At 41.2% G+C, this 144,179-nt stretch overlaps 1 protein-coding gene and 2 long non-coding RNA genes across 8 annotated transcripts; 2 read left to right on the top strand and 1 right to left on the bottom strand.

Moving 5' to 3' along the window:
- Nucleotides 1–26,967: 26,967 nt before the first annotated feature.
- TNIP3 (TNFAIP3 interacting protein 3) lies at nucleotides 26,968–86,812 on the bottom strand. Of its 5 annotated transcripts, XM_019741377.2 has the most exons (14): nucleotides 86,623–86,812; nucleotides 86,288–86,441; nucleotides 72,217–72,337; nucleotides 55,672–55,758; nucleotides 52,262–52,342; nucleotides 50,541–50,606; nucleotides 49,033–49,164; nucleotides 46,911–47,039; nucleotides 43,192–43,311; nucleotides 40,293–40,418; nucleotides 39,107–39,157; nucleotides 38,177–38,275; nucleotides 35,342–35,402; nucleotides 26,968–27,554 (listed from the first exon to the last, which is right to left on the bottom strand). In XM_019741377.2, exons 2-14 carry the CDS (start codon nucleotides 86,338–86,340, stop codon nucleotides 27,523–27,525), a joined length of 1,158 nt encoding a protein of 385 aa, XP_019596936.2. In that variant the 5' UTR covers nucleotides 86,341–86,441; nucleotides 86,623–86,812; the 3' UTR covers nucleotides 26,968–27,522. The 5 variants fall into 5 exon arrangements, with proteins under 5 accessions (XP_019596936.2, XP_019596937.2, XP_019596938.2 ...); XM_019741378.2 differs by lacking the exon at nucleotides 86,288–86,441 and having other exon boundaries at nucleotides 86,623–86,811; XM_019741379.2 differs by lacking the exons at nucleotides 86,288–86,441; nucleotides 86,623–86,812 and adding an exon at nucleotides 85,890–86,256.
- Nucleotides 72,287–81,368, top strand: LOC141572766 (uncharacterized). Its single transcript, XR_012498249.1, has 3 exons — nucleotides 72,287–72,375; nucleotides 76,331–76,580; nucleotides 80,919–81,368. It is a non-coding gene; the product is annotated as an uncharacterized LOC141572766 (long non-coding RNA).
- On the top strand, nucleotides 83,815–110,048 carry LOC141572765 (uncharacterized). Of its 2 annotated transcripts, none has more exons than XR_012498247.1 (4): nucleotides 83,815–85,046; nucleotides 85,924–86,031; nucleotides 94,696–94,878; nucleotides 107,463–110,048. It is a non-coding gene; the product is annotated as an uncharacterized LOC141572765 (long non-coding RNA). The 2 variants fall into 2 exon arrangements; XR_012498248.1 differs by lacking the exon at nucleotides 107,463–110,048 and adding an exon at nucleotides 99,744–101,032.
- The last annotated feature ends 34,131 nt before the right edge of the window (nucleotides 110,049–144,179 follow it).

The raw sequence follows: 144,179 nt of genomic DNA, 5'->3' as shown, positions 1-144,179 counted from the left end.
TAGTGCTCTAAGTGCCCATCGAAATCAATGATTACCTCTAATGTGATGATTCTTACGTACTGGACCTAGGTTAACAATAAGCCTTAGTCACCTTTCTTACTTCCTGATGGAAGTAAGCATTTATTCACTTAATAAATATGTGTTGAGCACCAGCATTACGCCAGGCACTACGGTAGCTGCTGGGAATAAAAGAATGAACGTGGCCCTTGCTCTCAGGAATCCATGTTCTAGTGGAGAATTAGGTAGTTACCAGGTGATTTAATAAGGGAATAACGCAGTGCTGCGCAAGTCCCTGATAAGGCTGGGAGCAGGGCCTCAAGGAAGATTCATGGAGAAAGTGTCATCTACATAGAGACTCAAAGGATGGGTCAGTTATCTGGGGTTCAAGGATGGGGGTATGGAGTCAATGCGCATTTGAAGGAAGAAGGAACAGCATAGACTGTGACATAGCCAGGGAATGCTACCAAGACCATTACTATAGAAATCTGCCTTACTTTGAGAGGTGTAGATAAAGCCAACATACTGTCCTTGAGTTTCTGTTTGTTTGAGAAGTAGAGTGGGATTTTTAAAAATCATTATACTGCATTTAAATATGCTTAAATCAGAATGACCATTATCTTACAAGAATATTATTGGATTGAAAAAAAATTTAAAATTTTATTAAAAACCTCAAACAATTTTGCATGGCTTCCCAAAAGTTAATTTAGTACACTGAAGTTAATTTAGTACACTGAAAAAAAAATGCATTCTTGCTTTGTTCAAGGCATGGAGCTCAGTGCTAAAGACATACAAAAAAGTCTAAAGCATAGTGTTTGCCCAGGAAAAGTCTGAAAGATGAGTTCAGACATATTTTCTTTCCTTCCTTTAGACATTCAGTACATATCTATTGAGTGCCTGTTACCTCCCAGAGACTGAGGCTGTATTATTAAAAAGACAGGTGTAGCCCCTGCCCTCAGAGAGCGGATGGCACAATAGTGACAAGTGAGCTGGCTTTCAAATATTGGTCACGCATCAGACATCAAGTGATAATGTCCAAGGGAGTAGTAAAAATTATAGAACTTTTTCACCATTGAGCAAGGTTTGAATTGATGGAGAAGAGAGTGATAATATCAAAGGCACAGAAATGTCACTGGGAAGGGTTGAGAGGAAGGAAATACCAGGTGCCAAGAGGCAGAGGCTAGAATAGTTCTGCTGGGATGGGTTTTGCTAATGGAATTGACGTAGAAAAAGAAATTGGGTACATAGGTTGGGCAGATTGGAGTGACCATGTTAGAAGAAGAGGTTTGGGCTTCATTCTTCTCCGCAATGAATAAAACCTAAATAAATAAAACATTAAAGCAAGCACTGTTTGCCACACTGAAGAAGAACATTCCTGGTTTGTAAAAGAGGCATTCTTTTGGTTATAATAAATGGGTTCCTCTCACATAAAATCCCCTATTTGTTTCACTTCAAAGTATATATCTGCTCATTCACTGCATTTCCTGTGAACGTTTTTACTAATTGATATGTTAAACTTTCTCAGTTAACTGTTGGAAAAACTAACATATTTTTCAATACGTCCAGAAAACATTTTCTGAGAGCCTCTTGTGTTCTAGAAGAAGGAATGCATCCACTTATGACTTTGAGTCTCAACCTGTGGTATTGACTGCAATTCCTTGGTCCAGGCCCGTTGACTACCCATGAGCCTCTCAGTCCCCTGTACCCCATCAGTTATGTGCAGTGGCAGGCAGCACAAAGCAAAGCTCGCAGCAGTGCTGTGAGGGCACTGACGCTCCGTGCACACAAAGAGAAAGAGAGGAGAAAAACAGGGCTGAAAGGAACGGCTGCGATGTATTCTTAGATATAGGAGTCTGGGATCGTGTGATTAATATGTTCCTATAATTTTGGATCATTTGAGAATGGCTTTATTTTCTACTCCCATGGCTTGTTTAGGTGCAGCTGAAAAAGAATTCTTTCATTCGGGCCATTTGGCCCAAGTGCCAGTGTTCCTTTAGGCCACACAGACACGGAGCCTGGCTATTGGTTGAATGTTGTGAAGCTGAATGGCATTAGATCGAGTAGAAAGAACACAGGCCTCTGAGTCAGAGGTCATGTACACTGTTTCCTACATTGCCACCTAATTTGAGGACTGTGTGAATTTGGAAAGTTATTCATTTCTTCTGAGGCTCTGTTTTCTCATCTGTAAAATGGGCATAAGAAAATTTTCCCCGTAGGGTTATTGTCAGAATTAAACTGTTTGAATATATAAAGTGCTTGACACATAAATAAGTACTTAACAATTGCAGGTTCTTATTCCCTAAATTCAGTTTGCCTTAAAATGCACAAAACATTTGCCCCTACCAACCGGAAAGCCATTTGTAAGTGAAAAAATAAAATGAAAGGAATCATTCACAACCTGCTTATGAGGATGACCAAAATGAGTAATTATATGTTTGACAAAATGTACTACATATCTATTACTCTTCTCTTTACAAATTTTATCTAGTTTATTCCTTACATCTAGTAGGAAAGAACGTAATTTCCCACACTTCACAGATGAGGAAACTGAGGTTTAGGGACACAAGTGGCCCCAGGCTGGGGTCTGAGCCCATTTTGTGTGCTCTTAAGCAGCTCCCAGGGCTGTCTTGATATATGACTTGGAACCTCTCTGTCAAGTATTTTCTTGGATTCATTTATCTCTTTTTGATGCTGTCATATTAATGGGCAAGTTTTAAAAGAGGATTTTACCACAGAACTTAATTTGAAGGCTTCTTGTGGGCACTCTGTAAGAACAAATGTAACCACACGTACTGCTTTCACAAAAGTGTACTAATTCATCCACTGTAGCCGCAAATCTCTCTGCTCCCAAGTCTGGAAGATTGAACCAGAGGGAGGTAGAGTAGTCCAGACTGACTTAGCTGCCTGCGTCCTTTACTTGAAAACCATTTAACGCCACCTTATTGACACAGTATGGGTCTTTCCTTAAAGATACGTAACAAATCAGCTTATCTATGGAAAATAGTGTGGCTAGGAGGGCTAACACAATTTTAAAAATCTCAACATGTGCCGCTCAGGAAAAGTAGACATGTGATTACATGATTATGTAGATCTTTGATTCAACCAGTTTCCATTACAAGGAATTTATTAACCCTGGAGCTCAATTACTTAAAAAAAAAAAAGAAAAAAAAGACATCGCTGCATATTAACCTTTCCACTGTTTAATCCCTGTTATTAATTGTTATTAATTGAGTGATTTCTATGTGCCTGCTACTGTTACTGCTCACTAGTCCCCACAAGAGCCATCGTCAGTAGGTATAGGTATGATTTCATTTTAGAGATGATGCTACAGAGGCTGTTGGAAGTTGTTGTGTTTCTTGCCAAGAAGAAATGTGAACCCAGACAGTGCTTTTCGCTATGACACTCTCTCCTCACCTCCTGGAGTGGCTCCGTGGTAGTTTCTCACAGATGTGGGGAATGAACTAAGGAATTCAAGAATAAGCCAAGTCCGGTCATGTAAACATCCATTTTTAACTATTTCCTACTAGTTTGGCATATAAAAAATTTCCCTTTGAGAAAATAAAACTTTTCTTGAATAGAATAGCATTATTTTAAAATCCTGTTAAGCTTCTCAGTTGTGTTATCAGACCTCAAATATATTAGATTCCTTATGGGATTGGACTAGTTAACACTGGATTTTGTCACATTTCTACTTTTAAATACCATATCTAAGAAATAAATGTATTAATATTTACTTCATTGTGCCAAATCAGATTCTATTTTAAAACTAGATCAAATATGAATCACTACCCTATAAATTCAAAATCTGAATGTATAAGGTAATGAGAAACAGAGGTTCTCATTTTCTGAGCATAACTTCTCAACTCCTATTCTGCTCTGTTGAAGAAAAAAATTCCATTATTTTGGATCATTTAAAAGGAGTAAATCCATTTTTTTAATGGATTATAAATTTTAATTGAATCACTGAAATTATTTTGGGACAAAAGCTACCATTCCAATAGAATCTAATGTGACTCTGAAAATCATGGTGTTATAAAGGAAAAATTGGATGTTTGCTAACCTGAGCTAAGATTATCTAGTTTAAATCCTCTCCATTCCTTCAGATTAATCCTTCTATGACATTTTCTCTCTGTAAAATGTAACCAATACAGAACATTCAAGTTTTCTCTTTTGTCTTCCCAGGTATTTCTATTAAGGTGATAATCATAGTGGTATTCTATTATTTCCAATTCCCAAACCTTAACCTACTCAGTCAAAATCAAAGACAATTCCTGTTGTGAACAAAGTGCAAATGTAGGAGTTGCACATTTTCCTGCAATTAGAAGAGAATAACATCATGAAAATTCAAATAGGTTGGAAACTCAGAGGTCATTTGAAACACTAAACTCCAAAGAACTAATTTGTGCATCTGTCAAAGCATAGAATAACCATTCTGATTTTGAAAGAACTTTTCAAAGACCTTATCTATGTAGGAACTTGCACACTGACCTATGAGGAATATGTAATTTGTGTTAAACACAGAGTCTCATTCAAGAACTAAAGATAATCTTTATCCAATCAAGTCTGGACCAGAATTTTTGTAACTTATCTTGAATGAGAATGTTCTTAAGGGAATAAGTGATACAAGTCAAGCAGGATCCAAGTGCAGAAAGAACTTCAAAAGTGCAAAAATGTTTGACTTCATCTTTACATGAGCAAACACACTTACAGGCCTCGTACCTGCTCTTCCTTTGTGTTTCTAGGCAAGTAAAGCAGGACACATGTAAGGGAAAAAACAATAAAACGAAGAATAAAGGCAGTGGGCGCTAGGAGAGAAGAGTGAAAAGAAGGAGGGACTCATGGTTAAGAACTTACAATAGAGTGATGAGAACATAAATACAGGCAGTAAAATGATCAGGATTAAGGGTGTAGCTAGCAAAGGGCACGGAGGCGGAGGATTTGAGAGGTGAAGAGGCAGGAAAATAGAAAGTTGAGAAGTTCCAGGGAAAAGTGTTGTCTTGGCACTGAATCTCGAGGTAACATCATAAAGCCAAAATTTGTGTAGTGAGAAAACAAAATGGAGTAGTGACAGTGACAGTGACGTGGGCAGAGTAGCAGTTGTCAAGAATTTCCATCTTGCTACCAGTGAGGAAAGCTTCAAAGAGTTGCTTGATTTTCACGGGCAATTTGAGTGAAAGGAAAGAAGATAGAAAGCTGAACCAGGAAGGATCTTGATGTTAGAGGGGACCTCTTGGCACAAGGAGGGAAAGTAAATTGGATTGTATATTGGCACCATGTAGGATTTGAGCCAAAATGCCTTAAAGCAGAATTTCCCCGAAATTTTCCAATTTAAACACAGCCTCTACGATTACTTACTTGATTTGTTTAAACTGTAGACCTTCTGTTTTAAAATAGCTTATTTAAAAAGGAAATTAACAACCTAAACAGTAATATCTGTTTCATGTGCTGGTTATGTTTTTGTTTTGTTTTTTTCTCACACACATTAAAATAAGTAAAATATTTGCTATGGAACCACCTGAGATAATGGTGGTTCCATGTCTCATGTCAATGCTACTTTGCATGCATGGGAAGTGAGATAGTCCCAGACTGTGAGGATAGAGGAGGGGCTTGTCTGATCCAAGGTGGTGGGAAGCTCCTGAAAGATCCTAAGGAGGCAGGAAATACAGGAGAGTAATGGGCAGTGAACCCCAAGGGAGGAGAGGACAGAGGGGAGGAAATGGCCCCTTGAGGCCTGGCATGGGGGTCGCACACTGTCTCTTCTGCCTCATTCTATTGATCAAAGCAACTCACAAAACCTGCCCAGATTCAAGAGGTGCGGAGTGGGCTCCACTTCTGAGTGAGATGAACTGGAAAGAATGTGTGGCCATTTTTAATCCACCTCAGCTCATATAATAATAGGCTGAAAATTCAACAGAGTCATCGACATAATTCGAAAGAGGTGATATTAATTTGAAATGTCATTTTCATGTTCTTTTCAAGGTACAATATGTTTGGGTCGAAGTTTTACAGAATGAGGTCAGGTAGAAGGGGAATAGACAACTTTATTCTAACTCTTGCTTTTATTTTGGGAAGCCACTTCTCATCGCTCCTACTTGACACAAGGACACACACGCCCATAAACACCTCCAGGCCTATTGTGGGTTTCTTGCACTGTCTTTGTTCAAGCGAACTAGAAAAATCATTTTTATAATATGAATGGGAAGAAGCCAATGAAAGGCCAGCTTAAATTATTTTAACCTAAAGTAAATACAAAATGTCTTGTTTTTATATAGTATATCTCAGTGGGTGAAACACCTAATTCAAGCATCTCAAGAGAAAATAATTCATTTAAGGTAGAAGAATAGTTCTACTTCAGAGTGAAGATGGAGAAAGGATTTATATTCCATTTAATTCGTAAGTAATATAGTGTTTTGTTGAACGCTTCTATATCATATTATCACAAAAGTATAGAAGAAAGTAACGTATAAATTCTGTCGACCAATGTTTAAAAAGCAGTGGAAAGTCCATAGGTCTTCCTAAAATGATGAGGGACATTTCGTTTTTTTTCACTTCATTGTTAAGATTTGGAAATGATTCTTTTCTCGAAGTCTAAACATGTACGAGGTTCCCCTTTGAATGTATTATATACATATGTTTTAGATATACATTATGTATATAACATTTTCTGCCTGGTGTTACGCTCTTTTCCCTCTGTTTTCTAGTTCTCGGCTTTGTGGTGTTGAGGGTGGGACCCCACAAAACACATTTCTGCTTCGCCAGCCGCCTGCCTGTGTCTGAGCCTCAGACATTGGAGCCTCGGCCGCGCCCAGCGCCTCCTGGCGGCTAAGGAGGCTCCTCTTAGTCAGGCCGCCTCTTCTCTGTGCCGGGAGCTCACTGCTCCCTCAGTGCGCCTCTCAGACCTACCTGGTGTTCCGCCTTTGCCCTCAGTCTGCCCTTTCAGTTCTTCCACACCTGGTTACAGCAAACTCTCTGTTTAAAGAGCAGATAGAGTTTCTTCCTTCTGATAGACTCTGACTGATACATGTTGTTTCCTGTTTGAAAAGACATTAAAAATGTTACATTGGCTCCATTAGACAGACTCTAATATTAAAAGCACATACTTCGTATAATATAGACTTTTCACCTAAAGATTTGGCAGAGCTTTGTAATATTGACACTTTATTTTAGTTAATCTGCACAGTAATCTGGGGAATAGGATAGGATGTAAATATCACACATATAAGGCAGCCAGAGATGAAGATCATTTCAAGTGTACTTGTTTCAAGCAAATATAAGGGAGAATCCAAATCATTTTAGATGCATCTAAACGGAGCAAGGACATGTAGAAAGGAAAGGCAAAACCACTGATTTTCAACGAGTGCAGCTTTGGTTGGAATGTGTGAGAACAGGGACCATTTATTTATTACACTTCTGAACAGAAGATGCCGCAACTTTGGCCTTCCCTGGGCCCTATGCTCCCGGGTGGCTTGTGTGCCGAGAATGATGGCTTTTTCAGACTCATGACAATCTGTGTCAGTAACTGAGGGTCTCTTAATAGTAAATACAGTTAACAGTGCAAGTAGGCCAACTGTAGGTGTCAGCCCTGGGTGTCATTGGCTTTCAAGGCGTTAAGTTGAACCTCGGGCTGCAGGAGGTGTGTGAGGGCTGTTGGAGAGTTTTATAGCAAGTTACGTAATAGGTTGCATCTAAATATCTAAATATCTATGGAAGGATAAACCCCAAAATGATGACACGTGTTGCCCCTAGTGGGGAATCTGAGTGGCTGGGGGACAGGAGTGGAAAAAGGACCCCACTGTACACTGTACACTCATTTGTATTTTTGGAATTTTGTACAAAGTTTTTATATTACCTATCCAAAATAACAATGACACAACTACCTGTTTAATTCATATTTGTATTGCCCTTTATGGCTTCCAAATGCCTCTCACAGCTCCCATAATTCTCTCTGAGAGGCCGAGGTGGCAGGAGTCTTCCGGTTTTATCGTGCAGTAGCTGAGGGTGCAAATGTCTGCCCTCCTCAGTAGCACCAGTCAATGAAAGCTCAGGGTGAAAGCAAGGTTTTCTTGTTCCACATTGTTCTTTCCATCTTATCATACTGCCTGATGTGTGCTCAGGACAACAGAACAGAGTGGGTAGAAAGAAAAATCTACTTTTATAAGACAATGTTTACAGACCAAGCTTTGGGCCATGGACCTACACCTGTAAGTGTCTACACCTGGTGGAAAGATGGCTCCTGCTGCCGCAGTAATGTGCAGACCAAAGCTCCATGCTACATGAATTAAACACACAAGGTGTTAAGTACTGATACCTCCCCTCCCCTAGTCCAGAGCTTGGGACCTTATATACGTCATTTGCCATCTTAACCAAAGTATTACAAGCAGGTATTTTCCCCATTTTGCAGATGTTGAAATTGATATGCAGAAAGGTTACATACCCAACATATTAGGTTAAAAAAAATTAAAAGGCTACGATTTGTCTTTCCCAAAGCCCATTCTTTTTTCAAGGCACTGGGCTATTCACGACAGTGGATACGTGGGTAAATAATAGAGCAACTGTGAAAAATAGAAGTATGCATTGTGGGGCGTGGAGAGGATTGAATGGTGGGACAGAGAGAAGACAAATACTGTGAAAACTGTAAAACGGGTGAACTTAAGTCTGAGCAAAATGCTGTGTTTAAAGAGGGAAGCAATCTCAGCTTTCTTTAGATGAGCTAGGCATGGCTTCATGAGAGCTAAGATGTGGACTAGGCATTGAAGAATTACTAGGAACTTGAAATATGCAGTAGACTGGGAATCATCAATGGGAGGAAAGCAAAGCACTACAGATGGAATGTGTGAAGGTTTTAATGACTGGCCAGTGTCTGGAGCATAAACTACATCAATAACAAAAATGTGTGTGTTGGCTTCCTGGGTCAGGTCTCTAAGTTGCAGGAACATGAGCCAGGGTGCTGGTTACCAAAGCCCCAAAGTGGAAAATAGTGCAAAAAAAAAAAAATTTAAAATTAAAAAAATTTTGAATGAACGCACGTAAGGTGACAGAGAAGGAAAGAAAGCAGGAGAGCCTCTCTCCCCCAATTTTCTGTCATGTTGTCCTGGCTGAGCTGTGAGTTACGTTATTATCTTACTGTAGTAATTTTTTAGTGCTTGGTTGTGGTAAAAAAAACCAACCAACCAACCAAACAAACAAAAACACCATTACGACATAAGAATGCCAAATTAATGCTTTGCCGTGTCAGCCAGTTCTCTCCAAATCCAAGGGGAATGGCAAGATCCAGAGCTCCCGCTGCAAACCATCCACCTTTCTCAGCCTGAAGCAGTTTTCTGACTCTGCTCCCTAGATTTTTTGGACCTTGAAAGGGCCACATGTTTCATGAACAATGTAGATTTAAATTGCCTGAAAAACGCATCCGTTGATTTGATTGTTTTTTAATATTGTGGTTCCAGACAAGATGTCATTAAAAAAAATGTTTTACAATCCTAGCTAGATAACGTACATCATTAAAATATGTTCTCGATGTTGCAAGACTTAGAAATTATGAGTCAGGGTGAGGGCGTTTGACAACACGAATAAAGGGACACGCGGGTGGCCAGCGACAGCACAGTGTGACATGACAGGAGAGCACTGCGCAGGTAGGTGTGACAAGTGGGTTCTACTGTGATCCTGCTAACAACGGGACAGATTCATCTCTACATGCTGGGGTGACCTGGGCCGTGAAGCTCCACCTCGCAGGACACCTTTATCCTCACCTATGTGATGAGAGAATTGAAAAAGATGACCCGCCTTGCCCAGCTAATTGCCAATTAGATACCAAACACTTTCTAGGATAAAAGCACACTGCTATTTATTTATTTATGCAGCTAGCCATTTGGACAGTTAAAAATGTTATATTTGATGTGCATCTATAAATTTAGCAGGATTTACTTTAGTTTTGAATGACTAGAATTGTCCAGCACAAAATAAAGTGATTTCCCCTGTAGTTCAGTATAATCTATGATAAAGTACTTCTTCGATAGAAATGTTACAGTGTGCAAGTACATACACAGGCTGAGTTTAAACCCCTGGACTGGAATATACAGACTTTCCCCTGGGCAACTCCTTTATCCTTATCCTCTTAAAGGTCCGTGTTGATTACCACAGGATGGCCCATGATGCGGCAGTCGGTGTAGACTTGCCCACCTACGGTATGTATATGTGAAAACACAATTTGATGGAATTGCCCTGCTATTCCTGATATAGCTTATGTGTATCTCCATGTAATTGACTTGCTTAGATGAAATCATTGTTATATAGTCACACTGCAAACAAAACAAAACTAACCAATCACAGATGGCTTTTGTCCCCAGTATGGTATATTTGATGACTTTTCAAAATTCATCACATACTATATACATTATTGAGCACCTGTGATCTCTAAACACATATAGATCACGGCCAGGGTGATCTGTAGTTATGGCTGTGCACAAAATAAACACAGCCCTGTACACCAATTCACGAGCACACAGGTGTACAAACGAGCCAGACCAACGAAGTACGGTCTATAAAGTGTAAGATGCCCCTGAAGGGACCTAGGACACGTACTTGACCGAGGTGCAAAGGTTAGTGCAGATTTTCTGCAGGAAGGGGTATATGTAAGCTGAGAGGCTTGGTAGATGAGAAGGAGTTAACCTTGCAGAGAGGTTGAGAGGTGAGGATAAAGGTGGTTAGACATAGGAAACAGCACGTGTAACGAGCTAAAGGTGAGAGCCTGGCACGTTGAGGGACCTGAAAGACATTAGAAGAACTGAAATGTCAAGTTTGAAGGTTAAGAACATAGATGAGGCCAGAGAATGAGCAGCAATCAGATTACGCCCACTACTGTAAACTAGCTGAAGGAAGTTGGACTGGGTCCTACAAGTCATTAGAGCAATCGATGTGTTTAACCAGGGGGATGATCAGATTTGTATTTGTCAAGTTCCCTCAGCCTGCAGTGTGAATTGCCAGAAACCAAGACTGTGGGCAGAGGGCCAAGTGAGGAGGCCATGGTGGAAACCCAGGTGAGAAACTGCAGTGGTCAGGAGAGAGGGCTTCGAGAAGAGGGGCCATATTCATTGTAGTTGGCAGAATTAGCAGGACTCAGTGCTGGGCGGAACACATGGAATCAGAAATTGGGGCAGTTTGGGGAAGAAACTCTGGTTTCTGACTTGGGAACTTGACGAATGGTACTATAAGTGTGATGAGGAACAAAACATAGGCAACAGGTTTGAGTGAAGGTAGACAAGGTGATGCGTTTGTCCTCTGAGGGCACGTGGACCCTCGACACAGGAAAGCCTAGCCGGCTGTGTTTTGTATAAAGCTCAGCAGAGAAGTCCAGGCTGGAGACAGACAGCTAGGAGTTACCAGCCTAATGGCGTCGGAAGCTGTGGATTCGATGGCCATTCAGGAAAAGTGTATAGACTTAAAAGAAGGCCAAGAACAGGAAGGACACTGAATGAAGCCCACATTTCGAGAGAGGGGTTGAGACACAGGAAAATCCAAGAACAGAAAGAGTCACAGAAGTTCAAGGGAAGAGGCCCTTGAAAGAGGAAAGAATGGTCATAGTGTTAGGTGATGGGCAGAGGCCAATAGTCCCCATTGGCTCTGCGACAAGAGGGTCATTTGTGTCCCAGTGTGAACAGTTTCCCTTGAGTGATGAGGATGGAAACCAGAGCACATAGGGTTCAGAAGTGAGTGGGAGCCGCGGACATGATGACAGTGGTACGTAGGAAACCCTTTCGCGAAGCTGGGCTATTTAGGGGAGAAGAGAGCTAGCATGTATCAGGTTGAAAATAAGCTTTAGGAGAGACTTAAGCATCTTTTTATGCTAATGGGAAGAGCCAATAAAAAAGGAGAGGAGAAAAGCCAGTGGCAGGAGATCTACAGGAGGGGGTGCGATACAGTGCGAAGCTGTGGCCTTGACCGGGAAGAGGCCATCAGTCCCTGTCACAGGAGGAAGGAGTGGTGATGGTCCAGGTGGTCACAGGTCAGTAATGGGAGACAGTGTGATGAGGATGAAAAGGTGAGTATGCAGGATCCCAGTCCTCTCAGTGCGGAAGAGAGAGATACAACATATGCAAATGGTTCTGTTGGTAAGTGGAAGGTGATCGTGGCAGGAGAGACTTAGAAATGCGAGGCAATGAAACATTGCTCCGAGAAAGGTTGTTTCTGATTTGGGATGGAGGAGAATTTTATGCAGGAGGTACAAGCTGAGATACGTTTTGAAGTATGTGAGGAACTGGGAGGTGTGGACCATTAGACAGCAAGAGAATAGTTTAAGCAAAGGGAAAACATCAATACAGTGAAGGGGGTATTTAGGGAATGGTGAATAGATGGGATTTGAATGAAATCTAAGATATGTAGAATAATAGGTGATAAGTCTCAAAATGTAAATTGGAGCTGTATTGAGGAATGCCACGCATTTCAGACCAGAGTTTGCAGCAGGGCTTGTTTTCAGTAGGTAGTGGAAAGTTATAGAAAAAAAAGTTTTTTTAATGTTTAAAAAGTAGAACATTTAGGAATCAAGTTAGAAAGGTGGGACAGCATACTAAAAATAAAGACATGGAAAACATTGAATGCTGAAAAAAACATATTAGGAATTGGATAAATATTGATGAAAAATAAAGGGGTAATTTGATGGACGGACAGAGGAACACACATTCATTCCCACACGAGTCGGGCTTATACGGCTCCACATTTACTACAGAAACAAGCTGAGGAAGCTGACTCAGTTCAGCTCCTCTTGATGCCAAACATCACCACTGTGCAGTCATTTCTGTAACAAACTAGCCCACAATCCCGTAGTAGACTAATCTAGTCTAGCTTTAGGACTGGAAAAGGAGCTTCTAGATGTTTCAAAGTACAAAGATTTTATAGGTAAAATTTGCAGGGTGTGAACTGCTTTTGTATTTGCACATATACTATAACATCAAATCAAAACCTAATGTTTGAGACTTCATTTTCACAAGTGATTTAAAGGAAGAATATAAAATTACTATCTGAGGTTTTAAGAAACTTAGATTTTTGCTCAATTTTACTGTTAAGTAAATTATGTAAAGAAGAACATTTACTCTCAAAGTTTTAAAAAATAGTGTTCAATTGTGAGGGCTTTGAAAAAAACTGCAAGAAAGTATTATAACTATTTTAATTTATTTTTTTAAAAATTCCCTTCAGCTTTTATAGAGGAAAAAAGACCGCAATATTTTCAATGACATCATGGTGACTCAGACTTGCTTTATGAAATATGTATTCTTTGTTATTTCCAATATATGTTACCTCAGAGAGTTTGCCGAGGGGCTAATTGATTCTCTTTATCAGTTGTTGAAAGGATACCCTTGTGGGATGACATATGGAGGAAGCTTGTCGTTAAGTTGGAGGTTCGAAGCCTCCAAGCTGTGGAACATCGTAACTTTGCTTCCTCAGAATTGTGCTTCCTAAAGATAATAAGTTAATAATTACTCCCAACGCCGGTTTAATTATAAAACATAACGTGTCATAAGACATTAAGTAAATAGTTTAAAAATATTAGTCATAAACATTATAGGAACAAAAATTGCTTTAGGAGCTGCCTTAAGTGTACTACACTAACAGCAAACCATGACGAATTTCAGTTAATAAAGATAATTTTCATATCATGTCAGTAGCATCAACAGGCATGGAATGGAATTTGCAACTTTACTATGCTCTTTGCATGAGCAAATAGTAAACTGCGCCTTGTAAATACAGTTGTGTATATTGGGCAACAATGTGTGAATACACAAAGATACTGTTTCTTTGAGAACTTGACAGACACGACTAACAGACGTTCACATTGAATCTTTGTGTTTCCACAATTGAAGTTTTATCTTTTTGTTTAGCACTCTAGCTTTAGGGTATCTATTTAACCTCTATGAATTGTGGATTTTAAGGCATGTTTTGTAACTCAGATGTTTTCATTGCTTGTCATTAAAACTATGAAGTATGTAGGAAAACGAAAGTTGTAAAAAGAGAACTCAGCATTGAGCCATCTTAACTAAAGTCTTAGAGATGCAAAGGTTTTCAGAATATAAGCTGTCAAATGGCATGCATTTTAAATGCTAATGTAATCTATATAAAAAGAAAAGAGTTAGTTTAAAAAAAAGGAAAGAAAAGACGTTATCTATCAGTTTTTAATGGTGTAACTTTCAGGGGAAAAGCTTTAGAAATGGGGCTTTTCTAAGGCGTCACCCTCGTTCTTTTGAGACAATAGTTCCATCTAGTGGACATTTTACTACGAAACAAATTCTTGATTACAAATGTTAAAGTTGTTTTTTTTTTTTTTTAAATGGAATAGCATTAGAATAAAATAACAAGAATAATAGCATGTTTCCATGTAGACCTAGAAATGGAAACAAACGCTGCCCTTGACCAATCACAAGTGACCTAAATATTTTAGTAAACATTTTATTATTAACCTATTATTAACCTATCGATTGTTGCAAGCAAACAATCGATCAAGAGGAAATGACACATTATTTCAGGCACAATAAGGAAAGATTTTCTAGAGCTTGGCTTTTTAAATGGATTGGAATTTTATACAAAGAACCATGTATCCCAAGGGCCGGGCCTGGCCAGATGAGGTGGAACCTGGCACGCTGTTCTCCAGAGGAGGGTGCTTGAGCTTAGTTTTCATGGAGAAATTCATTGATACATTCAACTAACAAACATTTATTGAGTACGTATCCTGTGTCAGGCATTCTAGTGTTTGGAAACTTTAGTGTGAATGAGAATTATCTGGGGGACTTGTTTAAACACAGCTTGCTGCTTGCTGAAGCAGGTCTACGGTAAGTTTCCAGAATTTGTTTCTAACGTGTTTCTAGGTGATGGTGCTACTGGTCCAAGAACTGTACTTTTCTTTAGACAGAGCAGTAAGAAATAGGGGGCAGACCGGGGTGCCATGGACTGGGCTAGACAGTTTTCATAGGAAGCAAAGGTACCAGCACCGGCTGTGGGTCTTGAAATTTAGCCCCTATCAGGGCTGGTCTGTGTATTGTCCACCCAGCAGGGCGGGGCCCCTTTGTAAAATGTCTGCCCTGTGGCTGTGTCTTTTTATTGTTGGTCTGTCCAGAGGGATGACTTTTTTGAAAGTTGCACAGACACATGGAGTATTCCAGAGGCTGCAGGAGACCCAAAGCAGGGCCTGTGAGATAGAGCTGGAGGTGGCTCCGAAAACCCAGAACACACGAGTGATGGTGCTGGGAAGGCTCCACACTGGCCAGCCTGGCGGTGTGCGGTCTACACCCAGCAGCCTCCCTCCTCCTGCACAGGGAGCTCCTGTATCACAATGTTCCTCCACTGGCGACTGTCTTCATCTCACCCTGTCCCTGTGGACAGCTCCTCAGCTTACCTCCCAGGTGGTGCTGTCAGGCAGTAAATAGATGCCAGACAAAGGCAAACATAAGGGACTCGAGGACCAAACGAAGAAAACAAATAAAATAGTGGATTTGGTGGAAGATAGTAAGTCAATAGAGAAGACGACACTGGCCCAAAAAGCCTGGTGGAGATGTCCAGGGGCAGAGCACTCGGGATATGAACTCGGGGACGAATGTGAAAAGGCGAAAGGAAATTACTGGCAAGTCAGATCACTAAACAGCAACAGAAAGGAAGATGAGAGAGGCTGTGTTTATATTGACCTGACAGAATTAAAAGAAACTTTGCTTGAGAAGGAAGCCTATGAGGAGAAGGCTAGAAGGTTCTCAGGCAAAATAAGAACATTCTGATCAAGCAGTTCAGCTCCAGTAATGAAGAAAGGGAAAATCCTGTGGCTGACGATTCTTATTTTTAAAACGTTTAAGAGAAGCGCACAGCCCGTGGGTTACTTTGTGTTACATGCTCGCTGTACACGTCCTGGTGTTGGAATTGTTCACGCCTTCTTTGCAACAGGCCTTTCAGTTTCAGAGAATGTGATTAATGTGTTAAAATGGATTTGGTCAGACAAGAAAACATTGAAATTTCAATATTTTAATAGTAAAGGCCAAAGACTCAAAAAAGGTGATGTAAGGCCTTCTCCACAGGGCTTCATGAAAACGCCCAGCAGCCCAAGAGTCTTTTCTATGTTACACCATTAGCGTGCAGGGAAATGTGCTGTGTGCTGAGCGTGCACCCAGGCTGTGGGAGGGCTTGCCAGAACAGACTGCAAGCCTTACCCTGGACCTTCTCATGCCACTTACAGGGTGGGACCTGAGAAGCTGCGTTTCTCACCCTTCCCAGGTGACACTCATGCAGCTGCTCTGGGACCACACTCTGAGAACCCCCACTAGTAAATATTAACTATGTCATTTCTTACAGTGAGGAAATCTGTGTTTAAACGGCAAAAGTCACAGCTTATGGACAGTTCCCAAAGCACTATGGTAAAACCACTGAGCTAAGATGACACCTGAGCGAATGTGTGTACTCTGACTCTGCTGCTAAGAGATTTTGCCAGTTTGCCACCTGCTTACCAAAGATTTCATACCCAAAACAGCAGATGCGACATAGAACCTTTTCACAAATCTTGCCTCAGTGGGACAGAGCTGCTTGTAATGTTAGGCCAGGCTGACTGGGTCATGTCAGTGAGGTGGAGGGTGTGAAAAACACAAATTTGTTTTGAATTTTCTCTTAAATGACAACAAGATTCCCTAGAGGTAAATTTTGAGGGCATATATTTGCTCCAGTCCCAAATCAGAGCAAAATTTATGTTCCATGTACCTTTGAAAGAGCCACTCTGCATGTAAGGGACGCTGTCAGTTGGAAAAAGCACAAACAATAGCATGGAATAACCTTCCCAGTGACGTCTGCTGGGGACCCAGTGCTCTTAAATCAGAAGAGCCACCACTGAGACTCAGCCAGCTCAGCTCACCCACGCGGGACTGAAGCACTCCTAGATCAAGTGGCTTATTTGGCTCCAAATAAATCACTGAAATAATTGGAAACAGAAGTGGCTTTTGCACACTGTCCTTCTTTCTTCGACTGCTGAACCCATCTCTTTAGTAAATCGGTTTCAGCCAATGAAGGGATATGTGGTTCAGAACTACTAGGAAATCAGCTCAAATTGGTGGAGGGGTTTCCAGTATTTGTCCACAAGTGATGAAGCTTTTCATTAGTGTATGAGCATATTGCTGATATAATTAATTGGTCTATTAATATGTAACCTTCACTCCACAGGCTAATTTGGGGAAACAGTAGGTGATGGAGTCCTCTTTCAAGTGTGATACGTTTAACATAATGCTGTGATTCTGAAAAATAGCTCTGTTGGTTCTGAAAGTGAGAACGTGTCTGCACTGAATAAGCATCCGAGGAAACATTACCCGTCTGATTAGGGACGCTGTGGTAAGCAGCCGTGGTGGGAGCTCAGCGCCTTGAAGAAGAAGGGACTATTGAGTCTCTCTCAGTTCCTCTCATTAAAAGGGACTTAAAGGAAGAGTCCTGACTGCGAAGGGGAGGCCAGCCTGGCCGGGCAAAGGAGAGGCTTCTGCTAACAAGCCTGGGATGGGGCTTACACAGGAGATCGGCACAATTGACTGACTAGCTTTGTTGTTTCTGCATGGCCTGATGTATGGCAGAGAAGGCCCTGTTGGGTTAGTTAGGGATGTCCCTTTTGAGGGGGCCCTAGGATGGGAGCCAGATGGTGAAATAAAGACTGGCTGAGATCAATGCCACAGCCTCTGCAGCGCCCTTTAGTGATGCTCTGTCATCCTGGAAGAAACGTGTGTGTCCGCCTTCTAGTTACATGCTATGCTTGAGGGTGTGAGTGCCTTGAATGTGCCCATAGCAATGCAAAAAGCTAAACCAGTGCCAAGTGTCATTTAACCGTACACACAAAGCCTCTTCCCATGATGCAAGTATTTTATGGCTGCCGTTCTGGGCTCTGCATATGGGGCGGGGCTAGGGAACCGTAAACCACAGATGGGCCGACTGGGGAAGGCTCAGTGGAGCCCACTTCAGCCAAGCAATTCATGCTGCTTTCAGCATTTACGCTGTGCTCAGCACCCTCATATTCCCAGCACTTGTGGGGATTTGAGCTTCCATAGCATGAAGGATGGCCTGGTCCTCCATGGAGCTTTGTTCCCTATGCTTGGCCTTCAGAAAGTGTGCTCCCAGTAACTGAGTCCTTTACTCTGGGACTATGTTTATTGGAAAAGTCTGATGAAATCAGGCATCATTTGCTTCTCCCCTTTAGTCCAAATACTGTTTTCAAAAGTGCTGTGCAACCTATGGGATAGGACCTGGAACAAAAGCTGCAGGACGAGGGTCCTCGAGGTTGGAAATGACACAGACAGGGATAGAGATTTGCGAGTACCCCTGTGTAGCTTCATGATTCTTGTTGCTTTGAAGGGATTCCCTAGAAATTTGCTTATTGCATCAAAGCAAGACAGCTGACTTTTCAAAATATCTGTTATCTGCACTACACTGGCTCTTCAGTTTGCCAAACAAGAATTCTCGCCATCTGTTTGGCATCTGTAAAGTAGCTTTCCTCCTTATCTTGAATCAGTGCCAGAGGTCAGTGATCTGATGCCAGTTCAGTATAAGGTCCTGGTGGTCTTGGTCTTGGTCTCATTGGGTAGTGTCATGCTGACTTGTCCAGCGTGTTTCCCCTCTGCTTTCATTTCAGATGTATTACATGAAAAACTTATTGTCGACAGTGTGGATTTAAATTGTTAAACAAACTCTCAGTTTTGGGGGAATCAGTCTTAGGGATTTTATGTATGATTCTGCTTTGTGAAAGGAACATACTGAGTTGTGGCCGTCACGACGGTGTTACTGCCCAGGTAGACTGCCCACAAGACCCACGATCATTATTAATCTTGCTCTAGACAGATCTAAGCATCTGCAAAGGAAAACCACCACCACCACCATCGACAACGATGACGACAGAACTAGCTAGGGGATGGGGAGGTAATAATGAGCTAAAAATAAGCAAGGTATTCCTTATTGGAAGATTCTGGAATGACTGAAAATAAAGGATTGAAGAAAACCTTGTTTTACTAAACATAGTGTAACCAAAAGTTCTGTATAGGCATGCATATGGCTTTTGTTTTCGTACTTCAAAATCTCAGTTAAAGCGTGGAGATTGTAAATGTACGTTGTTGAAGCCATTTCGAAGGACATCTAAAAAGACTTTTGGGATGGATTCTTTAGAAATGGAGCTCCCAAAATTCAAAATGTGAGGATCAAATTATCTTGGTAGGTGGTCCTCGATAAATTTTCTCAAGATGGTTTTGGTCAGCTGTCCAATATGGGCTGGACTGTGGGCCCCTGCGTCGTCACCTTCAGAGCACACTCTGCCCCTAACCTTCTCCAGACACTGTCTGTTGACCTCTCCCGCTGGCAGGACATCTGATGAAGGAGAAACGTCCCAGGTGGAGGCCCGCTCCCAAGCTCGTTCCTTGTGGTGTTTGTTCACTGGGTGTCTCAGTCCATTTGGATGGTTAGAATAAAATACCACCGAGTGGGTAGCTTATAAACAGCAGAGTTTTCATTCACGAAGGTCTGGAGGCCAGCATGGCGGGCGTCTGGCGAGAGCCTTCTGGGTGCTAGGACTTCGGCCTGCTTTTAGTGTCCTCGTGTGGTGTCAGGGCCAGCCAGCTCCCTGGGCCACTTTTATCAGGACTTCAGCCATTCACAGGGCACCCCCCTCATACCAATCCCCTTCCAAACGCCCCACCTCATAATACTGTCACCTTTTGCGTTAGGTTAACACAAAATCCTGGGGGTCAATACACTGTCAGGCCATAGCACCAGGGTATCTTTAAGTCAGAAAGGGACACTGTTAGAGATTGAATTGTGTATCCCCCAAAATTCACTTGTCGAAGTCCCAACCCCAATACCTACAATATGACTTAATTAGGAAATAGGATCATTGCAGATAAAATTAGTTAAGTTAGGATGAGCTCCTACTGGAGTGAGCTTATCCAGTGGGATTGGTATCCTTACAAAAAGGAGAAATTCGAACACAGACATGCACCCAGGCAGAACGCCACGGGAACACGAAGGCCGAGAGGGAGGGAGGTGTCCACCAGCCAGCGACCACCAGCATGGACCCCCGAGCCTCAGAAGCTAGGGGTGGGCACGTAGCAAATGCTCCCTCACAGCCCGGCAGAGAAAACCCTGCCCACACCTTGGTCCCAGCCTGCGCAGCCTCTGGAACCGGGAGACAGTCATTTCCGTGGTGGAAGCCCCCAGTCTGTGGGTCTTTGCTAGGCGGCCTGAGCAGACCAAGGTGCCTAGCGGTGTTCGTTCCTTCACGCTGGTGCCACACTCTGCATCATCAGCCACTTGTCAGGACTTGCCCTGCTGACGCGGCTGTGACTTGTAGCATGTTGGGTATGATACCCTCCGTAGCAGGGGGCAGGTTCCCCACCTTCCCCTTGGACAGGCCTAGGCCTGCTGAGTAGTTTCTGAGGGAGACTCACAGGAGGCCGTCACCTCTGCAGGTCTTTGTGTTTCCTAGTTTCTCCAGGCCTGGGAAAACTGTGAGGAACTCTAGGCTGAGCTGATCCCCACCAGGTCAGGGGTGGGGTTTGGGGGGGATGCTCTTTTTCTTCCTTCAGCCCCCAAACGTTCACCCCAATGCTGCTGGATGGCCTGGTGGGGGTGGGAGTGGGGTCCTGGGTGCAGGAGTGCATGCACGGAGCTGTGGAGGCCCCTTGCTTGAGACCCATAGCTCCAGGCATTCGCAATTAGCCATCTTTCCTGCCCTCAAGTTTTGCCCCCAGATTACCTCAACTAAGTACATTTTCCATTTCCAACTAGAGAATAGAAAAGTTACATGGAATTTGATATGGTATCGAAATATATTTACCTCTTAAATGTTAGATTCATAGTGCATTAGAATAATTAAAATTAACTTTAGTATCAACTATTAATAATAATGTACCATACTACCATATTTATGCCAGGGTGATAATGTAGTTTCCGAGCTTTTGCTAATAGCTACTGTTGTTTGAATACCTGCCATGTGCCAGGTGATTTACATACATCATTAATCTTCCAAAAACTCTGTCAGAAGTGTAAGCCTTGCAATTAAGATATACAGACTCACTGGTTCAACAAACAAATGAACAAACAGATGAAGGTCAAGTAAATTGCTTAAGATCATCCAAGTAGAGGAAGAGAGGAGTTCAAATTTAGGTCTGTCTCCAGACCCCATGTGTTTTGTACTATAATTGCCTTTTGTTTTTCTTTAAGAAGAGAGAATTATTTTAAAATATGTGGGAACAATGATATCTTTTCATTTTAAAGTTTTGCAAGGTTTATGTCATGCAGGGTCTCAGCTCCCGCTCCCCACACAAGAACGCAGGATATGGTGAGGCCAAAAAGGAACACCCACAGAACCATGGGTAGGGGAGTCATACCGCCATATTCTCGCTGGAGGCTGGTCCCAGACACAGGAAGCAGGAGCCGCAATCCGCCGTCTGTTTCTCTGCCAACCAACCACCCCCCCAGCACAGCCACGGCAGTTATATTGGCTAACGGCTCACAGGTTACAGCTGATGGCCAACTAGTCACAGCTGATGGCCGTCTACTACCCGAGCCAAGCACCTTTCCACGTGAGGGCGAGAGCCTGCAAACTGCTCTCTGGGACACTGTACCCACTGTTTAATAAGTCATAATTTATCATAATAGCAAGTGTGGTATCACAGACTCCAGGAAAATAATGAACATCTCTCCAAAGGATACGTGCATTACCCTCTAAAAGTTGCACTAAATTTTAAGACTTTTCTACAGCACTCATCTACAGAATTTAACTTTTTCAATTCCTAGTGCAAAATATCCCTATTTTAAATAATTCTACTTTTTAATGCATCTTCTACATTTATGACACTAACTTTAAAATGTACTGATTAGTTAATGAATGTTGAACTAAGGAATTTTCAGTGTAGTAAATTTTGTGAAGTGGTGGCACCTACTGACGATATATGATATTGCAGCCTAATATTAGAAACAAATTCTTAAGATTTTAGAATAGGAAGACCCTGTTCTGCCAAGTTTTCAATCTACAGAAGGCTCATTCCTGGAAAAATATAGTATGTCTGGGCTCTAAGTAGCCACATAACATGCATAACACATCTTTCTGACATCTCAATTTTATTCACTACTTGTATATGAAAACACATGTCTAAAAATTTGGCCAGCATTTTTTTATCATGGAAATCTTCAAAAGGTGTCCCTGTTCCAAACACATTCATTATTGTCTTGCCAATAGAGGTTCCTCGGTGGGAAACTTCCAGAAACACTGGGTGTACCTCATCTTCTTGTATGAAAGATGAGAAAATGCTGTCCTAGGTTGGGGTCTAGGCTCAGAGACAAGTCCAGGGAAGACCGAGTTCCAGACACTTATTCTACATCCTTTCCATCTGAATTCTTCACAGGATCCTTGTTTGTGTAATATACACACAGTCAGAAGTAGGAGAAATGCTAAATCTGGGTAATCACGCACGGGTGAGCAAAGAATTTTGGGATTGTGAGCAATCCCATACCCTTGGAGTCACTGAAAATTGGTAGCAATGCTGGAATAAAAATTTTCCATGTGGGAAATTTCTGCAGGGTCTCAGCTGACTGCAAACTACGTCCAGTGGTTCAACAGTGCACATTTTGTACCTGATGACCAGTGTCTTATTGCTGGGAGTTTTTAAACTCAATTCTACTGGCGGGAGTTTTTGTTAGTAACATTTTTTTTTTTTTTATCATGACTGACAACAAATAAATCACCAGCATTAGTTTTATAACACAGTCAACATTCTGAAATACATCTAATCTATATGATGAAGATACTCATTTTTAGGCCATGTTCTTAAGTTCAAAGAATAGCTTTGATATGAGACCATAGATGAGTCTATTTATCTCTTGACTTGTAGCTAGTTAGCTCTCCAGATTTTTTCCTGATATGTGCTTTTTTGTTCTACTTTGTTTTTTCAGAAAGCAGAGGGACTTAGACGTAGCTAACAATAGACAGACCCTTTCAGAATCCCAAATGATTGCTCAAAATGAAACCACAGACTGAGGTTGGGGAAAATAAGAACTGAAAACATGTCAGGATGCATTACTATAGCAGATAACCAAACCTGACTCAAAATGTGCAGATTACCCTCTGCCATATTGCTGAAGAGGCATGACTTTGGCTATCACTCAAAGTGGCTTGACCAACAGGGAAACCCACAATTAGTGTTTCAGGCTCCAGGGTTTGTTAATTCAGCAACTCAAGAATGCCATGAAAATACCCAGAGTCATTGCTTTTGTTCTCCCAGCCTGGCCGTCTTGGATAGGCCCTTTCCTGTTTGCAAAGTGACTCTGTCTGCAAATCATACATCCTCACATATCAGTGTTCAGAGGCAAAAAACAAACAAACAAACAAACAAACAAAAAAACACAAGAGCCAAACATTGGCAAAATTGAGCAAATGCAAATGTAATGGGAGAAAAATCCCGTTTAAATGAGACCTAATTTCCTATGAACCCACTACTTCCTTATAGTTAAAAAAAAAAAAAAAAAAATTTTAACTTTGTAAGTTTTCTTAATAATCTATGAGCTAATGTTCACCTTTAATGTTTTATGAGAAAGATGAATTTCTGTCGTATTGTTAAAACCTTATCAAACAAAAACCAATATAAAAAATAAAGCGTAGTTTTCCTTTTGGGAAAAATTGTTCTAGATTTTGCTGATCATTGGAAAAAAACTTACACAATTTTGCTAGAACAGTTGAGTATTGTAATATTAAATTTGCTCAGTGTAAATTGCCAAATGTTGACTGATTGCCTCATGTGATTTATACATTGTGTTTTCCCCCCAAATCAGACCTAACCGGAAAATAAGCCCTAGCATGATTTTTCAGGATGACATCCCCTGAACATAAGCTCTAATGTGTCTTTTAAAGCAAAATTTAATATAAGACCTGGTCTTATTTTCGGGGCAACATGGTAAGGAAGACAATACTTCTAGAGACATTGAAAGATGAAGGATGACGTTGGAAATTAAGAGGCGTTGCCATCTCCTCTGGCTTCAATGCACCCGCCCACAGCTGCTGGGATAATTGTCCTTAGACAATGGGAAGAAGAGGAAGTGCCTCTATTTCCTTTTTATTTCCCACGACTGCACACACGATACACTTTTATACAAACAAAAGGAATTTCTAATAAATGACACTGACAAACAATAACATCCAAAATAGATTGCTCGTCAAGATGAGAGGATATGTGAAGTCCTGACCAGTTATCCAAAAATGTTCTGATTCACAGAAAATTGTGACGCTGTTAGGAATGTTACCTTAACTTCTTATCCAGGAGCTACTCTGTATTTGAATTAACATTTTGCTACAGAATAACCTGAAGTTTAAAAAGTTACAGTTTAACTTTGCTGGAAAGAAGCACCATCATCCCACTGTTTTTAAAAGTAGAACCCATTTGATATAGTTCTTACACAAAGGACTTCTATTTCCTATGATTTATGTATTAACAGTCTGTTAAAATGGAAATGATCAGTTATGTGCAATTAAGCACTTCGGAAAAAGAAATAAGGAAATTAGACATGGGCTCTGGTGGTTTTATTTCACTGGAACTTTTCCCAACGTTGCTTCATTAAAGTATCTTCTTAAGGGGCTTCATCAGATTTAGGAGAAAATTCAAACGAAGAATTGTATTTTATTTCTTATTATGGTGTTTTCCACTTTAAAATATGTTACAATATATTTGCACAATGATCCAAGGTAAAATTTAGTAATACTGGCAAATATAACATTCAAATTGTTTAACTTATCTGATTACATCATATCTGAGTTTCTATTTTTAAAGATCATAAAGAAAAAATGTATATGCATGTGTATATATACACATATACATATATAAACACATATGTATATATGCACACATAATACACATACACATATATATACTCTTCACAATACCCTTCCCATAAACTCTCTGAGATTTAACCCCCACATTTGTGATTGATTAAGATTCTTCTGTTTCAAACTGGAGAAACTAACCCTGATTGAGGGAAGGGCTGAGAGAGACTTGAGTTTACCGACATGGACGCCAGGGACGGTGTGGAGCCTGGTCAGTCCTATGGGCCCAGGCAGCAGCCTCTGCCTCCCCAAGGCTCTCTGCTGGCTTGAAGCTCAAATGCCAGCAAAGGACTTTCCAGTTGGCCTGGTCTGGATCACCTGGCTGTTCCGTGCCTAGGAGACAGGGCACTTTAGATGAAACTGGGTCCAGTGGGGAAAGAGATAACTTTCTTAAAGGATATTGAGATAGTATTTGAAAAAGAAGATGGAATGGATGCTTGGAAACCAAGAAAGGAACAAATCTCTCCAGCGCCTTTTTCTTCCGCTGCCGCATAAGCAGCTCTCCTTCCTGCAGAGGCGTCGGGATGAGCTAGTTCTTGCCCGCTGTGTGTGTGTGTGTGTGGGGGGGGGTCCACTCACGGCGGGTCACCATCCTGCGGCTGCAGATGAGGGAGAAGGAAGCCATGAGGTTCCCCCACAGATGTGCAAATGGAATCGCCAACCATCTCTGCACCCACTCGCCTGCCAGTCAGTAGCAGACTCAGGAAAATCAGTAAGATGGGTTTTCCCAGCAAACTGATTCTCAGTGATACGTTAAGCACATCAGGCAGCTCTAAGGTTTGGGTTCAGTTACCAAAACAGTATGTCACGAGTGTCATCAATTGTGCTCTTCCTTCTGATGTTGGTTGGCATAAAGTGAAATTTCCATAAATAGTGTGTGATAATGAAGCAAGTGCCTCCACTGAGGGGTATGACCCTTGTAATGAGCTGGGACAGAGAAGTCCCCAACCCAATGGTGTGGGGAGAGAGACACAGAAGGGGCTCTCAGGCCAGGGTTGTGGAAATTTGTCTTCTCGGAAGGGCAGATGTGCTCTGAGCCAGGGGCCCTCTTCTCACATTTGCAGTCAGCCACTTGAAGTTCAAATAAACCAGGTCTCACTGAATTGGATGTTCTCCCACTCTATGAGCATTTGTACAATCTTGTCAATGTTTGACAACTTGCTAATTAGCAATAGGATGACTTCAGTGATAGTAATAGGATGGTTACTTCACGTTTTACTGCTGTGGAATTGAGCTACAGTGAGCTTATCAGGGTGCCTTCTCGTGGGCAAACTTAATCCACCACTAGAAGCTGATATTATAGTGACTTCTTCACTGCTCTGAGAAAATGGACAATTTTAAAAAGTGCCAAAATGTTTCAGTGCAACTGACTTGTTAATTCTGTTATTTCTGATTCACATATACTGAACTATTGCCCAAGAATGAGTTGTCTCTTTAATGAGTAGTAGCAATTAATCTAAGAGAAGGATAATTCCTCCTCAAGGATTGTGTCTGAGTAACTAAAGACTGATGCTGAAAGTATTTAACTTTCTAAGGCTCTTTTACCTTTCCTCTATACAAAGTTTCAAGTATTTCCAGAAACTGAAAAAAAAAAAAAAGGTTGAGCTGGAATTAAACAGTGTAACTTCTGGACGTTGTGGCTAGATAGTCTCAATGGTATGTCTGGATTGTTTTATGTGACAATCTTCAGCTGCTGCTCCTGGTTTTCTCTTGGTGCTTCTAGAAGTACCAATATCGGTGGGTCTCACTCTCCTCACACGTAGCGTCTCCAGGTGGTCCTAGCAGAATCCTCATTAAATGGATGAACTTAATATTTTTAAATCTACTTCATCATTAGACATCTGTCATGCCACCATGCAATTTAATTGCAATAAAATTGGATGCATTTGTTTTCCATTTTCATTGGTTTGAGAAGTCACAGTTATGTTTTTCATTAATTACTACTCACATCCATAGGGAGGAAAAACAGATTTCACTGAACTATTGCACTTCTGTAAGTACCTACAAACGCGGCTAAGTCGTCACCATCATCACGTTAGTTCATCTTTCACAATCTAGTCCACCTAAAAATGAAGTAGGCTCACAGTTTCTCATCATCTTAAAGGAATGATCTGTTTAAGGAATAGTGTCAAGTTTATCATTTTATTCGGATTGAACCACTCTTTTCGTTTAAGGAAGTGCACACACCTCTTCAATCCTATTTATAGGCTCACTGAAGCCAACACTGATGCATAGAGTATCTAGTTACACTGGCTAAAGAACTAAGAAGCCCCTATGAAAATATGGGAGCGAGGTTAAAAAGTTACAAGTGCGGATACTTTCCCCCCAGGGAATGTATGTTTCAGTCAGCAGGCAACATTACTACGCCCAGAGGGACGTTGCTGAAATCACAAAGTCGTCCCTGTAAATCCAACAGCAATACGCTGAGGGGTTTCGGGGAGTGGGGTGTAATCCATCTGCCAAACCTTGTTGCAATGACACTAGCCGATGCGTCTGCTTGGGTGGCCCTGGCCCCGCAGACTGGATCAGGATCTCAGCCGCCACAAGCCTTTTTCTCCATCGATGCTCAAAGGAAACACTGCACGAAGGGTGGTGCAGATAACGTGCAGTAGAGGCAGACACAAGATACAGTGAAAAGAAACACGAGGGACCAGCCTGGCTCTCCCTTCGCCCGCACGCTACTGATTGACTTTCTTTTCTGAGGAGAAACCTATGAAAAACAGCAAGAAAATGTTTCAGATTAAAAATCAGAAATGCACTTTTCTTCTGGCTTAGGGTTATCATAAACTTCTAGGCTGGTAAAAACAGAAATGTTTTATCCCTGAGCTCCCCACACGTGTCCACTGAGACTCCGAGCCTCAGGCTGTGGAGGGTTATTGTTTTAAGCATTGACATAGGCTTGCCGTGTTGTGAGGTCAGTTGTGGCCTAGTTCTCATCTGGGTGTGTGATTGTCCGAGCCACAGCAAAGATGTCAGTGTTTATGGTGCATCCGTGTATCGTGAAGACCAAGGTAAAAAATTGGCATATTCTAGTAGGACCAGGACAGGGTGCCATGAGTAGGTCCGACAGGAAGGCAAACTCAAAGAAAAAAAATCATATAAATGCCAAGAAATAAGGTGTTTTCCTTATTCCTGATAACAATTTAGAATGTTACATGTTTTATCCTTGCTGCCTGAATTTGGTATTTCAGAGACACGGTGAACAAATATTTTGGTAACAGGAAGATAGTAAGTTACTTTCCCAGGCTTAAAAATACATGTTTCTGAGAACTGGCTGTGACATTAAAAAAGTTTTGTCATATGCTCAGAACATAAGTGTGGACCCAGAAGCATGATCCATTAATCTAACCAATCTGAGCTTAGATCTTATCCATTAATGACACTTACTCCTAGGTATCTGAAAACGTTAAGAAAAATGAAATCCTTTGTTATTCCGACAGCACTCTTACGAAGTAGGTGGAGAGGCAGATGTCACCAGCCCTGGGTCTTAGAAGGGGAGAGACTGGGCCCTGAGATAGCGCATGGCAGGGTGGAGAGCGGAACAAAAGCAGAGGCAGGTCCTCAGTCGCTTGAAGGGAAGGCAGAGCGTCCCCATCCAGCGCAGGTGGCTCAGGGACTCTTCTGTCGTGAGCCGTGGCTCCACAGTCACAATGGCAGGGCAAGAGAAACAACAGAGAATCGTGGGGCCTCACATGCGAGGAAGTGTCAGCTTTGCCTTCCTGGAGAGTGAAGAATCCCTGCACTCACTGGGCGCCTGACTATTCCTTCATGGTGTCGCTTCTGCTCTATTCTTTGTGGTCACGAGAGTAACATGATGCAGAAGTGATCCGGATAAGGACCCAGAGATCTTGGTGGCAGAAGCCGTGCCTTGACTATACATCAAGGGTCAGCAGAACCTGAAGTTGAGTTGGTACTAAGACAGTGGGGGCAGCCATCAGCACAGTGGTAACAGCATCGGTGACCTTGCCTTCTACATGTGCCCACTAACCCCTTAGAATGTGGACACTCAGACATGAACAGGAAGGAAATCTAGGCGAGTAAGCGTTCTTCCCAGTTGGGATACGACACATGATATGTACATGCTTTCCTTCCCTATAGGTTTTTGTCTTCCATTTAAGAGGATTACTGCAATTTTATTTACCTGGTGGAACTGTGACTTGTCTAGGCTAGCATTTGCTTTAGTATAATGTTTAGTATTTGCTTATAAAATCTATGTTTGAATAGGACTATATTTATCACCTACATTTTAATATATTCATGGACATTTAAAATACACTTTTATACTTTAATGTTCCTTCAGCAAATCACTGAGTTCACTGACAAGCTGACCTTTATAGCATTACAAGGTGAGGAGGCATTTCTCTTGCCATTTTTTTCTAAAAATCTAGAAATAGGCATAAATCTATCTGTCTCTAAATTTTTGTTCAATCTTCTATATTAAACACTGGTATGAAAATTAACAAAGCAATATATTTTATAAAAGAAAAATACCCTTAATATTTTATCCATCTCTGTTGAATTACACTAAGTATGGTCTCTAAGTGTTTCTGCTTCTTACGTCTCTTAAGTAGCTTTTACTACTTATACTGGTTCCTTTTATTGCTTCATACTGCCAGGAACTAAAATTGAAAATCCAACTAATCCAGCCATTTTAACAATGAAAATTATATGCATTATTTAGATGTAAAGATAGTTATAGACAGATACAAACTGAAAAATAAAGGTTCTGGCTTCCAGGACAGGATCATTAGAACTTATTTGAATAAAATACATGCAAATTATGATCCTGTTATATTTTACTTAATGTATAGCTGGGACCGATGATAGTCCATATTACATAGTGGTCACAGTGTGGATTTGGAGTCAGACTGCCTATGTCCCAGCTTCTCTATGTCCCAGCCAAAAACTAGACGTGTAGACCAGTTACATCAGTTCCCTGTTCCTGTTTCCACATTTATAAAACAGGTATGGGGACAGAGCCAGGAGTGCAGTTTCCAGGCTCTCGGCCTCACATAGACAGGTGCCTGGCTCAGGTAGTAAACGGCCATCAACTGTGATTGGATGGCCATCAGCTGTGGCTAGTTGGCCGTCAGCTGTAACCAGTGAGCCATTGGCCACTAATATAACTGCAGTGGCTACACTAGCAGAAAATGGGGACTGGCAAGGGCGGAGTGCAGGTTGCGGATTAAAGAGAAGTGGACAGCAGGTTGCAGATAGTGTGGCTCCTGCCTCCTGTGTCTCCAGCCCAGCCACCAGCGAGAAGATAGTGGTATGACTCCCCTACCTATGGCTCCGTGGGTGTTCCTTTTTGGCCTCACCATGTCCTGCGTTCTTATGTGGGGAGCGGGACCGGAGGTCCCACAGGCCGCCCCACACGACACAGGGCAATAGCAATACTCATTTCAGAGTTGCTATAAGGTTTTCAGTAAGATAACCCATATAAAGCACCTAAAGTAGTTTCATAACTCATATAGTTGGTGTTATGGGTTGAGCTGTGTCCCCCCACAAGATATGCTTCAGTCCTAACCCCTGGTACTGAATGTGACCTTATTTTGAAATAGGGACTTTTCAGACATGATCAGGTTAATATGAGGTTATACTAGATTAGCCTAATCCAATATAATTGGTGTCCTTATAAAGACAAGACAGTTTGGACACAGACACAGAGGGAAGATGGAGGCAGAGATGCGAGTTATGCTGTCACAAGCCGAGAAACACCTGGGGCTACTAGAGGCTAGAAGAGGCAAGGAAAGGTCCTCCTGTACAGGCTCAGGAGAAAGCGTGGCCCTGTCAGCACCTTGATGCTGGATTTTTAGCCTCTAGAGGAGTGGGAGAAGAAGTCTCTGCTGTTTGAAGACCCTACTTTCTGGTTCTTTGTGTGGCAGCCCTAAGAAATGAATTCAGTCAGTATTCAGTTCATTAGTTATTATTAGACTTTAGCAAAGGCCAATTATAATAGTTGGGCTTTGATCTTTTATAATGTCAATAAATAATTATGTTTGTTTACAACACAGTCTCACATGCCTGCATGTCATGCCTTCCAAATATGTAAGGATTGAGTTCCAGCTCATTAGATGAAGTTCAGCTCTGCACCATATGAAAAATTTGGATGGCACAGAGTGACTGGCAATCATTATAGTCAGAAAACATACCTTTCTGACGTTTCACAAAGTAAGAAACAAACAACATGTTTTCAAGGTTACCGTAACTCTACTATGCCGTAATTGTTCTAGAAACATGGAAGGCATTTTGCATTCCATTCTGATACAGATGAAATGAGATTAAAATGTTCTGTGCAAAATCACATGTTTCTAAACAGAAACTGTAACCCATTAACATCTGTGGGCTGCAATGTATGAAAATACCGTCATGTCATGCTATGCAGAAAGTCAAATAAGTCTCAAATGCCCTGAAACCTTTATTGAAATCTTTAGTTTTTGAAAGAAGAGTTGATTCTCAATGTGTCACAAAGATAATCTAAAATAACCCCAGACAGTAAGTGAGAGCGAAGCTGGAAATGAGTTGACCTGAAGACGGTTCGATATGGTACTCAGTACCTCCTGACCGAGGCCCTGGTTGGAGAGCCCTTCTCTGGCTCCCCACTCTTTAGAGGACCCTGCTCTGGCTCTCCTCCGGCAATACCCCCCTCACAGAGTGATCCTGCCTTCCTCTAGAATAAGATCGTGGTACCCACAGGCAGACCCCAAATTCTCTGTTTAAGTGACCTTGGGCCTGCTTCTGCCTCATGCCATCCTCTTCCCCAGGCCTGACTGCAGGCAACAGGGCGCTGTCTGTGGAGTGGTGATGGGTATATGGATGCAGTTGGGCTGTGCTAGCTGGGCTGCCCTCAAGTTCACAGTCAGACCCCTCACAGCATAAGGAGAGACAGGCCACAGGTCAGGTCTTCCTGCCCCCCTGTGTCCTAGCACAGAACTGGCTGGACTCTCAGCATTCTAAATTTCATTCTGGCTTTCCAGCTACATTCATCAATAGGAGGACAGACTATAACAGTTTCTAAGCTCAATTCATAACGTGTAAATATTTACACGTGGTATGCAGCTCTCCACGTATGCTTGCCCCAGGCCCCAGGACTGTTACAGGAGGGTCTGGTGACCATAGAAATGTCATCACCTTTTACCCACTCTATCTTTAAAAGTCACAAGACTACTGCTTTACACACACTTAATGTCTAGTACAGAGCCACTATTTAAGGTTAAATGGCCATAGAAGTAATAATTAGAAGGGGAAGATACTAGGATAAAAAGACAATGTGCTACATATATTGGGGTCAGACAAGCAAATTTGCCAGCAGTCATAGGAAATTAATAAAAACTGAGAACTAGGACAACGTATAAAGCACACATACTAATTAATATTGATTTAAATATTCACGTTTCTGAAAGGATAATTTTCATTTAAATATAAGTAAAGTATTTTAAGTACTTATATGAATAAAACTTACAGAAGTTTTAAAAAATAATTTATGTTTGTAGGTTATCAGAGACAGAATCTAATTTTTACAATCATTTTTTTTTACTTCTATTGCTTGAATTTTGGTACCGTGTTTCCCCAAAAATAAGACCTAGTCGGATCATCAGCTCTAGTGCGTCTTTTGGAGCAAAAATTAACATAAGACCTGATCTCATTTTAATATAAGACCGGGATAATATAATATCATACCAGGTATAATATAATATTATATTAATTATATTATATTATACCAGGTCTTATACTAATTTTTGCTCCAAAAGATGCATTAGAACTGATGGTCTGGCTAGGTCTTATTTTTGGGGAAACACGGTATTTATAGCCCAAAATACAGGATATCTTGACTAGTAGTATATTCTTGAGTAGTGGGGGGTAAATATATTAGTCATATAATAAAACAATGAATACTATCATAACAAAAATACTTGAATAATAAAAGATTTCTGGACCCATATTTGCTTAACAATCAATGCCACAAAATTATTTTTAAGAATCTGAGCAATTGGGTTGCATCTACAAATTGAAAGAAGCTTTCCAATTAAATGCACCAAATAAACACAGAAAACAAAAATCAAGAATCACTACTGAAATTAAAAATGGCACATGAAATGTTTGTGACAAGAGTGATTTCAGAGCTTCTGCCAATTCTCATGACCTGGCTTGAGCTTTGAAATAGCATCAGCTTTGGAACCTAGAAGAGGAGCAATAGGAATCCCAAACAAGTAGATTTTTGAATAAGGAATTTCTTTCTGTGGTGTCCCCTAGCCATAGTCAGCCCCCGTCCTGCTGCGGACATGTCACAGTCAGCTGCAGAGCTGTGTTGGGAGGAAAAGGACAGGTTTCAAATATATCCACCAGGTCAGTTCAGACCAGGGCTGCCCAGGGACAGATTAGTTCCTAACATGTTACCATGCACGTCAGCTTACATAGGGCTGGGTCTTTCACCTGTGATATTCTCAATGTCAAATGCGTAGCACAGATTGTATATGCTATGCATTCATAGGAAGAAGAGATTATTGGGGGTTAGGCACTGGTCACATAATTATCCAAGTTAAAGCCCCCATTCTCATTTTTATGTCTATTGTTTTAGAAAATGTTAACATAGTAAGAGGGGTAGGTTTTCAAGGGTCTTCAAAGCACAGGTTTTGGAGTCCTATGCACTTGGAATTTAATCCCAGACCTAATTCTTACCAACTGTGGCACGCTAGTTCAATTCTATAAGCCTCAGTTTCCTCATTTGTAAAATGGTACAATAATAAAATCTACTTTATAGCATTGTTATAAAGATTAAAAACACATTTTAAAAATACTTAGTACATAATAGAGGTTTAGTTTTTTTATTTTAATTTTGCATCTGGAGACACTGTCGCACAGCATGTTTATATACAAAGCTCATTATATTTCTTCCAAAATATACAAAAATCAGTAGGTCTCATACACTAACTATACAATTCTATTTTTGCATATTTTATTTAGTTTCTGATGGTCATCTCAATTCATTTCTATTTTATATAATGACTAGCTTCTGTAACATAGGTCCAGGAAGAACCCAAGGGTGATATATAGATAGCCTATGATATTACTGAATTCTTTTCTGAGTAATTGTATTTTCCACTGATTAAACTCCAATTCTAAGAGAAAATACCTTTAATATTAATTCCACACCAAGATAAAAAGGAAAATTACAACTGGGTGGCAACTCAGCTATTATACAACAATGGATTTCAAAAACACAGACTTGATGCAACAATCATTTTGGTTAATAGTATGCCTTTCTAATAAAAGTTCTCTGTTACAGCTGGAACCTTACAACTTCATTAAAACCAATGTTTAAATTTGTAGTAGAAAGAAAAGAAAAAAGAAAATCCCACATTTTTCTGATAAATACCTAGACACTTTATTATAGTGTTCTCAGTTTTTATCTTTCTTCTCTATAATGCTACTGTAAGCTATGACCTTTGCCACTCTTGTGTACAGCTGTCCAGGTTGTGTACTGCACAAGTTTAAGAGGCCCTATTACACAGACCACCATGAAAAGCCCTTGGACTTGTGAGGTTCACAACCTGACAAACTGCATGTAGTATCCCTGGCTCCCTACTTCTACTCCATAATGGACTCCTCATACTGAAAACTAGAGTTCTGTGATCTCAGATCCAAACTAAGTAAGATCAGATTTCAAATACAGCCTGAAGTTGGAATATGGCTCCTCTTCAGCTTTCCTAGATAGATTCAAATCTCTGGAAATTAACAAGTGAGAGTCACGGGTTGTGTGTCGTATGAGCTTTTAAACACGTACCAGGCATTGCAGACTTGATTATATGTGAGGACAGGAGAAGTGGTATTATGGTTACAGCCCAGTAGACACACCCACCCCTGGGTGGCCTCATGAGACCGTAGAAAGGATAGCAGATTCTGGAAGGAAGGAGGAGAATGGTAAAGCAGAAAAAAAAAGAAAAACAAAGATAAAAGAGGACTGTTAGTTGTGAGCACTTTATAGGTGACTTTTTAGTTTTTCCAGCATGCTTGGAGGTGGGTGTTGTAGGCAACCCTGGCCTAAACTTGGAGTCTGACATTTAGTCATTAGGGAACAAGTTCTGAGCCTTCGGTTTCCTCTGTCTGTCTGCCAGTGACATTTAAAACATCTGTCCAGCAAACTCAACCTGGAAGAGTGGTGTGCATCTGGCCTTTATGGCAGAAACACAGAGCCTTGTTGTTGTAATACGGCTCTGCTTCAAGTTTTCGTTTCCAACCCCAGATGGAATACTGATGCTGAGGCTGGAAAGGGAGCTGGAGCCAGAGCTGAGACCCATGCACTTCTGCATTCCAGCATTTTCTTTTTCTTAAGGACTTCAATGTAACCCCAGGTGCGTCAAATTAGAGCTGTGTATGCAACACAACTTTGTAGCAGGCCGTCCCCGAATACGAATGAACGTACGCTGAGTAAACATCCCCACAAGCTCCCATGAAAATGTAAACATGAAAGAACGCACCATACAGCTGTGGTCTTACCGTTCTCCTTGTGCTGCACATCTGGCGGAAACTGGTCAGGAGCATACCACTGATAGTCTGGCTGTGTGGAACAATAAAGCATGATTACAGCAATATGAGCTTCAAACAAAATAGAGTGGCACGTTCAAAGTAGAATTATACTATGTTGCTTTCATCACGCAAGCAACACAGAGCCCTTTCTGGGCCAAGCTGCTGGTCAGCCTGCGTGGCTCTGTGACCACCTCCCCACCCGCCTCCTAAATCCACTCTGCTCGGCCAGAATTTCTACCACTTTGGGGTTGTGGCATATTTTCTTTTTTTCGAAACAGATGTGTTTTGTATATCTGCAGAAGTATAAACACGTTTGTAAAACTTACTATAGTCCATAAATAAAACAAAGCCATTTACTATCAACAGACCCTGTTTAAAACCCTCACACAGGAGGCAACGGGAAGACCAGGAAAAAAATGACCAGTGTAATGGTTTCTGTTGGTTTGAGGAAGAACTCTAAGCCTCGGAGTGGGGACTTCGCTTACAGAGCTGGTAGGGCAGGGCTGTTCTTTCCCTGTGTGCTGTTTCTGCAGAATCCAACCTCTGATGTGCTCAGATAGGTTAGACTAGAGAGGCCAGGAGACGAGTGGGTAGACTTGGGTTTTTCTCTTGGGATTTTCTCCTAGGTTTACATCAGCTAAGAACTTCAGGCAACATGTCAAACAAATTCCATTGAACAAATCAGAAGCTATAGACCTGAATTTCAAGATATAGTTCCAAGGCCAGTATTTTTGTACTTAACCACTTGGAACAGAACAATCTCAGCTTTACCTGCCCATGAGGTTGCTCTGTCTTCTTGTTCCAAAAGCTTACCTCTGCCTCCTACTTCTCCCCAAGTCACAGAGAATACAGACCTTCCATTCTCTTATTCAACTACCTCCTGAAAATAACTGGGAAAATTTCTCTAACTATGAGCCAATAGGGAGCATTTGCATGGCTGCCAAACCAGTGAAGGTAGCCTAAAAGTTCAATTACCTGACAAGATACTAAAAAATGCTGCTTTTAGTATAGCCTGATCCCACTTTAACCCCCGCCCCCCACAAGCACCTAGGCTCTTGGCTCCTTTTGGGGCACTAAAGAGCTGCAACAGGAAATGAAATCATCTCTGTTTTTTTTATCTCCTCATTTATTTTTAGATGTCTCAAATAACATGTAGGGTAAGTGACGTGAGCTTCAGTGTTATATTCCAGGAGAGTTGCCAAAACAAGGTGAATATACTGTAATTTTACAAACACTATTGCATGTGCTTTAATTCAAACTTAGACGTAAGCATGAAACACTCTTTTAAATTAATTCTGGGACTTTGTAAATTCTGCTGTTATACTGAGATTTTGTTTAATTGGATACTGCTTGAAAGTGTAGGACATTATACATGGCTGGGAAACTTTTTTCAAATACAGACCTGTATTTGTGGATAATTTTACATAATCTGGACGGCCCTACCTCTTGTAATTGTTAGGGAAAGTTTGCTGAGCTTTCATAGTAGGTGAATTTCTACCTTTTTTACATTTAAAGAAAATAGTCATTTATACTTCTAGATAAAATTGAATGACTCATTGATTTTATAGTTACTGTAACAAGAATATTTCTCCAATTCTTCCATGTGTAGGAACTAACTTCTAAGTAAATTTCTATCTCTTTATATTTCCCACTATATTAATTTAATTCTACACTCTGTAAAAAAAAAGTTTTAAGGAATATCAATCCGCATTTGGTGATTCTCAGAAATGTTTCTGTAAAGACTGGACAGTAAGCAAACAGGTAAAGGGGGAAAAAAGAAATGGGAGAAGGAGAGCATACAGAAACAGCAATTGGCAAAAACAAAAAGCCAAATTCTCAGCAGTGTGCTGTGTCACACACCAGGGTCAAATAAGAGATGCTCATTAAATTCTGACATCCTTACAGCACCCGAAGAGTCATTGTCTCCTCCCTTGGGAAAAAGGCTTCAACTATAAAAGTATGGGAAGTTTCAGGGGACCCACGTTCTCTGTGGGCGCTCTTTGGAAAATCCAGTTAAAATCTCAGACTCTTTGCATAATTAGAAACACAGTTAATAAAAATGGAGGAGGGGAGTTTTCTGAGAAAATCCAAAACACAGGAAAATGAATAATTTTTTGTATTTGTGTAGGGATTCTGTCTATGTAGGCAGAATCGGAAGTAGAAACGAACATCCAGACTGGGTGGGGAGGGGGCCGAATATCGCTACTGAAAAGGAAAGGAGGGGCGCTTGGGGTCTTCCTCGTTCAGGTTCACTGTCCAAACCAATTCCACTCATAAATAATTGCTTCACTGTTCATTTCATTTTGCCTGGGTCGACACAGCCACGGAGAGCAACTAAAGTGGGTCACTTTTTCTTGGGTCCTTTAAGAATATCCTTTCAATTGGAAAATGTCAAAAACTATTTTGCACAGATGTAGCGATATCCATAGTAATTCAATATAAGTTTACAACTGAAAGAGGAATCACCCAGACTGTTTTTTGCTATATTCACTTTGCTTTGCTTTACACATACAACTGTCCTTTTGGTAGAGCCAGGTGTGTCATTAACAATGACCCATATAAAATGCATGTTTGTTCAAGGAATTACAGCTCAATTGGATACCTTTCAGTTAACTTGCTCATGTCTATGTGTCCTGTGAATCAGTATGTGTGTAGACCACTCTCACTGCAAATTAGGGGCTGAGATAAAATAGAGGCTGTTTCTGTGGACAATATTATGCACCGATATTCCAGAGACAGACGTGATCTGACCTAAACAGAGTACTAAGCAAGCACTTCTTTGGTGAAGCGAGAGTGCTTACTTACCAGGTGCTTCTGTAGCTCCTGTGCAGCCCGAGGGCCAGTGGGTCCGCATGGATCCCGCAGGTGGGGACTCGAACCACAGTTACAGGTTGAACGATCCATCTGAGGAGAGCAAGGTCGTTCACTGGGAGCGGGTGCAAATGGGGAGTCACAGATACTTGCTTTAGACAACCGCAGGTTTTGCTTAAATCTCAAGAGTTAGCTTAAAAATCTGGGAGAATCCTAACTCAGAAGAGTGAATTGTCGACTGATACAGACGAGCTCACAGGCCAAATTCTACTTAAGGCGATGCCGTAATGATTTTTCCATTTTGAAGAAATTAGACTTGAAAGGTATATAGAGTTAACTTTATGTTTCTGAGTTATCTTCACAGAGAGGATCCTCGCTTAAGAAGAACCAGCTATTGAGCCATAAAATAAGTTTTCTTACATTGCAGCCAGAGACCCTTATGGCACAGCTAAAGTCCAGAGAGGAAATGATAGTCATTCCTTAAGCTTAGGGAACAGATGGGGTAGAATGCATCAGTGCCCAAGAAGATACGCTATTTTCTCACTGGTGTAGTTTTCCACTGTAAATTGTGTAAGCAATGATAAATACCAAGGACATGTATGTCCCAGGTGTTTGTGGGCCTATGAAGAAATCCCAGTGTGAACACACACTAATGCTGTCCTAATGCATGTTCTGCAGAGCACATGTTTTTCACGTGTGTGAGGCTCAGAGTCCTTGGCGGCTGGTAAGCACCATCTATCCACTGACGTTTAGTCGATAATGAAAAGCATGGACGTGCTAGGCCATCTGTAGCAGAGCAGCACATGCCTTTAACAGGGACCCTGAGGAACTCCTGTCCTGGGAGTAAATGTGTGAGTGAAACTTCACGTTGCTGTTTCAACCCTGACAAGAAGGCTTGGTGAATTTAGGGAAGGATCAACGTACCTGTTTCAATTGCTGTTCTAGTTTTTCCTTCTCCATTTGGCAAGTTTTTATCTAAGGACAAAACAAAGGCATTCGGTTATCAAAAAAAAGTTCCACGGTTAGTTCTAAGGCTGCTCTTGACCCAGAAGACCAGAGCTGAAGCATCGGTACTCGTGAGACCAAGGAAACAGTGAAGGTTAGGATTTTCCAGACATACACGGTTCTAGCTTGAATTTCCCAAATGGAGTTTGGAGAGTTGGAGAGTTTTAAATTGTTCTTCCGATTTGCTTGGGGCCATTACAATTCTCAGTTTTAGGTGATATACTTCGATGTACAGATATAATACAGACATGGACATCGATGTGGATATAGAAACAGTTTCCATGGCTTATTCATTGTAACTGGAATTGGTCAGCCATATATTCAAAGGCTTTCACAATGTCACATTCCACAAATGTCACAGCATGTGCCACCGCAATTTCCCATTTATTGAAAGGCACTCCGTGATTTTATAAATCAAAAATTTTGTAGTTTCTTTTCTTTTCTTAAGCCAAAATGCTGTGAGCTACATTTTCCTCATTAACATCAATATGTACCCATCATGGCAATTTCCTGAGTCTACTTTTAAAATAGTCTATTGCACTTGATTTTAGTGTGCTTACATTTAATATATTCGATTCCAGTAAGCTTGCTAATATTATCTGCCTTCCTTGGGAGTACGCCACTTACATTTAATCTGGGAATGCACTGAATAAAATTCTTCGTTTTATTAGATATATAAATGACACTTAGAACTATATATGTTTTTGGAAGATAAGAACATTGCAACATAGCCCTTCAAAGAAAACGACAAGAATTTAGAAACCACTTCACTATACTGGAGAGTTTTGGACTTGAATTGGAGTATTAGGTAGTTCAACTCCTAGTCTACCAAGATAAATATTATGAGAAAAAGATCAAAAGAATTAGACTTCATAAAAGACTTTGGAATCCAATTTCTTAGGTAACTCCTTAATATACTTAAGTTAAAAGAAATCTCCAGTCATTTTCAACTCCTTGCAAGATTGTTTAAGAGTGATTTCATCCCAGGTGCTAACCTCTCAAAAAAAATCCAAAGTCAATTAACAGAAGCCAGAAAGACTTTTTTCTTAAATAAGAAAATAAAATACACCTGTGGTGGCAAAGATTATTTTGTTTTGACTTATACCTTAGACTTCAGTTTGTTCAACTGGGATTGAGAAGTTTGGTTAATTTGCTGTAGCTCCTCTTTCTCTTGATTAAGTCTTTCTCGGTCTGATCGTTCCCTTTGGAAGTCTTCTTCATATATTTGCACCTAGAAAATAATAACTTGCTGTTACTGTTACCTTCCTTTTATCTTAAGCCATTTAAATGATGCAGGTGTTATTTGGGCTGTTCCATCGGAGGCTTTTTCTATCCTCTTTTCATATTTCTTCATCCTAATACATAGGACTACAGTTGTATCTTTTGTTTAGAATGACAGTTCTCAACTTATTCCTCCATCAGCATGTATTAGGAATTCAGAAGCAAAGTAACAACATAGATATTTATAGAAAAAAATTCCCCTCACCCATTATTCTGCTTCGTGTTCCATTATTGTGATGACCCCGCCTCCCCCCGCCCCCAGTGTTAAAACATGTCACTATTTTGGAGCAAGTCATCCATCCCCAACAAAAGGCTTTGATGTACAAGACTGCTTGGAGTTCTAAAAGTTACTGACAATAGCTGTGAAGTGAAGCCACTCCATACTGACATGCCAGCGTTTTCAAACATAAATTATTATAAGCTGAACACAATATAGAAATGAAAGGCTCACATATGTGGAAAAGCAGAACATAATCGTTAAAAGGTTTTCACAGGTGTTTTCCCAGGAATTTGGAGGGCGTATATCATAAAAAAGAAATGGTAATATTTAGTGGAACACCTCCCCACAGATAGTCCAAATATTTAAGAAAAGTAATCACGCAGAAAGAAAAACATTTAATTATTGTTGTTTTTAATTAGTATGGTGTTGACTAACGTCTTGGAGACTAGTATGTGGAACTATGAAAATAACTGAAGGAAAGGAATTCTTCCGAGACCATGATTTAAATGACAACTTACATTGGAATCTAGTAGCTGGATTTTTGTCTGTTGACACTAATGTACATGACACCTTCCTCACCAACAGTGCAACACATTTTAACTAGAGATTTATCAATTTTAAGTCAACAATAATACAACAAAACATAATGGGCAAGACAGGAAGAAATTAAACATTTCTTATAGATCTAGATGCAGATATACATGTTTAATTTTTAAGGCTTTATTCACCAAAGTTGTAAGGAAACTACACCCAGCCAAACGGACTTTTTTTTTTTTTTTTTTTTTTTTTTGGTTGAGAGCTGAGGTTCAATTCCAGACACAGTTAAACTAATGCTCTGTGAACAATTATCAGAGACATTTGAAATGGGAGAAGCGCGTCTGATGAGAGCGGGACACTATCACACACAGCACTGACAGTGAGGTCATCACTTAGTCAGCTGACTATGATTGTGGCTCAGCTTCTTTGTGAATTTAAATCCTTCAGTGTTTCACGTGGCCCTTGGGATGTAATGATTGTGAGTGCCCAGTGAAAAATGTGCGTGGTTAAAATGTGTATGCAGGAAGTTAGCTAAAGAGCCACACAGTAACTAAGAGCATGGATTCTGGTTTGTTGTTGGGAATTATGACAAAACGAATACCTGTCAGTGTGTGTGTCATGTGTGAGCTACACCATCCCTGTAAACACCGTGTGTAATGGTTACTCTCTCATGTGTGGTGTACATTATCTAGGAGCATTACAGATGATTCAACTGTCTGAGCACAAGTAACACTTTCTCCAGAGGAATCCTGCCTCGTGCCAGTGGTGCTTTAGGGGCTGAGGATTTGACAGAACTGCTGCACTGAACTCTACCCTCACTTTCTGCATGGGGTTATTTTTAAGCTATGTATTTGATCCTGGATGTAATGAGGCAGGTTATTCAAATGAGGATCATAGAGAAGAAAATCCAACTTTGCCATGAAGCGCTGTGGATATTTTGTGTTTACAGATAGGCTACTTCCTGTGAAGTAATAACAATAAGCCACAACAATACGTTTTGCTCAATTCTTCCATGTTTCGTACCAAGAATCCTTGTAATTGGCACTTTCTCAGAGCAAAACAGCCAATAAATCATGCCCAGAGATATCAGAAAAATAATATTTTCCAGGCCTTTGTTCTGTGACATCCTCTCCCCCACGGCTAATGTATTACTGACACTGTGTGTGTGCTTTGGGGTTGGACATCCCATACGTATCCTGTATTTGTCCCTATCACCATGACCTGTTGCAGCCTGTCACCTACATTGTTGGTTTAACCTCTGACAGGAAAGGAGATGGGCATGGGTGGCCCCTTAGCCGGGCCAGCTCTAGCTGGCTGACTAAATGTAGACTCGGGTTGTGTAGGCAGTGCTACGTCCCTACAGCCCTATGCTGCTACTACGCACAGAAACTGAGAGGTCATCCTTTCCTCTTGCTGTTCACTTGGCAACAGGTCATGAGGTTGGATGAGGGGGGTGTTGTGCATAGTAACTTGTTAGGTGGCGCCATTCATAGGTGGGGTGGGTGAGCAGAGCTGGCTCTTCAGTGCTTATGATCAGTACAGAGTGTTCCTTTAAAACTGCCCTCGTTGTTCAAAGGTTGGAGGACCAGAAGCTACAGAAGAACAGCCCCACTGCTACCGTTTTCTGAGAAGGTCCAGAGATTGAGTTAATAATATTTGCAAAATAAATCATGTCTACTGGAAACTCCCTAGACCCAGGGCTAATAGAATATCACCGAAAGGGTCATTAGTATGCCCTTCTTTTACCTGTGTGACCTTGGGCAAACCATTGGACCCATCTGAAACTCAGTTACCTCTTTCATCAAGTGTGAGTTGGACTAGCTGATCTATGCTCTTTCATCGTGCTTTAAAATGAGATGATTCTAATCAAAGGAAATATAAAACCCTTTGATGCGTGTCGAAAAGCAAGATTTTCAACAATAGGAGTATCCACCAGCACGTGATCACACCCCCTTCAACTTCTCACCTGCTGTTTGAGAACTTCCATTTCTGTTCTCATCTCCTCGTGGCTCCACTCCTTTTTGGACTTCCCCAAACAGTCCTCAGGAAATGAAGAACACTCGATTTTCAAGGCATCCTGAAGAGCCTAGGTTATAAGATAAGAACACTGTTGATCTAAGAGTTACATCATGTGAATTTCTCCATAATTATCACAATCATCTGAAATGCACCGACAAGGTAGAATTTCCTTTTCAATGCTACTTTCATGGCTGAATGACTTTCTTCTTTCTGATGTTCTAGCGTGTATTATGTTTTTTCCAGAATCTGTCTTTTCTCTACAATGATGCTTATGTTATTCAACTCTCATTGTTATTCAGGAGGGCTTTGATGTGGGGCGCCCCTCCACCTAACCAACCATGACAGGAAAACATATCTATACCTTTTCTCTAGATTCTCTGCTTCCGTCAAATACATACTCTATCAGTAAAGCTCAAAATTTAGGGAGCATCAGAATCACCTGGAGAGGTAGGAGATAAGCCTGTCTCTGGGCATTGCCACCAAGAGCCTGGACCGGTAGATCTGGGGGTAACGTCTGAGAATCTGCATTCCTTAAAAGCTTCCGCTGCTGGTCCCTGATGACATTTTGAGTAATATTCTGCTATATATCCATACCCACAATGGGAAAGAGGGAAACCCACAGAAATGGGAACCCAAGCAGACTCACTATCATTAGATCCTTGGTACTGCTCTCCTGCCCTGTCCTTCTCAGCATACCATGCCCTGGCCTAGCCAAAATCATGCGATTCTCCAATACAACACTCATTACCTCATACAGAGTGGACAAGAGTACTCTGCTTTCCTGACGTTCAGTACAACTTGGTGTTTTCACCATGGGGTGAGGAGGTGAAGGAAATAAGAGACACTTAGATTTGCCGACAACATTGTCATCCTCACTCATTAGCCCGTGATGCTCTTATGTAAACTATATTTTGTCAGATCCTAAAAATGACATCACCTCTTTTCTGAAGATCTTTGGTTCACGATGAGTTCAATATAATGGCTGCCACAAATTGTGACAGAACATACCTCATCCTGGGGTGGTCTCTGAGCCCTCATACAACGTGACTACTGCTTATTTTCATCTGAATCCTTTATACAAATACAAAGTTTCACGTTCAGAAGTCCAAGAAGAATTCACTTCCTCTTTATTTCTTTAGTAGCTTCAATGTTCTTTTGACGATACGATTAGTAACTTAACTTCCCTGCATTATACTATATGTGGTTGTAAAGATAGGAAAAGAAAATCAAATCTACAGTCTTGAATATGTGTAGACAGACTAGAAATTTCCTAATGGAATGTCTTAGAGTCTACAAATACTGTCTAGCCTGATGTAAATACCCCTTTTCAGGAAGTTGTAAGAGAAACAGAATTCTTTTCTTCCTCTAGGAAGAATTTAAAGAAACAACAAAAGTTGTTTACTAATTTATGTTTTTGTCAAAATTTGTTGCTAAGGAATATGTCTAGGAAGCATCATAATAGTTATAATTTTAAAAAAATGTGTTAGTAGTAGTAGAGAATCGAGGATGGAGTGAGCCAAATGAGACAAGACAATCACATATGCTAGTTCCATATCCTACACCTATGAATAGACTATTTTTGTGGGTCTTGTTATATTTGAATTTCCTGGTCTACCTTTCCTGGTATCCAGGCTTCTAGAAATTTTGCAAATGAGTCACAGCTGAAAGGTGAATCTAATAGACATTGATTCTATCTTGGGGTTTTCCAACTTCATGAACAAACACCTGTAACCTGTTCTAGAACAGTTATTACTATCAGCACAGATATAGTACACAGGTCGTCCCCTTTGACAGTGGTCAGACTTCAGACAAATCAAGTTTGCCCATGGGTGGCACTGGCTGACTAGCCGCAGGTAATTTCTCTCACTTTGGTTAAACATCTGGCTTCTCTTCAAGAACGTGACAAAAACAATGCCCTTGGGTATTTCCTTCAAAGCAAATAAGTTGAATTGAGGACACACAGTTGTGTGAACTTCTGAAAACCATATGTTAATTACTAAGCTGACAGGCTACAAATTTCTGCTGAGTGAGTGGGTCAGCAGGCACCGGTTTGTGCAAGCAGAGTAGGCCCCGGCTTCCATGCTGTGATGGATGGTGTGCACCATCCGCTCCCCACATCAATGTTTTGAATAACTTCTATTGATTCCAGTGGTAAAAAAAAAAATAAAAGAAAAATCTACTGTGTGAATTAGTAAACTAGAATAACAGTTTCTTACATTCCATTAGCCACTAATACATGTGATAAATGAGAAAAAAACTTATAACTCATTATTGTATATGTTTTTTAGGTGACAGTTTAGGGTATAGATGTGTGGGATGAAATATTCCGGCTCAAAGCACTCTTTTATTTTTCCTCACTACTCATAAGTAATGTGTCATGCCTGTTAACCCATGAATCTCATGCTCTCATAGGTCCAGAATTGGCTGTTAAACATCTTATGTACTAGCTAATTAAACTCATTCCTTCATTCATCCATTCAACAAATATTTAAGGACATGCTGTGAGCAGAGCCCTGTTCTAGGCATTCAGGATACTGCACTGAATGAAACAGAAAAACTCAGGGCCACATTACACATTGTCTTTTTGAGTTCCTTCCTCCATATAAACATATATTAAAATCATATTTTATAACTGCATTCTTAGAAAGATGAGTATAGTAATATTAATATGAAAACATTTTTTCAACCTACAAGTTCACTTTTTCTTCTGATTTTAAGAGAAATTAAACACATTCGTGGGTCTGTAGAAGTGTTGAGGGCCCTGGACACTGGAGAAGTAGGCCCTGCAGAAATCCTACCCACATGGAGCTTACAGTCAAGACTGGGAGACCAGAAACAAATCAGATAATATATGAGACATTAAACAGATGTGAGATAGCAGTAAATTCCAAAAAATAAAAAGAACTTAAAACAGGAATTACTACAAGTGGAGTATGTAATTTCAATAAAGATCTGAATTTTACTCTAATTTTTCTCATTGAAATTTCATGATTATAATCACAGGACTTATAAAATTAGTATTTGTCTTAACTTTTTAAAACTTTCTGTTGACTCAACACAGATATACAAAAGTGAAGGCTGCACATGGACATGAGCAAAACACAGAGTTAACCATGTACGTCAAGGATTCATTATGGTCCACTTATGACATGACTCTTGGAAAAGTCAACAACAACGGATTGAATGCTTTCCCTAATCCTTTCCCCTCAAAAAGTTAGCTGTTACTGCAGAAAACACACACAGACCCCGCAGACACACACGTGTGCACATCCCAGCTAGTCTGCGTTACCCAGTGATGGTTTTAAAGAGCAGCCTGTTTCCTCAGGAAACTCGTGTGGTTGACCAAGAAATATGCTATTGTTCACAAACTCCCGCTGGCTTTATGTGGTTCTTCGAACCGAAACCTGTTCTTACTCTCCTTTAATTCCTCCTCGTTTCTTTTTCATGGTGTTTCTTTGCAGGGACATGAATTCCTAACAGCCGCCTTAGCCAAGTGGGGCTGAGCAGTGCGGATAGGAGGCATTTGTAGGATTATACAGATGCTGTGTACAAACCAAGACTGGGAGCATCTGGCAGCCAGCGTGGGCTCCGCTGTGACACTCAGTCAGGAATGTCCTTTATGCAGGGACCTGCCCTTTGACTTCCCCGCTTGGCTTGGCCTGATACCTTATTGAGGCGTTTTATTTCACATTCATAGTGTTCCTTCTTCCTGTTCGCGAGAGCATTCTTTTCCTTTAGAAGCTTATTCTCTTTCTTCAACTCATGTAATTCTTCACTTAGGCTCTCCTTTTCCTTCTGAAGTAAAGGGCAAGAAAACAAAATCAATATCAGTGCAATTCAGATGAGGTGCTGTAGGCGTATTCTGAAAAACGGTAAAGAGGGGACTGCTGGATTTTCACTGAACGCTGCATCTAAGCAACAGTCTCTGGGGGAGGGCAGGGTTAACATAGAAGAAATCTTTCTTTCATCCTTAATGCTTCTAAGTTCGGTGACCGCAAAAAAAGATACCAGAATCCCCAGTCCTCGCTTTCAAGGGTCAGATGGGTCTGCAGAATAAGCTAGTTCCTGTGTACTGTTACAAGGTGATGGGTGAGTGACTCAGTAAAAGTAATCGAAAGTCCTAAAAAGAAAAAAGTCTCACTGCAACAAAAATACTGACTATCTCCGAGCCCAATCCTACATCATTCTGGATTTGAGACAGGGAGCAGAGGGTAAACATCAGCAAACAGGCCCCTCACGACAGACAGGTAAGGACCCAGAGCACTGGAATGTTGGAACTACTACTTTTAACAGGGAGGGAGGAGCAAGCCCAGCTGCCATCGTGCCTCCAAGGGTCAGGTCGCAACTCCATGTTTCAAGGAGTCCAGGGCTTTAAATCACTGAGGCAACTTGAGTCACTTAGGCACCAACAGGCTCTGGATTCTGACAACATCTGTTTCCTATCTCCTTATTTTATATTCCGGATAGTAAACTTTGTGTGGAGTGAATTGGATTCTCAATGAGACAGAGATTTTAACCTAGTAAAATGAATATTCCAGAATTTAGGTGAATCATGATGAGAAAATAGCTAATATGCATATGTGGAAGTATATTATTTTAGTACGTGGTATTTCCCAGTACAATGATTAGATTTAAGAAATCTACTTTAGGTGAGTCATTTTCTTTAAAAGTGAAAACACTTCTATTTGCTTTTATTTACGTAGAATGGGCTTGTACACTTAGAAAATGAACCAATCACGTTCTATTTTGGCATAATCTAAGAGAAAATCATTTCAATTAGAAAACTGGTCCCAACTGCGTGAGGACAAATGGCCATGATTCCTGGTCAGGGTGTAAATGGAAAAGGAAAGCGCTGCCTCATGGCCGAAGGGAGAGATTAAGCCTTGTTTTCCTCTGAGTCCCTGCAACAAAGATAGATCCTTAACTAGGTAGGAAAACCTGGATGGATTTTGCACTGATTTGAGACACTGCTGTAAGATCCAGGCATGTGTTTGAACACAGCTAATGCCTCAGAATATCAGTCACAAGACTTCACCGGACAAGGTTTATTTTACACTTCTTGTTTTTTCTTAACCTACCTAAAAAACTGAGAGCCCTTTAGAGCCTAAAGTTTCCCCCCATTTTCCCCCTACAATATCCATGAAGTACAATAGCTGCAATGAAAGCAGGAGTCTGTTTTAGGAGACGCTGGCTATCTCTGCCTTCTCAGCGGGATGAGGGGAGACTTACAATACGGAGACCCGCTTCAGATTCTGCTTTCTGACTTACAAGTTCCCAGCCTTGGCAAGTCACCTAACTGCTTTACATTTCAGCGTCCTCATCTTTAAAACGGCAGAAATCATATCTTCCTCACAGATGGGCTGGGAATGTTCAAGGAAGTAATGAGGGTCAGATACTTTTTAAAATGTTCTACTTTTCTGATTACAAAAATAACCTATTTTTAAAGCTCTCTGTAAGCCGAAAAGCAGCTGTATCAATAACATTAGATTATTAGCAGTATTACTAGTAATAGAAACAATAAATGAGTAAAAAAAATAAATAAATAAAAAGGAAAAACAATGCATTTTCTCCAAGGCTGAAATGCCCTGGAAAGACATCACAAAATCCCTGGCTCAGTCTCTCGCTGGCAATTCACAGAGGAGGAAGTGTGGGCTTCCCCTTCTTTCTGAGTCCTGAAAAGTGGCCCTTGATTGTGGCTTTGGGGACTTTCATAGCCCTCGCACATGGGTCACTGCCCATGTGTCCTCAGCTCGCACGTAGGGCAGGGGTCACTCTGGCCTTCACCCACCTCCTCTCGCTTCTGCGGCTCCTGGACGACTTCACGCGGCCTGTCGCTGGCCCTCTGGCTCGGTGGCTGCTCCTTCTCCAGGGTGCTGAGGGATCTTTCTGTGGTGTCCAGTTGCATTTTCAGCTCTGTGACCTGAAGAAGTTGGCACAGACAGTTGCAGACCCCTTTTCTGGAGCCAACACCCCTGGGTCTACTCCCAACCTGCCCCAGGGGCCAGCAAAACCCCTCTCCTAGGCGACTGGTGACAGGCTCTACTCCCCACCGCCCTAACAAAGGTCAGGACATTTTAAAAGGAGCATGCTTGAGGCCAAGCAAACACCCATGCTGCCAGCCCCTCCCTCCTTTCTCCAAACCCAGACCATCTTCCGGGAATAAAGAGTTAGACCTTAGACAGGGACACCTTCGCTGTCACCCTACTCTCAACTCTCAAGGTGACATTGCCTGGTCTGTAAAGGACGGTGAGGGGCCCACACCAGAGAAAAGCAGACATGGCATAAACTTGTCTAACCTGCAGCCTGTCCTGCTGCTAAGGCCACATTAGTCATCAGTGACAGTGGTCTAGCCAGAGAAGCCTTAGGGATGGTGATTCCTCACAAACAGGCATTATTCCTGTTTGTCAACCACAGGGTTTCACGCAGCTGCAAGCCATTCAGGAAAAATGCAGAGTAAACCTTTTCTCTGGGATCTTGTTTTATAAATTTGGAGACCCCACAGCTGCCCCTGACTCGCTGGCCCCAGACCATGGCCTGGTGTAGTGGGAACATTACCCTGCTTTGTCTACATTTAATGCATCTGGGTATCAAAACGGGGAAGGAAAGAGCAGCACCACTGCATTTCTCACTTGTGGTCAAGTTTCTTAGTTCTGAATCATGTAGGGGAATTTACTTTCTCCTTTCTCTCTTTTTGAATGTGGAATGATTTTGAATTCTAAATCAACTTTTACCTAGTAAAAGATATTGTCTCCAAAAAAAATGTCTTTCTCACCAAAGCAAAAGCTGCCTGAGAGAGAACATGCTTTAGAGAGAAGAGGGGATGCCCCACTTTCCCTCACACTTTCACTATTGCCACTGACTGTTTCTTTATCTGTGGAAAATAGCTTATGCTATCTAATTAAGGAATCAGAGAGCTAACCTTGCACGAAGCAGTATTATCTTGAAACCGTCTCTTTTAAACCTCGCCTGTAATCTTGTGTGTTTATGGCTGCCAGTCACACAGCCTAGACCAGCGTCCTCTGAGCTGTGATAAAGAACTTTAGTGGCAGCTCTAGAGGTGATGTTTAGCACACTTCTTTTGCCATGCTCAAGACAATTCACTGATACTGGCCATTAATCTTCAGTGCCAAGAGGCCAGTAATGCACTCAGTACCCACACCTGTCCCACCCTACACCTGCCATCACTTGTCAACAGCTGGCTATCCACAGGTCTCCTCCAGAATCAATGAGAAGCTTCACATACTTGGCTCCCCAAAAGATTGATTTAAAGCAAAAACCAAACAGACAGGTGCTTACCTTTCTTTCATAGAATGTTTTCATACTTCTAAATTGCTGGTCCCATTGCTGGTTAACTTCCAGGAGCTGAAATTATTAAAAGTTGGTAAATCAACAAAGGATTTCTGCCTATTTGGCAGAATCACTTTTTGAGGTTACTAAGATTTTGGAAGCCCTGAATAAAGACAACATTCTTTCCCCCAAGTTCTGGTAGGGCTGGGAGGATGTAATTGAACACATTTTCACTTTTTCATACATGGTTCACCTATGAAAAACTATTAAGTCTTTGGTGTATTTTGACTAGTCAGATGGACAGTTCATCAGCAACTTTTAACTTTTCTTAGTTACTTGAATTTTTCACCTTCTTTGTTTAACCCAACCAGAATCTGGTAAAAATTTGTAAGAATTGATGGTTTTCTGTAAGATTAATAAATGAAAGGTCTTTTTCAGCCTTTCCATATTTTTCTATGTGCTTACATTATTATAATGACATATTTCTTCCAGCTTTTTAAAAACAAAATCTATATTAACAAATTCCAAACCCCACTAATTATCATTTGCTTTCCATGTGCTTTTTAAAATCTACACATGATTTATAATATATCCTTAACAAATGGATAATATCACCTTTTTGAGAGTATAGATTTTCATGGAATAATAATTTTGTCATAAGACAGTATTTAGAAACAATTTAAACTGCAACAATTTGAAAGTTTTAAATTTGCATGCTAAACAGAAGGAAGGAAAAACCACAATGACCTGTGTTTGAGTTTTCTTGTAAGGTAAGTCTGCAACTTTCTACTTTAAGAGAAATTCCAACACTTATCAATATGGGACAGACACTGAGAAGATACCCACAATGACTAAGAAGTAGCAAGACTTTCTCCTAATTACAAAACAAAGTATCTCATCCAGAGTGGCAGTTAGTAGGTAATTCTTATGCTGGAAATAAATATGGGTATTTAGTAATACGCTATATAATAGCATTATAGAAAGATGCCTGCTCTGCTGGCATTCTAGGGATTAACATTTCTATACTACGGTAACATAACTCTGCTAGAGTTCAGTCATTTTCCAGAAGGACACAGTGTTTTATGTAGTACCCCGCAAGCAGGATGTAATAATAGAATGTCTTAGAGAAGGGATTACAAAATGACAACATGCACAGTGCTGAACTTGTTACACTTTTCACCTTTTCCTCTGTCAAGAAGAATAAAGAGGTTTTAACATTCAGTAACCTCAGAAAAACAGAACTCAAAATAATATCTATCATATTCCCAATGACATCTTAGAAACAAACATTTTATTTTTATGGTAATCTTAACCCCTATGGGTCCGATGCCCAACTCATTAAGTCACAGCACCTAAGTCAACTGTACTTAAAGCCTCTGACAGTTTGAGTTTCAAGGTGTGTCAAGTTACAAGGCAAACAGGGCACAGGTGATAAGCTCACCTATTCACGTGGAGGAAACATCTAAGTTTGGAGAAAGTTAAGGGAATCATTATCGGATTTATGACTTTATCATTTTGCATTCATTTGCACAAACACTGAGACACTGAGTAAGAGACAAGTAGGTGAATAAGAAACAGTATTTGCTCTCAAATGATACAGTGCGGTATCCTAGAGATGACAACTGTGGCCTAACGACAAAAATGAAAGGCAGTGGATGATACACACTCTCTGTTGGATTCTCAGCCTTAATTCATGGCACATGTTGCTTCAACTAATATTTCAAAATTACCTCCTTTCTCTGTTTTTCCAAGTATCTTATCCTTTGTTCAAGAGAATTTGTTGAGTTCTTTCCTTTTGCTGATTTAGCACTCTGAAAAAAACAAGAAGAAGAATGAAGCAAAATGTCAATAAAATAAACAGGAAAAATACTGTCCTTCACAAACTCCATGCATTTGGCCAATTCTCTTGTTGTGATTTATAAAATATCTTATTTTAGCAGTAACAATCCTCACACCATAGTTCTTCATAGAGACCTGTTGATGAAGAAGCTTTATATTATATTTTAGGACCCTTTATATAAATTAATTACCAAAATAATTCTCTAATAAGTTATAAATGTATCTATGTAGTAAGCAAGAAATTAGGAATTTATGAATTTGGATTTCATTTCTTTGCCAAAAAAATGAAAATCCAGGGGGTGTAATGTATATAGAAATCTGGTAAGTTTCATGGTTGAATGTTAGGTGTGTGTGTGTATATATATATGTATATGTATATATATATACACACACATACACACACATGCGTACATATATATTATATACATATATACATATATTATATATTATATATAATATATAATATATATTATATATATATTAAACATTTCTAAAAAATCATTTTTTTACATGTGTCTATGATCTGATGAGTGGCCCTGGCAAAAGTCAGGGAAGTGAAAGAACCAGCAAAAACAAAAGAGCAACCCATACAGTTAAAAGGCAGAAAATTGATTCTAAAACCATAATAAATCAGCTACCTAGTGACCATCATACAGTTATGTTATACAGGTGGGCATAGATTATTTGGTATTGTGTATTTAAACCAGCCCTTTGAATAAAGGCACTAGGTCAGAAATTTAGATTAATAACAAATCATTGGCACAGTGAGAAAGTTAACCACCTTTCTTTTCAATTATTCATTTTTTTATTTTTAAAGAAAGCACAAAAGCTCTGGAAACGGCCATCTGTCCACATGGACCACCAACAAAGCCCATTTAAGTACCGTTTTCTCTACTCTAACTCCCTAGCCCGGTTACCACCTCACCTGGGAGTCATATAGCAATACAACGAATCAGGTAATGAAGGTAGAGCCTCACTTGGCTGTTCAGTTTCAGGCTCAATAGTTGTTGTGGACCACAAAACTGCTTAGACACGCACACACAATTAAGAAACATATTCAAAATGTGTTGGCCTTTGCCAGAAATGTTTATAGGAAGTGCTCTTTGGCTCATCATGGGATTTCAAGGATTTTTTTCATTAGAAATGATTGATAGAACTGTTTTTCTATCTTTTTTCTACTTACCTCTGTTTCACTCAACGTTTTAGGGGTTGATGATATTTTACATCTCTATAGATGCTGTTCTGAATTTTTTTTAGCTCTTCCCATTCAGACCCATGTACAATTAAGACCACCTTTTAAAACTGACATTTTCCCCTGGGTCAACAAATTCAGAGTGATTATTCTTGCTTCTCACCACAAGCTGTTTTTGGCTGAGTGCCAGAAGTAACATCAAAATCCAGGTGACAAGTATATTGGGTCCTGTGATTGGACTTTTCCTTTTTCAGGCAGACTTCCTAGAGACTGGACTCATTCTGGATCAGAACGGACTAACTATTAGGCATCTGTGATGTGGAAAATGCAGTGAGTCAACCCTCCTTACAGTGTCCTGCGCTTAGCAAAGCAGAGGTGCAGGGAGACTCAATTCTAGAACAGTGGGTCTCATACAAAGCACATCAAAGTCATTGGGGAGCTTGCCAAACATAGGGCATCCTGAGTACGGAATCAGAATTTCTGAAAAGGGAGCCATAGCTCCTTGATTTTCTTTTTAGTAGACTTTATTTTTAGAGCAGTTTTGGGTTTATAACAACACTGAGTGGAAGGTGCAGGGACTTCCCACATCCCTGCTGCCCTCACGCACGCATACCCTCCCATTATTAGCGTCCCCCACCAGAGCGGTACATTTGTTGCAATAAATGAACCTACAATGACACATCATTATCACCCAAATGCATAGTTTACATTAGGGTTCCCTCTTGGTGTTTTACATTCTGTGGGTTTGGACAAATGTGTAACGACAAATAGCCATCATTATGGTCTTACACAGAATTGTCTCACTGCCCTAAAATCCCTCTGTGCTCCACCTATTTATCCCACCTCTATTTTAAATAATTCCACAGGTAATCATGATTCATACTAAAGTTCAAGGTTCTCTCGTTCCACACCATGCTTGGGCACATGGATTTAGGGTCCTTAAAGAGTCTTTTCTCTATCTGTGATATAGACAAGAAAAATCTGTGACCTGCAAACATTTGTATGACCCTGCCTTCTGAGAGTCCAGATCAGGATAATTAAACAATGTGAATCCTTTTTTGTCATATATAATTTTCTCTGGAAAAAAATTACAAAACATGTTGATCCTTAATTTTTATTTTATAGATGAGAGTTACTGAAAAGCTAGATACTAAATCTGAGACAGAGAGAGAGAGAGAGAGAGAGAGAGAGAGAGAGAGAGAGAGAGAACATGAGGGGTTTCGGTTTCTCTGGAGATTATTCAATATTTGACCATGGTTCCTCTGTCTCAGGTATGTATTAAAATGAAACAAAATCAATTACACACAAAATTTGGGGGAGAACTTTTCATTTGTATTTGCTTTGCTTTCTAGTTGCTAATGAAGGCATCTGATATTACAAGAAATATACAGATTTTTAGTCATTGGTCTTACTATGGGCCCATCTATGGAACAGTTGTCTTCTATAAAATGTAACCTGTGTTCAGAGTATCTGGGCATTTCTCTCTCATTTACCATAGCATCCAGACCAACTACGAAGATCGTCAAATTCTGACACTGCTAAATTAAATACCTACATGAACAAAAGAGTCTCTCTTAGTTTCCTATTAATATCTTGATTATCTCTGAAAAAAGTTCAAGAAAGCATATTCATTCATTCATTCATTCATTCATTCATTCATTATCTGCTGCAGTAACCACTAACCAAAGACCATGGTATTAATTCCAAATAGTGTATATATAAATATTTTACTATGGATATATCCTATTGCTATAATACATTTTATTTCTAACCACACCAATATAATACTCCTTTTAAATTTTATATTGAATCAAATTCCTCTAAATCAAGAGCAAAATATGAAACACATAGAATTGGGAAGCTGAAAGGACAGGAATTAATCTTTCACATTATAAAAGAAGAAATGCAACTCAGCAGTGTCCAAGAAAATAATACGGTCACCCAGTATTGTTTATTGAATAACATTGTTTAAAAATACAGAGCAGATCTTAGCTCAAGAAAGCAAAGTAGCCATTTCTCCTCTTAACCATTAATCATTGCAGAATTAGCCATTAGAAATTATGTCTATGGCAGTTATGGCCAATTTACCCCCTAAAAGTGTGTTCTTACCTCCATGTGCTCCGTAGAACTTTCTGCAGCACTCATTCTAGTGGTGCCCTGTACAAAATGTGCCGTGGAAGCTGTTTTTCCTGGAGTCTTGGAAAGCAGAATGAAAAAAAAGAAAGAAAAAATTTTTTAAGATGTCTTTTAAAGTGACACCAACTATACAAAATGTCAAAGTGACCACAAAAACAGTTAGCTCAGGATAGAAAATAACAGCAATAGTTTTTCACGAAACATGAACAGAAGTGACTCTGCATGTCAAGTACACAGAATAAGGTTATAAGCACAGCAACCGTGATTTTGACTTTTCTTCTCTTCCAACTAGGGATTTCCCAGGATGTCTCAAGTAGGCAGGCTGTGACTAAGAAGACAGGCAGATTAGCCTTACTATGGTATGTAAATTGTCACTCTTCCTTTACTGGCAGTTTCTTCCAGTGGAGGAGGAAGTCACCGCAGAAAGCCGAGGCAACCAACTGTTCCTTCAGTAGCCCAACTGCCATAATTTCATTGTATTTCCCAGAGCAATTTGGTAACTGTTGAGTATTTGACAACTCTGTTACTTGCTTCCCTAAAGGCAAGATTTTCTGGCAGTGTCTCATAAATGTGAGTTAAGCTGTGTGGAACTTAATGAGTCATATGTAATTCCATAAGTGCTACCGAATTTATGGAACTAAAAAGAAAATAGGTCATTATAAAGACAATGGGTATTGTTTGCAAAGCCACTCTTCTATATCGGCAGAAAGTTTAAACTTAAGCTCAAGTTTCAGACTGTCTTTTCCATAGGTCATTGGAAATAAAATATTTTACTGCACTAACACTTTAGCTCTAATTAGTTGACTTACTATTGTACAGGGCATTGAGATATGGAGTGCTAGGTAGTACAAACAGCCTGGAAAGCTGAATGCTGGGAGCGGTGCAGGTGGGCAGTGATGAGCAGACCTCATTCTAGACTTGGAGGAAAGAGGAAAAGAAAAGGCAAGAATACAAAACGGAAACTATGTTGCTGAAAGGAAAGAAGAAAGAATTTACAGTCAATCACATAATTTACATTTTTGTTTAGACCTCCCTAGGAGATTTCTTCGTATGTAGGGTAAATCTTAAAACTTCTGAAATGTAAACTCTTTAAAAGGGAATGAATGGGTATGCAAGCTTTGGCCCTCCCTTTTCTCCTTCACATCTTCCACCACTCACTCTGCCTGTGCTCCAGCCATACTGAATTCCTTCTTTTTCCTGAAATGAGTCATGCGCTATAATTCATGCTGCTGTCTCCACCCGGAACATTCCCCTCTTTGGGGCCCCCTCCAACCTGGTGACCTGGAAACCTTGCTAATGTCTACCTTGCACCCTGACCTTGTCTGATCTACTCTAACCAGCCGAGCAGAGCGCTTTACCTCTTATTCTAAATAAGCATTTAGAAGAGGTTATTTACATGTTTGTGTGCTCAGCTCTGTATCCACAGTTCTGGGGCCTAGAGCAGGCCTTCAGCACATTTTGCTGAATGAATAATGGATGAATATCTACTGATCAAATTTATAGACTTTTTGCTGTATGTGCTCATGTACTTACTTTCTGCTGGTTTCTTGGTCTGTTTGGGGCGGGGGTGGGGGGTGGACAGTTGAGTGAAATTGTGTGACATTTCCTTAAAGCAATACCCAAAAATACAAGTGAGAATCAAATTGTTCAGAGATCTAAAATTCAAAGTTATGACTCACATATCATCTGATTTTAGGGGACATAAGCTGAGATTTTTCTGGAAACTGACACTTCATTAACATGAAAACTGCTCGTCAGAAAAGAAAAAAAGACAAAGATGTAAAACTATTTTTCTTCGAACAGACACACACAAACACACACACCTGTTATATACAGTTCAAGTTTCCAAGGTTCCCTTCAGCCTCATCTGTGTGTTTGATAATAGAACGCCAGTGGATGTGATAACATTGACCTGGGAAAGTGGTAGCATATTTTCTGGCTAGGAAGCACTGCCCTTGGCACCGTTGACTTTGGGTGTCTTCTGTCCAGGTGTCCCGTGCACCCTCACACTCTCTGTTGCACAGTGGTTGCTTCTATTGAACAGAAATCCTATACCTTTGCCTTTTTCATTACAATTCCTTTGCCTCGTCTCTGTGCAGTTTAACAACAAACAGATTTTCTGTGAGCTCCAGAGCCACGTGGTGATTTATGAGTAAACAATAACTTCTGGAGAGCCGCAAGTTTGGTTTGAGACAAAAGGAACTTGCACCAGGCCAGTCCTGGGAATAAACTGGATATTTTCTGTGACATATGCCCTCTCTCATCTCCACCCCTCTCTTGTGGGCTGTATACTCTGAATCTGACTTCTAGTCGAGCTTTGTTTCATGAGAAGTCTTAACAGAGTAACTTTCAGAAAACAGACATGTCATTCCATGTTTCCAAGGTGATTTGAAGAGTCTTCATTTCTCAAGTGACTACAATATTATATACATGAAAATAACTAACAAAGAGAAATATGGTGAAGGAAAGGACCAAGGAACTACCAGTTCTTGGTCTGTAACTATCATTCAAGTTGATGACAATTTTCTCAACATCAGTCCAAGAGTCATCATCACGTTGCTGTACATGCTTGGAGGCGTTCTTTGGCAGGTAAAATAAGCATGGCCTTTCCTTTAACTTCCTTTTAGAATGGGGGTTGACAAACCTCCTTTGCTTCCTGACTCTCTCTGCATGAATGTCTAAGTGAATGCACTATTTAGGTAGGAGACAGCATCTAGTGACGACGAAAAGATCTGACTCTGGAGTCAGGTTACCTGGCCTCACACCTCAGCTTGAGCATTCACTACTCATAACTTTGGGCACGATGCTTAAGGCCCTTGAGGGGCCAGTTCCACGTTTGTAAGATGGGAAAAGGAATAGTGTCCTCTTCTTTTTCCAAGAGGATTGCCATCTGTGATACTACATATAAGAGCTTAGATATTAATAATAATGTGACCGTGAAGATAGGGCCATCGGTCAATTATTTATGCAACAAATAATAGGGAAAGGAAGGAGCCATTAGTCGTGTATGCATCATTTACTATGCATCTGGCACTGAGTGTGCTCCAAATGAAAATCTGCTTCCAATGAAATTTATACACACGCACACACGCACGTGGATGTGTGCATGTGTGTGTGTGCCTGCCTGTGAGAATTCAGAGGAGGGTGAGGTCATTCTCAGCTTTAATCATTATGGCAGGAGTTCAAGTTTCTGCTGGGTCTTGAAGGGCGGACGGGATTTTGAGAGAGAGTGAAAGATGAGACACATTTCTGAAGGAGAGCAACGTTCATGGAACAGACATGGACAAGCCCAAGCAAGAAGGATCTAGCAAGCCCAATATAACTAGAGTAGGCCTCACGTCATCCATGTAAAGCTGATTTGGGTCAAACTGTGGAAGCTTTAAATTTAAGAAAGTTTGACTTTATTGAGTAGGACAGGGGGAGCTACTGAAGACCCTTGAGCAAAGGCATCTGATCAAAGTGGCTTTTTAGTCCAAACAGACCTGGATATGTGCATTATGTACTCAATGGATGAGACTGACAACTGCAATATGGCTTAATAGATATCCTCTGAATATTTAACAACTTGTGGCAATCAGCTCGCCTGGGGCATCCAGAACGGACCACGCCTCTGAACTCCAGACTCCTCCATGGACTGCCTCCTCATCATCACCATTTGGAGGCTTCATAGGCACCTCCTTCTCCACTGGCATAAAACCTCCTTCCTGATCTTCCCCACAGACTGGGTCCTGCCCGTCAGTCCACGAAGACTTTCATGCTGCAGACTAAAAACCTTGGAGCCATCGTTGGCTGCACGTTTTCTTTCTCAGTCTACACCCAATGTATCTGAACATTTTCTAGGCTCTTTGAAAATATATCCAGACAGTAGAGCAGCACATTGCACAAAGCCCAGAGACCTTCCAGTTTAATGAGAGAGGAGCAATGTGAAATCCACGTGCCTTTTTGTCACTTTTTCAAAATGGGAACTCTACTGTTTGCTTCCTGCTTGTATTCACATGGAAATTCTTAAGAGAGCATCGCAGTAATGGCTGATATCAGTCTCTGTGTCAAATCCTAGTTCCATCATTTATTCGCCATGTGACTTTGGGCACCGCACTTAGCATCTCTGGACTGACCCAGCTGCCAGCATGTCTTAACTGGGTGATTGCAAGAACCTAAAAGCATCCTTGCTTCCCCTCTTGCTCCTCCCCCATCTAGGATCAATACCGCAGCCACTGTGAGTCTATCAAATATGTCATCTCATGTCACTCCCCTGCTCAGAACCTTTCAGTGGCTTCCCACCCCACTCAGAGTGAAAGCAGAAGTCCTCTCCGTGACCCACAAGGCCCTACACACACCAGCCCAGGCTTCTCCACTTCTTTCTCAGCATTGTCCCATTCCTGGCTCCTCACAGTCCTGACCCTGTGCTGCACACTCCCTGTTCTTTCTGCTTACCACTCCTGCCCCCAGATGCCCTCACCTTCAGTGGGTGATGGCTGAAATGTCTTCTCTTTATTGAGACCTTACGCGGCCTTCCCTTTAAACACTGCTCTCCATCCCAGCATTTTTTTCTCCACCTCTTCTGCTATGTTTCCCATAGCTCGCTCTCTCTCTCTCTCTCTCTCTCTCTCTCTCTCTCTATATATATATATATATATATATATACATATATATAAAATTTACTTTTCTTCCTTGTTCAGTCCCACCATTAGAATGTCAGGTCCATGACAGCAATTTTTGTCTGTTTTGTTCATTCCATGTTTCTTGAACCTACAATAGTGCCAATGATTTCTGTGCAAGTACAGACAGTGCTCAGACACACACAAAGCCCCTCCCCACCCCAAACAAAATCTGTAATGTTGCTGAGTCGGATACCCTCTCAAGAGGTTATAAAAGAGCTAAAGATCAGAAATGTTAACTTCCTGACCTCCAAACTATAAAATCACCTGTTTTTCATACCCCAAAGCTGGGCCTGGACTAGGAGAGTCAGGTGAGAGGCGTATCCCAAATTCCATAGCTTCCTGGGCATATGTGCTTGTCCCCTGGGGTGGAACTCAGCCATCCTCCAGGGCCATAGAGCAATGTTTCCTGCAGTCTCTTTCCTTCCACCACTGTACGCTTTTAGTTTGTTGTGTATATCGTACATTAGAGGGCAAACTGGCTTTTGCTGACTACTCTATATTCTTTATGAAACTGAAAACTCGATGAACCTTCCATGTCGAAAGACTCCTCAGCCCTGCACAAAGCCGTGAACAGTCTACCCCAGCTTGACGTGCAGCTCCTCTTTGCAGGCTCCCCTGCTTCTCCAGGGCAGTCAGTCACTTCCTCCTCTGTCATCCCAGGGTGGCTTTTGAAGCAAGAACTCCGGCACATACAGTAAAACAGCCATACAGTTCACACCCCTTTCTGTCCTGAGAGGCCAGAGCCTTGGAACTCAGCACAGTGCCCTCAGAGTACAGAGCAGTGATAGAACACGGTTTTATGGGATGAATCTCTTCACGTATGACTGTTCAGTAGGAAATCACGGGACACCGCGCTTCTCAGAACACAACCCCCAGGACAGTGACCAGAGCGGTACACCAACTTCTGTGTTGTCACCCAATCAGAAAGGATCAAGTAGGAGTTTCAATCCAATTTTTAAAAGCTGTTCTGTTTCCGTGTTGTTTCTTTTTATTTATTTTATAGGTAAATATTTTACCCTGTCCTATTTTGGTGGTGTGATCACTGTTATGTTGCCTCTATATAAATCCCCTTTAAATTTTTTTCTCCTAATCTTGGTTAATATGCAATAAATAACCAATATAAATGATTATACATGTTGTGGGGGAATTTCTCAAAGGCATAAATGTGGTCTTCAATAACACTGCCTAAATTTGTACAGTGCTTTTCTGCATCTTAAGAAATAAGTTAACATCTGGAAGTTTTAACTCTAAAAGTCCCAACACACACTGCTGTTTGTTTCATGTAACTAATCCTTTCCTTGCTCAATAAGAGATATTTTTGCCTCAAGGCTGACTAAATGTGTCAGAGTGCAAAGGGAAAAACAGCCGCTGTTCAGCATTTGAATTTCAAAATAGACCTTCCAAACTCTAGAGATCATCTTGAAAACAAAAGCTTTGAATTGCAAGAGCTAGTGTTTCTGCAAATAATATATTTGAATATTTTTAAAAAAGTAATTCTTTCTGTGCAATTTATTTTGAAATGCCTCAAAAAGTAACATGGATTGACAGATGAAAGAAGGTGGGTAGATGGATATGTATGTGGTAAACAAGTAGAGTAAAATGTTAAACGCAAAATCTAGGTGGTGGGTGTATGGATTATACATCATAAAATCCTTTCAATTTTGCTGTCTGTTTGAAAATGTTTGAGAAAAATATCAGATTCAAGGCATAAAATCATAGGCCATAAACAACTGATGGAAAAGAGGGCAGATAAAGAGACAATATGACCTATTCCTTACGTCTTCACCACCCTGCCCTCCCCACCAAAACGTAGATAAAGGTTTCATGGTCAGAGGGAAAGTGAGAAAAAAATCAGGGAGCAAGTACCTGATTGTGGTGAGTCCTCCTGAGGAAACGGAGCCCTCCTCCACTGTGTCCAGAGACTAACCCCTCATCTATCGAACGGCAGATTGGCCATCAGAGAGCAGAGAGAGCTGCAGCCTTACCCCTGGGTTAAACTGGAGAAGGGGCAAGTCCTAAGAGAATCTCTCTGCATCTCCCTGGCACAAAGTGGAAACTTTGTGGCATGTCTAGGCAGAGAGGCCCTGACAGACAGCCCAAGCCCAGAGAGGTGTGGAAGCAGAGCCAGGAATTTCCTATGCTCCTGAGGAGGATGCGCAAATGGTTAGGTAAGGTTTCATGGATTTAAGGAGGCATCACTGTCCAACTGAGCAGGATGCAGTGTGTGCCACGTGGACCTGAGGAAAGGAGACAAGATGAATGAACTGGAAGCTTCAGTGACTGCCAGGGATGATGCAGGCCAGCGAAAGACAGAAGCAGCAGATTACGTCGGTGCTAAAGGCAGGGTAAGATGAAGATGATTGGAGCCCAGACACCTTCACCCTAAAGATACCAGAAAAACACAGGCTGTCCGAATACATTTGAATTTTAGATACACAGTGAATTTTTTAAGTGTGTCCCATGCAATATTTTGTTGTTCGTCTGAAATTTATATTTAATGGAGCATCCTGTGTTTTGATTTGCCACATCGGACCTCCCTACCCTACCTGGCTTTCTCCACAAAACCTGCTTCACAGACCGTAGGTGAGGAGGAGAGGAGAGCGCGCCTGCATAGGCTGCACTGACAATACAAATTGCCTGAGAAAACATAGAGTGGCTGAGAGTCCCTACACTCAGCTGAAGTAAATTATCTTCTAAAAGGCAGGACTGGGGTCCTAGATTTAAACTCATCTTAAAAACCAAAGAAAATGACAGTTTTGTGCGCGAGTTCTGTGGTTGGCACATTCGCTCTGCTTCAGCTGGACCTTGACAACCGCCCTGTGAGGGCGTCAGGGGAAGGAGCTTTGGTGCCAACAGGATGAAGCTGAAGTTCACAGACATTGAGTGACAAGTGGGTGACTGAACCCGCTCCAGAACTCAGTCCCCCTGGCTTATTGACCCCAAAGAACCTTCTACCTATGTGGCGAGATATAAATAACGTAGCTGAAAATCATTGGACAAACATCATGTACTTGTCTGACACAGCAGCCTGAGCCATTGAGGAATATAACTCAGGCAAGGTTCAAGCACACTGAGCTTTCTTAAGGACTGGATGTGACTCGCTTGGTATGGCTGAGGGCCTTTTGAGACAAACTCTTAACCAACTGCCACCACTGCTTACCTAGACACTAAATTCTACTGCCAGTGACTAGTGGTCAGAAAAGAGAAGCGTAGCCTCGAAAAAGTGTAATCCTCTGTGTTGATTTAAACTTTGTCCTCTTTCCTGTGAGGACACCAATCAGTGATCACTCAATATCAGCACAGTTCCCTGGTTTTTCTCTTGTACTTTGCGTGCGTGTTGCCCTCACCTTCATTCATGGGCGCTTCTTACAGTAAATATCGATTAGGGACTGTGGACTGGGTACTGTGCTAGGTACTGGGGTATAAAAAATGAGCAAACAGACATGTCATTCATGTAGTTTCTGTTTTTTGAATATCGAATCTGAAGAGTAGAGGGACCTCCCCACTGATGATAAAGTCCTTTCTGCATTTCATAACCGTTAAGTGAGTAGTTTGGGCACCTCAGGTGAGAGACACTGCTTTCTTCCTGAGACGGTACATTTCAACATCGTGTCCTTAGATTTAGATACTACTTTTAAACAACCAAAAACTGTAATTATGTATAATAATGAAGAAAGAGCAGATGCAGATGAAGATGGTTTAGAAACAGTGGGAGCCTGTGGAGACGACGCAGTGGAAACACAAATGATACAAATACCGTGTGTTGTCTAAAAATGAGCCTGGCTCAAGAGAAAATTTCTCAATATGCTAGCCTGAAAAATTGCCAACATTGCTAACTGATCTTTAGTGATTAAAAAAAAAATACTCTAAAAATTAAATCTTCCTTGCTGGAGAAAAAAAGAAAATAATCGATCTCACGTTTTCTCTGCTTATCCCAGAATCCCATAGGAAAACATATTTACATACTTTGTAGGTCAAGCCTCACTCTCCCCATAAATACAAAATAAGGTGAAAAGAGTCCGGCACGACATTGCATCTAGAAGGTAGATGCCGGGATAACATGAGCATCCTCCTGTGAGAACTGACAGTGCCCATTTTGCTAACACTCTTCCCACACCCACTAGAGAAATTGTTTCTAACCAAACTAGAAATGAGAAGGCTTGCTTGACAAAGACTTGTAAAATTATTAGATTTCAAAATCCAGCTTGGATTTGGAAGTCGCTATGAGAGGCCCAAGTCCTGCCACAAAGCTAAGCAGATCAAGAACCTAAGAACACACTTGCTAAATATTTCTTACGAATGTGCTATTCACTGCATCTCCCAAGCCAAACATCTTGCTTCCTTAATATGGTCACGAGTTTACACATTTCTTAACACAGAGCCTACGTTATTCTTCTTTTTGCATAACAAGGAAGACATACCTAAAGTTTTTTGGGTTTTTTTTCCCCAAATTTACTTGCTGAAGTCATACAAGTCTTGGAGAAGACAACCTAAAGCAGAGTCATAATTCTAACAGTAAGGATAGTACTTTTGCTGCAAGAGCCTGTTGAGTAGAAACCCTGAGACTCCCAAATTCTCTTTCTTCGCTTTCTTCTCTTGGCAGGCTCCAGGGTGCCTTGTGTTCTTCAAATCAGTTAAAGATTATAAATCTATTATAATTTCCACCCGGATGACACTCTTCACTTCCAGGCTTGGTGGCTTCCTCCTCCACCCTCAGTGGTGTTGTGCTGCTCCCCTGGCCATCCAAGTGACCTGATCTGGAGCTGCCAGGATTCTGACCTTCACTGAGGTGGAGGAATCGTCTGCCACCTACTGCTTACATCTTCCAAAGAACAACCTGCATCTTTCATCTCGGGTGGAACCTGGGGCAAATCCAGGGGTGCAACAGACAACTTCTGAGTAAGAAAGGAAGTCCTGCTCAAAAGTGTGTCCTATTTATCTACCAAGAGGGAGCCTGTTTATTGCCTCACTTCTCCAGTCCTGTAGAAACTTCTGTCCAACAAAAGGATGCCTCTCCAAAGTTAGGAAGAGCTTTTGTCTCCTTTCTGTTTTCAGAGTTTTAATTCTTGTGTCTTAGAGTCCGATTTTAGCTTACAGACTGTGTCTCATCTCCTGTGGTGCCTGCTGATATGCTTTACTATCAACTAGGGTTCAAGGTGGGCATACACAGCAAGGTCGCCTCCCGTGGACATACTCCTGATAGACACGCGTAGTGGAAGCCTTCAACAGCTTCATAATGATTGGAAGGAGGAATGTGTCACACATTAGCCATGGGATTAACCGAACTCTATGGGGATATTTTGGGAAATACAACCTGGCCTCTTCGTGCACTTATCCACTTAGTTTTGCTGTGTGAATATACATTTAGAACTAGAAAACTAAAAACCAGCAGCTGAACTCATAGTTAAGAGAAGGAAACATAGCTCAAAGAAATGACCACTCACGCTGCCACTGCGTTTCAGATATCACGAGTCGCAGCAGCTGAGCTGAGACCAGCCTTCTCCTTTCCAGGGAACAGGCAGGCAGTTTTTCTAGCCAACTATTCAAACATTCCCAGTGAAAAGGAAAACGATTCTCACATAACAACAGCACTTTTTTTTTCTAACAACAAAAAAGGATCAAAACATTCCACAGCTACCACCATTGAAATTAGATAATGGGATTCAAAGAGGAGGCCAGTCATTGTACGAAAAAAACTAAGAAAATTTTGAGGCTCAGCTAATCCTACAATAGTAATAATAATAATAATAATAATAATAATAATGTATTTGTTTAGCTTTTCATACTTACAGAGTGCTTTCCTATTTTCACTCACTTTACATTCTTGTCAAAACCCATTTTACAGACGAGAAAACAAGATTTTGATCATAATTTCATTTTGATAAAGAATAGCGAGTTTAACTTTCATAAAAAGGGAAATAAGAAAATGGAAACTGGACCTTTTTTTTTTTTTCAACAATGTGGTTACAGAAAACGTGTGTCAACTTACTGTAGTTTGCAAGAAGTTTTTCCCTCATAATCTTTCACCATGTCATAAGTTCACATTATTCTCTGAAACTTCCAAAGCATTTTCCCAAGGCTTTTTCCCTTGAGAAGAGTGTCCAGCTCTAGAATGTGTCCCCAGTCACTGGAAAATCCTCCCTCAATTTGCACCAACGTTATTAAAAGCCTAGTTCTGGCGCTGTCTCTTAAAATCAGAAAAGCAAAATGGAATCCAAAGACAAGACAGAGTTTCTACCAGTTTAATTAGCGGAGACCTTCTTACAGTTTGGGCACTTTGTTCCCTCTCCCAATCTACATCCTTGTTTCCAGGCGTTACTGGAAATGGACTTGTTTGTCTCTGAAATACATTTCAAGCCTCCTATCACTTTCTTTTGTATTTGAAGACATACAATTATGGGGTCATAAATTAATGGTAACATATTAATTTTCTCACAGTACCTATTAGGACCATGGCTTGGTTTAGTGTAACTTCCATTTAACACTCAGTGTGGAATCTTTATACTATTCTCACTTAAGCTATTTTTCCTTTTCCTACAAGACTTTCCCTGCCCTTTGTTCTCCAACTTTCTACTTCAATGCTCCCTAAATACTGCAATAGACTGGTAGATTCTCCATGTTCATCAATAATGTTTTCTATTTCCTCAAAGCAATGAGTCAGTCTGTTCATTTTCTCTTGTAGTAATTCTCCCTCTTTACTTATTCTCGGCAAAGATGGTTGAGCAAGATGGGAACTTGACATATGTCTCAGGCCCGTTCATTAACTCATAGTTCTTTTATTCAGCAACACTCTTCCCATGTCACAAAGTCATAAAGACATTCATTTCTTGTTTCTGGAAAGGGAGTCACCTTACTATTCACTTCACTCAGTGGGAAACAGAAGATGACCTCTACCATCCCTGACATTGGCTCACCCTTGTCTCCTCAAAAAGAAATTTTCTTGCAGTGTTTCCGGTTCTGTCAGTATCTTAGTGAGAATGTAGAGTTTTTGTTTTGTTCTGAATGCAGGATTTCCTTCTGCAGAGTGCCACTGTGTCAACAGTAATTCAGCAGCGATTCCAGCTGGAAACGACGCTATATTGCTATATTTACGTAAGGAATCAAATACCGGTATTTGAAGTTTCTTTCAGATGACGGTTGAGGAGGGTGTGCCAGAAGTCTGTTAGGATGAAGAGAGACACCCAGGGGCTGTTCCTGGGAGACCTTACTCTAGGAGACAGGTAAAGGCGCAATGGCTTGATCCAAGGCTGATGCTTCAAGCCCAGAAAGGAGGGGTTGCTCGGACAACAGTGTCATTCCTGATACCAGGTGACCTCTGGCCCAGTCACCACATGGTCCAAGCGAGGCGAGGGTTTCCATCAAGACTGAACAGCATGTGGTGAAAAGTCACAGCACACGCAACTGCGTGGTCTTTGAAAGGATTATGAGTGGCTAGGACATAAGGTGCATTGTGCGAAGTGGCAGATTTCACACAAAGCTTCACTTCCTCTCCTGACACTAGAACTTTACAACTTTGTGAATTTAGGCAATATTTTCCAATCTCTATGAACCTTGTTTTCCTCACCTGAAAAATGAGGATAAAGAGAGCCATATTTAAGAGTTGTCGATTTCAACGAAACATAAAATATTTACCCCCATACCTGTTATGGTAGGTACCCAACAATTATTAGATCTTCTTTCTAATGTTTTGTTTTAAACGTAAGTAGGGGCTAGATCATGGAGCACTTTATAGATCAAAACAAGGTATCTGGACTTTACGCTGTAGGTAAAAGGAACCCACTTTTAATGTTTAGGCACTTGCACATTAGCAAGATCCATGTTGGTAATTGTGAGTTAGTGTGAAGCAAATCTGAGGAAGGGCAGCCAGTTAGGCCTGTCTTGGGGCTAGTCTAGGCAAGAGATGATGAAAATCTGAACCATGGCATAGTAGAAAGGATGAAGGGAAAGGAGTGAAGTCCAAAGACAGTATGAAGGTAGAACAGGCACTAGCCTGAGAGTCCAGGGGGAAGGAGAGGTAGTGCCATTCTATGAATGGTGTCCCCTGGAGTTATTTGTGCAGCATGTGGCCCTGGAAGAATCCAGGATTATGCCCGCATTTGGATGACGGGGGGGTAATAATTCATTCACCAATGTAGGAGGGGTAGAGAGGGAAAACAAGCTGATTTAGCAGGAAAGATAATGAATTCACTTTAGAAAGTGCTGAATGAAATTCATGTGCACGTAGAAGGAAGTATATGTGTCTGGAGTCATCAGCATACATTGTGTGTTTAATGAGCCAAGGGCTATGTACAGATCCCTGGGTAACACTGATATAGCACAGGCCGGCTACATGACAAGGAAATATCCAAGAGAGAAGGGAGGCGTCGAGGGGTTAATAGTACAGATGCCAGGGGAGTCAGGCATTTGAATAAGTACATAGTGTCAAATGCAAGTGACAGGACACGTGAAAGATCTGATGAAAATGACCATTGGATTTATCAAAATAGAGCTTGTCAATGGTAGAATAAGGGGCTGGAAAGTCTTGGACACCGTGATCAATAACCTTGGCTATGATGAGTAAGAGTGAGTCAGAACATTACCCGTAAAATAATATGGGGCCTTACACATGTGGAAAAGTCGAGGAGAGTTGAGCATATGGTGAGCTGGGGAGAGGTGATGAGATATTGAGGACACAGGAGCCAAACCCAAATCCTGCGTAGTGATGGCCTTACGGCGTGGAGGCTTTCCCACCCAGCTCGGCCCTCACCCCACTCAGCTCACTTCAGTGCTACACCTCTTCAGTGTCTCTGTCTCCCAATGGCCACTTTGTATCTTCCCTAATTTCAGTAAACACTGGACCTCGTCTTGCAGCCTCTCACTCTCTGTAGATGTTTTTTCCTTGCACTTCATAAGGAAAATAAAAAAACATCAGCGAGGTACCTGCTGTCCTTTGCCTGGATGTGTGGAGTATAGGAAAATGAGCAAATCTCATCAAGGAAGTGATCGGGGGAACAGTATCCTAAAGAGAGATACAGGTTTCGATTAAATCCCCCAAACAGAGGGAACTAATGACCAAGAGGACGGCAAAGCGGATGCTGACGAGGTCTTCACCACGTAAGAAGGAGCCCAGACAGAACACAGAATTGGCAGGGATGTCAGCCATGAGCAAGAGCAGACCAGAGACTCTGGATCAGGGCGCTGGAGGGGACTGGAATTCTCACAGTTAAGTTTCTTTCTGGGATTAGACGAGGTCTAGAGAAAAGCGCCCATTTCCATGACAGAAGGAAGTCGTAACTGGAGTTAAAGGGATGTGTACGAAGGTTGGGAGTGGGCGTGTGACGAGAAGGAAGGAAGGGGAGAGAGAAGCCTTCCTTGGCCCAGCCATCAGCAGAGAGATGTTTCTAACTCTGAAAAGGAAGATGACTTTTTCAGGGAGAAGTGTTTCTAAACAGGAAAACACGCATGCGTACAGAATACACACAGTACTATCTGTTCATTAAATGAATGAGACAGACCAGGAATCCAGCCCACAGCGAGGCTTCCCTTCTACCTGGAGGTATCTGCCTTTTTTAGGAACTGGGGTTACTGGTAGTCAAAGGGGAACACGTAGGCCGCACAGCTGTGACTACCAGGCAGAGTCCCTCGGGGGATCCTCGTAACAAGGAAATACTGGCCAATAAATGAGGAAGAAGGGGGGGAGATCCCCCGATGTCAAATCGGAGCTCTGTCCCTGAGGTGAGTGCGGTGGTGTGTATTTTAGTGAAGACGCTTATCTGGATTGTCTTCAAACTATAGTGTACATTTAACAGCACCTATAAAAAAGCTTGTGGGGCATGGAAAGCACACTGAAGAGTAAAGGCCGGGACTCAAATTTTGTTTCTGGTTTACAAGCCTTGAGAAAGGAGAAATCCTGAGATGCTGCTGGCTCCCACCAGAGAAAAGAAAATGTTGAGTTCCATGAATTGGACAAGTTGTAGCCTCTTCCTGCAGCCATCACTAGCCAGCTTGACGAGGCCCCCGTCCTTGACTTCACAGTTAGCTGTGTGCCCATGAGGACTTTGCTAACCAGGGGCTCCATGGGACTTGCTGGTGGAAGGCCCTGCACCCAACACGAGTGAAAGTTATAGTGGCCCAAGAAAGGAGAAGCCCCAGTGGCCACTGGAGAATTCAAAGCACATTTGGGAAGTCACATTTCACATGCCTGGATGGCTCTGCATTTGCACTGAATCAAGAGGAGAATTTTTGTACATTTCTGAAACAGTCTCCATCTGCCTAGGCCTCTATAAGTGGAGCTGCCAAGCGGCAGTGCCGTTGGCTGTGTCCACCCTGGGACCATGTGGAGATGGCCCAGCCACTGGGCAGGATGCTCCCGCCTGGCCACTAAGCCCGCTGGGAGGTATCGTCCTCACGTGTGGGTCGGTGGGCAGGCCCCTCGCCAGTGATTGCACTCAGGTTGCCAGTGTGAAGAGACTACACACATAGGTCTAATGGTATTTAATGATTCCATGCGGCTTTCTGTCCCATGCAGTAATCAAAGACGGAAGACATTTGGAAATACGGAGACAGTTTAATGAGTATAACCTAGAGGTCTAATTTCAGTAGAACAATACATGTAGAAGGCACTAGTTCCTTAAGTTTCTCTTTGAAATTACTGGAGGGAAAAGGTTCAGATTTGGAAAGCCTTTTTCCTTTTATTGTTACCAGGGCTAAGTGTAAGGCATTTATTTATTATTCAGCAAAGTCTATGGCAGAAACTCTTTGAATATTAGCTTGTGAAGAATTGAAAGTATTAGGAACTTGCCAAAAGAAAAATTCTAAAAATGAATGAAAGAAGAGGTACAGGGGTAGACACAACATATTAAGTGAAAAGGGATAAGTTTAACAAACAGGGTGTGTGTGAGAGAGAGAGAGAGAGAGAGAGAGAGAGAGAGAGAGAAAGAGAGAGAGAGAAACACAGACTTGAAATGCTAGGAGGCTCTTTAGGAGTGGTGGAGATTTCAGAGATTTCAGAGGCACATCTACATTTAGTGAGGCCTGAGGCTTATACAATTCCAGGGCCTCCTTTTATAGAAAAAGATATAGAATTGTGAATGCAAATTAGGTACAATAGTAAATCCTTGTTCATTCGCTCCACAGTAAATCTGTCTCTACATGATTTTTATAGTTTTCTGTGCTAACTTTTCCACAATGAGCACGAATTATAATGACCAAAGTAGAAGTGTAAGTTATGCAGATTTTTTAAATGTCAGATATGCTCTCAAGTGTACTTACATTAAATTTTTTTGAAATCATTATAGACAGTTTTCACTTGGGAGGGCTACAGAGCTTAAGACTTTATGTTGTCAGTTATGTCATTTATGATGCATTTCTCTAAAGTCATCCACAAAATCCCTACCTTGAGCTTACCCTTAAATGTAATTTGCTTACATAAAGCACCTCAGACAAATATCTTGAAACAAGAGGAAATTCAAACAACACTTTGAATCAGGAAAACCTTGTTTGTTCTTTTTAAAATGGACACGAGCTGTGCTGATTTTAGTAACCCAGTGTAAGTAGGTTTCCATAAATTGGGTTACTTCCTCCCGAAAAAGGAGTAGTGACTGTATTAAACATTCTAATTGCATGAGCGCCTCCTCACTTTCCTGTAGTGACAATTGCCTGGTGTCACCCTGTAAACTGCAAAGTGCTTCTGCCAAGGGTTTCTTTAGTAACAGGAAGTGACTGTGTAAGAGAACTTTACGCTGGTTAGCTTTATCGTCTCAGCATCAAGGAAGAACATTACTGTAAGTGATTGGGGGACTGTCCCCATCAGTTCTCCTCGGTGAACACACTGCTGAAGGGTGCTTTGAGACAAACTAGAAAGAAGGTGTCTTCTTACCTGTAGAGAATGTGAACTTCTGTGACTCAGCATGGCCCTTGCGGAGACCCCTCTGGGATCAGGAGAAGCACTCCTCTCAATCAGATCCAGGATTTGATTGTTCAGCTCCATGCTTTCACATCTGCCCAGGGGGACATGGGAAAGTCACATTTTACAAAGGTAATGAGGAATTCTTCAAGAGGACAATGAGCTTGTGAATTGCGTGGAAGTGTTATTTGTGTATGGTTGGTAAGCTCTAGCATCCGCCATCTCTCCTCTCATTTTGGATTCATTTAGTCCAGGTCCTAAGAGCACTGGAAAGAATACCGGAGCTTAGTTTTCACTTACCTGCACATTTATACAAAGTGATAGAGTAAGATGCAGGCAAGTTTAGGGATTCTCACAGTCTATAACAATGACCAGGACTGAGCACTTACAGGGAGCCGGCGTTTCACACATTTTCTCACTCAGCGGGCACAACCATCTACTGAAGCATCAGTATTCCCTGCATCTTACAGATGAGCAAACTTGGGCTTAGGAAATTCACCGCCTCATTAAGTTACACGACGCTTTCGAGTTGAACACAACAACAGGACTGAGGGTAAGTCCCTTAACTTCTATGAACCCTATCGGCCTGGTTTATAACAAGAAGAAAATAATGTTCCATTGTGGGGCTGTGAGTAGGACTAGTGATCACATAGGTACGATGGTTAGTTCAGGGCCAGAAATGGTGTAGGTTCTCAACATTGGGGCCACCGTTACTATCCTGAGAAACTGGCATAGTTACCACACATTCTAACAAGTGAGTTTGAAAAGTAGGCCCCCAAAATTTAGTGTGTTGCTGAAACCAAAACAAAACAAAACAACTCAAAAAGCACAAAAACATTTCAATTTGGTTCAAAAGATAATCAAAAAGTTTAGTCACACCTAGGGCAAAAGCCAGCCTTGTCACTCACTTGGGTTTATAATATCTTAGTAAATCTTTGAGATTATTCTTCAATGTAAGAATTTAGTAGCTGAAAATAGTTTTACATATTGTTTCTAATTATTGAAATTCATTACATTTCATTAGTGTCAATTGGTCTTAGATTTATTTTACAGAAGAAAATGGTGTTTATCAAGGTTTATTTGTTTCCTACACTATTACTAAAATCTTAATTTTTGGAGGCCTCAAAATTCTGACATTGTGTGGCAGAATTAAAGTTGGTAAACTCTGCTTCTTTTTTAAAACACTAAAAAATTGCATATAGCATAGTTATATTCCTAATATGTATAACTTTATGACCCAAGTTTTGGTGTAGAGTACATAAAAAGTGAACCACTCAAGCAAACTTGTCAACACGAGTAGAACAAATTCTAAATAATCTTGCCTTAGTTTTCCTGGGTACATATTACCCCCACCTTGGGACCCAGTCCCTGAGTCTACGCAGCTACTAGGCGAGGGTTATGGCTCCAGCGACCTATGCTCTGGGCCTGCCCCTTAATCAACCTTATTTTTCAGATAAGAAAATTGAGCCTCAGTGAGGTGAAGTCCCTTTTCTTCAGGTCATTTGGCTTATGAGGGGCAGAGTAAGGATGTACTCTGAAGCCCATGACTTTTTACCACTGGGCTGTTGGTGATTTTAGGAGTGGTAGATACAGCAGGACCATCGAGGGCTGTGTAGTTCACAAATAATTGGGTTTAGATTTTCTATTTTGAGGGACATTTCTGCTTTAATTCCAAAGAAAACAACTTACTATTGCCCACAATTGAAATGTAGATGACTTCCCTTCCCATCAGAGGTTAGGTCAGGCTGGGGAGACAGGCTATGAGGATCAGATGTTTCACCCACACCTGTCTTTTATGAGGCTCCTTCTTTTTTCTAGGTTGTGAGTTCTTGACAAAGATCCATGGATGGGATTCAGGGGTCCATGAATCATTCCAAATCAAATTAAATACAAAGTAACATATGTGTTATATGCTCCTTGACTCTTTCTCAAGAAAGGGTCTATAGTTTTTATCAAATTCTTGACTTCCCCCCAAAAGCTAAAACTCATTGACCCAACTTAGGTTATTGTCATGAGTGACCACTTTAAAATCACATCTCACTGTGGCTTTTTTGTCTAAATATATACTTTATTTTTTTTTACCATGGAGGAACTATGAAAATCCAGAAATGACTCTTTGAATCAAACACTATTACTAAAATCTTAATTTTTGGTGGCCTCCTTACTAAATTGCAAGTGAACAGAGAATTTAGAGGCAATATTATTAGGCTAAGGGTGATTCGCGATGAGGTTGAGAGAATTCAGTGAAGTCCAGTAAATTCCTATTGGACTCTTGGCTGATCCATCGCTTAGTTTAACTTACGTGGATATCAATCTCCTGGTTACCATCCATCCTTCCTACCCTTCACTCACAAGAACAAATCCACATGGAAAATAAGTAGAAATGCTGTTAGTACGAATTAGATTTTATCAATAGGATAGTAGGTTCAGCCAATGTGACACTGAAACATTTTTTTTTAATATTTCCCCTAAGTTATGTATGATGTGTGAGCTGTTTCCCCTTAAACTACCATTGGGAAGTCATATTCGGCCCAGTACCCCAGGCAGGAACCAGAGAGAACGGGAAGAGGTGACCAGGCTGCAGGATTATCCGGGGCCCTCAGACTTTTATTACACACGCAGGGGGCTCCAGTACAGAGTCTTCTAAACAATTACCCAGTAACGCACAGAATACAGCTTGTCTTTGAATGTCATTGTTTGGTAGGCTCATCCAAGGATTATTTAGTTATGTAAATGTTATTATTTGATTAGAGCTTAGACATTGTTAATTTGTAGACTTCTGTCTGGTAAAAAAACAAAAAACAAAACAAGAGAAAAATAGATCATCTCCCAGGTTATTGTTTACTGCCTTGTAAGGGCATTAACCAGTTTTGTATCTACTCTAACCATCTTATTCTAACATTTCTTTCTTAAATTGCCTGCAAATACCCAACTCTTCAAATGCTCTTTGAATGAGACTTCTTATCTTTCTGGATACCTCATTAATTAATGAGTTGAATTAAAACCGTGGACATATGTGCGTTTTATATTTGTTTGATAGTTATGTTTTTAACTTTTCGTGCATCGCGTGTTAACCCTGCTGGAGGTCTATACTTTAAGACCCTTGAATTTCCCGTTGTTGGTAGTGACTGGATTTGGTTGTGAGCATACACCCCAAATCCACCAAACTCATTTTGGATGGTTACATGCGATGGTTAGCTCATTACTACTGACAAGAAGTATAATTTCCTGAAGAAATAATCACACTCAATAGACAAACAGATAACCACAATCTTGGAAATAACTGAAGATGATTTTGTTTGTGTCCTGTATTTAGAAGACAGAGAAATGAGGCCTGGAGGGATTACATGAGAGAGCAAAGCCCGGGCAAGTATTGGGGTCTTTCATGTGCTTTCTGCAGACACTTGCCCACCTCAAGTGTCCATGTTTCCTCCCAGCCTGCTGCTGCCAATGTCACATTTGAGGCTTTGATTGTACGTTATAAGCCAAGCCTCTTCAGGGGAGATGCTAGGGAACAAAGCACATTTTCAAGTATAAGTCAAGGAAAAATCGATAGCCGGTTCTTCCAGAATGGCAATGCTTCCAGATGTTCAAAGACCAGAAATTGCAGCCTTTGGTGACTCAGAATGAGAAGCGTTGCCTGAAACACCACCACCAGGCAGCAATGTTTAGGTTTTCCTTTGGCTGTTAGGATTAGTGCCCTGAGTATGCTCCTGGCTACTCGGGGGAGGAACAAATTACTCAGGAAAGGAAGCACTCTGTGTGTCTTTTAGATGAACAAGTCCTGGGGTCTTGATTATTTTAGTAAAGAGGAAGTTTGTGGTTTCAGAAGGTAGTAGGAGAGAAAAGGTTCGCTCAGAGAATTGTTAATGTAGTGCTGGCCTTTAGCAACAATAAATATTTCTCGAGTTTCACCCAAGACTATGTGGTTTAATAATTTAGGTAAGTGTCTAAAGCGGTCTTTGCCTGTCTGAAATGAAAACTAGGAGGATGGGGACATTTCTTATAAACATGGACTCTGTTTCCCTTGATCTGCATTCTCGGCTGGATCCCCGTTTATTTCCTCTCTGCTGTTGTGATGTGCCAGGTCGCTGAGCTGTTGACAGTGCCCCAGCCAAACCTCTGTGGCTCCCCCGGGAGGAACATGGGCTGGAGCCGGCTGGAGCAGAGAACAGAGAACGGGAGCAGCTGTAGGTGCTGTTCAGGCCGTGGATGGTGAGCGAAGTTCTAGAAACCACTTCTACAGCTGTCCACTGGGACAGCTTTGGCCTCCTCCTGGAACGCGCTGCACGGGTACAACCCGCCCATCCCAAGGGCACAGCGACAGACCCAGGCAGGTATTGTATCTGCAAATACACAGTTTTGACAGAAGATATTCCAAGACATGCGTTTTGCCTGGCTAAATGTTAACCTTTCTATAGTTCTCACCTTAACTGTGGGAGGGACACTGAACCCTATTGCATGGGATGCTCCAACTATGCGTTTCCATAGCAACCTGCGTTCCCCCATGACGAAGCTTGTCCCACTTTATTGTGATGGCGTGTTCATGCACATGTGTCCTCTATTAGATTACAAAGCCCTGGAGACAGGGGCAGGATGCTTATTCTTGTATCTCCAGAGCCTCAGGGTTATTTGAAACATTTGCCAAGGGAACAAGTCGTTGAGAACGACTAGATCTGAGGTCAGCAAGGATAGCCGTGCCCTGAAGCAGGAGACGCTCCTAAGAAGCTACGCGTGGGCTGCTGCGCCTCTGCAGACGCAGCTGTCCAGGGGACCCACGGGGTTTCATCGTCCTCTGCTCAATGCAGCTGCCTCTGGGAAAAGGAGCTGACAAAGGCTGACGGGTGATGAGAACTGGAACAGGACACACCCCTCTGCGACCAGCCATTGAGCTGCACAGGAAGCAGGGGGTGGAGGCCTGTGGGAATTGAGAAGTCCTTTGCAGTCAATCTCCTGGAATTACACCCACAGTCAGGTTGATACCCGGAAGGAAACATAATAAGGCTAAAACCTTATCCAAAGGCAAGAATTAAGCACTATTCTCTCCTAACAAGCTCTCTGAGTTTTTAATAAGAGAAAAATGACATCCTTTTAGACCTCATAGCTGGGCTGAGCCTCAAGATCAAGGTGGGTGAAGAGGTGTTTCTTTACACTGGGGAGCGGGGACTCTTGTATGGAAAAGGGAGGAAAGTGAAGAAATCACGCAAATATTGCTACTCTCCCTGCCATTCAAATGACACCAAGTGTACGCTTGGCAGGGATACACAAACAGCACAGCTTGATAGTTTCATGGGCCAGTAGGGTGTTTTGTTGTTATTATTGTTTTAATATATCATCAATGTTGTTTATTTAAAATTTCATTCTCTCTCGAAGACTATAAAAAAGTCAATAATCTTAAAGATGGAGGTGATAGGAAACACTTCAGAGCTAGAATTAGAAACAAGTCATCGCTTTTTCAAGTCGGGGAAACCTCACCACTGACTCTAACATCTGTATCAGCCAGTTAATACTTTTGCACCATTTCTCCACAGTGCAGATAAACTCATTGATTTAGTGATGAACATATGGAGAACAGAATTAAACTAGCTAAACATGCACAGAAAATCATATATTTTATTGCTACTGTTGAAGGGTGGCAAAATATGCCAGCCCCAATAGTGCCACTCCAACATACGGATTATCCTGAGCTAATAGCACTTGGAAAAGAGCAGATGAAGGAAGAGTGTTCTGATCTTTTCTTCCTGCCAATGGGAGATAAAACGTCAGTGTGAAAGATGCGTCTCCTGTACCAGGAGCAAAGGAACATTCTAGTCATCAAGCACGCGAGAATTCTGCGCAAATAGACCTGGTTACAATAATTCTTATCTTCCTTTAGCGTCACCCATATATGTTTTACTTTTCCACAAAAGCTTCTCTTTGTTCAACCTAGTATAAGAGCACTGAGGTTTTTTTTTGGTTGTTTGTTTTTTTAGGGGGGTCTTCATTTCCATAGGAAGATTCCCGTGTCACAGAAAACTTAAATTTATATGCTTTTCTCTTGTGAAACTGTCTTTGGTTACAGAGCCCCAGCCAAGACCTAAGATGAGTAGGGAAAATAATTGTTTTTCTGTCACTAAAAAGGATTTATTCCCCAAAAAGAAAGGATCGCAATTTTGTGTGTGCAGGCACAATGAGCCATGAGCATACTGCTAGAGAAAAGAAATTTTCTCCCTTATAATGTTCTTGGCAATAAGCATTTCAACAGGAACATTAATAATATATTTTACAGTTATGTCTATATCAAAAAAGCAAGGGAATAAGTTAGGTCTGATATACTCATCTGATAGATCCATATTCTTGTGTCAACTATAGTATTTTTTTTTAAATTTATCAAACTGTATCTCTCAAATCTCTACACAATACCGAGTTGTGACATCATCTAGGAAGATTGGAAGACCAAATTTTGAGTCATGTCTAGTAATTATAATATTTTCCCTAGTATCACAGTGATATTTATTGACTATGAATTTAGGTAAAAATTACCACAAATAAAACAATATCATCTTAACACTATTCTCTTAAATCAATATTGTTGAAGCTAAATTTCTTTGGGACATATATTTGAAAGGACTTTTTTTTAAGGAACAGAATTGATAAAATAATTTTATTGAAATGCTTTTAAATTATAGCAAAAATGAGGAGGAAGACAGGCTTTTAATAACTGTGTGAGGTATTAAGTAATTTAGATACCATATACTTGGGAGCTGTATAATATTTTTATAATAGTAGAAATAGTTTACCTTTGTGTTCAATTGATCATTAAATACTGTTTACCTAAACTATCAGTTTAAATGTGAGTTTTTCACATATGTTTTGGAGTTTCATTTCTAGCTTTGATAAGTCTTGATTTAATCTACCAGCAGGTTTGCAGGGTTGGGTCCCCAGCAGCACGTACAAAGGTACAGAGCCAAGAGAAGACTGACAAGTGACATGCTTGCCAGTCTCAATCTACACCTAATTCGTCTATGGGTGTTGAGGAAATAATGGAATGAACGGTGAAGATATGCCCTCTGCGTGAGTTTTTTGAGAGATTTCAAAACAGCTTCACCAAAAGTCACAAACTAACATATGGCAACTTAATGTCTTTTTAAATCTTCTGATGGCATATTCCCAGTTCTTTCTCCCAGCTGATAAAGTGCGTGTCACCTTTTGCCAGATCCCTTGCATTAGCTTTGTCAGAGGTTAACATGCTGAATCAAATCATGATCAGTTATTATAATGTGTAGAGTACTCCTATGTATTTAAGGCGAAGGCTTCTGAAAACCTTCTACAGAGACTTCAACAGGTTCATTTACAGGTGGAAATGTTGCATTATTGAATGATGCCTCTAGAGGGCACTCTGCATTCAGTTCCGGTGAACACTGGTTTCTGATCATTGCAAAGGTTTTCATTTTGAATTTTGAGTTCAGGGGAGAAAGGGGACAATTGTGTGGTGTACACATGTGTAGTAATTGTAGTTAAGTTATTTTGTGTTACTTATTTTAAAACTTTTGATAAACATTACATTTCTTTTTAATCTTTTTTTATGTTGTACTCATTGTTTAATATTAATGTAACATATTTACACTAAATAGTTTTCTTCCTATTGGAGGTGGCAAGTTGATTTTGTTAAAGATTTCAGTAGTCCATATTCATTCTTTTTTTTTTTTTTTGCGGTGTTCGTATGAATGTGAAATTGATGAGCTTAGAATTTCTTTTTGTGCCAGAAATTAGGAAGTACTCAAAGAATTTGTTAAAAATGGGACAAATTAAATCAAGATAAATAATAAGAATGCATTATAACTTGTTAAATGAAATAGGAATTTGTTAAACTATGCTTATAAAAATTTTAAATAAATACCAATGGGGACAGGAAACATCCTTTCTTTATATTGGAATGCCTACTAATAAATGGAGAAAAAATTATGGTATTAAGAAATCACTACTTGGCAGCCATCATAGTAATAATTCAAATAAGAAATATCAATGGGTGCTAAAACTACTGGCTGAAAGTATGATGAGGAGAAGGTATTTACACAATTTCATGGGATCTCCCTCCCCCAATACTTAGTGAATACTAAAGGAAATATTAAAAACAACTTTATATTGGATTATCTTGGCAGACAATAATCAAATGATAAAATAATCTGTAATGAGAAAAATCCAAATTGACCATCTGATAGGATGCATTAAAAAAACATAGCTTTACATCTGTGATATTCCTGCCAAAAAATGCATAATCTGAATCCAATTTTGAGGAAATATTAACAAAAGCAAATTGAGAGACATTCTACTGAACATCAGGCCTATAATTTTCTAAAGTATCAGGTCATGAAGGTCAAGCAAAGACTGGGGAGCTGTACAAGCTTGAAAGAGCCCAAACACCATGAAAACGAAAGTCAATTTATTATTCTGAAATGGACCTTTTTTCCCTACGAACGCCACAAACAGGATAATTGGGAAAAAACTGAATGGGTTTGAGGTTAGATGGTATCTTGCATCAGTGTTCATTTTGTGATTTTGATGTGAAGGGGTCAGGATATGCCACCCTCTACCAGGGGACTTTGACATAAGGATTATTTTGAGCTGAAGGCAAGTAAGACTCAACAAATGCATCCCCTGATCACCCTATGGCATGACATAAACTGTCCTTTGAGGAAGTGGCATGGATACTGCCCCTCTCCTGTCCCAGGATGAGAAGAGCGACCCTAGCACCAAGATGAATCTGCATGAGTGACGCTTTCTAAAGTCTCTCATCTTCCATCAGTTCCTCCATGCATCTCCTAGTCACTTCCCTACGGTTCATTGTCCCTCGGAGCCCAAACCCGCTTTCTTTTGTTAAGAAGGTTATATGAGCTCCCAAGTCTGCTTCTTTGAGTTTCATTTCTTTCCTGTGAACAGCCCTGCAAATAAACATGTTAATAAATGTGTGTTCCCTTTTTCCTGTGAGTCAGTCTTTGTCACTAGATTAGCAAGCCCCTGACCCTGAACCTAAGGTTAGAGGAAAAGTTTTTCCTCCCTGATTGATGGTTATCTTATGGTTGCTTGGCAGAATGTTCTTGGTTGTAGGAAAAGCACATTAAATCATTCAATGGTAACTTACTTCTGAATGGCTCTGGGGGAAAAAAAGATCTTTGTACACTTCTTAGAAATTTTTGGTAAGTATGGAATTATTTTAAAACTTAAAATGTACTTAAATACTAAACCTTAAAAATAAAATTTGATTTGACATTTAAATTATCTTATGCTCAACGTAGCAATCATTTTATAAAAAATGAAATTAACATTCCATTATGTAGCAGAAACTAATAAATGGAAACCAATAAATCTTCTTTGAGATTTGTGAAATTAGGGTGAATCAAAACAAAGAAAAGATAATTTAGTGTATTGTTTTGCTTTTCTAAAAGAATGTGGAAGAAGAGCATTTGTGTGAATCAATTTACTCTGATGTTCTCTGTTCTAGCCCAAGGATTCCAGAAAATAAAATGAGCTATTTCCACATGACATTCAAAGCCCAAATAGGAAAAAAATGAAAACATAGAATAAACAAACAAAACCCCAAAACCTAGAGAAAACTTTTGCTCTATAGTGGCTGGCATTTTACTCTCCCCCACCCCCTACCCTCACTCCCACCCACCCACCCATGGATGTAGAATAAACATACAAACTCAGATGAAATCTTCAGATTGTGGGAGCCTGCCTTTGGAAACATGGGTTAGCACCCAAAGCCATGCACAGTAGAAAGAAACTAAAACCCAGAAAGACTTTTTATCAATTAATTCAATAAATAATTCTTTAAAACTTTTTGGTGGAATGCCCACTAACCTTCAGAACCAAACAAGCCTGTATCCTCATGATTTAGGGTGAGATTCCAAAAGAAAGAAATGTGCATAAAAGGGGATATTTTCTCCTTAATTAGTTACTTTTTTACGCAATTATACGACCTTTGACATCAGAGAACACTGCTGATATTTAAAGTGGACTTTTATCACAGTATTATTTATTTGACAAAAGCTATACAAGAAAACTATGGACCTTGTCTATTTATTTCTGACTATGGAGAATGGATCATTTATTCCTAAGTGAAATGGAAAAAATTACTGGCTGCTTTTTGTTTGTTTTAAAATGCTAAACCATTTAATTCAGATGGGAATTATCCAGGGTCATGTGAAAACCAGAAAAGTGAATGTTACTTGGTATAAAATTGTTTTTTGTTCTTCATCTATCTTTGCAGAATTAACATAAAAACAACTTTAGAATTTGTATAAACGCAACTATGCAAGATTAGAAGAGGAATTCCTAAAGCTGGTAAGTCAGATACCTGGCACCAGAAGCAAATGTCACAGAGAACTGGCATTCCAGAGATCAGGTGGGGAACAAATGACATCCAATGAGGGGGGGTAGCATTCCGAGCAAAAACAGGGACTGGCTGGTGGGTGAGGTGACAGTGTTTTCATAAGTGCTGACAGGTTGGATGGGAACCAGTGGCATTCTACTAAAGAAATGACATTCACCTACACTCATCTGTCGCTTGTTGAAATGGGTACAAACACACGTCCACTGGGCCAGGCTATTCCCAGAGATGGCAGAACTCACTGACTGACCTGGGCACTGCACCAGCTGCTGTCTGTGCTGTGCCTGTCAGTCCATAGAAGGCCTTCCTGAGGTGGGAACCGCCTGCCCTGGCAGAGTGAGAAGACGGAGGCTCAGAGATGACACACCTGGCAGCTCTCCCCAGTAGCATTTGTATCGATTGCCAAAGGTAAATGATTAGAACAGGTCAACTAGTGATACTAGTAGAGGTAGATTTAATAAATAATTATTTATTCCATAACAAGGATGGTTTAAAAAAAAAAAAAACAGTACGCAAAGTAAGAGCCATATACACGATTTGGTCTTGAAGACCTAAAACTCAGGAAATAGTACAAGGAGTAACTATGTGTAGGTGATTGTAATGGAGAACTTAACACAAATTCAGAATTCCATTGAGGTTTGCAAAACCAAAGAATCGGTCAGACTTATTTGTAGAAAAATGAAATTATAAAATACCCAGGGGAAAGTATTTAGTTTTGACGATGAAAAAAATGAATAATTGCTTGAAAATATATACATTCATATCAACTATAAATATGAATACCTGGCAAAGTCAAGTCTCAGCAAATACTGAATCAATTAATAGGGACAACAAGTATTTTAGTCTTTTGTAACAAAGACTTGTATAATAATTTTTATAATACAACTTCAATGTAGACTATTTAGAATACAGTCATAGTGGATATACTCTATTTTCTTTATATGCACATATGTATTTTTGTTAATTGGGATTAGGGGTATCTTTAGTAAAATATAAATATAAAGTTTTACTTTTTCAGATGAAAGTATTGTCATAGTATTAAAGGCCTTTCCTTTAGTAAAGAGAGCCATGGGTAGAATAGGAATTCAACTGAAAGCACTCAAGAACAAACACAAACAGACTTGTCTCCAAGTATGCAGCTTAATGCTTAATGAACTTTAATAAAATAGAACATTTAAGTGCACCAAAGACAGGCAAAAACCAGCTAGAAGGCAGTGAGGCTCTTGGGGAACGTACAAGTTGGACTCACAAAGGACAAGCAGTGGTGTTCACTGTTAGGACACTTGATTTTCCACTTATTGTTGAAGATTTGGAGTATTCCTTAACACCTAAGGCCAAGCTCAAGTACACATAGGATTGATTCTAAGTCTAGCTGTGAAGAGAACCAAACAAAAAATTGGGACTCACCCAAGAATTCTGAAGGAATTTGAGAGAAAATTTAGGAATCTTCCTCAAAATAAAGTTAACTACCATGAAAGAGAAAGAGGATTGCTAACATTATTTTAATTAATAAGAAGAGCCATATAAGAAAGTCAAAAGGCTTATCAGTGAGCAGTGGCATTTCATGATATAGATTCACTAATATGAAAGTAAACTATGGAAAGAAAAGTTTCTATAAGGACAAATCTTGCTTGGCTGAAAAAGATGCATGTGAAAACTTCACTAAGATTATTGGCAAAGGCAATTTTTAAAACTGAGTACATATAAAAATGTTGTGTCACGCTTTTAAAAATAGATTCCAGGAAAGAACTGAAAGGTATGGATAATAGACATATTTCTGGGTGAGTATAAATACTTGGTTTGTCTCAGAGACCTGGGCTGGGAAATATCTCATTTTGTTTTTTTGTTTTTTTATAAATTGCAGGATAGAGAATGTAAACAATGACATTTTTAAAGCCTTTCAAACCAAAATGCTAAATCAAAAGAAATGAACCATAGGGAAGATACACAAACTTATGGGAATAGGCTGAAAAGTAGTACATGACCTTCATGGTGAATAATTGTATTCAGAGAAAACATAACCCAAAACATACACATCTGATACTGTGGCCTCAACTTTCAGATACAAAGAAGTTTACCAGACACTGCAGTGTTTGCTTAGGAATTCATTCTCCCAGCGCTATGGAGGTAAAAAAGCAAAACAAAAAATGACTACATTTTACCATTCAACAAATAGATATTAAACATCTGGTAGTTTCAGACACTCTTCTTGGTGGTGGGCACATTAAGTGAATGAACAAGGCAGGAAAAAAAGAAAGCTCTGCTCCCGTGCAGCTGACATTCTAGGACTTCTTGAAAACAATGACAACTATAATATTATCCTGCCTCTGAACAAACTTACACCGAATTTGCTGTCAAGTCAACTACTAATTACGTCTCAGAAGACCTACAAGGGCCAGCTATGCTGATCAAGACCATTAATTGCCTTCAGGTAACTAAAAATGTAGTATAACTGGAAAATATAAGTAGGTTCAAAGAGAGTGTTCACAAAATCATGGATATGTTATGAGAACAACTCCTCTGAAAAGTGACTCTGGTCTGCAATGTGACCCTAACGTTTTACGTCATTAAACACACGCATAGCTCTGAGGTATTTTCAGTTTTTAAAATAAAAATGAAGAATTGGGAAGAGTACTATGAAGGACATTATCTTAATATGTGAAACTCTTAAAGAGATCCTTCATAAAGCGTGTAGAGCCTCTGTGACAGCTAGAGATACAAAGTTGTAAAAGAAATTAAGAAGTTTATCAACTTTAAAACCAAACAAACAAAAAGACTTGAGAGAATGCAGATGCAACATTCTGGCGGGCCCACCTGGAAGCATTATGCAAGGATAAGAGGAGAGGGCTAGTTCGAGCCATGGAAACAAAGTCAGAAAACGAAGATCTAGAGGAAAGGAAACCTAGAAGTGCTCATGGAAATGGGGAGCGGCACAGCCTGGGAGCACCAGTAAGAGGTGAATGCACAAGCTAAGAAAAGTTTAGTAAAATATTTGTACTCTCGATAGGCTATTGAGCTTATAGATACATCAGTAAGGCTCGCTGTGAAATTGACAGCACTTTTCATTTAGAAGTGAAAGAACTGGGGCAGGGGGCTCTAAGCTTAGAAACACCCCTACCTGGCAGAGGGAAATAGGCAGAGAAGACGAGGACCCCACACGTCCTGGCCGTGAATTGGGGTCAGTGGAATAGAAAAGCAAGGCAACTGGGAACCAGTGATTAAAGATTTCAACCCGTAACAAGCTGAGAGATGTGAGATAAAATTTATACCTGACCTGATTTTTATCTCCCAAATTCCCCGGCACTCAGCGGGAGCAGACTGGGTGGCTGGAAAAGAATGTCTCGGAGGAGAGCAAACAGGTCACATCAACCCAAACTACAATGTCCACAGCAGAAGTGTCCCTCCGACACCCTCAGGTAAGATAAGAAACGAAAGAAGCTTAATCTTTCCGAGGTGGCATCAGAGCAGGTCACTTGTCAGGGGAGCTGCCTGAGTTGCTGTGTGAAGCACCTCACTCAGGAGACAAGGGAAGGCTGGGTGTCACCCATTCTCCCCTCTAAGCCAGCAGCTGTCTTGTGGGCTGCTCCTGTTTCTCAGGCACACAAAGGCACTCCAGGGGCCAGCGGTGCCCAGGTGTCCCCTCAAAAACCACCGTTATGGCAGAACCCTTACCTGGCAACACTGGGGTGGCGCTTGGCACTGCTTCTATGAGTAGGTTGAGACATCGCAGCCACTTTGCTGCCCCCAACGGGCACACACACGCTAAAGGAACTTCCTCTTGCTTTGTTCTCACCCAAAGAGGTAACAGCAACCAGACCTGAGAACACTACACAATGGGTTTATCAGGACCGCTGAAACCCAGAGGGTTTTCACCAAGAAGACACTATAAAAACTGCAAATGCCCCCGGCATAATCTGCAAGTAAGAAGAGGACTCTTTACACAAGTCCAAGCTTTCTCAAAAACTTCATAGTAGTCTTTATTTAGACCCAATTTCTCAAAACTGTACCTCGTTAGAACTTGTCAGGCTCAGGGGTTTTCCACACTCTCTGGCAACGTTTTTCATCTTTACACAGAGTCTGGGCAGCTGGCAGGCCGCTGGCAGTCTCTGCATGCAGAGACCCCTATGCCCGTCATGCCCTGACCAGCGCGCTCGCAGCTCCCCACGCGCTTGGTAACCACCAAGGAACTGCTGATTAGAAAACATTCTTTCCCTATGACAGCACAGTCTCCTGCAAAGAGAATGTGGCTGACACTTACTGCGCGATTGATTGAGTGATAGGGAATGCCTGCCAGCAAGGAGACTGCTGGCTGCCCTTTCCTCAACACGTTTTGTTTGTTTTGGTTTTTATTCCCTCAGAGAGCTATTTGGTGCTTTTCATCCAGCAGATTTCTGGAACCCCAGCCCAACTGGCCATTTCGAGTCCTCTGCTCAGGCGCTATTAAGAAAACAAAACCAAAACTGTGCTGGAAAATAACATATCTTAGGTGGAACTAAACCAGGAGGGAAGCGTCCCAAAGTGAAACTGGCTCTTTGGATCTGCTAGGTGAGAGTGAAAGTAAAGGTCATTTTTTGGTACGAGACGGACTATTAGTAAAAGTGGAAATGTATGTAGGGGAGAGTGTAGGAGTTGAAGGTCAAGGGGGAAATTTCGTGGCTGCAATAACTGGTTAATTTGTGAATGGACTCTAAGCCACGTCAGTGGATGCTTCTGACAAGCTTGGATGAGTAGGGGGCAAGAGAGGAAGTTTTGGGGTGTGAGGAAAGTCCAGAAAACATGCTCATCAAATGTTCCACAAAAGGGGACAACTGGGTAGCCATACTGATGCTTTCTTTAGTGCTTGAAAGGACCATAGGAAGACTTGCCACAGAAACCACAAGGCCGCCCCATGCAAAATGGTGTGTGGTCACAGGCCTGCTTCTGACAACAGGCTCCAGAGCAGGACATCTGGTTAGTAGGCATTGTTTTTTGTCTCATGTGCTTAAAATTAGTTCCTAAGCATTACTGTGTATGCTTCAAAACCTCCAGAACTAAAAATAATAAGCTTTCTAAGAGGAAAGGAAACATTATGGTTCCTACTGTGAGGTCATGATTTTTGCCTTAAGTAAATTTAGAGCGGGAACGCTTTTACAAGAGTTTTCCAGATGAACCTGTCATTGCTTCAGGCGATATACACATCTGTCTCCACTCTGCTCTCCCAACCCTGTGTCCTCATGGAAAGAACCCTGGACCTGGAATCTGAAGATCTGGATTCTAGATGTGCCTCTGCCTCGAACTGGCTGTGATTTGAGCAAGTACTTAGCTGATTCCTTGCCTCATAGTTAAGCATCCATTCATTTATTCAGGTGGCCATATACCAAGACCCTGCTATGTGCATGAGGATCTCTTCTTCCTCATGTGTAAATGAAAGGAAGTACCCTAGGTCAACTCAATGTTAAAACCATATAATTCATTTTAAATGTCACCTTTTTTTTTTTTTTTTTTTTGAGAATTGAGATAAAAATCAAGGTCCTCTGACGTGATACATAAACTTATGTATTTATCAAAGCACTGGGCTATGTATTTTCAAATAATAGCCTATATATTTTTTCTTTATATTTTTACGCTATAAAAGTATGCCCATTTTTACAAGCAAACAACAAAGATAAAAAGCAAAAGTTAATACTCTTCCCTCAGTTCCACCTGACTATGATAATTAGTATTAACATCAGTATTCCATATTTTTATCTATGCTCAAAAAAAGTAAGTATATATGATATTTATTTCCTTCTTTTCTTTTTCTGAAATAAAAATATAGTCACATTATATATTAATCTGCTAATTGTTTATTTTTCATTTCTCTAAACCTTCTTCCAGATTCATACATAAAGCTCTCACCAATGATTTTTAATGACCAAATAATATTTGAAAATTATGAATAGACCAAATTTATTTAATTATTTCCCTATGATGGAATATCAGTTTTTTTAAATTATTTTTTCTTTTTAATGTCATTATAATCGACGCTATAATAGAAATATTTGTCTAGATATTTTTTCACATACTGGTGCTTTATTTACATAGAATAGATTTACCAAAGTTAGATTGTCAGGTCAAAGGATACAAGCATACAAACTTTTAATTATGCTTCTAGATTACTTTCCAAATTTGTATAGCGAATTTCATTTCTATCAGCTTTGTGTAAAAATTCTTATTTTCCTACAACCAAAGTCAGCTCTAGATGTATTCATATCTTAGCTGACAATGAGTATTCCATTGTTGTTTTGCTTTGTATTTTCCTAATTATCAGTGACATTGATCACATTTCAACGTTTGTTATTCATTTGCTCGTTCTCTTCTATAACTATTAGTTCTGGTTCTCGACTGACTTTTACTTATGGATGTCTTTTCCCATTCCCATTTGCAGCAGTTCTTTTCTTTGTCTAGTTAGCATTTTAACAACGATAAGCTCTCTAGCAAAATTACAAAGCAGGGTTAAGTGGGATCGGGGCTGTGGGGTGTTGGCCTCGGGAGATGGGGGTTGCCGTGTTTTACTAGAGGGTGATCAAAGGTTCAGAAGGTGACATTGGACAGGTCTAGGAGTGAGGAGCAGGAGTGAGCCGGGCGGCTTCCTGGGGAAACAGTTCCCTGTCAAGGTCGCCAGTGCCCACACTCTACAGTGTGTTCAACAGCAAGGAGGAAGCTGTGACTGGGGAGAGGGAGCTTGAAGGCGAGTTGTGGCCAGTAATACTAGCAGTAAAAGGGAGCCAGCTCAAGGGGGGCTTGTGCGCATTAAGAAAATCTTGGCTTTCACTCTTGAGGCAATGAGGGTGTTGAGCAGAGGAGTAATGTGATGTGAGTTATATTTTGGCACGATCACTTTGGTTGCTGGGTTTAGAGTATCTTGTAGGGAGGCAAGAGTGAAGGCACCAGGACTACTCAGAAAGCTATGGCAGTAATCCAGGTAGAGAGGCTAGAGGTTTGGAGAGAGCTGTAGGGAATGGCGGAGAGGGAGAGAAAACGTATGATTTGAATTTAGCCAGTAGAGAGGGCAAGAGAGAGAGAAAGAGTTAGTTCAAGGATGCCTCCAAGTTCCTTTAGGCTAAGCAGCTGGAAGAAAATGGAGTTGCCCTTTATTGAGACAGGGAAATCCAAGGGAAGAGCTAACTGGGGGAATTAGAGGAGTGACAAGTGGTTTTTGAGCTCCTATTTGGGATGTCTTTTAGACATCCACATAAAGACATCCTGTAGACATGTGGGGTAGGCAGGTGATACATAAGACTTGATCCAACGAAGCTTTTTGCTAAGCACCACTCGTGTTGCCTTATTTAGTCCTCAACACAGTAAGGGAGCTGTGGTTATTGCCTGATTCGCAGGGAACTTGAATATAATGGTGATCAACTCAGTTCTTAAAAATAATCTACAAATTATTCATGATTGTCAGAGACATTTTATCATAGACACATTAGTTAAGGTTCTGACTTTTTAAATACAAATGTATTTAACAATCTTGAAATATTAGATGTGGCTATATCTTGGGCTTTCTCTTGTACTAAGCCCTGGAGGGTATGGAGCTGTCTAATGTTATATTTATGGGGGTTGCCTTTGACATTTTGACTCAAGGTAGAAATAAATTTAAGTATTGAATCCAAAAGGGCAAAGAGCCCCAAGCAAAAAGATGTGGTCAGGTAGAGGAAAATCTCACTGGAAAAGAACAGTCACCTAGGGTCGCATTAGTGAACCTACCCTGAGTGTGGCCTGGGGTTTTTGTTTTGTTCTGTCTTTTGTTGTTCTTTTGTTGGTGCAGCTAACTACTAACAATTGAAGAGAACAAATGAAGGGATGCTGAATGTTCAGAGACTTGTTTAGGAAAACAGCCTCTAGATGAGTAAAAAACAATGATCAGTGATGTATTTTAACTCAGAATATAACACAGACATTAAGCTTTGACAGTTGTAAAGCAGGAAATTCTAAATCACAAAGAGAAATTAACAAGTCTCAGGAAAATCAAAGAAAATTCCATTGAAGTTAAATCTACGCAAACTTGGGAGAAACAGGATGCACCACTACGTGATTTATAATAGTTCAATGTCAGTGAATTAAGCAACTGATTCTATGTAGGTGCGATATTTCTTTAAATCTCACTCTACACTATTTCGTGTCTGGTGATTTTGACACGTCCTATTTAACTGCTCTGACACTGAGCTCAGGTATTAGTGAATGCAAACAACAACAAACCTGCATATTTGGGGCATAGCTGGCCAGCCAGAGGAGCAGGGCAGTGTGGACTAGTGGGGCAAAAACTGGGTGTGGTATAATAAAAACATACTCTTTGTCTTGATCCCTTGTTCTTGGCAGAGCTCCTGAAACCCTTGGAATTTCCTGAGTGGTAGGAACTGTTATTCAGAAGGAGCTCTTTCTGACCATACCTAAGTTTGTGCTAATGAGGTGACCCAGGGTGGGTCCCCTAGATTGCTTCAGGCTAGTGTGCCCAGAGAGGGCCAGGAAGCTGGGCACCAGCTCCCTGCCACCCCCCACCTTGCCCTCTACATCGCTTCCATGTGGCTGTTCCTGAGTTGTATCCCTTATAATAAACTTATCCATGTGAGTAAAATGTTTTCTGGGGTTTTGTGAGTCGTTCTAGTGAATTATTGAACCTGAGGAGCGTTTACGAGACCCCTCAAATTTATAACGGGTCAGTCAGAAGTATAGGTGGCCCCTGAGACTTGTGACTGGGATTCAAAATGGGGGCCGTCTTGCGGTCCTGGCGCCTTCACCTGTGGGATCTGTGCTACCTCAGGGTAGCTAGTGTCGGAACTGGATTGAATTGCTGGACACCCATTTTGTGTTGGAGAATGGGTGTGGGGAAAAACCACTCATTTTTTGTCAGCAAGAAGATGTCACAATGGATAGACGTGATGCTTGTATGAACCCAAGCAGCATTATACATAAAAAGAAGAGTGAGTCCCGCGGAGACAGCAAGGCTGCAGACTAGCCTTGTAACTGCAGAGCAGTAGAGTTACGGCAAGTCTCACGCGTACAGTACGTCCTCACTCAGAGTTGTTGGTAGGTGCTCTGACTTTAAATGAAACTACGAATAATGAAATCAATGTTTCCCTACACTAATGGATAGAAACTAGAGTTAAAAATGATGCCATTTTAGGGCCTGCTGGGCTTATTTGCTGCTCTGAAGCTTGATAAAATAATTGCAGAAGAATCAAGAGCCTCTATGTCTGCTCCCAGGTGAGGTGAAATAAAATCAGTGACATCATTTTATTACGTGATTTTTATTCACTCACTCAACAAGTACTTATGGAAGTTTACTATGGGGTCAGAGCTGTCCTAGATGCCCCTTTCTCTTATTGTAAGAAAGAAGTTAGCGGCACATTTTCAAGTAATGTATATAATCATACCAAATTTTAGATGACTGCTTCTAAGAGAAAATGATTGAAATTTGAAATATTTTTAAGGCAAACCATTTTTTATACCATAATCTAAGTTGGTTGTTTTGAACACATCTGTATAATGATTGAATGCTTACTACGTATGTTTCAGGAACTCTTCTATATGTTATGTTATTTAATACTTACAATTATTTGTAACCCCATCAGGAAGATGAGAAAATGGAGGTTTTGGAGAGATTAAGTAATTTACCTAAAATGTATGATTTGAATTCAGGCAATCTGACTCAAGAAACCACACTCAACCACAATACTGTTGTTTTAAGAGTGTCACTGAGCTGGTGGCTGCTCTTGTCAATAAATAAGGACTCCTGCTATCAGGTTTGCTCCGAAGGGCAGGTGTCAGTTACTGATGAGAAGGGGCTCCACTGTCCTCTAATAAATACACACTATAATAAAGAAAGGAAAAATGCCACTATATAGGATGAAATAAATCCTTTGCTCTGGAACATTTCTAATAGCCTTAAATTGAACCAGGTTTGGCAATCACATCTTTGATAATAAAAGCACTCGTGGTACTTTTATGAAGGGGACACTTTCCAATCTATTGCCTGGGCTTCGAGATGCTGTTAGATATTAGCAGCTGCCTGATCCAAGTTCCTCCGTACATTCTCCAAAATCCTAACAGATCAACAGGAAGAGCAAATAGAATTCGTAAATGACACACATAGCATAAACAAGTGTCTTAGCCTGCTCAGGCTGCCGTAACAAAATGCCACAGACTGGGGGCTTAAACACAGAAATGTAGTTCTCACAGTTATGGAGGCTGGAAGTCCAAGATCAAGGTGCTGGCAAAGTCAGTTTCATTCTGAGGCCTCTTTCTTGGCTTTCAGATTGTGACATCTTGCTGTGTACTCATGTTACCTCTTCTGTTTGGCATGTGCGGGAAGGGAACCAATTCTCTGGTGTCTCTTCTTAAAGGGACACTAGTCCTATAGTATCACCCCCTACTCTGAGGACCTCATTTAATCCTAATTCTCTCCTTAAGGCCCATCTCCAAATGTCACCCTGGTTTAGGGCTTCAACATAAGAGTTTGGGGGGACGTAATTCAGTCCATAGCAATAAGAGACAGATAGTAATACTACTACACATTTCGATCCCAAGCCAGCAGAGCCAGCTTTGGAAAGCATGGCAGAGCAGGTCTAGTGATGACGAGGTTGAAAAGAGAACAGAAGCGAGGGGGTCTAGTGAAGATGAACATTAATGAAGTCTCCCCAGAAAGAAAAGTCCTCATTATTTCAGAAATGGGTACATGAAAGAAGCGAGTATTTATACTGCCTTTCCTGTGCAGTCTGCATCTCAGGATCGCCATCTAGTTTGGGAGGTAATTTCTTTTTATAGAAGTATTCCACGTAATAAAGAAGAAATGGTAGAATGCTGCTATTTTATTATAATAATAATGCAATGATGGATCTAGCCAATTACCAGAGGCTGAGAGCATCACACACACACACACACACACACACACACACACACACACACACACACAGATGAGCAAACTGGTCTTACTTTGTGTGAGAGTACTGTGAAGTACCTATCCAAAGCCTTCAGTTTTCTATGCTTTCACTCAGCAATTGCACTTTTAGGAATTTATCCTAAAAAAACAAAAGTGAATATGCACAAAGGTTTAAATACAAGTTTGCTTGTTGTAGCATTGTTCCTAATAGTAAAAGAGTGAATTCAACCTAAATGTCTCAAACAGGGAATCAGTTAAATAAATATTGATACAACTGTATAACTGAGTATGAGAGAGATAAATATTTACTTGGAAAAATATTTATAACTCACCTACAAAAACGTTTCAAAAACAACCTTCACGTTAAGGTCCTATATTTACAGAAAAAGATAAAGAGGTAGAGAGAGATTTGAAGTCTATCAGTAGTTATTTGGGATGGTGGGATTAAATGTGAGTTTCCTTTCTTTTTGGCTGTATTTTGCAAACAGTAAAGCCTTTGCATAAATTTAGCACCTCTTATAGTTGCCACACACAGAAAGAACTGATTTATAACTCATGTTTTAATGTTATAATTAGAAAAGAAAAACTACTTTCCAAAAGAAAGAGAAAGAAAGACAAGAAGGATAGGAAGATGGCATGGTGGCAGCTAATGTGTATTGAGCAGAAAGTGTTGTGCTCTGCATAGGAACAGAGCAGCCTTACAGGCAAAATTAGTCTCCACTTACCACTCACTCGGCAAACATTTTCAGAGCACTTACCACGTGCTACTCTCTGTGATCAGCTTTTTGCTATAAAGAGCACCTAACCATTCAGCAGATAAGACACAGAAGCAATTGGAAATAACCAAGAACCACATACAGAAGTTTACTTTTCTGTGTAGCTTGGAACCTACTCTAAATTTAGATGCAAATGTGAAAAAGACTTTCCAAGCTGTGTAAAATAGTAAACAAATGTAAGTCTGATTGTGGATGACAGCGCCCCAAGCGTCACAGTCAGTATTCATAATAATGACAGTCCAGGGTATCTGAGTTTTGCGGCTATTAATTTACACTGCCCTTCGTGTTTGTGTTCTAAAGTCAAGTGTAATGTAGTGCAGAGTAAAACAAAAATTTTGAAAAAGGCAAATCACCCACCCAAATGCACTGAATCTCAAATTTTATTTTACTTTTTAATGTGCTGGTAGTTTCTTCAACAATTGAAAACACCAATCTGGGAATATAAAGAGAATAATGGAACCTCCATGGTTAGTGCGACGAAAGGAACTGCGTTTGGAGAGCAGCTGTCTCTGGCGTAGAACCATTCCCTGGACGTGAGAGAGAAGTGGTTCCCCAGTCCAGTTGCTTCAGAAAGCGAGATCATGTGTGAGGTAAGTAATTATAATTCTATCTAACAGAGCAGTATATTCAAAATATAAAGTAGCGGCTAGAGTGCTGTGTCAACATAAAAATTAGCAAATACTAAAATGACTGAAAGTGAGGAATAAAAATGTATTTCAAACAAATGCTGAACATAACCTGCCTGCTCTCTAAAGTAAACCTGTATTTGCACATAGACATACATAGTGTTCAAAGCAGAAATTTATCAGAGATGAGAAAACCAATTCACTGAGGGCACAAAATTAAATTTTTCAGTTTATATGAAGGCATAAAAGAGAAAGAGCCAAACCAAAACAAATTGAAGTTTCCAAACTTGAGTCCCTTCATTTTTTACCCCATAATTTCCTCACTTAGTGTATTTATATGACTTCCTGTCAGAGCAGCATGAAGAGTCACAAATTTGTTATTTCTAAATTGCCGTGAAAACCGAATTTTGCTAATGCAACATCTTCCATCATGTTAATTGGCTTTGAACCGTGTCGAGTTCAAGCCACGGAAAATGAATGCACTGCTTCAGAAGGCTCAGCGTGGTATTTAATTACCATGTTGGAGGAGATGCCTTTAGTTTGATCTGAAGACTTCTGCAAAAACAGCAAGTCACTCAGCTGGCCACAGGATGTCTAGTCTGCCTGGGGCCTCCTGTAGGCCTCCAAGCAAGCCCACGCTCCCCAGTTCACGTTAAAGCTGTCAGATCCCATCTGCAGATACACAGATTTCATGCTGAGAGAGGCAGTACCAGCCCTTCCCAGAAAAGGGATGAGGAGATTGTTTGGAGAATTCTAATTTGGTATTCTTTCCAACAGTATCTCCCCAAATACTTTCTAGCACATAGTAGGAGCTTTATAAGTGATGCATTGAATCGAATAAAGGGTTAAAGTAAGCATAAAGCCTGGAAAACAGACAGGAAAAAGGTGTACTACAGATACTTTCTCGGGCATTATATATGAGCTAGGCCTCGGCAGATGGAAAGTCTGTGTTCTTCCCAGGGGCATGGCATGCATGGAAGAGCACATTTTCTGAAATGCGCTTTAGAGAGTCTGGCTGCAAAGAGCCCCTTGTCCTAAATCTCTATGAATTTATCCATCCACTAAAAGTTAATTTTATTTAATATATTACACATAGACACATGGTTGAGATGCTACTTTCTTACTTTGAAAGAAAAGAGACTTAATTAGACTATTGTTCACAAACCCAACACGATTTTGATGTTTATTAGTTTGAAGAACTGTAATTTCTGAAAAACTGACAAATTTGTTTTGTGACCTTTAATATTGAAACTATTTAAAGCATGACTAAGAGTTAGTAAAACTTATGAGAAAAACATTATGATTTATGATGTTCTGTGAGTCATTAAAAAACCCTTATTTAGTACTTAAAAATCAATTTCTCTTCTACCCAACAAAACGATATGAATGGACAGAAAATAATCTGTCTGAGGCAGTAGATGGTACCATTAACTGCTCTGCAGTGTGGACATCAACTACGTAAATGGATTTTCTCCTGGCTTTCCAGAATAGTTTCGTTTAGGGTCAGGTAAGAAGGAGGTTAAGAATAATGCAGGCAAAAAAATTGTACAAATGCTGATGATATCACAAAAGAGATGATTTTAGCTTTTGCTTACCACATACATACTCTCCTTCAACGAAAACATCTGCCTGTCACCCCATAAACATCCCTATACTTCTCATCCCTTTATGAGCAAAAAGAAAAAGGAAAAGAAAAGAAAAAAAAAGGAGCTTTATGGGACATTTAATAGCCAGCAGCTGTTTGGCTGCCAAATACTGCATCTGGAGGAGAGTGTGGTATTCACATGGGGATAAAAAACAAACCAAAAAAACTATTGTTTAATTTTCTTAAAGTACACCAATGTTTTACATAAACACATTTGAATGCTTTGAATATGGGGAAAGACACAGGAGCGCCTTACGTGCATTGCAACCAGTACACTGTTCCCAGAAGACAATGAATAATGAAGATTGTAGCGACCGTGTTCAGTACCCAGGTTGAATGAATGTTAACGTGCATGAGTTCGATGCCAGGTAAAAGGGGCACTGCATGAGAATTTAACATTCATTTGATGCTTCTGAGATTCCCTCTACTTGAGGCTATAATAAATCACCATCGTTTTCCTTGCTAGCTTATCATTATAACTTTCTGAATATATAATTCATTTCTGAAAAATACTTATGTGTCTTAAAATGTTAGGGCAGGGAGACGTGTGCTTTAAAAAAATTAAAATGAGAGCTGGCAGTAGAAGAGTACTTCTAGACAAGGAGGACCCCACATCATGATATGTGGAGTGGGGCTGCTTTGAAAACAAGATGCTGTGTGATCCTGTTAAAGGGGAATATGAAAGCCACAAAAATACCATATTTACTTTGATAATGCCCCACTGGAATCAATGTTGTTTGCTTTACTCTTTTACTTTGAAAAGAAGCTTGGGATGACAACCATAATACCAATATATAAATCTACTAGTGATGGCAATCGATTTTTATCTCTGCAGAACCTAAATTAAAAGGGATCGCGGTCAAGAGAGAAAGAGGGGTGACAACACTCACTCTCTTGTTCCTGCCCGATTGCCTCTCACTTCCTTCTTCTTTCTTTCTCAACTTCTTTGGGACAAAGACATGAACTGCAGTATCTCTCTATCCACTATCTTTCTGGACCCCACGTTACATACCCCTTAAAAGTTGTCCTGAAAACCATCTCCTGAGCATTTTAAATTACTGTCAAATGACCTACCTTTCTTTCTTTCATTCTCTCAGAAATACAAAAATTTTAGTACTATGGGAAAAATAAATTAACCACTAAATTCTGTGTAATTGTCATCATTGGTAAAAGGAGAGAATCTAAACATGGACATGCATTGCTGAGAAGGGAAGGCCAGAGAACGGAGGACTTGGGAGCCCACAGTCCTTATAGTTCTCCGCATGGAACAAAAATGGTGTGTGTGGAAGGGGTGGGAGTGAGGGGAACCCCTACCTCTTGGCAGAGTGACCATACTTAAGAAAAAGCTAAGGATATACGTATCTTCAAAACACAGAAACAAAGGGTTTGCCTGCCTTCCTCCCCCCTTCTCTTTCCTTCCTTTCTCCTCTTTCATTGTTTCCTTTTTAAACTGCATACATTTGCCCAATATGGACCTCTGAGAATGAGGTATCATCTTTCCTAGAAATTATTCAACATCGTATGTTGTCTTCTAGGCTTCTACTGTCACATCCATAGTACCTTAGAGGTTGTCAACAGAGTCAGCTAATCTTCAGACTACTCCTGTGATGTCAATCTATATATTACTTACATGTTATAAAAATGTATATGGAATACACCAATTCTTATTGTAAACCTACCGTTAAAGTGGGTTATATGTTGTGTGCTGAGTTCTTTCCTTTGAAGTAGATAAAATCTTATCAGAGAGACAAGACTTATACACACCAGCACAATTATAGAATTGTAAAAAAATAAATGCACAATAAAATGCTAAATTTATATAACTAAAGACTAAAATGTATGTTATAGATACTGACAGTTGCTGGTTGGGAGGCCTGGGAGAAATCAGCGTCTCCATGTTTATTCAAGCTTCTAGGCTTCCTCCTTCTCATGGAAACACTGTTTCCGGCTTAGCCTACTGTCAGTCCCTTGTTCACAGGTCTCAGTGGCTGCCCTGTGCCCAGTCACGATTCTCATATTTGGAAGTACACATAGGCCCCTTTTAATGAAGATTTTGACAGACCAAGAACCCTGAGAACACATTTCCAGACCCACAGGTTAGGAGAACCCTAGTTTGAGAAACACTGACTTAAGAACCTGAGTCTTATTTTCTTTAAATTATCATTTGCCTAAAAAAAGTTTTGTCTTAGACAGAGAACATTGGCCTATCGAATAAGTTCTCGGCTACTTCGTCTCTCACTCGAGATGTGTTCATATTACGTGCCAGATGTGGAGGCCACACTGGACTTCTCACTGGCCCCAGCACAAGTCCTCACCTTTCCTAGCTTGACGTTTTTGTACACCCTCTGCCTTCAGCCTAGAATTCTCTTTCCTTCTGTTTTTTTCATGTCCTCCCCGCTTTATTGCCAGAAATTAAATCAAATGACTCCTTCTTCATGTATGTCTTTATGCTCATAGCTCAGAGTTTCACTTTCTTCAGTAGCTCTTTGATGAGGCAAATCATTCAACATATATTATACTTAGGTGTCTGCGTGTGTGTCACTTCTCAACTGCAAGCAGCTAGGACATACTGGATTCATGTTCTGTAAGCAGCTTGCACATAACAGGTGAGAAATAAGAAGTCAAAGAAATAACTATATGGGTCAATGAATAGAGCGAGGATTGAGAAAAAGCCATAAAAAGCTGAAAGAATATGGAGAGTGGCCAAGGAAGGGATTCTTTGATAAGGGACTTAGTGAATTTCTCACCCTATACCTGAGCTAAGGAGTAAGTAAGTCAGGAGAGAAGATATAGTTACCTCTTCACCTTATTAATGAAATAGAGTTATTTCCTAGGAGAAAATTTGTGCTATTCAAGATAAATTATCTTAAGGGCCAAATTTGTCAAGGGAAACTTACCAAATACCTTAAAAATCAAATACCCTTCATAACCCACCATAATCCTTGCCCCTTGGATGGCAGTGAAAAACTGTTCAACTAGCAATAGCAATGAAAGCACTGAAAGAAAATGTGTTCCAACAATCACACTGTTAGCCAGTGTCTTTGTCTTATCTTTCTGTATGGTGCTATCAGACACGTTCTCATCTACTCTGAATAGACTCATCGTCTTTGTCTGAAAGCAGAAGCACTCGAATTACTATTAGAGACCTACGTCCTCTAAATAAAACGTCATTATTACCTTTCAGAGTCTTCAGGCTGGTTGGTGAACATTACCAGTTTCTTTTCGTGTTTTCGTGTTTGTTTATGAGTCATTCACGTGGAATCTAAAAGAAAAAAATATAAAGGACATGAGGCTTGGATGTGTCTCCAGGGAAGATAACTATGTCAGTCACTGGAAGAGAAAACCACCTGTTCAATGCATTTTCGTCAAAAGCCATGTTTTTATCCTCATGTCTTGTCTTCAGCACTTGCCGGTTATGAAAAGATAGACCATAAACTTGCCTTCTGCCTAGTTTCAATCAAAAGTAAAACCCTGGGTGTAAACATAGAGACTCAGTCTTTCAATTTAGGAAGCGTCTCTGACAGGGAGAAATTGTCCAGGAGCGAGGGAAAGAAACGGGGACATTCCAACATACAAGTTATAAACTGTTAATGCTGTCAGACTGACATGTTTGCAATTCAATTAGCCAGAGTCCAGGAATGAGTTCTCCAGGACACCTGGACCTTTCATTCCTACTTTGTGTCCAATAGGAGTTTGTGATTATTTCCATGATTCCCAAGATAACAAGTGAATGTAATGTGACCATTTAAAACAAAAACAAAAAACAACTGTTGGACAGAATTTTTTCATTTCCCATTTTTTTCTATTTAATATTAATTGCAACTTAAGCACCAAATTATGATCAGATATTACACAGACATCATAGTACCTCACGGGGCTTATAGTAGATTGAAGCATTTGAGGACCTGTGTATGTTTTAAAAGCCAATTCCTACAGGCACTTAACACATTTTAAATGTATCTGGAAACCACTAATTGCTATGATCCCATTAGAAAATTTAGGCACTTCAGGTCTGTGGGAAACATGAAGCTAGCTTGTCTGAGTTTTATGAGTTTCTATTGAATTGTAACAACAATAAAAAAAATAAAAATAAAAAAAAGTTTGCTTGTTAAAATGCTCCCAGAAGGATTTGCTTCAGCTATTGGCAAGATTTCTGTATATAGTGTGGGAGGGTGGCTTTTTCATTTTGTTTTGTTTTCCGCTTGTGACAGCTGTTTAAAAGTCATCTGTTACCACCATGGTAGCCAGTTACTAGATGAAAGCAAATGCTTTTCAGGACTGTTGTAGGAACTGGACCACCATCTACTACAGCTCTCATTTTACTCGGGAAAATTACAGAAGAGCCGAGTTTCTGCACATGGCACTCTGGAAGTATTACCCAGTTCTGCAAATGCATCGAAGAGGCAGGCAGGGTGAGGTGCCACATGACAGAGAGTGACTTGCAATAAGTGCCCAGACTGTAATTTTTAGAAGATGAGGTGTTTAAAATTCAATTAACTAACTCAAATAAATGTATAGTAGACTTTTTAAAAAATATCTCTGATGGTTTCATTGTTCCTAAAATTACTTTTTAAAGAATGCTGATTTCCCAGCAGACCTGAAAGGACACATAGAGTCCCGGAGTGTCACAGAGTCACAGAATTTTGAAACCTTAAAGAATACTCTGAGAATTATGGCACCATCATTTTACCAGAGAGGAAACAGAAGCCCAAAGAGGACAAGTCATTTGGTCAATTATTGGCCAATGGAGGGTTTGATGTCAAGCCATTTAACTCCCAGCCCATGGTTTGCTACTATTATTTCATAACTGAACATTATACAGAGTAAATTCCAAGTTTGAAACAAGGTGAGTTCTAATTTTAATATTCAAATATTTTTAAAGTAATATATAAAATCATTACATTGTAAATGAAATCTCATAAAAATATATTTCTTGGGAAATGACATTGTATTATTTGAACACTGGTGGTAAACAACCCCCAAAATAGCATGTGAAAAGAGAAATTTCCAGTCTTAAAATTTTATACTGTAAGATTCACAGATAATCCCTCTGAGACACTGCAAATAGACAAGTATTGCCCCAAAGTTCACTGAGCATTACATTTCCTTTCTGAATGTCCTTTCACAGGCTGGAATTTTATACTTGTTATTATTCTATCCAGGAAGTCAAAATATCAACTAATGATAATCAGAAAACTCAATATCCCAGGCATAATTATAATTTCCAATAGTTTATCTGTTTCTACCAATACAGATATTTTCCAACAGAACAGTAACAAAGACGATCAGAAAAAGACACTCAGCTATCAAAAGGCTTGTCTTTGAAGTGGAAGCAAATAAAATCAAGCCAACTGAGGACACAGGACTTTTCTCAATGTCAGTGACTTCCTTCTTTCCTTCCTTCCTTCCTTTTTAAAGAGAATATTAGAGAAATGAACAACTTCAGAAGTCTCAGGAGACTTAGGACACATTAGGTGCCTCTTAACTTTATCTTCACTAATTACAAGTCAGGGTGACATTAAACGGTAAGAAAAGGAATTCTCCGGAAGTTCTGTCTCCCGTGGTTTTTCACTGAGCAAAAGCACAAAATCAGGCTGGATGGGAGGCACGGACTGCCTGAATTTTTATTGGCTAGTGTGGAGACATGAAAATAGACAAAGCACCTACTACAACAAACCGGACGATGCTGGAGCCAGAACTCCCAGTCTGAGCAGCACGTGGCAGTCAGTCACCTTTGACTGTGGTTCACTAATTCCTTATAAAACGCAATTCAAACATTTTTATCTTGCTAAACATTTTAAAAATTTGAAACAGATCCCAAATACTTAAAACAGATCCTAAATGGAACCAACCAAGATGGACAGAGGACACAGTGGACTTTCATTAAAGCATATTGTATCTGAATACTGAACAGTAGAAAGATAAAGGGAAGACAGGGTACCTGACCCTTCCCACCCGTGCCCATTCAAGGTGAATTTCTTAGATGTTTCATCCCGAAGTACTTAATTTATAAGTAGTTGAGTTTTTACTGCTTGACTATAGTGTCTGCCTGCTATATTCCCATTTCTGTTAATTTGGGGTAAAAATCAACAGCTCTGTCGTGTTTGTGGCATTTATCATCTAGCCTACTGAGTCAGCTGAGAAGCCATTATTTCACCCAGAAATGTTCACGTATGTGGTCAATGGGACACACAACATTTACATACTGTCATCGTTGATACGTGTGTGACTATAATACAACTACTCTCTTCCAACAAAGATACTGTGAATTAAATACTGAGATCTTCCAAAATTACTTCTAGAATATATGGCACATACTTTTGAAAAATTTTGGAAAGACCTAATTTATCAGGTTAAAGTTTGGTAAATCAGGAGAACTTTTCTGTTCCCTCTTTGGTAAGAAGGGGATAATATCACCTGCCTCTTTAGGGCTGTAATGAGGCACATATGTTCTATGTCACGTATGTTAAATATGTACAGTAGTGCCTGGCACGTAGTTGGTATACTATACTTGCTCATGGGGTCTTTTAACAGAGTCTCAGGAGGAAGGAGGTAAATAATTGCGGTCATTTCACTGTCTTGAGTAATGGTAGGTGGGGGAAGCTCACATTGGGAGAGCTTGGAGTATGGGGGGTTTATAGGGATATTTCTTCTAAGGCTCCTTTTGATTCTAAACCTGTGATTCTGAGAGTCCAAGTAAAGAAATAGGTGTCTGCCTTCAAAGAGTCATCGTCCTGTTGAGAAAACAGGATGACTTAGAGGCCCAAATCCAGGAGTTCTTTATGTTCACATCCCGGGGACCCAGCATGGTACCTGGCTCACAGTAAGGACCTACTATTCTAAGAGTAGAAGGAAGGAATGATTCCTAACTGTAGACAGAAAAGATGTCAAAATGAAAAATAAATGGTATTGACAATTAAGAGTCTGAGGATAATTGAACTTCCTATGGCCAACAGCTTGAAGGCATGTACCTGTTTCTTTACTTGAAATCTTAGAATCACAGAATTTCCGAGTCAAAAGGAGTCTTAGAAGTAATACGTATATCAAATCCCCCATACACCAATGCTCAGATATTGTTTATTTTTGCCTTTTTTATGTATGTAAGAAAATTGAAATCGAGAGGGCGTAAATTTTTACTTAAAATTGTTTCATACTTTCATTTTCCTGGGGGAAGATTAGTATAAACCACATAGAAAATTTCTGGGAACCAAAGATTACAGAAGTTAGAGTACCTAACTGGCTGACAGCATCCTCTAAGCGGGAAGCCAACACATTTCTCTGTTTCCATCATTTGGTCACTTTCTTCCTCTTCTTCTCCCTGTCTCATTCTCCTCTTTTTAAGGAGTTTCTTACTGCTCAAGAAGCAGCTGTTGCTTTATGTTTAACTTAACCAAGAGCTGTCCTGGATTTTTGGATGAATTTCAGTACATCAGTGAAGATCATAAGCTGTTTGATTATTTAAGCAGAAGTTTACACAGTCCACAGTTCCAAAATAACTCAACTTTAGAGGATAAACTTACTTTTGGAAGTAAACCAAGTTTTATGAGCTTCCCACCATTCGTGGTGACAGCTTTTCATACACTTGGATTTCTAAAGTCAAGCTCAAGGGCGAGGATGTGTTACTAGTCATAGTCAACTCTGAAAAAATAGGTTTTACAGATCTTGAGAGTGTCATGTTCAAAACTGCCAAAGAATTCTTCTGCCATTTGTAAGTTTGTCATGTTGGTCAAGGTTATGCCACAGCGTTGGAATATATCAAAATACGTGTGCAATCGAAGGCATGAAAGCTTCACTGAAGACAAAATACCTGAAGCTGACAAGTGCTTTTTATATAAAATGCTCTTCCCTCTGGGACATACAATTTAGAACTCATAGCATTCACCCAGAAACTCTGTTTCATGTCAGTATCTACGTGTAGGGAATTCAAAAGCCAATGTCAGCCATGTTTGATACAGTGAGGATGAAATGTCTTAGGTAAGTACTAAACCATTGTGAAAAGTGTCATCCTGTACGGTCACATGCATCTGTATGTAACCATAACATTTTTATAAGATAATGTGCTGAAAAACATATTCATATATACTTACATGGATAATGGCACGTACACTGATATTTTTTAGAAACGGTATTATGGTGTCTAACATATAAAGAGCTTTCTTGTGCATCACATAAGAGATGAGCAAGTAGTCAGCTGATCAAACAATTAGTTAAAATTGAGATTCATGAATTATAAAACCTGAATTTTAGGCTAATTTGTTGCATCTGAAAACACAGAAGCACACCACACTTGCCAAGCCCTCTTTTCCAAGTGGGCATCTACTGATGGTGCCCCACATGGGTTTTCTGGCCCACCATGAGGCTTCTGGGAATCCTAGTTTTAGTTTCTTTACAAGAGAATTTGAATTTTAAGACATTTACAAAGCTGTCTGAAGACAGAATTCCTTTAGAGCTTCATGATATTTTTCCAGTCTTTTATATTTGCCTCACCCACATAAAATTTAAATTTGGCAACTCACCTGTGTTATTCCAATTAGCTACATAGAAACTACAATTCTTCTACCTTTTCTGTACTTATGTAACATCAGCTTATATCAATTTTATTTAAATTATGTAATGGCCAAAAAGAAAAATAAGATTGTCATCAATAGTTTGGGGGAACAAACAAGACTGATTCTTGGGAAACATGTCACTCAGCTTTTGGAGACAGAATAAGGGACTCTCCTGGGCTGCAAGTGTCCCGAGTGCCAGTCTGCACGTTGTGGGTCAACCAAGCAGGATCAGTCCCTGCTGCACGGGTTAAGTGGAGGTTGGAAAAAGAGCCGTATTTTAATCAGAAGAAGGAAAGTGCCTGCAGGGTCAGAAGCGAACAGAAATTGGTGACATTAGGTGTTGGTAAGGCCTGTGGTGAACAAGCGAATGGATGACCCACCTAAAGTCTTTAAAATTCAATTTAAAAAAAGTAAACTGGACAAACTACAGTGTTTAAAAAAGAGTTCTGTTTGCTTTCAGCAACTATCAAGAGTTTATTTGTCATAGCCTTTTGTAACTTCCAAAGCATGACTTACGTTGCTAATATGCAGATAATAGTGCATGACAGTTTCGAGATCCTTGCTATTATTAGTAAGTAAGAAACAGGAAGAAAAAACTACACTAGATTAGAAACCAGAAGATTTTTTTTATTTATTTTATTTTATTCTTCTGGTCCCAATTCCTTAATGAACTAGTTGTGTGATCTTAAGCATTATTAGTTATTTTCGCTAGAGTCCTCTTCTGAAGAATGAAGGCCTGCCTGGATTATCTCTAACGTCCTTTGAATTCTAAAATGCTGTGACTATCACTGACAGGTATTGACTGTCAGCATGGGGGACGGTGACCAGTATCACTCTCAGGTTAATGCTTCAGGCAGAAAGGTGACACAGTGCTATTACCCTCCATGTTTGGCTCTCCTTAAAGTAGAATGAAGTGACTTGTACAAAACTGGAAAATAAATTGGGGAGCGAAAGGGTCAAACAAACTTTTTTTTATGCTTAATATTCTATTATGTTGGCTGGAAAGAAGTAACTCCAATCACTGTATAAGTTCTGTCCAGTGCGTTTAAACCAGGGACAACAGCGTGCCTTTCACCGGGACCACTAGAGCAAGCGCCCTCGCCAGTCTCAAATGGGTCACTCTTGGATATAGGAAGTGGTGTTCTTTGTTATGTGGGAACACTTCTGGTTTTGAGAGATGCTTAAAATCATCAACCCCAATCATAATGGTAACCCAAAATGCTCCCCTCTTCCCCCACTGAGCCAGAAGTGCCTTCCAGCCTCTTCTCTATCACACATCGGCCTTGAAGGTGCTAGTCTCCCTCCTGCTATGATCTTTGAAACTGCTGTTCCTTCTCCCTAGCTTGTCCTTCCCCTCAAAATAAATCTTTCCTGACTTCTCATATTGCTCCAATTTCTGTAATGTACACTCCTACAACAGTCTGTACCGCCGCTCTGTAGCATGGATCACCATTGCAATTTCACTGATCTGCTGTGTGCGCCACTATTTGCTTAAGGCTGTTCTTCTCACTGGTCTGTACGCTTGTGATTTTACGTCTATTCAGTTCACAACTGATTGCTGTCACCTCGTGTGGCGCCTGCAATGGGCCAGACGCTTCACGCACGCTGAAGGGTAGTAGCTAGGCCAGCAGTCACTTCACATGAATCTGTGACACTTGCAATACACAATCTTAACTATGGTTTTCCAATAATGCCTTAGTTTGGTCTAAGTCACTCTTCGTACCAGTGTGCATGTTCAAGAAGCTTTACTCCCAGAGCTCCCTATTAAAGTCATTGTATCGCCAAAAAAAATTAAAAAGAAAAAAAGGAATTCACTTAGCCTAGAAACAGGGACTATAAAGTATATTAGGTAATGGTAAAACCAACCAAAATTTATAAGCACAAATCTAAGAATCCATTAAATCATTTCAGAGAATTTCTATGCAGAATTAGGCGAATGCTTAAGGTTTTTTAAGAATATGATGTGGTTTTTAAAAATGAAGCATATGTTCCTGGTTTTCATTCCTTTATTTCGTCTAGTAAATAAGATTCCTATATCTAACAGGTACTTAGGCCCTTTAACCACAGTGTGGAAGAAACCGGAGAAGAGGAAAATTACATACCACTCTCATTTACTGTAATGGCTCGAGGGAAATTGAGAATAAGAAAGAGATTTTTGGCTACACATTGTTTGGCTAAACCAAAAGAAAGAAATACCCAAAAGAACTGCTGTTTTTCTTTTCTTTTTCTTTTTTTTTCTTTTTCCATCTCATATTTCTGAGAAAGGTGTCAAATTAGGGGACTTTTATCATCTATTTCCTTCTAAGAAGTATTTTTCTTTTATAGCAATAAAGTAAAATTCTCTGCCACCACAGGTCCTCTATTGCTCAACCACATCAGGGCACCTGCACTATTTCTGCGTGAAAAACTGACATCTGGAGACTGAAGTTAGAAAAGTTCCTGAACCAGGAGTGAGCAGACCAAGATTCTGTTACCAAGGCTGTCACTGAACTTGCTAGTCCCTGGAGAAGGTGTTTTCCCCCATCTCTGAAATGAGAGGAGACTGGACAATATAATGGCTAAGGGCCCTTCCAACATGTGGGTGCTGTGAAACTGGTCATGCTAGGGTGTACGTAGAGCGCAGCATGGCTCGTGACACGAGTGTCTTACAGGCTCAGTGAAGTAGGACCCGTGGCCAGTTCTTCCCCTGAAGAGGGGGTCTTGACCACAGCATGGTGGCTCGTTCTGCATCCAGATAAGCATGGGCTTGCTCTGGGTCTTTCTGTAGCTCTCCTCTGGGAGCTATTCTTGGACCTTGGATTTCTACTGAAGAACTGTCTCGAGGTTCCTCTGTTTATAAATTCACCTTTCTTAACGTGTGTGCACTGAAAAGATAAATGGATTAAGAGTCGAAGATGTGGGCCCCAGTCTGTCCCTGACTCTCAACAAGCTTGTGACTTTTGGCAAATTATTTCAACTCTCTGAACCCCAATCTCCTCATCTGTGATAAGAATAATACTTTCTGTCTTCAAAGGGAACAACATAAGGATGAAATAAGAGATTGCATTTGAAAGCCCTTCCAGTTCACGTGCACTACGAGATTTGCCCAGAGTTGCCTGGTGAGTAGCAGGCTCTAAATAAATACGGTGGAATTGAAATCTTTACCATTCAAAACTCACTGGAAAGCCTATAGAGAAAATGATTGTCATGGCATCTGAGTGTGGATGTCGATTGTTTGGCTGATAATCATGAAAATGTGAGAATAAGGATGTGTTGCTTGTTTTATGGGATTATGCTTCAGGTGAGTATATTCTGATTTACAACAAAATTCTAGCAATAGAAGTCATAGCAGAGACTATACTTTCAAAGTAATAATGAGAAGAAGAAGAAGAAGAAGAAGAAGAAGAAGAAGAAGAAGAAGAAGAAGAAGAAATAAATAGCAAATAATATATATAATAACAGCATTCTAATTATTATTAAAATCAAGCAATTACTACATAGAAATTACCTTGGAATTTTAACATTAGGTGGCTATTCCCAGATACACACACACACACACACACACACACACACACACACACATATATAACTACACTCTCTCAGTAGGACTCTAATGAAGGATGTTTCATTATAATAATAGTTAATAATGACTGAGCTCAGCCCTGGGATTTTAATAAATGCTTTTTGTTGATAATGAAAATTTGAGACGAGACTTGACCCCTGGACACTAAATTTCAGATACAAAATCCATCCTTTGCTTTTAACTTGTGAAATTCAAGATCCTCTCAGATTAATTTTATAGTCTCTGCCTCAGTCTTACCTTAAGTTATTGTTTACAGTTTTTAATATATTTTCTTGTTTTTAAATAAGCACTAAAACAATCTCTAATTAGAAATTCATCTTATTTTTGACACATATTTAGGTAGGATTAAATTTGTCTACATTAAATCCTTCAAAGCCGAGAAACTTCCTACTCATTTTTTTCAATTATAAAGCACATTTGATTGTTTTGCAATGATTCCAATATTTTATGGTCCCCTTTAAGGAAAATTAAAAAGAGAAGCATTTGTTCTTGTTTAAGCTGAACAATTTCTTTGCTTATTTTAATATTCATAATTTAATTTATCTTCCCAGAAACTTTTAAACAGCTTCTCCTAGCAAACAGTTTGTGGAAAATGATAATGTATTCTCTAAAATGAAGGAAAAGAGTGAATATGGCAACCTACTGAAAAATACACTGGTGATGTACCTTATAAGTACACCATCTGCCTTAGAGTCACATGGACATAACATATTCTGTTTAGCAGTATTTATTCACATCAGAAGGAACATTGCACCATGTTTGTAATTTAAGATGTAATTTAAAATTGAAATGGGTAATTTACCTTCCAATACATTTTTTGAATTACACTCCTTAATATGTTTCTTCTTGCAGAATTTATACATGCCAGATTAGCAAAAGCATAGAATAATTAACTGATTACTTACCATCAAAATCTATTTAACTGTGTACTCACTGCCCCCCTATGACTAGTTCTCTGTCATCCAAGGTTGTTTACATCCTTAGATCAATTAAGGGATCTGCTTGTTGGGGCTGTGCTTTGCAGCCACTAGAATAATTTTCACCCATATGTTGTTTTTATTTTAAAACCATGGGGACATTTAATCTTGGCAGTGTTTTCAAATAAAATTAATTTTTTACTCATGCTCTGCACAATTTCAGTAAAGAGACATTTTTTATTCTTGCCTCTTTCTTAAAGACTTGAGGACATATGTGTGGAAAGTACATTTCTTTTATTCTAAGTCCTTCATCCTTCATGGAAACAATAGTTGAAAGAGTCAAACTGTTACAACTCCCAACAGATGGAAAACCCACTGTGAGGAATAGCTTTGCCTGAGAGGTCTTCATTATCTGATCTTAATGAGCGAAGTTTAGAAATTGATCATTAATGTGCTAAAGAATAAAGCATTAAAGAACATTTTTTAAAAGATAACAGTTAAAAGGAGGCCTATGGTTTTATCCTCAGCAGGAAGTGTTCAGTTGACAGAGAACTTAGTAAGCATCTCAGCCCTTGTGCGACCCCCCACCCCACCCCCCAAATAAAGAGGCCTAATCTCAGTGGAGGAGGATGGTCAGGGAGCAGGGACCTTGACCTTGACTGGTCTGGCATTTGAGGCTGATGGCCGTCTCTTCTACCTGGTGCACAGTCCCTTTGACACCTGTTAAAAACTATTTCTTCCTCAGTCATACCTCATTGATCTCATTAAAATTGGGAAATAGTACAGTGGCTGCAAATTTCAAGGGAAACGTTGTACTGGAAGCCGATAGCATACTAATTAAGATGAAGACACAGGTGAAGAGAGGGAGCAGAAGCAAGTGGGGGGGCCTCCAAGCGGGGGGGGGGGGGTTGGGAGAGAGAAAAGGAAAGGAGAAAATGAGGGGGCATGTTTCCCCTTACTTTTCAGACTTTAACAATATATTACAATTCTGAGTTAAAAAAAATAGCTTCAAAAAATTGAGGAGAGCATATCTGAACACACTCTGTTAACCGAGACCCATACCACAGAGACTCACTTATGGCACATTACATCAAGGCCATGTGCAGCCTCCCACCGAGGGAACAGGCCCCGGAGGAGGCTGTGACACTTAAAAGATGGCTTTCTGGGTTTCTGCAACAGGGCATTGCCGGAGATTCCCAGGAAGAATGGAGGTCCTTAGCATGTCACAGCAGGAATTTTACGGCTCAGCTAGAAACTGAATGTTGCTAGATTAAGGAGACATCCTAACTGCTCAGAAGCTTCGAGTCCACCTTTGTCCACTGCTGGCTTTTAAAATGGCCTACCTTGGACCATTCCACAACCTAAGGAAGTTGTGGGAAATGTGACTATTTAAATAAAACAGTCCAGTGATTTTATATTCAAAAACACATTCTTTTCTAGCTTTTTCTACTTCCCATGAACATGGTTACATTTTCCCATGAACACATGAGGAAGATGCCCCTACAGTGACACACACCGCCTCATCCTTGCACTTATCTGTTTCACCCACATTGCTGAAGCCCGTGATAAGCTACGAGGGTGAGCATAGTAAAATTATTCATATGACTACTTCCATTTAGTTGTTATTTACAGAATAGTTGGAAATAATGAAGTCAGCAGGATAACATTCATACAGTTAAACATGTCATTTCAAAAGCTCACTTATCTGTCGTGCACCAAGGAGCTAACTAACTGGCAGAAGCTATAAAAACTTTAAAGGAGAACATCACACATTGTTACATTTTATAAGTTCTAGTTCACTGCCCACCTGGAATACGTGAAACCATTTCTTAATTGCTAATATTATCAAATTCACTGTCAATCACACTTGCCATTTTACTATGAAAACTTCAGGCTCTTTAAAGAGAAACTGAGTAACAGCCAACTCTGGTAAGTAAGCAAAATGAAAGCAAAGGCACAGACGTGTCGTGTTACTTACCGGCCCCACACACTGGCAGTCCCTCTCAGACCTAGGCAAGTGTCCTGCCGGGTCAAAGAGGGACGTGGAGAGGTTGTCTTTATGACTCTTTGAATCAAACAGTAACTCAGTGGTTTAAGTAGAAACATATTTTGAAAGGTTAATCCACCCATGCACAGGGAAATCCCTACTCTGGTGCCAACAGGCTATTAATATTCACCTCTCAGATACAAATACAACCTCCAGATTGAAGATTCACAACCTATGTGAAAAGACCACAGAGGATTCCCTCTTGGGCTCTATGTTGTAATGGAAACATGAGAAAACAATGTACCTCCTCAGGCAATCGGGGCACTACAGGAAATCCACCTGCCCACTTAATGGAAAAGTTCTATCAGCCTAATAGGGCACAACACACAAAGATCAATGTAGAATTGGTATAATTTACTGTAAGGACCACAGAGGTCACACACTCATTTCTAGGAATGTTCCTCTGTTCATCTTCCTATTTTTTTTCCCTGAGAGAACTAGCACCAGGTTAACATTTAAACACTCATCCTTTAAAGTAATTTAGAAATAAACCCATTACCTTTGAAAAAGGAGTTGGTGCATGTTTTCTTACTTAGAGGGGAAATTATATTTATAGTCTTGGTTGCTTCACTGGCATTATAGGACAGGAATCAATGCATATTTTTCTCATTGTGCTAGAAAATAGCCTGTATAATTATAGCAGTGGAAAACCTCTCCAAAGGAATTAAGAAATTTGCACCCGTTCAGGAATGAAATCATTGCTGGTGACGTCCCCAGCAGGAACCATGAATGGTTATTTACACCCTCCGTTTATATTGGAGCCTTCATTTTTCAAGTGGGCTGTTGAGATTGAGTAAAGAGCCCAGAGCATGTTGGCAACAGGCTGGAGAAAACAGGCTGCGTGAGAGTTTGGCCACTTCAGCTGTCCCCACAGCAGGCATAGTACTTCAGCAGAGCAGAGCAGCACGGTGAGTTAACAACGAGTCCTTTCCCACAGTTTCGCTGTTGGAGCCACGCTGTGGGAAGTCGGGATCGCACAGCGAACTTCCTCCACATTCTCTTTTTCATGACGAAACGATACAAATACCAGTCCTGGGTGGTGAAATCATGAGTGTTTGTGATGCTTTTCTTTACGCCTTTCTGTATTGTCAAAAATATTTCAGGAGAAAAAAGAATCCATAAAACAACATAGCTTGTACATGCAATCAACCTAAAAAAAAATTCTACATGGAAACTAGGAAGTAAACAATCTCCTTAATCTGAGTTATTAATCCAAGTAAACATATTTGATATGAAAATACCATTGTTTCAAGATCTCCTAAAGTCTTTTGAATGTGTCTTTTTAAAAAGTCTTTTGAATTCACACACACACACACACACACAAAAATGACATTTACTCTGTTAGTTCTTTCCATGTGAGGAAAATAATGGCTTAGTGTTTTACAAGAATGTGCCACATTAGTGTGATAGCAAAAGGGCAAGGAGAAATTTATCAGCCAACAATAGTGAGGTGGAAAGTTAAGCCATTCTCACAGACTGGACTCTGTAGAACTAACTAATGTCTCCCTTTTCTGAAATTTCTTTTAAAATCACAGAGTGCTACACAAATACACGATGCAGTTGTTGCTACTAAAATTTCGCAGTGTTCCCAGGACGTGTCTAAGCACCGATCTTGTCTCAAGCCTTGTGCCTCTTTAGTTGGTGATCACATAAATTAAATGGAGTGAGAAAGCGTAGATGTTAGTTTCAGAGTCCACTGAAGGTTAAGCAGGAAGGTGATCTCCATTGAAAGCTATGGGTGGACAGTAAGACGGTATGCTTGTCGATGGAAAATGGAATAAGACATCATTTTCATTTACCCCATGACAATGGTGGAGAAGGGAGAGTCTGTATAACACAAGGACAGATGCTGTTATCTCTACCTCCCACCATGCTAATGGTAAAAGGGAAGCTGGACCTCTAGAAGAGCATCATGAAATAAAGGCATCACTGGTCCGGAAAGCGCTGTGTTGCTTCTAATATACGTCTAAGCCTCTTACGACCAACTGCAAGCAGCTGGCTATCTGCCCACCAAATGATCTTTACTGTTCACAAAGAGCATTTTGTTTAGTGATTTCCCTTCAGGGAAAAAATAAGGAAATGAGTTGAAAAAAGTTTAATAAAACTGAAAGACTAGTGCCTAACGTGATTGATCCCAAACTAATTTCACATGGCTTGGGGGTACAAGTATCTGAAGGGAAAGGGGGAGAAAATGAGCCTGGTGAAGTAAGACAAGGCCCTTGCGAGTTGACTGTGTGAAAAAGGTCATAGTCAATATTTCTTTACATCCAGAAGTAATATTGACAGTATTAAGGAGGCTATAGTCAGGAAATTTCCAAGCTTTAGACTTGGGAAAGGGCAAATCCACCCATCTCTAAGATGAGCTGACGTGGGATCTGAGCTCCCAGGGACCTCAGCTGCCCCCAAGTGCAGGCATCAGGGCGTCCTGGGGGAGACAGACAAGTGCTTCTACAGGCGCGCTTCCTGGCACGGGTCCAGGCCTGCCCTCCCGTCCCTGCCACAGGCTCAGGCTCTTTTCCTTCTCAGCCAGCCAACACCCCAGATTCCAAACCATGGGCAAGACTGGGGGTCGGCTCGACACGATAATGGCGATACCACAGCGGAGGGACTTCCGTTCAGAGGCTTCACCACCCAAGGTTTCCTAGGCAATGTGGGAAAGCCAACCTGGCAGTGTTTGTCCCAGTAAAGGACAGCTTCCTCGGGAGTTGTTCAACTTAGATTCTGTCTGTTTGGTGAGAGCTTTCCGGGGGTTAGGGACATTCCGTGGCCCTCCAGAGTCCTCCAAGAGGGAGGCCGTGGCCTCCTGCCAAACTCCACTCCTTACTGTTTCCACGAGACATTCAAACCAGAGAGTATATTTCCATTACAATGTCAGAATATCACCTGTGATATTACTTACCGGACGGAGATGTTTGTGCCAGGAGCTTCAGCTGGATGGATATTAAAGGCGAAAGGTAACATTACCAGTTGTGCTCTACTGTCTCCTAGCCCAGTTTACAGGAGCAAACCTTCGTGTTAATTTGGGCTTTCTACTTCATAGAAAAATGGCATTTGCTTTTCCTCTCAAATTCAAACTCCCTTACCAACCAGGCGCACAGCTGATTTCACTGTCTGATGAAATTGTGTCCGGATGAACATCGACATGGAGAATGGACAATGTGTCAGCATTTTGCAAAATTGAATATCCATTCGTCAAACTCTGAGAATAGTTATACCCATGATATAATGGCTATGATTGTATTGTCCATTTTTCCTAATAGAACTATTGTTTTAAGGAATTAAATAGTTCTATGCATTTTTGCTGAGTTCTCCCTCATTGCCATGTGTGATAAGCACACCTAATTATTTTTTTTTTAACTCTAGCATGGATTACCAAGGGCTAAACAGCATATGATTTAAACCATTAAAATATCACAGTTCTGCTTTTTCCTAAGGACTAGACCAGACTTTTGAAAATTTCTGCCAGAAAGAGGATATGTCAGGCAAATAATTCAGACAGAGAAGGAGCACACATCTCGTTTCTAAAGAGGATGAAAGGATTGGTCTGAATCACGGATGTAGAGAAATCAGAAATGCAGCTCTTTGGGACCAAAGTCCAGTTATCGCTGTAGGCCAGGCCCAAGGATGTAGCGACCTTCAAAAGGCAGCCCAGGTGTTGACAGAGAACAGATGTCCCAGGGGGAGCGCTTTGACACTCAGCCCCTTTGACTTGCACCCTCAACTCGACTGTGTCCCTTCCTGTTTTCAGCACATGAATATATGTTCTCATCCAAATTCAGGAGCCATACCTGTTTCCAACATTAAGTCTGCTTTTGATGATTTCACTCTTACAGGAATTACCACCCAGAGAGCATTAACTTAGAAGTCAGGCATTTTGGAGCAAATTCGCTAAGAGCAACACTGAGTTATTTGCACATTCTCCATCCATGAGAAAATTGAGTTCAGGAAGCCCTCCGCAGCTCATTTGAAGGGATATGTTTTTTTGTTTGTTCTTTTTTTTTTTTTTTTAGCAGATTCTTGTTTTCAATTGAAAATCTAAGACAGAAAAATAACTTCTGATCTTAAGCTGTGATTTCCACCCTCTTTGAGCCTTACTACAGGCAACTGTCTTCCTGTGAGCTTCAGATCTTAGCTCCAAATCTATACGATGGTGGGGGGTCAAAGAATAGACTCGCGGGAATAGACAGGAACTTTTAAACCGTAAAGCCAGTTCCTAAAGTGATTTGCTTTATGGATATTTTAAGAAAAAGTCATTTACCGTGCTAAAGTTTGGGAGGGGCCCTCACTATTTCATCCCAAAGGACTCCGAAGATTATATAACAAATGTAAAACTTTACCTCCAGCACTTTGAAACTCACAAAGTAGTTTAAAAGCTTGCATTGGAAATTATTTTATACACCAAGGAGAAAAATGCTGAGATCCATTTATAGAAGTTTAATTTAAACCAATGCATGACTCTCCAGTGGTGTTCATTCCGACAGCCTCACTACAAATCGGATTCATTTGACCACTGAGTCTCCATCCCTTTACCTAAAAATGAGATTGGGACAGATCATGCCTAAAATTCCTGTCGAGGTCAAAGATTCTAGGATTGGGTATCACCCCAAACAGCACGTTTCCATTTTGGATGTTTTTATGGTTTTTAAGGACCCTTGTATAGTTAAGAAAAAATATCTCAAAAGTATGACTCCCATTGTTCTGCAGTGTGTCTACTCTGGGTATTACCTCGTTCAGCTCTGAAACCAAAGTATCAAAGAGTTGGACATCCAGCACAATTAAACAGTTATATCCTTGAATGCCTGATTCACTGCCAAGGACTCACTAGGACTTCGGAGAGACTGTTCTCACCATGTCCTTCCCTGTTCTGGAAAAACATTCGGCAGTAAGAAGTACTTCACTTCAGAAAACTATCTCCATTTTACAAAGAGATTAAGGTCCCAGAAAGTCAAGAGTAGCCAAGGACCCAAAATAATAGTTAGTTTCCCTTCAACTGCAAATGTCAAACATAGGAATCATGTAAAGTTTAAGAGTCTAAACCTATGAGGAAAGGGGAAAATGGAGAAGCAACTGCTGACATTAGGCTGTGATTTCCAAAGATAACACCATTTTCAGAAAATTCGGCATATGTCCCTCCGCTTGTTTTCTTCTCTACACACATAATAAGTAGTATCATTATTAGGCGTACTGTTTTGTTACTGGATGAAGCTAGCAAGTATTACTCTTGGCAATAGTGTTTCTGATTGGGTGAAACTAAGACTACTTCTTGCAGTCCAATAAGTTATAGTCTCTATCTACTAAAATGGAGAGAGAGAACAAAAAGTAATATCATAAATTCAAGAGGCTTTCATGGTCATTCCCTCTGGTTTTAAATTGTGAATAAATGAGCCATGTAACATAACGAATAAACACATATGGACAGAGACCATTGCTGAAATTAAGCCAAGTTTATAATAAAAGTTAGCTTGGATGATATAATAACATATTGTAGTTGTGTTGTATGATAATGAACCATAAATAAAAACAATTCACATGCATGACTTTTAAGATAACGATGATTGGGAATAATGACTCGCAATAATTTCTGATCATCTGTGATGTACCAGATACTCTAGAAACATCATCTGCTCGCTACTTAAAGTGAGGTCATTGGACAAGCAGGAAGCTTGTTAGAAAGACAGAATCTCAGGCCCCACCCCAGACTTACTGAATCAAAATCTGAATCTTACCAAGATCTCTAGGTGTGAGAGGGAAACTCATGAATGAGCATTAAAGTTGGAGAAGCACTGCATTATCTCATTTGTTCTTCACAGTAATGAGCAAATGAGGTATCACTAAACCCCCTGTTACCCATGCGGGAAATGAAGCTCGCAGAGGCAGACCTGATATTCAACATATTTGATGACTGGTTCAACACAGGCATCAGCCAATAAGAGGGAGACCTGAACAAGAGCAGGTGTGAGTGTCCACTGTCACCCTGCCAAGACCTGAAGTCGCCACCCATCCAAGCCATCACCTCAGCCTGCAGGTAGCGCAGCAGAGGCTCAGACCCGTGTTTGAGCCTCAGAAACACGTTCTTCCCCGACTGCCCCAGGCGGTGGTCACTGACTGCTACACAGATAAGCCCAAATCCTACAGCCCACTTTTTCTGTGTAAGTGGGCCTCTTCTTGTCTCCAGGGAGCACACTTTCCGTTTCTTCTGGAGGCTGTGCTTCCCTACTTTGCAGATCACTCATTAGAACAGTCTCTCCTTTTGCCACACCCCAGATGGGGGACTCCTGTTGGCATTGGATTGGTGGCCATGACCTTCTGTCGACAAATTTAATTCTAGTTTTAGTTTTGTCTTTTGGAAAACATTAAAGGGTAAGCAATTCACAGCCCACAACCCCACTGCTGAGAAAATAAATCCCCGATCATTTGCTCTGTAATCCTTCCAGCAGCTCTGGAGTCTTGGTGCTTCATTCTGAAGCCACTGCTCAGAATTCTACCAAACACTCTGCCCATCCAGGCTCCTCAACCCCATGTCCCCCAGGCCATGCTTCGGTGCCCCCTGAGGGAGGGATTCGGGGACCTGTCCCTGCCCTTCAGGCTCATCCAGAGCGCCCAACAGTTGCCTGCTGTCTCCTCCTCACTCACTCACTAAGAACCACAGCCCGTGCTTCTGGGAAAGCTGGACTCGCTTGTCACTTAGATTGCTTTGTGTTGTTTTTCTGTTTGTTTGTTTGTTTGTTTGTTTTGCTTTTTTTTTTTACAAGGAGACCTCTGAAAAACCTTCCAAAGAAAAACCTAAACAAGTCCTTCTGGGGATGACCCAGGCAGTAAAGGATCCCCGGAGTGTGAGAACCATTCTCGCCTCCCCTGGAGTCCTGTCTACGCTCTCCTCTGGACATGCTGCCCAAGTCTTCCCTGAAGAATGAACCCAGACTGGGAGCTTGGATGGAGAAAAACACAGCAAGGTGAGGCTTTGTACAATCAAAGTTTACAATTAGAAGACAACTTTTTATAAATATATGTAACTTCCTCAAGTTGGCAAGCAGTTCCAAAGCAGGTGGAAATCAGAAAGCAACTGTTGTTCTAGTAGTCACTCGAAGCTTCCTGGGAAATGTCTCAGCACAAGTTTAGCTGCAGCTGGCGGTACACCTAGGGTGCGTGTGGGTGAACTCTGGGCATCATGGGAGGCCAGGAGTTCTGACTAGCCAGTTAGTACAGAAAACTCTGTCACAACAATGAATCGAGATAGTAGGTTACTGGAGAAATTCAGGAAGAGGATGGAGTAAACAGGCCAATGTATTCAGACAGGTTGCTGGGTCAGAGGCAGTTATCACATCTGGGAATCAGCCATGAAGGTCAGGAGTAAGAAAAACGATTGTACCCAGAGCCCTTGAGGTGAGACACTAACATTTCTTACTTGTTTCTCTCCTTCCTAAAGGGTCTGTGTGTACGAGTGGAAGGTTGTATAGATGCGCACAGTATGTCCCTGCCCCACTGTCAGGAGAACCCCAGGTGGGGAGGAAGGTGAGGCTCGGGCTTGCTGTGTCTGAGCAGCAGAAGGTGGAAAAGGTCCAAGGCCAGAGGGTCGCCGTCCGGCTCCCAGGGCCTTTCTTTGGGTCCTCACCCTCACAGTCGGACACATTGGAGACCACAGCTCTCTGCCTGGACTGGAAATTCTCCCTACTCCTTGCTGTGATAGTTACAGGCAGACAGCAAAACTGAGCTGGCCACAAAGAAAAGGAATCAAAGTCAACATGGCTGTGGCAGTTACAATAAAGCAGACTTGAGAAGATTTGGAAAGGATCAATGAAATAATTGTGTACTTACTGGAAATTCTTTCTTTTAAGGGAGGGGAACGGATTGAGAATCACAGTCAATCTGCAACCTGGCGAAATTCCCTCAATGACTACCATTTCATCCGTTTGTCATTTGTTAGTAAGGTGGACCAATGGAGGATGACTTGAGATTATGCACAATATCCAGTCCAACAAAAGCACTGAATGGTACTGGGTCAGAGTCCAAAAAGGTCGGTAAAACATAATTTCTGGGGAAGGTTGTTTTCGATGAAGCAGGGTCTATGGTATCACACGAACACTGTTTTTTAGACAGAAGAGCGCTTGGCTGGTGATGCGGGGGCAGCTGGGTGTGTGTCACAGGCATTGTCCTATGTGTCACAGGCGTTGTCTGGCTGCTGGTTCGAGAATTTAGGATTATGAAGTCATTTAGGAACATCTGTACATCTTTAGTAATCATGTTTATACCCTGGCTGGTGCTTAATCCTGTATTAAATCATGTTAAAGATAGTATGTTGTGAGACTACAGATTTCTGCAGTAAAATCTCCCCACGTCATTCCACTTGCTCCGCTCACTTCAGCTGAGCGTACACATCAGCGAGTCTTACAGGAATCACTGTCACTAGAATTTCTGGTTAGCGTTTGCAGAATCTTGAAGGTAAAAGTGCAGTGACTTGAAGATAAAGCCATTGCATCAAATAATTTGAGAGAGCAAATAAAATGAAGTAACAGACCATTAAAATTGCCACATTTTTCAACTGCTTGTAAAATCTACATGCCACTGCACAGAATTACACCATCTGCAGTGCGTCCAGTTAGGTCAGGTGGGAGTGACTACAGATTGCCATCTTCAAGAAGGAGAACTTGCATCTTGCTTGTCTCACTGGTGAGGAACTTGCCCCTGAACGTTTTGCTTGACTGCTGACGGCCCACCAGGTGGAGAACCACTGTTCCTCCTTCACCTCTGGCTTCTGTCCTCTTACGGAGCTCGCCATATGGCTGGCCTTGGGCTTGGCGTCCCCAGCTTCTGGTTAGGCTCTGTGGTGTCCAGATCACTCTCCGCATATGTTCAGAACTACACTGTCTCTTCTAACTTCATATACAGCTATTTATATAGTTGAATAATTACATAAGGCTGCTATATGCTGTATGTAGTTGAAGAGCTGCATATTGTTGTATGTGTATATACAACCATCATGTGTTACATGTATGCATATATGAAGTTGGAGTTACAGCGCTATTTTTATATATAATGCTACATATATTCACCTTCAGAGTCCAAGTTATCCAATGAACTGTGGCTTAACTGATACCTACCTATAAGACTAGACTTTCTTTCGCACAGGAAGGACCCTTTCTAAAGGACAACAGAAGCACTGTCTCTTTTCCTCCCTCCTGCATATGACGCTGGGGTTGCCATATTAGGGTCTGTTGGGATTCCACCATGAGGGGAGGCCGCTGTGTCAGCTGTTGCCCCCTGGACTTGGAGTGCATAAACCAGAACACTGCTGAAGAGTGATGCCCCCCATAGTAGGTGCTGTTTAAGGCAGCCGTTCCCCCAAGCCCCCCAGAAGATGTGGTGCTGCTTTTCCTGCCTGGCTCCTTCCTCATGGAAAGGCCGCTCATCCTCTTCACCCAAGAATCTGTCAGACTTGCAGTGGATCGTGTGTCTGAGGTTAGTGCTCTGAACGCCACCAGGGTTTTAGTCGCCTCTGGATTCCTGAAGTGAGAGAGTCAGACACGTCTGGTTTTCCAATCCTGGCTTTGTGATCTTGAGTGAGATACCTTTCAGCTTCTTTGGGCCTTATTTTCCTCATCTGCAAAAAGGATTGCTATGGTGTTTGTTATTACTATCTTATCATTATTACAGTGTTGCTGTGGGGATTGAAGAGCGTGCATATGAAGTAGCTAGAACATAGCAGGCATTCAGTCAGTCCTCTTGGGCAGAGAGAATGGAGCCTGGACCCTGAGGGTGGAAGTCTGAAGTATCCTGGGAGTCACTGAGTGCAGGCGACCCAGAGTTAGAAAAGGCCATCTTTGGGTCTGAGTAGCAGTTGTAAGCTGCTTTCTGACTTAGGTGTCTATTACCTTCAACTCTTCAGGACATTTCTTGATAAAATTACATCCTGGTCTTAGTTGTGAGATGGCAATTAGGAGAACAGTGACAGTCCCAAAGGAGGGGGCACCAGCCGAGTCCCACAGGAAGGCTGGTGTCCTCAGAGGACCACAGACGTGTGAACCACAGCAGCTGAGTGACCGCAGGACAAGTCCATCAGAAGCTGGAAACCTGAGGCCTTTATCCTGGAAGAACTGTGATGAGCTTCCCTTGGGCTGTCAGAAATAACAGGCGATAATTTGAGAGGCGCTCATTTGTGGAAATTAGGCCAAAGATGCTTGTACCAAAACTGTGAATAAAGAGGAAGTACCTCCTCGCCCTGTGGTGACAGGCAGTTGAGACGGGGAAGGAAGCATTGCACTCAGTGGAACTGGCTGCATTAATGAGAAACCAAAGGGGCTCCCAGGTGACAGAAAGGCACGGCTTCATCTTCATTTCAGAGGTCTTTAGGGAAACCACAGATCTGCCGGATTTCAGATTAGCACTTCCCATGAGACACCTTTTCAGGTAGTGGGAGGATTGTAAAAGTAACAGAAAGCTTGTGAAAATGTGATGTGCTGCTGCTGTGTATAAAGACATAAATATCCATACAAATATAGTTACACAAAATGTGTGTAACATGGAAGTTTGAGATTGTTTGGTGTTCGATAGCATACCAAACTAATTAAAATTTTTAAATAAAGATTTAAAAGCTAATTCATTCAGTTTTAAGAGAAAGAAAGAAATTCAAGTATCCATTCCTGTTTGGTGAGTGCTTCTGTGGGGGGTGCATTCCCTACTGAGGTGATTTTCAGCCACAATCTTAAATTGAATGAGGCAAAGATAGAAATTATTCCTTTGAGGAAAACTAAGAACAATATGACCCAAGGCCTTGAAGAATTTCAAATGAAATGCTGAGTTTAGTATATTGAATGACACAGCATCTTTATTTTTCAATGGAACAACTCAATAAGGTATTTACAGAAACACATGGCTTGAATGATAAAATGTGTGAGAATAAGATCTTAATAATTTATTCCATTTGCTGATGCAAATTGATACAAACTCAAGTGTCATTTAATAAGAACTGAAAGCTGTTTTTTGAACATCTGTGTTGGATTTGAGGGAGGGAGGGGCAGGGTGCGGGGAAGAGAGAGAGAGAAAGACCAACTGAACAACTAAGAAGTAGCTGGTGACTGGTGACTGCTGAAGCTACATGTGCAGGAGCCCACTTTGGACTCTGTAGTGTCCCGACAACCTACAGCGTCCCACACAGATCGTAACCTCCTCCTCGCTGCCCCCGCTACTGCCCCGTGTAGGAGTGTATCTTTTCTAGCTATCACTATGGGTAGGGTAAAAACTACTTTTATAAAAACTACCTTCATGGTTACTGAAAGCTGCGGAGGAATACTCATGGGTCATGAGTCATAGTTGACTTAACTAGTAAGCATTTATAAGATTTCTTTGGGGCTGGCTTTTTTTTTTTTTTTTTACTGTATCAAGATTGCTTTCATTTCATTTCATCCACATCATAGCGGCATTTTCTGGATGAAGTAATCACTTAACTCCCAAAATTCAACCCTCTGCAGAGACCTAGAGAATTTCGACACTATTTCCTTTATGCCCCCTCTAAAAAAAGTATTTAAAAAGAAAAGGTCTTTCAAAACTGGCCACTGTGTGCAAAACACTCAAAAGAGTTTATAAAGATTTTCAAAGTAACAGAAAGAAGGCGTTCAGCTGACAGACATGAACACACACAGTCCCCTTCAGCTCCATATAAACTAGGTGATATACCAAGGACAGTTCTAAAACTTTGTAGACGTAGACAGTGCTGCCAAACTCCCATTCTGATGCATGGAAAAGTTAAGAATAGATGATAATTTTGTGGGAAACTTTTTAATATGACTGCTTTTCTAACCCTTTAATTTGGGCAATTAAAATGCAGGCAATTTTATAAAACCTTGACAGGAAAAATGAGCAAGATAGTTAGAGATGAGAATATGTGTGGACAGTCCCTTTGCAGGGTAAGGCGGTCCATCCGGATCTGGTCCTCACAGCATCGTGCCAGCGACACAAGCAGTGCCAAGCGGCCTGTGCTGAGCTTAGAACCCGCCCTGAATGTGGCCTTTGGAAAACAAACACCCTCATGGAAACATCCCCCTGAGGGGCTCTGTTTTCACAAACTATATGCTAAATATTCTTAGAATGCGTACAAGTGGCTTGAGTAAAACATCAATTTCTACAGTTTTCAGGAGGCATAGGAAGCAGTCAAAGGAAATCAAGGGAGGAAATCACATTAGACAAATTAATAAGAGAAAGGAAATTTAAACCCTCCAGAAAAAAACAAATTAACAAAAAATATTCTCAAGTAAATGATAGTCTATTACTTATTTTTATGTCCTAGCATATAGTAACATCGGTTCAATGATTTGGCACCAGCAAATTGTACATAATTTAAAATCCTGTGTTGACTTGAATGAATGATTTTTCAAGCTGAAAAAAAATATGTATTTTAGTTTATTTTTCAGCTTTATTGAGGTATAGTTGACAAAATTATAATATGTGTTGATTTGATATTTCATTTTTCAGCTTCTGACAATGTTGGTCTCAGGGTGTATAAGCCAGTTTATTGCTACTGATGTGAATGGCAGCAACATATATAAATGTCGTATAAAATGTGCATATATACACGCATAAGATAGGACGTGACATGCACCTGTGTGTATGTGTGTGTGCATGTGTGTGCATACAATGCTTGTGTCTGTTTAACTCCAAGTCCTTCTGGAAGGATATGATCTGGCGAGATAGGGGAGGAGAAGGTGGTAGGAACGTCGGCTAAGATTGGGATAAAGGAAGTCAACTGGGGAAGAAGGACTCTGCCTCACGCATCTGGGGATTGAATTCTCAGGAGTCTCCAGGCTGGTAGCCAGACTGAGCGACAGACGTGGCAGCAGAAAGGAGGCAGGTTTCTGTGGATGTGCCCCTCAGGTTTATCTGCCGTCTGCTGCTCCTTGTTACTAGCAAAACTACACCTCCATTCAACCATCTCCACTGCTGAGAGTCTCAGTATCACCCTGAAATTTTCGAAAACGAATCCTGTCAGGGTAATTTTAAACAGTACTTTTGTGAAAGAAGAAAGTCTCTAGGACACATTTCACAAAATCATATTGGAAAATCTCAAATTGATTTAATTCATTTATAGTAAGTTGTTAACGAAATACATCCCTAAACTAATTTTAATGTAACAAAGTTTCATGCCTCCATTGATTAAAATGATCCTTTAATGGAATTTCCCCGTTTGTTGCTGATTTTCCCTTTGCTCAGTGCCTTGGCGTCTATCTGTATCATGAATGTTTTATCCGAAAAATGGTGAGTGTCTCACACTGTTAAGGTGGGTCAGAGGCTGCCGAATGTCACTGGAATTGTCCCAGAACAGTTCCACTTGGCATTAAGTGGGTAACGTAATGCATTTCTTGACCAAAGTAAAGCCTGTCTTGCTTCAAATTACTATATTACCTATAATCTAAAGATTTCATAGCAGACAGTAACAGGAATAAAAATTTGTCATCTGGCTTCAGTGTTTAAAAACATGTTTATATCTATTTGTGTGTTTTTTTTTAATTAATGTTTGCTTTGACTTTTACATCCCCCAAATGTGATTTTCCCAAAATCTTGTATAACCATTGTGTATTTTAAAATTTTTTGCTCACATTTAGCTTTCTGGAAACCTTAGCCTTCATCAGATTTTTTTTTTCTTTATCACCTTTGCTTATTCTAATACTTAAATGTCTGGAAACATGTAAGATGAAACCATGATGCATACAAATGAGTGGGGGAAACTGTCTTTAACTGCCTACAGAGAGTAGCACTATTAACTAAATTTCTTTCTTTTGGGGGAAAGGGGAAAGTTAGGTAATAGAAATATCAATTTACTTTTTGTTATTCATTCATTCTTTAGGTCAGTATCTGTTGATTACCTACTATGCGTCAGGCACAGCCCCAGGTGGGGTCCAGAAGTAAACGAAACAAAATTCCACACCCTGGTGAAGCATAAGGTTACCTAGAGAGAGACGAAACACTCACCGGCAAGTCAGACATACCCTGTGTCAGATGGTGATGAGTGATTGGCAGAAGCATAAAACCTAGAGGGATGGGGTGGGATGGGGCAGGGAGAGAAGACCCCACTGACAAGGTGAGGTTCCAGTCAAATCTGGAGCAAGACCAGTGAGCACAGGGCTATCTGGGCAGCAAACAGAGGAGACTGGGAGGCGAAGGAAGTTTTAGCCTCGCCTGGCCTTCTGTGGCTCAGGTGACCTCCTCGGACTCAGACCCTGAGAGCCCAGATGACAAAAAGCAGAAACCAGTATTGCAGCTCATCCTGAACCACCAGTGAAGCATGACGAGAGCTCTTCCACTAAATTGGGACATAGAATAAAGTACAACAGAGATTTTGTTTTAAATGGAGAGAAAGGGAAATCAGTATCATCAATCGCCTTTAGTTCTGGTTTCCCGCTCTCTTCCCAGCTGTGTCTTCTTTCCGCCCTCATGCTTTCCCCTCGGTGGCTGCCACCCACCGCCTCCATCTGTGCTGTTCACAGCAGCAAATGGGATCAAATGCCCTGAACAGCCAAAGTCGGGGCCCTGATGAAACATGAAGAACAGAACACAACGAGAGGGCCGATGGGCCTGTGTGACAAGGCTGCAGATGGCAGACGTCCAGACCTACAACCACACACAAGCTGGAGAGGGAGGCGTGCTCAGCCAATGGGGACAGACTCAGGCCATCCCAGGGGACGTGTGACACGGGAGGAATGATCATAATCGGGCTAGCAGGGTAAGGACGCAGGAGTGGCCTCAGCCAGGGTCGTGAACGAGAAGCATGTGCGGCTCAGTGGGAAACTGGCTGTAGCGTGGCCAAGGAGGGGGTCAGCGCTAGTTCAGGGGCCAGGCCCAGGTCTCTAGACCACGAGAGACCTTGGCAGTGTACTGTGCACCTGTATGCACAATCCTCACTCTTTTCCCCCACATCCAAGACCGCTGCTGGCCAGCTCCTCAGTCCCACAAGGCACAGCTGAAGTGAGCTGGAAGTGTGTCTCATTGAGACGCCCCTGGATTTCTTCCCGTGGGGCCAAGACGAATGCTGAGACTACAGCCTGGATGCTGACCAGCCCCAGGCAGATAGAACAGGAAAGGCCCAGCTACCAGACTCTGTCCTGCCAACTGTATCTGTTCTGGATCTCTTGTCCCGGTGACCCTCCTTGCCCTGGCTGACCTGATGATGATGATGGTAACTAGAATTGCTGTGTGCATCAAAGGCAAAATTTTCATTGCAAGTGGCAGAAATCCAAACCAAACGAACCTAGACAGAAACCACTGGTTTATGTCATTTACAATCCCAGGGGTTTAAGGCACTCCCCACACCGTGCTTATATGTTCCTGTCTTCAAGTCCTTGTCGCCTGACAAGCCCAGGGTGAGACACACTCCGTTTTTAAAATACTATACAGTTTCTAAAATACTATACAGATTTATTTTTTAAGAAAACTAAGATTCTGTGTTATGCCTACAAATTATGAGTGACGCAGGGTCTTAGATAAGAAAGTGATGTTCTAGGTTGAAAATCATATCATTGGAATCCTTTCTGATCTCATAGGTAACCTCTTCTGTGGACAGGTTGTCACCTCACACCAAGCTGGACTCAGTACTTTGTCAGTGTCCCCACAGGAATTCTTCTCTAGAAAGAGCGAGTGAGCAATGTAAGTTTGCTAATGATTTTGTAGACGAGATCACAGGAGAACTGACACTATACAACACATGGTATTTCATGCCAGAATCACATTCAATTTTTCTCAAATCTCTCTTCTCAATTACCAGCCTTTGGGTCTCCCTCTAGCCACTGTCCCCGCATAAAGTCTCAAATCTCTCCCCTGACTCTTCTAAGCAGAACAGTAGAGCTTCTGCTGATATCCCTCTCTATCCATCTCCGGTGCTGGCCAGTCTACAGCCCTGGAAACGCCAAACAGACGTGTCAAGGTGCTAAGTCCAAAACTGAATCTCCCCCCAGGGGAACTCTTTGAAATGCAGCTAAGAAAATAATGTTTTCTTTGTTGCTTGTTTACCTTTATATTGATGTCCTGAAGTCAATGTGCAAAAAACATGTTTTCTAAATTTCTCTAGATAAAACCAGGGTGTGAATAATCACTCTCCACGTCTAAGAAAAAACCGTCAGTTAAGACTGGTGTCTACAGTCAATGGGCTACCACCTCCTTGAAGATACAAGCATCTTTGCGAAGCTTCTCTGAAGAGCAACTCTAAATCATGAGCAATGTAAGGAACTCACAAGCAATTTCTTTCTACTTTTACTTCCAGAACAAAAATCTTGAAGTAGTGGAGAGGAGTTTTATTATTATATTTTATGGCGATTATGAAAATAATTAATTGGGTCATTGACCTCCCTGTCCAATTTAATTCAAAGGAGGTAAGAGTAAATGAGCAGAAGGAATTGGGTGTCTGTACAGTCTAAATTTGTAGTTACTGGTCTTCCTGCAGCTGGCACGCAGCCTTATTCAGGCCACTCACTGCGTCCCAGGCCTCCTTAAATGGACACACTGTCTAGTTGAAGTTGCCATAAGAAAGCAAAAGTGAAAATCCAAGCAAGATACATGTCTGAGTAGATATAGCTTTTCATTCAGGGGAATATGGTGGACTCACGATTTTTTCCCAGTGTTATCGAGATGTAATTGACATATGACATTATATCAATTTAAGGCATTTAACACAGTGATTTGATATATGTGTATACTGGGCAATGATAACCACAAGTTTAGTTAAGACGCATGCCTTCACATAGTTACGATGTTTTTTCTTTTGATGAGAACTTTCAAGACCTCAAATACACAACACAGTATTGTTACGTGTGCTACCTACCATGCTGCCCATGACATCCCCAGAACTAATTAATCTTATAACTGGAAGTTTGTACCTTTTGACCACTTTCACTCATTTCCTTCAGCCCCCACAACCCATGATTTTTTAAGAGGATCAAATTTGTAGGGGAGGTTAAGCAGTTTATGAAAAAAAATCTTTCAACTTTTTTTTTCTTCTGTATTTGCATTGTATTTTGAACTTTATCATTTTACTAAGATTTGTACTGGAAGAGTGGAAAGTGATTCCATATAATAGGCACCCACCACACTACTGACTGAAGTTAGCATCCAAATATTAGCCGGCTCCAGTACTGGCTAATCTGCTGAGTCTTGCTACTGTCCTTATGTGTCAGAGTGGAAATAGTGCTGTGGTCACGGCCCAGGGCACCCACAGGACACAATGCCACAGCCACAGACGTTGCTGTCCCCACTGACAACATGGAAAACGTGGCACGGACCCTTGGACTGGCAATTAAAAGAGTCAGAAATTAACTTGCTTACTGAGAAGTGTTCCTATAATTCGGAAAGATGTTTCTGAAATTTGGTTTTTCTCTTCCTTTAGGAAAAAAAAAGCTTTTGGAAAGTACTGTCGGCTTTCGGGTCTGTCTCCTTTCCTTACAACTGTAGTCAAATGAAGTGGATGACTCAAATTCTTTAATATATTAATGTAAATTATTTTCTGGTCTTAACAAAAGTTACCATTATTAAGGGAACACCTGGGCTATAAAACCCATCTTTTACTTAGGATCGTAAAATCTTGCTATAAGTAGGTAGGTAGGGGGTTAAAGAGTCAAGATGACAATATGGAGTCACATCATGTGAGACCTCTGACTTGCATGCAGTGGGCAAGAGGGTTCTGGAGGCGGAAATCCAAAACCATGGGGTCCCAACGTTAGTGTGGCACCACCTGGTGGCAGCTATCTGTAACAGTTTAACTACAGGTGGTGGGGTTACCAGAAGAGACCCAGGATTCCAGGAATCTTCTTTGGCTCTGGTTTCAGTGGCTGTAACTGGGGGAGACAGACCCAGGAATACACTGAGGATGCAGGGAGCCACCCTTCACTTTACCACCTGCTTGGCCAGACATTGTGTCCTGTCACTTCCAAGGTAAGAACTTTTACAACTGTTCTTTGAGAAAATAATAGGAAGCAATTCTCAATTGCTTTGTATAGGAATTTGCATTATCTTGGTGTGGTACTGTTAAAAGAGTTTGCTCTAATGTGAAATGTTTGAAAAGTAAAAGGATAAGAGCTAGATTCTGGGGCACGGTTCCAGATGACTCTTCCATGGATTCTCGGTTTCATTATGTTAAGAGACTAGACACCCGCTCAGCAGGAAAGCGTGTTGTGCCCTTGGGCGCGGACTCGTCACCCAAGTGGAAGCCTCTCTACTTCTCTCTTTGTGTGAAATAATTTGGGTAACACCGCAGCTCACTGACTAGAGACTGAGCACGGAGCCCCTTGTACTGTGTGAACTGAGCCTTCTCTTGAACACTTTCTATAGTTCCTGACAGAAAAGCGTTTCTCTTACTGTTACAGTTACTGTTTTTGAAATCACTGCTACTTTTAATACAGAAAATTATAGGGCGGCCCGGTGGCTCAGGTCATTTCCAAAGGCTGCCGGACCAATTCTCACGTGGGCCAGTGAGCTGAGCCCTCCACAGCTAAGACTGTGAAGAACGACTGTCCCAGGAGCTGGGCTGCCGTGACCTGTGGGAGATCTGTGTGGGCTGCTGTGAGCTGCCGACCGACGACCGGCGACTGACTGCCTCAGCTGAGGGGCGCACAAGGCTCATAATGGTAATATGGGCCAGGGAGCTGCACCCGAAAACTAGACTGAGAAACAACGGCTTAAAAACTGGGGGGTGGGGGGGCGGGGGCAATAAATACATAAACAAATAAATTATAGAGAAATTTAAAGTCACCCACAAACTCACCACCCCAAAAAAATCATTATTTTTAAACAAACACATAAATGCATTTCCAAAATTCAAATAGTACTGAGACTAATAAAAAGACAAATTAATAAGCTTTCCTTTCCTTGCCTTCTCGCCCCACCACAAATAACCACTATTAACCATTAAGCTTCCTTTACCTATATTCTTTGAGTTGTATGCATCTCCCAGAACGGTTCTGCATTTTGCTTTTTGCACTTCACTTATTCTGCAAATTTTTCCGTATCAATACGTGCTCGCAGAGATCCACCTCATTAAAAATCAATGATGTAGAGAAAATCATTCATTGTCTTAGCAGAGTTCCCGCCCAGGAGCAGAGCCTGCAATGGATAGAGGCTTTTGTTTAAGTGGCCACTGGAAGTGACTCCAGAGATGGCGAATGAGGGTGGAGGAGGTGTGTAGCCAGCCTCCCAGGTGGCCCTGTGGCCCCACCTCTTGGTACTCATACTCCTGTGCAGGCTCCACAGGCACCAGGGTTGGTTGGTGCCACGGGGAGCATACAGTGGTGACGGCATTGCCCTTCCACAACTCGGTCGTAAAAAACTCTGTGGCTTGCTGCCTGTGCTGTCCCTTAGGTCCCTCACTCTGGGGAGCGGCAGTCCCCATGATGAGGGCTGAGTCTTCCTGGTCGCAAGCACATGAGCAAGTGTACAGGTGGGTCCTCCAGCCACAGTCTAGCCTTCGGATGACTGCAGCCCCGGCTCACATTCGAGCTGCCTCCTCGTGAGGGACCCTCACCCAGAACCACCAGCTGAAGCTGCCTCAGATTTGCTGACCACAGAAACTGTGAGAATAAATATTTGTTGTTTTAGGCCACTGAGGGTTGACGTAATTTGTTACACAGTCATAGATCGCTGGTACAGAAAGTCGGTCAGGGAGGGAGGGAAAGTCAACACAAGGGTGTGTTTGCTGGTTGCTTCTCTAGTCAGCGGATGCGCCCTGTACCTGCAGAACCTCCTGAGGAGACTTCTGAACTGCGGGTCAAGGGGAAGCCTTTCCATCAGCCCCATCCTCACTGGGCAGGCATGCTTCACGGCTGTTTCCCCTCCAGCGCTTGTAGGATACACATGCTGAATGGCAGCTGGGTCCCCAGGGGCTCCCCATGCCAAATGGTGAGGCACATGTCATGGTTCAAACCCAGACTGGGAGGTTGAGCCTGTGCAAATATGGCTGAGGCTTGCTCTGGACCTCAGGCTTCAGAGCATTAGCTCGAGGAGTGGACGAGGGGTGTCTGGTACAGCCATACACGTCTCAAGGCTTTCCCTTCCATACATCCATGCTGCGTGTCCCATTTTAACACAGAAATTCTTTGATGGTGCTGTTTTAAATACTGAGACTGAATACGTTCACCACAATTCACTTTTTACTTCATGTGATGTCAGGGTTTTATTGGTAATGTGCCTATGCCTAAATCCACGTGAATTTATAAACTAATTATTTTTAACTAAGAAAATTATCTTTCCTTGTAATTTCTAATCCATCAAATTAATAAAGGGTTGTACATTCTAACTGATGACCAGAAGGAATTTCACATCTGCACATTGTTAATCCACGTCTCCCACATCCCTTTGGAGTCTGATTCAATAAAGCAGAGAAATTGACCACTTTGTGGGCCCTTTATGAGCTCAGATGAATCACCCCTTCCTTGTGCACATCAGAAATTGCAGCTAAATTCATCTGTGAGTGATGTTGAAATATGGTATTTTTCTTTTCATTTGAATTTTATACTTTTCTTTGATTATATGACTTAAAAAAAAAAAAGATGCAGCTCAGATAGGGCAACCTGCCTTTGTGACTCTTTCTTTTCTGAAATTGGATGGAGAAGCCTGTTGGCAGAAACAGCCTCTGCAATAAAGGCAATGAGTCAACTTCGGAAGTAGAACCAGGTTCTCAGGCTGCGGGGCCAGGGCGCAGGGCGAGAACTCATTTCAGGAGAACACAGGAAGTGCCTTAGCTGGTGTGAGTCAGAGGGAGCAGAATCGGTTAGCATGGAACTCTCTTATCTAGTTACCCCTCTATGCAGAAACTTTGGTATGTGTGTGTAGAACATGTATGTGTGTGTTTTTCACCTGTGTTCTGTGTCCCCACCCTCCGTTCTTCTGGGTGCTGTAGTAATGAGTCACTGCCACCTGCTGCTTTGAAAGTAAGGACTTGCTAGGTCAGAGGTTGTTCTTTTAAATATCACTATGCATCCCCTCTTATTCAGTGCCATTAGTGAAACCATCTCTAAGTGTACATAGTTCAGAGAATGCTTGCCTGGGGAAAGACCAACTTGATCTGCGTTCACAATGCACCTGCTATGTGTTAGAAATCATATACAGTACTTTATGTAATCCACAAACATGTATTATGCTTCACTCGGAGAAATGTGGAAATGGTAACAAGGGCTTAGTTGTATTAAGACACTTCTCCACTGTCGACTTGGAGGTGGCCAGCTGGAATCAGAGCCAGGGTCGGCCCGACCACGTGACCCACGATTTTCCACCACACCAGTCTTCCTCTAAGTCTTTGCAACCTTTGCCTTGGCTGAGGCCCAGGGCTGTGGCATGGGCCAGGTCGCTACCTCTCTGTGCCATCGATCTTCTGAAAAAGGAGATACTCAAAGAATTCTGAAAGCCAGTCCAGTCCCAACATTATTTAACTTCACTTTATTTTTACATCAGAGCTCTCAGCATCTGGCCACGGATAATAAAAATGCTCAATAATATTCATCAGCCATGTCTGGGATGCCAAAATCTGCCCCAACTTAGGCATTCATTGCCCCGTTTTTCAGAGACTTGTCCATTTGTATGGATGTTTGGAAATATTTTCTGCAAACACAAAGAGGCCTCAAATAATCTACACTCAGCTGGGAAACAATTTAGGTTCTTTGTCTGACTGTGGGCCTTTCTTTGTTGTCAGGCCAGAATGTGTTGGGAGATTTTAGGGAATTCTGCCAGAGAAAGCTCTCCCACTAGTGAGGATGGAGGAGGATTTAGGGCGGAGGAAAGAGGAATTGAAGCAGCTGGGAAGAGCAGGAAATCACCCAACGTTCTTAGTCATCACTGCATCTGTCAATCGTGCCTCCTTAACGCTACAAGGCGCTCTTATGTGCAGAAGTCAGGTGACACTTTCGGCAGGTTCATGATACAACGTTACATTGTTGGTAGCGGTCTTTGTCATAGTACTAAAAGATAACATTTCCAGATGTCACGACTACTTTAATAAGGCTTAATTTGGTCAAACTATAGGACGAATTGAATAGGCTCTCTTTATTTAAAGTAGCTCCCAAGTAATTCTGTGAAAGAGAGTAAAGGAATAACCAGCGAGCCACAACATAAAAAAATAAACTGTATCGCTACTACAAAAACTTCCAGTAACTACTACTAATACTACTGATAATCACAATGTATTATGCCCCAACCACGTGTCAGACACTGCACATGGCACGTGTCAGACACTAACATGGTTGCTTAGCAGTGCCCGGGGTCCATTTTCTTTCAACTCTTTGTGTTCTAGTTTGTGCTTCTGGAGGTATTTACAAATGAGCTTGATGTTCTCAGCCTGACTGGGGAGTAACATTTCACAATGTTGAACAATTCATATCCATGTGTGGAATTCAATGCTCACATTTTACATTGGCAGCTAGCTGAACATTGAACTCTAGAGTTGTGTTTTTTAATATAAGAAAATGTAATTATATTTTCAAACAACCAAATAAAAAATTCAGCCTGTGCACCTCAAAAGGAGCTCCGTGGAGGCCCCAGAAACGCGTGTCCCCACCTCATGTGCAGGAACAGCGGGCAAGGCTAACGCTGTCCCAGGGCACTGTGGTGTTGCTGTAGCAGGTTGTTGGCCCAAACGACAGAAGCCTGGCTTTTAGTCTAAGCTTCACTTCTTACTAGCTGTGCGATCTTTTGTAGGTGAACTTGACATCACAGATTCTCAGCTTCCTCATGTGAACTGCAGCAACAACCTGTGACCTACTTACCAAATAGGTACTGATAAAAGAAATTCATGTTTATGAACAGACTTTGTAAATTGTAAAGTGATTTGAAATAGGTATTTTGCAATAGCAACTTTTGTCCCTTAAAAGTAATTCAATAACAATCACATTCGGTTTACTTTATTCTTACTCAACAGTGAAAAATATTCTCTCCAAGGTCACCTTTTCCTTTCAGTGGTTCAAAGCAGCATTAATTCTGCCTCTATGTAATGGAACCAATCAAAATGGCATGAAAATTATTAAAAAACCATTTCCCTTCAAAGGTTATTTGATTTGGACTTTCCAAATCACAATTTCACTGCTCTGTATTTTCAGCACAAATCAACGTTTAAAGCTGAGATATAAGCTGAAGTTCTCCCCTAGGATATCCAGAACGTCACGAGTTTCCTTTGGTGTCATTGTGTTCTGATTTTAATTATCCTCGACATTTCAGAAGTGAAAGCTTTGGCCTCCATTCTCTGTGACTTCAAAAGATAGACCCTATTATATCAGTAAGTGGCCAAGGGATGGAAGGGGTAGTTGATTCTGACACTGGTACTCGATTTTCCTGTGAGCTGGGGGTCTGTTTGGCCCACCAGAAGATGAAGGTGAAGGGCTGCAGTCTAAATAGAAAGTCAAGTGGAAGAAAGATGGCTCTGCTTTCATTGTTTGGCTAAGAAAACTAAACCTCTCCTTGTCTATGTTTCTAGTTTATTACAGCTCTTCATTGCAAGGTATTTCGAAAGGTTAGAGGTCCACAATTCACTTGTCATGGCAGAGTCAGAGTTAGCCCTGTCTCCTGGAAACACATTCATCTAGTTTAGCCTCATGTCCCAAATCATGAACATCCAACCATGGTATGGATTTGGGAGAGCCTGACTAACTTACCCCGAACACTCGCCTGTTGTGAAATCAGCACAAGATACAGTGTCCTGGGTGTGAACAAACGTACTGGGTGGTTTCCTGGTAGAAACACAGTTCTCTCTGTTTCTGACCTTGGCTGCACATCGTCAGAAGGCTGTGCACAGATTCATTTGGAGACAAGAGCCCTAAGAAGTATTCCGAAGTCAGCCAGGTACATGAGGCCCCTGGGCACATGCAGGGGAGAGCTCTGAGTACAGTGACACACAAACCACCACCACCCTCACTCCAGGACCCTCCTCAGCAGCGCGCACAAGACCAGTACCTCTCCATCTGAGTCCAGCCCCTTCCAACCTGGTCTCCATGGTGCAACCAGAGCGGGTTTTTCCCGAAGCACAAATGCCATTATATTAACCCCTGGTTCAGCTTCCTACTCTGGCCTCCAAATGAAAACTCCTTAGTGCTTCGTGCTCAGACAGGGGCTCGCAGCTCCAGCCTCATCCCTCAGCACGCCTCCTCATTCTGTTGTCTGAGAGAAGCCGACCAACCAGAACAACGACGAAACATAGGCCTTTCATGCCCTGACGGTGCTGTAATGTCTTGCTTCTGGTCATCTGGACACACGGTGGCCCCGCTGGCCTGCCCCTAGCCCACACTGCACCCAACACGTGCACATACCCCAGCCATCGGTCCTTCCCTGTCTATCTTGCCTTCAGGGTTGGACTCGGATCTCACATTCTCCAGAAAGTCCTCCTGGAACCAGCCCTCCTCAAACTGGCGTGGCACCTGCCCTCGGGAGCACACGGGCCTCTGCATGGAAGCTCACTCTGTATGAAATTGCCATACCTAGATGTGTCTGTTTCTCCGCTAGATGCAAGATTTCTGTCGTACTGGGCAGGATGGTAACCCAAGAGCCTCACACAGTGCCTGACATAGGAGAGGGACCAAATATTGGTGGTTTTAAACTAAGCGCCATCAGAGAAAAATAGGGCAAACTAAATATGTATATGATAGTAACCGGAGATCATCTGAATGGACTCAGAAGATCGGGCTGCTTTCAGCTCTTCCTGCTAAGCCAGCCGACCCTTCCGTGTTGCCCTGTGGGGACAGTGCTTCCAGGGTCCTAAAGCTAAGGGAGCAGACCTTGTGCCTTTCTCACCCCTGAGGACCCATTGAGTCATAACAGAAAGCTGATGTTTGCTGCAAACATCATCTCCCTGTTCTCTGAAGCCCCCCGTCACTCACCATCAACTGTGTCACCTGCAGATGTGTTCTTTTGTTATAAGTCACCAAAGCATAGCTTGAGCCGTGAAGCGCATGCATGGTCTTTGGCTACCTGCTCCTGGAACCAACGCTGTTCAGGTAATTCTTTTGTGACTGATCTCAAGAGTTGTTTAGATTCAGGTTTAAGTAATTATGAAAATTAGAACAGGGGTGTGCATGTGTGTGTAATAGAACGAACATGCCAAGAGGAAGAGATAACGTAAAACTGATGCCCTCCATGACAGCACTAGGAAAAACATCTGTTATCTCGAATTTAGGGTTAGATAGTGTGTTCCCAGTTTCTGTCACTGGGTAACAAATCCCCCCAAAACATGCTGGCTAAAAACAACAGCCACATGGAGTTTGCTCAGCTGCCTGCACAGGGCTCAGTGGGGACAGCGGTGTGGGTTGGACTCTCCACCACACTTCAGAGCCGAGGCGACTCTGACCCTGAGAGCTAAGTCATCTGAGGACTCGCTCACCTAGCAGGTGTGAGCAGGTGTGCCTACCTGTGGCCTCTGCATGTGGTGGCCTGGCTTGCTCACATAGTGATGGAGGTGGGCACAGGGCAAGCATTCGGGGAGAGACAGAGGCAGAAGCTACGATGCTTTGCAGAACACGGTTCACCTTGGATTTCTCATGGTGTCACTTCAAAATAACTTTTTGAATGAACATTTGAAGATATGAATCTAACTAATAGATTTGTTCTAACTAATAGATATGAATCTAACTAATAGATTTGTACTCGATTTTCCTGTGAAAAAAAATGCATCAAGCCCACTATTAAGGCAACTACTTATGACCTTACTTGAAGAGGATTTTGCCGGAGACATCCAGCAACATTCAGTCCATCATTCAATATTCAGTGCACCTACCAAAATTGTTGGTGCCTCCGCCATTAGGCCAAAGCCTGTTCGACTCATTTCAGACACCAAAAGACAAAGACAAATTTAAAGAATGTTCCTGCCTTCTCATTCCCTGTAAAGTATCTTTCTGAGTAGTACTTAGGGAATGCCAGCATCTGCTCCATCCTTCTTTCCGCAGGGAAAATCGTCCAGGAGGATCTCAGACCCAGAGCTCATGATTCTATGGCCAGTATTGGGAGCAGATGGGAAAGGCGTGGCCCCCGACTCCCAGCTCAGTTTCTACAGGACTCACCAGCTACCATTTCAGAGTTGACGTGTGTGAAGGAAGTGTACTAGCCCATTCCACTTCTGTTCTCACTCTGAACATTGCAGGGGAGGGTTATCCCCCCCAAAAAAAAATAATAAAAAATTTAAATTAAAAAAGTATGGTTTCTATATAAAGAGGAGCTCTTAATAGATAATTTTAAGATGTTGCAAGTCAGTCCTGAGGTAGATATGCAACTGCTGTCTGGAAAGAGGTGCACAGATCTTGTATTTGCTTAGAAATAATAAATACAAAGTCTGTTTACTGTGTCTGCCTCCCAGGAGGAACCAGAGTGAGTCACTGCCAGTTCTCAGGCCTCATTGGCACAATGTCCTTGAGGGTTTCCAGTCATAAAAAGATACAGGTTTGTTAATGCTTGTTATTGTTTTCGGCACAGCCGGTGTGATGGTTAATTTTGTTCGTCAGCTTGGCAGGGCCACGGAATGCCTGGTTATTCGGTCAAACATTATTCTGGATGTTTCTGTGAGGGTGATTTTGGATGAGATTTACATTTAAAATGGTGGACTTGAACTAAATCAGGTTGCTCTTCCATAAAGTGGGTGTATTGACATCTATGTAATTCTGTTACGTGTGCAGGGGCCTGTGTGTACTCAAGATACAGAATGATTCCATCACCTCCAAAACCTTCCTGGTGTCCTTTTATAACCACACCCTCCTCCCTCCTGCCACCTCCCTGCCCCCGACCCTAACCTCTGAAACCATTAATCTACTTCTAAAATGTCATGTGAAAAATGTTATAGAAATGGAATCATAGGGTATGTAACCACTGGGAAGTGGCTTTTTTCGCTCAAAAAACACACTTCCCTGGAGATCCCTCCAAGACAGTCTGTGTATATATAATATGTGTAATGGATTGTGATATTATTTCTTATTGCCATTGTGTTTGTGTGTCACAAAAAGGCACTGGACTTCATAGGGCAGTCTTGGAGATTAAATGAAATCTCTTTATACATATGCATATATGTATAGATATATATATCTGTCTGTCTGTCTGTCTGTCTCTGTGCCTCTCTGTGTGTCTCCCTTCTTCTGGCTCTGGCTATCTCTGGCTCTCTATCAAAATTCGATGTCTTCTTTTTCCAGAATATATGGATTTAGGTCATCTTATCAAGGATATATAAAACAGAAAGACAACGTAAGTTAGAAGATGATGTAAAGAGACAAGAAGGTAGTGACATATATTAGAGCCAGAAATGAGGCTAAACTTCCTCAAATGTATCTGTGAAGTTCTAATACTTATGAACCAGGGAACTCAACTTTGGCTTTAATCTCTGTGCTAATAAAAAGAAGAAGAAAAGGAGGAAGCAGGGTCAGCTGCAGCAGCCGGCTGAACCCGCCGGCTGAACCCTCAGGCCCAGGAGCACACCTAGCACTGACAGGAAGGCCAGGGAGGCGTGTCCCCAAGGCTCTCATTATGGAGGGACTCAGATGCAACCCACAGTCTCTCCACAACAAATAAACACGGAGCTATATAGGTGACTAATTAATGTTATTCCATTTTCTCATGTCCGTAATATTCTCCAGGTTCAGATATGCAAAGGAAAGAATTGGCATAGAAGTGCCAAGAAAAGCCAGGGAAAGTGTCACTTGAACATAGATTAAAATCCACATGGAATCTACTCTTGGGAATTGCCAAATCTAAATAAGATTTCTAAGAACTTAGTTCTTTAGGTGATGACAATTATATTGGTTTTGACAATAATCCATACAATTTTAATATGTAAATACAACTTTTGCTTCTTAAACTTAGCAAAATTTGTACTCAAAAGAAGTAAAATTTCCTGAAAACATTTACTGTAAGTTGTATAAGAACAAAACCTTGCTATTTAATATGTAAAAATGTAGCAGAAAATGAGATAGTTTTATCTCTTACTATGACTATGTCTTAAGCCCAGCTCCATAGGTGAAATGTCAAATTATTAACCCAGGTTATTAAAATCATAAAGAATGACAGAAACCAATTTCCCTAGGAGGAAAAAAAAAAACGTTTGAAGCTTTACAGAACGCAAAGCTATTATTAGGTTGGTGCAGAAGGTATTGTGGCTTTTGCAACTTTTTTTTAACCTTTTAAACTACAATTACTTTTGCTCCAACCTCATAGAATGGGCTGCTCTGGGGGTGGTTGATTGGTGGGTTGTCGTGATCTAGAGAAAGGATTTGGCAGCATCTTAACTTTCAAATCCTTGCCCTGCTGCCTACAAATCGAGCAGCTTCCTGAGACGCCCGTGGCTAGATACAGGCCAAACAGGCACCCTTGCCTGGTTACCAGCTGGCACGGCTCCCAAATCACTATATTCATGCCAGTCCTGGTGACATCAGCTCTATGGTATGTGGCACGGCACCAGGTCACTTCTTCCATGGCTCATTTTCCAGGTTCCATCCTAGTCCCCTCCTTGTCGTCTGAGGACCAGAGTGAAGCAGAAGTCCCGGGCGTGAGAGGCCATTTCTAAGGAGTAGTGTTTGTCCTACTCCAGTGAGATTCCAAACCCTAGCTTCTGTCTCTTTGTGTGGTTAGCTCACAGAGGGCCTGAAAATTTTATTTTTCTTCGACCTGATTTTAGAGCGCATCCGCTGCGTGGTGTGGGGAGGGAGTTGGAGGAAGTCCCCACAGTTCACGCACGTTACCAGGAGAGCCGGCCTCACGGGTTTGCCAGCCCTCCTGTTCAGAGCATGACCCTAGTAAGGGTAAGTACTGATGATGTTTAGATCCTTCATGCAGCTGGTGAATGGAATGGGTTTCTCTCAAAGAGAGAACAGTCAGGAATTGACTCATTTTCTCTCATCGCAGCCTTGACACATCTCCAATGTCAGAAATCCCTTTGAAATGATCTTAAGCCGTATTGTTTTCAGTGATGCCTCTTTCCAGCAATTGGGACTTGTTTTCAGGCTTTAAAACTTCTTCCTCCAGCATAGTATGAAATTTCAATCTCATGGTCTCATGGTCCATTCTCATGTTGCCCCTTTCGTCCCTTGGCTGGGGCACTTCAGGGGGCAGGAGGGATGGCCTGTTCTTCCTACTGCCTGTCCAGCTCTGCTGCGTCCACATCTTGGTCCTTTTTAGGTGTGTTGCAGCCAGGAGGTGGGGTGGCAGAGGCTCATCTCCAGAGCTGCCTCTGAGGGGCGCAGCTGTGGTGGGGGCTGGCCCGTGGTGTCTGTGAGCCAGCTGCCCTTAGAGCACATTTGTGAGTTTCCTTGGCAGGTTTCCTGTGTGGTTTTCTGACACGGTCAACAACTGTGGGTTAATTTCCAAACAAGGCAAAATACACCTTCCCTTCACTGACTTAGTGGCTACATTCCTGAAGACTCAGGGTGTGTTAAAACGGTGCCCCAAACACTGGGTGTTCACATCGATGATGGAGTCAGGTTCTGGCTTCAGAGAATTACAACGAGGCGTTTCACCAGAGGGGCATTCGAAGGTTCTGGGGACGTGGGCGGTTTCTGTGTTGTGTGGGACTGTCCGGTGCGTTGCAGGATATCACGCATCCCCGCCTCCTCCCACTAAATGTCAGAGGCAACACCCACTCCCTCATCATCGTGACAGCCAGCATTCCCTCTTCACTTGTCCAGAAACGCCCCATCGGGGAGCTGCCGGGCCTTTTGGAGCCCTCCAAGAGAAGTGGCTTTTTGACATGAGGACACTTTCTGCCTCCTGTCCTCAACTTTGAGCTTCAGCTGACTTTTCAGCCACCACTAGGGGTTTCAGATTAAACTACACGGAACTGTGCTCTATGAATACCATGTCTCACAGAACTGCGCTACATTGAACGTTGGCAAATGAGGAAACTTGGTTAATAATTTTTCTGAGGTCATTCAGCTAATAAATGACAGCATCAGAATTTGAATCAGTCTTCTGACTCCAGGCCATGAATATAACTACATTAGACTTACATGAGAAAAACAGAGCAAAGAGAAAACAAAGATTGTATCACAAAATGGAGGCAAGGATAAAGTTTATATTCTTAAAATGCCTGTCACGAAGCTCAATATACTGCCTAAGGCTGGACCGCAAGTGTTTCTCTGAAATAAAAACATTTCCAGCTGCACGAGTCACAAACTCTGTAAGATGAACTAGAGAGAATCACTGTCCCTAACTTCAAGGCTACTTTCCCTCCAATTCTGGGGCCCCGATCGTGTATAGCCCTCACCTGGCATTTACTGTATATGAGCTGTACAATTACCTGCTTCTCATGCATGCTTGCTCCCTACCTGAATTATAGGCTCCTCAGAGCAGAAACCATTTCTTACTGCTTTGTACTTTCTAGTATGTACGTAACACAAGGTCTCTAACCTGAGGAGTCTTTTCCCACTTTGTGGTTGCTATGAGGAACTCTAACACATAAACGTAGCACCCAGAAGTAGTGGAGCGTCCTACGGGAGCAGAGGTAGAGGTCCACGTACCTTTTTTCACCTCCCTGAACGCACACGCGCACAGGGGCATGATCCCGCCCCTTCCCCCTCCACCTCTGAGGCAAGCACGTGGTGCACCACAGAGCGCACTGTCAACAGGGTCCTGGGCAGTGTTAGCGGGATGGTCACCAGCTGCTCCCTGTGGGCAGCCCCTGTTCCCAACTCCAGGAATGCTCCCCGCTTTACAAGTGGAGAAGCGTTTTCACTGTTGCTTGTCCCTGGGTGTCGTATCAGACCTCGCTGGTGTGGCTCGGCCCACTCTCTCTAGATTGTCCCTTCATTGATGGCTGCCCAGTTCTGCCCCATGACTGTGCTATTTCCTTCCTGACGGGCCCCAACTGATAACAGCAACTCACCAACCATCAGGGAAAGCCAGTCTGCCAAAGGCTAATTTGTTAACGTATTAAGTGGTTTTCCTGAAGATTTTCTCTTTGCTGTGGCTTCCGCACACCTCCCTCCTCTCCCCGGCCCACTCCACCCCTGCCTCTCCCTCATCTGCATCTTTAGTGTCCTGTACTCACTCGATATTATCCTGTGACGCTTTAGGGGAAAATGACCTTAAATGAGTGTGCCTTTGGCTCATTGATTTTCAGTGAACCGATGTCTCAAAGCATGGATTTTTCTGAGAATTGGCTGTCAGTGACTGACTTTTGGAGAACTTCCCTGAGCTCCCTTTGAAAAGTACTGTAGAAGGTTGGCTTTGTGAAAGTGATGACGCTGCCGATGGTGGTCCTCACTGTGGACCGCTCTGGGGCCTGCATTCTCCTCTGTGCCCTCAGCCTGGCTCACGGCAACCCTGACCTGTGTCCTTGGCTCGGCCCCCTCCAAGCCGTCCCACACATTCCTGATAAATTTCGTCTTTCTCAAGTGCAGACCTAACTATAGCTCTTATCTGCCTAAACTATTCCAGTGCTTTCTTAATACCTGTAGAGTAAAAGCTAAACCCTCAGAGTGTGGCAGTAAACTCCTCTGTGACACTGGTTCCTGATGCCTCGGGGATAACCCTGTGCCCACTCACACCCCACATTACATCTACCGAACAACCTGCAGTGCGTGGCAAGCCTTCCTGGGCCTGCAGGAGCTTGCTCGCTATTCCACCCGCTTGAAATGCCTTTCAGACCCCGTCCTTCTGGTACCTCCGTCTTCTTTGCTGTAAGGATCACTGGATTAGTCCTCACTGATCCAATTCAGTTGCTATATGCAAGTTAATAAATAATCCCTGAATTTCAAATTTTGGTGGATTACAGCCACCGTCATTTATCTCATGCTCATGGGTGTGCAGCGCAGCTGGGGCAGCTGTTTCCAGCTGTGGATCTGGTGTCCATCTGCTCTTCATGTCTCTCACTATGGGACCTGTGGCGACCCAGGTCCATTTTCCTCCTGGTGGATGGCAGGTCAAGAAAAGCAGCCAGTTCACAAAGGCACATTTAAAGTTCCCTAATACGGCATTGCTCTGTGCTAGGCCCATGGCCAACCACAACACCAACAGGCTGGATAAGTGTTTAGTCAACAGTTGGTCACAGTCAAGTCTCCTGGAAAGTGACCTGCAGGCATAATTCTATTCCAGGGGCGGGGCTGTAATCTGATTGGCCCTAATTACCTTCACTATGAGGCTTTCCCTAAAGCCCCGCCCTCAACAGAAGGCCTCTCCTTCCTTTGTGGACCCACTCCACATAATTTTATAACAGCATCTTAAATTGTTTGGTAAACTTCCTCCTTTAAATGTCTGTCTCTGTCTATTAGACAATAAAATCTCATTTCATCCATCTTTGTTTTTAAGGGTCATCACAGACCGTGGCACACATTAACAAATAGTTGTTGCATTATTTCATTTAGTCACTAAGTACATTAAGGTAACGAGCATAAAGGACTTTAAACAGTTTAAATGGGTCATGTAAACCCTCAACCACAAATAGAAAAACAAGTGGTAGCTCATTAAATCAAGTTCATAAAGAGAGAAGGACCTTTCATTACCCATCTGTCTTTGAAAGCATAAAATAAAACATGCCAGGTGAACACTGTTGGGACGCTTGGGTTCTTGTGAGCTTGTGGGAATGCCCAGGGCTGGCTTCACGCGGGGAGGGGGGGAGTGGACGCGCCCACAT

Source organism: Rhinolophus sinicus, linkage group LG07 (assembly GCF_036562045.2).
Source record: "Rhinolophus sinicus isolate RSC01 linkage group LG07, ASM3656204v1, whole genome shotgun sequence".
Classification (NCBI taxonomy): Eukaryota; Metazoa; Chordata; class Mammalia; order Chiroptera; family Rhinolophidae; genus Rhinolophus; species Rhinolophus sinicus.
Note: the sequence above shows the minus strand (reverse complement) of the source record. Positions and strands in the feature narration are given on the sequence as shown.

Coding starts and splice junctions, on each gene's coding strand:
- TNIP3 (XM_019741377.2), bottom strand. CDS start 86,340: ATGTCTCAACCTACTCATAGAAGCAGTGCCAAGCGCCACCCCAGTGTT. Junction 55,759..72,216: donor GAAGTTCACATTCTCTACAG/GTAAGAAGACAC, acceptor CTGCTTTCCAAG/ACTCCAGGAAAAACAGCTTC. Junction 43,312..46,910: donor AAATAAAACGCCTCAATAAG/GTATCAGGCCAA, acceptor CTTATAACCTAG/GCTCTTCAGGATGCCTTGAA.